General features: G+C 40.6%; 7 protein-coding genes and 1 long non-coding RNA gene across 12 annotated transcripts; 4 read left to right on the top strand and 4 right to left on the bottom strand.

Annotated features, from left to right (window-relative positions):
• The first annotated feature begins 1,308 nt into the window (after window positions 1-1,308).
• Window positions 1,309-1,710, top strand: LOC117258673 (uncharacterized). The gene is made up of 2 exons (XR_004501778.2): window positions 1,309-1,406; window positions 1,667-1,710. It is a non-coding gene; the product is annotated as an uncharacterized LOC117258673 (long non-coding RNA).
• A 4,989-nt stretch (window positions 1,711-6,699) lies between these two features.
• On the top strand, window positions 6,700-12,164 carry szrd1 (SUZ RNA binding domain containing 1). Its single transcript, XM_033628427.2, has 4 exons — window positions 6,700-6,867; window positions 8,199-8,248; window positions 8,764-9,033; window positions 9,980-12,164. Exons 1-4 carry the CDS (start codon window positions 6,820-6,822, stop codon window positions 10,089-10,091), a joined length of 480 nt encoding a protein of 159 aa, XP_033484318.1. The 5' UTR covers window positions 6,700-6,819; the 3' UTR covers window positions 10,092-12,164.
• Window positions 12,165-12,643: 479 nt separating this feature from the next.
• atp13a2 (ATPase cation transporting 13A2) lies at window positions 12,644-38,027 on the bottom strand. 5 transcript variants are annotated; one of them, XM_033628421.2, is made up of 29 exons: window positions 37,874-38,027; window positions 31,637-31,713; window positions 30,567-30,734; window positions 29,405-29,463; window positions 29,205-29,271; window positions 29,046-29,125; window positions 28,861-28,938; window positions 28,703-28,772; window positions 28,395-28,529; window positions 28,220-28,286; window positions 25,462-25,593; window positions 24,610-24,771; window positions 24,335-24,445; window positions 23,626-23,672; window positions 23,327-23,515; window positions 23,015-23,221; window positions 22,272-22,361; window positions 20,771-20,927; window positions 20,490-20,601; window positions 20,205-20,329; window positions 19,925-20,103; window positions 19,446-19,538; window positions 19,094-19,173; window positions 16,892-17,044; window positions 16,668-16,764; window positions 15,851-16,074; window positions 15,518-15,669; window positions 14,352-14,524; window positions 12,644-12,919 (listed from the first exon to the last, which is right to left on the bottom strand). In XM_033628421.2, exons 1-29 carry the CDS (start codon window positions 37,884-37,886, stop codon window positions 12,752-12,754), a joined length of 3,465 nt encoding a protein of 1,154 aa, XP_033484312.2. In that variant the 5' UTR covers window positions 37,887-38,027; the 3' UTR covers window positions 12,644-12,751. The 5 variants fall into 5 exon arrangements, with proteins under 5 accessions (XP_033484312.2, XP_078026400.1, XP_078026401.1 ...); XM_078170274.1 differs by lacking the exon at window positions 37,874-38,027 and adding an exon at window positions 35,258-35,314; XM_078170275.1 differs by lacking the exon at window positions 37,874-38,027 and adding an exon at window positions 32,766-32,821.
• Window positions 38,028-39,418: 1,391 nt separating this feature from the next.
• On the bottom strand, window positions 39,419-43,941 carry LOC117257822 (succinate dehydrogenase [ubiquinone] iron-sulfur subunit, mitochondrial-like). Its single transcript, XM_033628157.2, has 8 exons — window positions 43,784-43,941; window positions 42,433-42,566; window positions 42,260-42,345; window positions 41,709-41,845; window positions 41,481-41,597; window positions 41,155-41,256; window positions 40,065-40,187; window positions 39,419-39,975 (listed from the first exon to the last, which is right to left on the bottom strand). Exons 1-8 carry the CDS (start codon window positions 43,847-43,849, stop codon window positions 39,895-39,897), a joined length of 846 nt encoding a protein of 281 aa, XP_033484048.1. The 5' UTR covers window positions 43,850-43,941; the 3' UTR covers window positions 39,419-39,894.
• A 1,549-nt stretch (window positions 43,942-45,490) lies between these two features.
• LOC117258790 (ATPase family AAA domain-containing protein 3-like) lies at window positions 45,491-60,457 on the top strand. The gene is made up of 16 exons (XM_033629925.2): window positions 45,491-45,856; window positions 47,425-47,501; window positions 47,613-47,714; window positions 49,166-49,225; window positions 49,306-49,375; window positions 51,437-51,602; window positions 51,765-51,834; window positions 51,967-52,122; window positions 55,547-55,603; window positions 55,736-55,861; window positions 57,166-57,290; window positions 57,480-57,531; window positions 57,618-57,688; window positions 57,797-57,964; window positions 58,314-58,422; window positions 58,511-60,457. The coding sequence occupies exons 1-16, from the start codon at window positions 45,661-45,663 to the stop codon at window positions 60,242-60,244; spliced, it is 3,339 nt and encodes a 1,112-aa protein (XP_033485816.2). The 5' UTR covers window positions 45,491-45,660; the 3' UTR covers window positions 60,245-60,457.
• A 1,929-nt stretch (window positions 60,458-62,386) lies between these two features.
• Window positions 62,387-91,961, bottom strand: tmem240a (transmembrane protein 240a). The gene is made up of 4 exons (XM_033630179.2): window positions 91,118-91,961; window positions 90,612-90,718; window positions 82,745-82,953; window positions 62,387-63,696 (listed from the first exon to the last, which is right to left on the bottom strand). The coding sequence occupies exons 1-4, from the start codon at window positions 91,172-91,174 to the stop codon at window positions 63,542-63,544; spliced, it is 528 nt and encodes a 175-aa protein (XP_033486070.1). The 5' UTR covers window positions 91,175-91,961; the 3' UTR covers window positions 62,387-63,541.
• An 8,613-nt stretch (window positions 91,962-100,574) lies between these two features.
• Window positions 100,575-108,024, top strand: otud3 (OTU deubiquitinase 3). Its single transcript, XM_033628224.2, has 8 exons — window positions 100,575-100,720; window positions 101,757-102,053; window positions 102,764-102,912; window positions 105,192-105,304; window positions 105,415-105,537; window positions 105,699-105,831; window positions 107,033-107,220; window positions 107,329-108,024. Exons 2-8 carry the CDS (start codon window positions 101,848-101,850, stop codon window positions 107,491-107,493), a joined length of 1,077 nt encoding a protein of 358 aa, XP_033484115.1. The 5' UTR covers window positions 100,575-100,720; window positions 101,757-101,847; the 3' UTR covers window positions 107,494-108,024.
• A 598-nt stretch (window positions 108,025-108,622) lies between these two features.
• Window positions 108,623-118,865, bottom strand: bcas2 (BCAS2 pre-mRNA processing factor). The gene is made up of 7 exons (XM_033630196.2): window positions 118,658-118,865; window positions 112,988-113,080; window positions 112,814-112,884; window positions 110,230-110,391; window positions 110,093-110,143; window positions 109,916-109,996; window positions 108,623-109,829 (listed from the first exon to the last, which is right to left on the bottom strand). Exons 1-7 carry the CDS (start codon window positions 118,748-118,750, stop codon window positions 109,703-109,705), a joined length of 678 nt encoding a protein of 225 aa, XP_033486087.1. The 5' UTR covers window positions 118,751-118,865; the 3' UTR covers window positions 108,623-109,702.
• Window positions 118,866-120,143: the final 1,278 nt, after the last annotated feature.

Here is a 120,143-nt window from a genome sequence, read left to right as displayed (position 1 = left end):
CAAAGATTTCAATTGTGTTCCCGTTTAAAGGGGGCATTTATTTATGTGACATTTTAAGATCAGTATCTCATCACCCTATTTAAACATTACCAAATGAGTGAGTGGATGACTACTGCTAACTTACAAAGCTTTAAATGGTCAGGCTCCTTTATATTTTAGAGAGCTCATAGTGCCATATTATCCCACTAGAACACTGGGTTCTGAGAACGCAGGGTTACTCGTGGTCCCTAAAGTCTCCAAAAGTAGATCAGGAGCCAGAGCCTTCAGCTATCAGGCTCCTCTCCTGTGGAATCATCTTCCTGTTACGGTCCGGGAGGCAGACACCATCTCCACATTTAAGACTAGCACCTTCTCTCCTTCTCTCTCTCTCTCTCTCTCTCTCTCTCTCTCTCTCTCTCTCTCTCTCCTTTGCTAACACTCATATCCTGTTACTGCATCTTGCTAACTCGGCTCTACTGCATGTCCCTAACTCTGCTTCTTCTCCGGAGCCTTTGTGCTCCACTGTCTCTCAGGTTAACTTCTATCACAGCAGTGCCTGGATAGTGTGACGTGTGTGATTGTGCTGCTGCCGTGGTCCTGCCAGATGCCTCCTGCTGCTGCTGTTATCATTAGTCATACTTCTACTGTCATTATACACATGTGATTATTGTCACATATATATACTATATTAATATATATCTACAGCATATTGTACCACAATAGTTGTAATTATTATTGTAATATTATTACTTAAATTAAAGTTATTGTAAGCTACTGTCATTACTGTCTGTCCTGCATCTCTCTCTCTCTCTCTCTGTCTCACTGTGTCATACGGATTATTGTTAATTTATTATGTTGATCTGTTCTGTATGACATCTATTGCACGTCTGTCCGTCCTGGAGGAGGGGAGTTTTCCTTATCCGCTGTGAGGGTCCAAAGGACAGAGGGATGTCTTATGCTGTAAAGCCGTCTGAGGCAAATTGTTATTTGTGATATTGGGCTTTATAAATAAAATTGATTGATTGAATTGATTTCCAAACTGAATAGGGTGATGATACAAAAAGAGGCGCAACATGTTTATCATCTGCAACAGAGCCAAAAAGAAAATGTTTGAAACAACATATGAATATTATGTTCAACTAAAAAAAAGTATTTTACTTGGCAGTCCACTATCTGCACACAGGATGTGTAGAAACCGGACACTAACTAACCACACAGAACTTAATTGATGCTTTATCACTGAGAAAGAGTCGTATAAAGGAAGCCAGAGTATGAACAGTGGATTTATGACAGGCTGAACTCAGTGAACACATGAACTATGACCATGGTCTGAAGCCAATCACGAAGCACAGCTCTCTCAGTCATGGCTTTAAAAGTGCTGGAAAACAGAGCTCTTTAGACGGGTGAAGTGTTTCAGACTCATGCAGGTGAGCACAGATTACATTTATTTGAATGTGGAGATATAAAGTGAGCTCTGCTTTGGGCGACAGTTATCAAATCAATGCTTATGAGTCTGATTATTTCAGTCATGTGGTCTGATTTAGCTCTGGGGCTGATTAAACGGTGACTAACATGATTTATATGCACCTTAACTAAGTTTAAATGTCATATTTTATATGTAATACCATAAAACCATGTTCAAGTCAACATTTGTCAGTGTTTACTGTAGTCAAGTTTATGTGTCCAGGCTAAGCAGTGAGTGAACAGTGATTACCGGCAGAAGATAAACCTCTGAGCGGAGAAAGAACCTCCCACATGGACTCCAACACTGCCGGTGGCGTACAATATGATCGCTGGAACGAGGACAACATTAACATGAACGTAGAGGCATCACAGTCGACTGCCATGAGGTGAGACTCAATAATGGTGCTGGACATAAAGACGCAAAGATCAAATGTAAAGTTTTCATACTGTTGAGAATTTTCTGATGCTGTACACTTGTGTATGTGTTTGATGGGGTTAAAGAAAGGTGAGTCTCAAATCATAAAATATAAAGTTAGCTTTTAAAATGTGACACCAGTTGAATTCTACAGTAGCTGTTAAGCTTTGTGAAGCCTTAATAATAAAAAATAAAGTGACATTGTGGTTAAACCTGGTCATAAAACAGTGTTTCCTGTTAACCAAATGCTGTTTGATCTGACTGCCTCCCTCTCTGTTACATTCACAGGCTGTACAACAGACTGTGTATCGGCACCACTGGAGTAGCTCTGAAGGCGGCGGGAGCTTTGGCTGCACTGGTGACTGTTTACATGATAGGATACGTGACAGGATACTATGTCCATAGGTGCTGATGTTTTAGCCCTGTCAGGAGAGAGAGGAGCTTTAAGATTCTGGATAATGAACAACTTTAAAAAGTTTTGTAAATAAAAATCACTGTGTCGTACGCATTATCTCTGTCCTGCCTCAGCCTATGTGCTTAGTTTCTGTTTCAGTATTTAAGTCATCAGAAGAGAAGTCTCTCTGTTGCTTTTCTTCACAAAGACTTGCATGATGTTAAAGCCTGCATCACCACGCTGCTGTCACTGGCTTCAGGATCACTGGCATGATTTTCTTTTTAACTGGAGGGCTCTCAGCTGCAGGGGTCAATGCTGCAGCTGGTTGAGCATCAAAAGTCTTTTTCATTTTGTTAATCTCCAAACAACAACTTTCTCTTTCAGTAACATTCAGCAACCAACATGGCATTCATCCTGCATGTAAAACTCATTCTAGTTAGTAGTTTATTTAACAGACGTATGATCAGACCAAAAGGCACTACATGAAACCTACATGTGCTGTATTGAACACACAGTGTCTGTAATGACTTTTCAAGTAGAATATCATCTTCTGCACAGGAGATGATGCATTTTAACAGCTTCGAAGAACTGGGTGGTCAGTATGAGCAACTACAACCCCTGCAGCTGAACAAAAAACAATAGCACAACCAAGAGAAACCCAAACTTTGACGTTCTGCTCAACTGTTTGGTAGGGAACATTTTGCACTCCAATATGACGGCTCTGTGGTGAAGGATTTTCCAAGATAGGCATAGTTTTTCAACATGTCATAGTTTCAGAGATTGTACTGAACATTTGTTTAAAAACGTGCTCTACCAAATGTTTCATTTATCCATTAATGGTGCGGGTAGTAAAGCTAAGCTAATGTAATTAACGATTTGCTGCAAAAAAAAAAGAGGCTAAAATGCTAAATGGTAAAATAATAAAGTTCTAATTTTTATGACATATAAAAAAGGATGACTATTCATTGTTGTTAATGTTTAATGTTATTACATCATATATTTGATGAAAAAGAAAATGATATCAGTATGATTTTTACCATTTCATAGATGTTTTCAAAGTACTGTCATGGTCTAAATATGTAGAAACTATTACTGGTAATACTACTAATTCCATGTCAACAAATGTCTATATGTTGGTAGTATACTGTTATAATGCTTGTAATATGTGATATGGATTGTCATTTTTGTTATTTTTGCTGCAAGGAAATAAAAAAATGCAAAGAAACAAATTCTCCATTGCTTTTTGTTGTTATATGGCTTGTGGCCTTCATCAGGGTCATCATACAACATGTTACAAAAAACACTGAGTAAGATTATTAATATGTTCCATTTGAACCACAAGACAATTTCCCTTCTCCATGCACCTTCAATGCAGTGAAGCTGTTGCAGAAATCTCTACATCAGCAACTGGACACATTTCTTTAATGGGCAAAGGCGTGGTGCACGGTGCATGGTGGTGCAGTGGTTAGCACTGTTGCCTCACAGCAAGAGGGTTCTCCTGCTCCCTCCCAGTCCAAAGACATGCAGGGTAGGTTAATTGTTGACTCTAAATTGCCCATAGATGTTAACATGAGTGTGAATGGTTGTCTGTTCACCTGTCCATGGGAAACCCCGCCTCTCACTCCACGTCAGCTGGGATAGGCTCCATGAATAGGATAACCCTACGACCCTGAATAGGATAAGCAGTTACAGATAATGAATGGATGGATGGATGGAGTTACAGTCCTGGGGTTCACAGTTTTTCAAGTCTGAAACAGGTTATGGGATCCTCAGTTTTCCCAAAAAATACATTTCAAGGTTTATCTGAAGACAAAACGAGATAAAAGTCTGAGTTTAACAAATTAAGTGGATATCTTCCAAAGTTATAATCTTTTAGTGCCAAATCCCGTCTTTCTGTTACTGTCCTTCTACTGCAGGTCAGTGCAATTGGTTGATCATATAAACATTTATTTTTATACATATCATACAGTATATGTATATACCAGACACTACTACCATAAAGCAGAAACATATTGGGCTACAATAAGACAGTGTGGCACATAAGAAAAGTTGACATGCATGTCAGGTGGTTTATTGAGTTCATTTCTAATTTGTCAGATCAGCTCCACCATATCTGCTCCAAATCACTACTACAGCATTTAATTTAGAAAATAAAAAAGCCTCTCTTATCTGGGGGAAATGATTTTGATATTGAGGAAGCAAATGTAATTCCGGTGGTGATAAAACATTTCAGTCCTACAAGTGCAGTTAGCCAATGTGCAAAGTCCAATACTTACAACATATGCACTTTGCTGCTATCAACCATTCCTATTATCATTTATAATACATTCTTACAATCAACCACCGAGGTGTTAAGAAATTTATAGATGTAACAGAGGGTCTGCTTATTTCATCAGATTATTAAGAACAGATTCATTTCACCACTGAGAAAGACAAATGTCTGTGCTGAAATTAAAATCTCTCTCTCTCTCTCTCCTCTCTCTCTCTCTCTCACACACACACACACACACACACACACACACACACAGTGGCTGTAGCTCAGCAGGTAGAGTGAGTTATCCACTGATCGGAAAATAAGCATTTCGATGTTCCAGTCCACACATCAAAGCATTCTTGGGCAAGATACTGCACTCCAAATGTGTGTGAGTGCCTGTGAATGGTGATGATGATGAGCAGGTGGCACCTTGTATGGAAACCTCGGCCTCCAGTGTGTGTGTGTGTGTGTGTGTGAATGGGTGACATGCCATTGTGGCATGTAGTGTAAAGCACTTTGAGTGGTCTGAAGTCTAGAAAAGGTGCTATAGAAATGCAAGTCCATTTACCACTTACATACACACACACACACACACACACACCCACACACACACACACACACACACACACACACACACGCACAGCCTGTATTATACTGTATATGTATTACAAATGATGTGCTATCAAAATTTAAATTTTCTTGTTTTTATGCTCTGATGACAAACAACCAAGAACTCCCACTGTTGTATTTGAACTAAATCTGACTGTAACATCAGCAGTGGTCCAACAAACCCACACTGCCCTCATGTGTCCAAATAGAAACAGTCATACAGCAGCTCTAAAAACTGAGGGAGTGCTTAATAAGACAATGTTTTCTTGGTGACAAGAACAGAACATGCCAGGTAAGCTAAAATGTGACAAGTGAATCCAGCAGGTTTTTAGCCTACCAGGTGCCATAAAATCATATGCTACTGTGTGGCACCCTGTCATATCACAGACATATTTAGTATTTTTGTCACTTAAAAAATATTAAAGATGATGCAATGAGTCCATGTCAGCTGCAATAGTCGAGAATAAGCCAACAGTGTTACACACACGCAAGCACACTCACATGTCCATTGTAGACAATATGGCACTAAGGAATTAGGCAGCAAAAGAACAAGGAAAGCATGGCAGAGAAGTTAGACGATATTTTTAATGAAAAGTAAGGTTAAATTAACAATTTAATGAATTAATGACTGAACTGATGACTGGATTTAACCGTTTAAAGAACACACAAACATGTTTCATTTTACCTGAACATGTCATGTAAGTAAGGTAGGGGTTCTTGATGTGTTTGAAGGTCCAAAGTTTCTTAGATAATCTATTTGGCAACATATATTTTTCATAGCACTACAAAACAAGTGTAAAGGTAACATTTTAGATAGTCTTAAGAGTTTTCGGTGGTCTTATTGGCAATCTATCAAAAATCCAAAATTCAGAGTTCACCCTATGGCATGTAAAAAAATATTCACATTTACATAGGTTTGGCTGAGAAACCAGAGGACAGGGCAACCGTCCTTCAACAACTATTTAAACTGTGCCAACAGCACAGTTTAACAAATCATTTTCCCTCCAGAGCACTGCTATTCTAATGTTTTTAACAAAACTTAACCTGCATAAAAGGTTCAGGGTTACTAATATCAAAATGAAATCATTTAATCAAGTTTAATTTTTTTTAAAATTTTCTATTAATCTTTATTTGTCATTATATCAGAATGTTATATGATAAAAGGTCTTAGCAGTAATGGAGTGAGTGTATTCATGCTGCAGTGAATTACTGTTACTGTTACTCATGAGCACTCATCATGTGAGATCTATCACACCAGAGTCTCTGCAATGTGAGTTACATACAAGTTAAGCAGACATGCAATTACACTACCATTTACTTCTAACAAAATATTTCCAGATAATCTCAATTGATAGATGACATAATTGTTAAAATTTTAATGTTTCATGCTCTGTTCTGTTGCAATCACCATATTCACTTTCACATTTAGGGAGGGAGCAGCAAAGAACAGTTATTGGGTGAAACACAGTTCACATACCTGCGCCTGTTCAGACACAGCAGAACACTTAGGTTTGGTCTTTGTTTACTATGGCTGTACTGAAATGTAGTTAGCCACTTTTGGCCCGTTTCTGATCAGCTGTGTGAGGGGTTATCATGCGGTGGGGAAATCCGTCAGTGTGATGTCAAAGCCTGTGGACAGTCGAGAGGCGGGTCTGAAGGAGCCCAGGACGTCCAACTCCACAGCGTGTCTGAGCAAAATGAAACATGGATGAGGAGGTCGCTGAAAGTTGGGAGGAAGCTGCTGATAGTGGGGTAAATAATTTAAGTCCAAATGTACCTTCTTATGCTTAAGACGATTATCTTTTTGGGTAGATTCTTCATATTTACAAGGTTGCTTCTAGAAGTTCCCATAACGTTGTTCTACGTTAGCGACTCCCACGGGCCAACAATGTGGCTAAGCTAGCGTTAGCTTTGAGAAACTTGGCGAGCTAACGTCAAGTAGCTAGCTAGCGAGCGAGACAGGCTTAACATGGACTTAGCCAACTAACTAGCCCAGTGACGTTGCTATTTCTAACAAATTTCTCATAAAATAACGTCAGTGTGTCTTATTATTAACTAGCGGTGGCTGGCTAGCGAATACAGTGATATGACGCGGGCTAAACTCACGAAATTAGAGTTCCTGGTGAAATGCTTAGGCTGTGGTTAGCTAATGCTAAGCTAGCTGTTTATTGCATGGCTAACATGGAAAATGTGTTAATTGAATGATAGTTAAGGCTGCATGTTAGCAAATGTACACAGCTCGCACAAGACTGAAGACACTTCCTCGACCCTCTCTCGTCTCATATTCCATTCCATATAACGTTACGTTACATTTTGTAAAGCTAATAACTCTTATTAAACATTGATTGACGCTGTTCCCCGAAATAATGACTAACGTTAACCGACCTACTCTGTGGAAAACGACTAGCAGCGTTTAGATCAGTTCAAATTGTCGAAATGTTACTGTCAAAGTGAGCAAGTAACTTTACAAGAGCGATTGTTGAACTTATTTTGGTCACTATTACAGTGTGGTTTATTTAGCACGTTTTACTACAATAGAGCTTGCCTTTAATTCTATAATACCAGCTTGTCTTTCTAACTTAGTGATTTCCTGTAGTTGACAAGGCCGTCAAGGGGACACCAATTTCGGCCATGTTGTCAACTACTGGCCGGGGCAGGAGCTAGTTGTGTTGCCAAACTGGCAAGTTGGTAACATTTAGCTAAAATTAGCCACCGCCGCGGTAGTTTGGCAGACTATTGCTAGCTCGTGACGTCAAGAACGTGGCTCCGAGAAGTTGGTCAAAACGCCAGCAGCTTCTTTACATGTCTTCATGTGGGTAGTCGATGTAAAACTCAGCTCATCAAACCTTAAATTAACCGTTTTCGCTGGCAACATCAGCCGGCTAATGTTAGCTAGTTGAGTACTTTGTGTTATGACTTGTCAGCTGTCTAACACATGTATAAATAGCTTGTAACTGAACCCTGCTGTCCATCCACTCTCCGACTCGCTTAATAGCTGCCACACTTGTATTTTTGCCCCAAATCAATGGGACTATGTTGTTTGTTTACACAAATACATGTTTGCATTATTTTTTTCTCCACAGGAAATGGAAAAACGGTTAGAAGAGAAGCTAAGGATCAGCCAAAAAGAAAAGTAAGCTCTTAGAAGGAGAAGAAACGTGGTCCATATTTGTGACTTTTTAAACGTTTGCTTAAATTTACATTCAGACTATGTTTTTTTTCCCCTATGTCTCTTGCTTATTTGTAAAAGTACATACCTGGACATAACCTAAACCTTTTTAATAATTATTAAGAGCCCCTCTGCAGCTCACTGTACAGGTGATTTACCAAGTGCCAGTTTATTTCTAGGGATGCACAAATTAGATCCACTCATGCTGTTACTCTTCATTCATTTATTTTCTAAGTGAGCTTTATTGTAGCACAGATCCAAACAGTTCAGAAATTGTCTTGACAAGTTGTACTAAGTTTGTAACTTAATGTAGGGAAAACAAGAATCAGTAGTAAATATATTTGTATTTCTTTTAAGTCTTTTTGCTATAAATGTGTCATCTAAGCTTTTATCAGTGCTGCCTTCCTCACTTCATGGCCCCTTCCTGTCTGTCGTATCATTAATTTTGGGTTGACTGTGTCCTGCTGATCTGCTTCTAGAGAGTCCAGCAATATTTCCTCACGATCTCCACTGAGGACAACCATGGTGATACAGGATGACTCCCTACCAGCAGCCCCCACACCTCAGATACGCATTTTGAAGCGGCCTGCAAGTAACGGGTCATTGGGATCACAATTAAATCAGAACAGGCCTACGCCACAGGTCAAGTCTCTGGCCCAGCGTGAGGCAGAGTACGCCGAGGCCAGGAAGAGAATACTGGGCAGCGCCTGCCCAGAGGAGACGCCTCAGGACAAACCCAACACAGACAGGTAATAATACACAAATATTGACAGTTTAACAGTTTTAGTTACAGCCTGATAAGGCCTTTCTGAAGGGCACTTGCAATTGAGTGTTCAACATTGTGCCGAAGACGGTATTTTACTTTTTGTGAGCAAAGTAGAAATTAGAGAGAAATGCAGTAAATGAGTAGGTATTATTTTAGGGTTGCTCCATGCACCTTAATTCTAGTAATTAACATCTTTGGTTGTTGAGTATTGAAATGTGTTCATCATCAAAGCACAGTGCCATATTTTACTCTGATTACAAAACAGTGTTTTTCATTCACAACTTTATTTATCCTTTGTCTATACTACTTTTAGAGTACAGTCCTGAATTAGATGGGGGGACAAAACATAACAAAATGAAAGTCAAGCCTTAAAGAAGACATTTAACAGTAGCAACACAAGCTAACTGTCAGAACATTAACTAAGGCAGTGGCCACTAAAAAACAAAACTATTCCCAGCTGAAGTCTTGGCGACTTCACCTCCTGAAATTACTTTTTTTTTTTCGTTTTATAAACTACAGCTTGGACAAGCACATTGCTTTGACAGGAGGTGGAGCTCCTCTCTTGTTTTTTACACTACATAAGTTAATTGACTGAATAAGAGGAAGTTCTTTTCATTTGTGTTCAGTGGGATTTTAATGGTGGTGAATTGTGCCAAAAATTTCTATAAAAAAAAACCCAAAACAGAAGAATGAACAATAAGAAAAATAATAATAATAATTTTCAAGCTAACTCCCTAAAACCAAAAGGGAACACTAAAGTCATGCATGCATCCTGTAGTAAGGATAGTTTAGGAGAAAGATTTCCATTGAAAACAAGCTGCTGAAACTTGCCCACTAGAAACAAGTTGTGAGTCATTTATGTGCAGCAGCTGGCACATGTCAAAAGGCTGCTGTCGCTAATTTATTCCCATTGCCTCTTATTCTCCCAGGGCAGGGCGCAATAATTCTACATTGCCTTCAGAGGACACCCGATCAAACAATCACACTGTCCGGCAGCCAGCCGGCCCAGACGGCACCCAAGGGTTCCGACAGCACAGATAAGTGGACCCTGGGGCCACCCAGCCATTGAGGGGAGAAAGATCAAGGGCCACCAGAGAGCAAAGACAGTACTGTGTTCTTAAAACTTCCTTCCTTCAATTCCAGTATATCAGATGGGCTGTGAGTACAGCCGCACCTCTGCCCCACTCTTCCCACTAGCAGTTGCGTGGAACTGTCAGGGAGTGAGGAACTGCAGGTGGAAGTCAAATAGAAATATGCTCTCTTCTCTCCCCACTCAAGTCTGTTTGACACTGTGATTATGGACATCTTCTGGACTCACTGTGATGATCCCTTTAAAAGACGCCCTCACCTCCATCTCTCCTCCTCCAGTGCCCAGTGGCTCCGTCTCAAGATGCCGGCAGAAGCAAAGACTTAAAGTGAGAGGAGCCGCAGTGATGGGCCCTTAGCAAAATGAGATGAGCTGGTACTCGGGCAGCAGCTTCTCCCCAGCAATAATACCAGACATCACTTACACACCTTTTACATACATGTTTTTAATTTTCAGATGTTTGCTCACTAAATTTTTATCTTTTGTTTTCTTGCTTGTCTTTAATCATCTATACTAGGGATGCTCTGGTATCTGCAGAGTGCTGATAATCATACTTCACATCATACATACACCACAAAGGACCTGTTCATTAAAACAGTATTTAATACTGAGATTTTTTTTTAAATAAACCTAACAATATCTGCAGTTTTTATGGAATAGGAAGTTTTCACATTTTTCACCTTTGTTTGATGGTTAAATAGTCTCTACGTCGTGTTTAGGTTTCTGCGTAAAGTTTAAACACAGACAGCTTGTGGTGGGCTGCAGGTTGTGGTGTCAGATGCCCCACAGTAAACTCACCATTAAAGCCGAGTATCAAACCGGTACTTGTCTGGTAACTGAGCTGTGAGCATTATCAGTGCACCCCTACAATGTAAAATTGCCATTTGTTTTTAAAAACTGAGGATCGTGAGTGTCAAGTTGTTTATCTGACAAGTTCTGTTTAAGGTTTGTCTTTTGTTTTTTAATTGAGCTTTTCAGCTGTCTTCCTTGGACCGTCACATCATTATTTCTATTTAAAGGCAAAAAAAAAGATATGAAAAGAAGGTTGTGGATTCAAGTCTGTTTTTAAGTAGCTTTTCTGCCTTTTGTATGAGATGGCAGCGATGTCAGAGCAGTATTTTAATCGAAGCGAACCAAAATCCCATTTTAAAATCAGCCTGTATATACATCAGTTAACTCAGATGTCATTATTTGAAGGCGGTGTTGGCAACAACTCCAGGGAGGGTCAGATGGGAGGAATGAATTTACTGCCGTAGTTCACAAACCTCTCCATCATATAACCACCTCGTCAGCAGCGTGCTCGTTTCTTCATGTCCTTTACTGACGTACAGTACGTAGGAACTCAGGTGCAAGTGAACGAGACTGAATGAATGAAATGAACTAAGATTGTATTTTTCCAGTGGGTTCCATTGCTCAAAAAGCAAGTGTCCGTAATAAAGCTTGGGTTGGCACTTTGTTAGAAACAGTGCTATTCAGTGAAATGTAACTGAACGATGTCCACGTCCCAAGATGAATGAATGCCAGGGTTTCTTTTTGGTTTTTTTTTTTTTGTCCGATTGTTAGCATCTTAATCACATCAGAAACGTAACATTACCCCACTGATTGTTCAGTGACTGATGGTCCTCTGCTGAAATAGAAAATGGAGACACAGCTGTATGTAAACCAGAGAGGTAGTGACTAGTTGTATGACCAGAACCATTGTGCCCAATAGATGTTCTTTATTTGTCCAAACAGAGAAGAGATCTCAATAAAGCCATATTCAGTGGTGCACATCATCAATAGAAACGTTCTTGTAATGGTCAAATTCAGCTTGTGCCTCCCGTATCACATCTTTGCTTCCTGGTTGTCGATTTTGTTACTGTACTTAAAGAAACCGAATATATCCGAGGGAGTATTCACAATACTGGTAAGAGATTCTAGTTCAGGAAAGAAAGCAGCAGAGCAGGAGACAAACGGGTGTAGCTGAGCTCTGAGTGAGAACACAAACTGCCTGTAAATACTGATTTAATAAAATGATTTGCAAGAAATGTCTTTGGTGATGCATGTCCATTTCTCTACTTTAAATTAGCAGGCTGGTGATTTTGTCCAAAGCAGCTGATGATAATGTGTGTTTGAACTCAACAGGAACATTATTCAGTTTAACATACTTCCAACTGACACTGATCCCACTGACAGCTGTGGATAATTCAGAGTAACAAGTGCCAAATATTACTGGAAAAACATGTTGCTATTGAACATTTTAAATGTTATTTTTCAAAGCCTTGAGCATTGCAAATGAAACTCCATTCACCTCTGGTGTATTGGGGAGGAGGTGTAAATCTGAAAACCTGGATAAATCCAAACCTAAGATGTATGTATGGTCAGATGTAAGAGTAAATAGTTTGTAATCTGGCTAAACTAACTGGCTAAAATATGCAACCAACCAATACAATATGCTTCTCTAACACCCCCAGGACCACACTATTAATTCACACTGAAAATACAAACATCTTTAAAACACCCAAACTTAAGTTAGCATAAAAATAGTTTTTATTAACACATACGTAAACAGCTCAGACATCCACAGTATTTTTGGCTCAGGTGACTGACTGTCCAACAGAGGGGCAAGCAGATGCTAGCTAAATTGGATGACTGTGTGATCTGTGGGGTACAGGGTTTGATTGATGGGCGGCCATGATGGGGATTCAGACAGAAGGAGGTTCAGACATTTATATTGTTTCTTGGACTGACGCTTCTTCCACAGCAAACGAAGACAGTTCAGGATACCCAGGTCTATCAGCACCTGGGACAAAAAAAAACAAAAAACAGTACAGTTAGGAAGGTCTTTTAGGCATATACCACGATAAAGAGACTGTCCATTTGGGGCGTTTATCTTTTAATGATGAAAACGGACAAAATGACTCTTTAGATTAGACATTTTGACTCATAGCAGGAAACGCACAGGTGTCACTAAGCTGTGAAAGTGAGCCAGAGCAAAATTATGCGCCTTTTGCATTTAAAGCTGAGATTACAGCCTTTCTAGATACATTTTTTTCTGAATATGATTGATCTGATGCACAGAGCAGACACTGACCCACCCATGCTATGTGTACATGGTGTTAGCATGGAGCCTACTATCACCCCGTGTCATGTATGCTGGTTACACAGTTATATTTGGGAAAGAAAACGCTCTGCTTTTGTTGGAGCTCTCAAAGAACAGGGATTCTGCTAGGAGAACTAATCCCCACTAACACATGATGGTACAGGAGGATCTGAGATGGCTGATAACATACCTGAGTGCCTTCAAGTCAATAACAAGTCAGTTCAGCAGTAAGTGGAGGTAGGGGAAGTATAAGGGGTTGCAGCAGAAAGCAGTGTTGGCATGAGGGACTCAGCAGTGTGTCAACAGTAAGGCGTGTACAAGTGATTGGATGTTACCGATCAGTTCGTAGCTGAACAGATGCTTCATCAGTACGACAATGACCGTGAGATGGAGGTGACACTGCACAGAGCTCCACTCAAGATTACGTTTAAACTAGAAATACATTCAGAGGGTGTACATCTTTTATAGGTATATCGACAATAGGTGGGTTTCTCAACAGCCTCCTGAACAGAAGTGCTCATGTTCTTCTTCCAGAAATCTCAAAAAAAGTCCAAAGCTTCTGATACATTGTAGCATGGAATTTTTCTATGGTGTCCCTCAAGGTCTTTGTGTCTTAATGTGGTATTTTGAAAGGAATTTTTGAACATTTTTAGCAATTCTCAAGTGGTCAAAAATGCTTAAATTTAGCACCTAATTTCTGTAACAAATGGTATCAACTCAGAAGTTGCTGCAACAACTTATGAGACAATATTAAGTATGAGAATGGCCAACATATGCCTCAGTCATAATGTTCTAAGCCCCTATACGCTCTAAACATTCAGTTCGAATAGGCCCCTAACCACAACATAATGTTTATTACAGATTTATGACTAAAAAACCTGAGACAGTGCTGAGCACTTTCTTCTTCATGACAGAGAACATTACAGACTTTTTAAAGCAATTTCCCGTCCTGTAAGGGGTCTTCAAAGACTGATATTGGTATTCTCCATGATGCTTAACATTAAACTTACACTCCAGACAAAATCTGTTATATCCATGGTGTTGGAGCTAATGATTGAGCCAGCTATTTTCATGTAAATGTAAATTTACATGGCCCAAAGTGGGAATATTGAACTTTCATATCATCGCTCACCTCCACAACAAAACAGATGAGGAAGTTGAGAGCAGCCACAGCAACGAGCAGCAACTTGAAATCCATATCAGAGAAGTTGTACAGCTGAAGTACTCTACCAATGACAGGCCCAGGATACAAGACCAGCCAAGTCATCAGGCCGAAGAGGACAAACAGCAGACAGAGGAACATCACTGGAAAGAGAAGAGGAAAAAAAGAAACACTTCTGAGTTCACGGTCCTAAAATTTCAATATATTTCACTTGTAATATTAAAGACATGTTCTAAAGAACATAAAAATACTCTGTTATGAATAATATTTTGTTTTTCATGGTTTTCACACACAAAAACTCTGAAAAGGAGCCAGACGCAAATCTTCTCTTTCTCCCTCATTGAGAAATTCTGAATCTGTTCTCAGCCGCCCACCTCCACTGCTTGCGGCAGGTTTTGCTTTCGCTCTCTGTTTTCTGCAGTGCTGATACAGCTCTAAACACAATATGGAGATAAGTCTGTCTGGCTGTGCAAGTCTAGCGCTAGTGTGACCAGAGAAAGAACAGATGGATAGTGATGGCGCTGGAGGAAACTTTGGAGAGATTTAGCCATACATGTTTGAGTCTGTGGAACACCAAAGTCAGCGACTAGCAGGCATATCATAATAATAAGAGTAGTTAGCATCTTTTATTTGCTTGTAGGCTGAGCAGCAGTGGCTGACAGTGTTAATTGTTGTGCAACAAACAATGAAATCTGCTTCAGTGAAGTTTTGGGTAGATATTGAAAGGAAGCTCCACACTCCACACACACTAACGCTGCTCTCTGTACTGACAAGTCCGCTCTGCACTGGAGGTTTCAGGTTTCTTTGCAGTTGCTCAGTCAAAATCTGTTACCCCACTGATTTGTGTTTCCCCTATAAGACAGCAGTTGACTTTGTATTGGTGATGTACCTAATCTGGCTAGCCAGGCGTATGTTTGAATGTCAGATTTTAGGGAAGTGCACAGATATTGCTCCCTTCAGAAGAGGAATGTGAAAACAACTCTAGTGACAAACTGCACAGGATCAAGTCAGTATGGTCAGGGTAAGACTTAAATGAAGCTGACAAGGATGAATAGCCAACCAGTTTGTCAGTGTGGGTCTGTGTGCATCACCTTTAGACCCCAAATCATCATCCTTTGACATTTCTGATGACTCACCATTGTAGTAGAGAGGTTTTTTGTAAGGGTAGCCCTTGGTGAGCACCACAGCCATGATGATGTACTGGTAGCCTGACAAGGCAAACACGCTGGTGTCCTCCATGTTGGGCAGATTTTCTGTGCCATGCACTGTTGAATTGAGTGGAACGTACCTAAAAAAATATATAGGGAATGAAGTTTTACGATGGATCTAAGTGCTTCAAGTGTAGATGGGATGCTGTTCCTTTTCTAAATCTGATATTGGGTTTTGTTCAGTGAAAGTAGCAACACATGTTTCTTCAGGATATTCTGAATTGAAATAAAAGCTATTTGCAGCTGTGTCTTTTTACTGACCACTCCTGTGAGGTGGTGATGAAGAGTGCAGCCAGCTGGCCCAGAACAATCATGCAGGTGTGGATGAAAAGGCTGCCTACGACAGGCAGGGTCAGCAGGCTGGCTGAGGGTCTGGAGGGGTACAGCTCCTTACTGGGGCCTCCTTTCCCCATCACGATGGCCAGCGTAGTCACCAATAAAAGGTCAAAGTACAGGAACTGCAGGTCACCCAAGTTCGTCCTCACCTGGACACAGACATCAACGTGTTACATTTCATTGCAAGTTTCATAAGCAATAAAGGCAAGGGAGGAAACTGCAGTCATGAGAGAACTGATGCAACATTTATTTAGGCAGTGTACTGAATGCGATATAGATCGTAATCATGCACAGAATTTTTCTTGTGTTAATCTCATGAGAAGATCAACATGTGAAGTCAATTGTGTGCCTTAAACTGCACAAATACACAAAATCAAGGCCTGGAAAATGTTCATTATTTGAAATGGTCTTAATATTCATTTCCTTATTATTGATTCTATCCATTCTACTTTCTCTCTCTGACAGCGAGTTATCACACACCCCGCTTTTACAGCATGTTTGTGTTTTCTACTTGTACTTTATTGCATTCTGAATATGTGACAGTCTCAGAGGCTTTTGAACATGTGCACTACCACAGGAACAACATTGTTTCCATTAATGTAGAAAAACGGTTAATGTTTACTGAAGTCATTCTGCTGTTGTCCGCAACTGACCAAGACAGGAAAAGTCATCCTTGTCATGATACAGCCTTGTTATATTTATCCTACAATAAACATTTTAAATTGTATAAATATCTACTCACTGTGAGGAGGATGAGGACAGTGCACAACTGAATGAGGCTGTACAGGGCCATGTATCTAAAGAGACTGAAGGAGGTGACCAGGGAACATCGGCCCTCCCTGCACAGACAAGGAAGAAAAATGTGTTAGTGTTTCTTCCACTGCAGATGCTGTAACACAAACATTAATAGTTTGGTTGTTTTTCAAAGATGTCTTTCATATTTCCCCTCTTTTCCTACTTGCTCACCTGATTAGCAGCGGCACACAGCTGATGTTGTTAGTTTTGGAAGTGAAGGGTGATGCGACTGAAGCCTCAGCTTCAGACAGGGAAACCCCGACATCAGCAGCTCTCAGGGCTCCGCAGTCATTGGCCCCGTCCCCACACATGCCCACCCGGTAGCTGCGGTAATAGAAGAGAGTCTTATTCAAAGGCAGGTATTAGCCAGTTTCGCTCATCATGCAACTATGGGAAGCCCTTAACTGCTGTTGCAACAAATTATGTGGATTCCACACATATATGATACACTGGTATTAAGTGTCAGTATCTCACAGTCCTTCATAGGCTTTTCCTATGAAGTCCTGATTTAACCAAATGGAGAAAACACCGCAGCGGAGTGGTGAAACCAACGTGGATGTGCTCTGAGATGCAGTTCCTCTATCAACCACTAGATGTCATTTTCAAAAAAAAAAAAAAACTACACAGAAAAAACTGAGAAAACACTGCATTTTTCTCCAGAAGTATCATTTTTTTAGGCTCCTTTTTGTTGCTTCTGTAAACACAACACTATTATTCACAGTGTCAACTGTATCTTTACAAGACAGACAGTAATGATACACCAGATATGTTCACTGTCTACATGTTTTGGGGGCTTTAAAAGGACAGGTCACCCCAATACCACAAATCCATATTTTTTTCTTTTACCTGTAGTGCTGTTTATCATTCTAGATGGTTTTGATGAGAGTTGCTGAGTGTTGGAGATATTGGCCGTAGGGATGTCTACCTTCTCTCCAATATAATGGAACTAATTGGCACAGGGCTTGCGGTGTTCAAAGCGGCAAAAAATATATTTGAAAAACTCAACAGCAATGTCTCTTTCCAGAAATCATGACCTGGTTACTTAAGATAATCCACAGACCTTGTTGTGAGCAGTTTCACACAGGAACTATTTCTGTATCACCACACAGATGGAGGTGTACATCTACTCACGGACAAAAAGCTCGTGCTCGTGACAGCATGAGATATAAAAATTAATGTGTACTTCAGTAGAAAGAAAATAGTTGCCACATAAAACTGCTCCCAACAAAGAATTATCTTGAGTTACTGGGTCATAATTTCTGAATGAGACATTGCTGTTGAGTTTTACAAATGTCTATATTCTTTTCTCTTTTTGGAGCTTTGAGCACCACAAGTGTGTGTCATTTAGTTACATTTTATTATTCTCTCTACGGCCGATATCTCCAACATTTGGCATTTTGGCAACTCAAGCCAAAAGAATCTAGATCGATAAATAGCACTACATGTAAGAGGAAAAATAAAAAGTATTTGTGACATTGGGGTAAAATGTCCCTTTGAAGCTATAGTTGGTAACCTTTTCAGCAAATAGGACACAACAATTTTTGTGTTTCTAACTGTCACTATATCCTGACAGTAGTATGAGAGGCAGATAATCCATGAAAATCAGTCATAGCATTTGAGAGATTCACAAAAACAATCAATCAGAGCCGAGGAGTTTCTAAAGCAGTTGTCAGTTATGTCAAAAACTGCTCGTGAACTGTGGTCAAACTGTCAAACTAGGCAGCACTGATCAAACATAAATCAAGATTTCATTCATTTTTAGCTTAACCTCACAGCTAAACAGTACACTAAAATGAGTTTCTGAAGACACTGAGGTGAGAAATAGACAATGCAGTAACAGCATTTTGATTTATATTTGATCAGCGCTGCCTAGTTTGACAGTTTGACCACAGTTCACAAGCAGTGATTGACATGACTGACAGCTGCTTTCACTGTTGATGACCCGTGATTGGCCAAAGTCTTCCGTCACTGGCTAGATTTTCTAAAGCCTGAGAACAGAGCCAAGCAGAGGCTCAGAAGTCTAGTGTTCTCTCTTGAATTACAAAATGCTCAAAGGTTATTATTTTTGTCCAATGATGCTAAAATTAAACTGCCTACCCGAGCTTTTAGTTGTAGTGTGTTTGTTGGGGTATTTCTTTAGCCAGTGTTTGACTCCTGACTGGACAAGAAATACATCTCAGACTTTTATATTTGACAGTTTATCCATCAGTGTATGTATCCATATCTTAAGTAGGTGCTGGGACTGCAGGTTAATGAGGGTTACATTTCCCAAATACTCTATCTGTTGCTCTTAATATATTCCCACTGTGTTTTATTTTCTTTCTGTTCTTCCTGTGTGTTTCCCATCTTTCTGCCTTTTGTGTCTGAACTCACTTCAGCTTCTGCAGCTCCTTCACCAGCTGGGTTTTCTGGTCAGGAGCCATTCGTGCAAATATTGTGGCTCGCAACAAAATCTGCAATGACAGCATGTCAAGAAAAGTTAACAACCTCATCACACCTTGATTTTACTGACTTCCTACAATCATCATCTTTGTTATTCAAAGGAAAATTGTGCTTGAAATACGGCCTGTTAGCTGAATGTCTCAGTTACAACCAAATTATATTTTAATCAAATCACCATCCCTGTCACTTCTCCCCTTGTTATTGTATGCATGTGCCATTTTATTGGCAGATTAGCACGGTCATTGTCAGGATATTCCTAATGTCATGATTTAGCATACATTACCTTTGGCAGATACTCAGGGAAGTGATCACAGAGGGCAGCAAAGGACTTGCCATTTATAGCCAAGTGATAGACAAAACCACCCTGGTACAGGCCCTGAGAGGAGAAAAGGAAAGCATCAGTAACAGCAGCCACTATTCATCCATGTTTAGAAATGTAGGTCATGACTGTGCTCACTATGAGCCTATTCCTAACTAAATAACCAGTTAGTAAAATCTTGCATGTATCAATACTTAGTTAGGATTAGCTTCTTGAAACACAGCTCAAGCTGTGAGAGATAATTTTAGGTTCATTTTCCTTGACAATGAGTTTAAAAAAAGGCTCAAAACAGTAAAACTAAAACTGCCACGTGATCACACGATTACGTGAGAATCTAGCCCTGATTTATTATGTAGCCTGCCCCAAGTAGCTACCATGGTAAGAAACGGTAAACAGACTGAGGAGCAGTGTACTGCAGTGTGTGTGTTGTGAGCAGGACCAACCTGAGTGATGACCTCTGCAGAGCTTTGGGCGGCAGAGGCCCCTCTCTCTTCCATGGTGAATTTCAGGGTGGGCATGGAGTGGGCAGTGTGGGGGGTTGCAGTGACGAATATCACCTTCTCATCAATTCCTACCATCCCACAGCTTTTTGCTACATTGACTGCTGTTAAAATGTTGTCCCCTACGAAAAGAAGGACAAAACAAAATTTGACATGACGTTAATAGCACTGAAGTTGATGTCTGCGACTTAATAATAAAAAGGAAGTGCAAAATATCTCTCACCAGTGACCATGACGTTGCGAAGGTGTGCCAGTCTCAGGATGTTAATAACCTGGGCGCTCTCTGGCTTCACCAGATTCCTCATCATCAGCAAGCCCAGGAACTGCATGTCTTTCTCTACCTCCCCTCTGTGGAAGGACAAACAGCTGTATTTTAGCATGACCGGATTTACAACATGCTACTGGTATGAGAAAACCAGTCTGTATAGATCCATGCAGGTGTAGACAAATGAGTCTGTATGGAGCTGTGGAGCAACAGAGAAGCCAGAAACACAGACTGGGTTCTCACCGTTCAATGGTCCTAAAGTCAGTGTTTCCATCTACAGGTTTATAGGCAAGTGCAAGAACTCTGAGGCCATCACTGGAGAACTTGCGTAGTTTGTTGGAGAACTGTGCCGGCACTGTGTACATAAAGCATCCCCTTTTATATAAATGTAATGTTAAGGAGTAGACAGTAGACACAATGCAAAATTAATTTCATTCCAAACCCCTAAAAACGCTGCACTACAGCTATGTATTCACACATTAAAGGAATATTATTCTAACCATTATTAATATGAAGTTACTGACCAGTGTCTGCTCGGCAGAGGTTAGCGACCATTTCTGGGGATCCTTTGATGAAAGCAAAAGCTGAGCTTCCGCCGTGGGCCACTGTCACCACGCTCATCCTCTGCAGGGCTGAGGAGAAGGGAAACCTCTGAACAATGGCCACTGCCTCGCTTGATGACTGACAGCAAAATAAAAGAGAAGAATATCAGTTGTGTATAATTGGAACTTTAGACATAATGACACAGAAGAGACAGTAAAAAATAAATACATAAAGAGCAGATTACGCTGCAGAGGTTACATTACTTAATTGTTGATATACCAACTTTTCTTCATCTAGAATTAGAATTAATTCATTAATTCAGCTTCAAGATGGGCATCCACAATTAGTGTCACCAATTCAGTCTCCAACCAAATGTCGCCCCTTCTGTTCTTGAGTTTTAACGTTGAATAATGGTCAGAAAAGTGTTTTTGCTGAACGTTATGATGTTACTGTAAAGTTGACCTTTGATCTTTTGGATATTACATGTCATCACATCATCATTACATCCTTAGACATTTGTAAGAAATTTTTGTCATTACTAGCATTTGAATTACTGTGACCTTGTCCTTAAACCACCAAAATCTAGTCTGTTCATTGGTGAGTCCATGTGAACGTTTGCACCAAATTTGAAGAATTTTCCTTTACAAGTTCTTGGGATTATCTCGTTCATTAGAATAGGAAGGATGTACAGACAGACAACCCAAAAAACATAATGCCTCTAGCCATGGCTATTGCCAGTGTTGAGGCATAAAGAGAGAGAAAGAGACGACTGATACCTTTACAAAAGTTGTACATTGGTTGAGGGGATTTGATGTTACAGTGGAAATCTCAAAGATTTCAGTCCTGGTTGATGTGACAACACAAGTAGTATTAGTGGTAACAGCAAAGCAATCTACTGTGGTTTTAATGAAGAAAACCACAGCAGAGTAATCATGATCTGATTTTCTGCTGCACATAAATGTGAGTGTGTGGACAGCAGGGTGCACTGAAAAGAGTTGGTTACCTCGCTAAGTTGGTGTGTAGTCTATCACCTGTGGCTCTTTATTTAACAGCTCACTGTGGCTGCTACTGACTGTTTCATTACTCCCTGCAGAAACTCAAACTGATCAGCTACCAACAAATGCCAAAAATGACCGTCTTGTTTTGTAAACACATTTTTGATAAACATTAGCCCTCAGTGCTAAGCTCATTGAAAAACACACCCCATTTCCTGTGACCCTTTCATAATTAAAGTCAACCTGTGTTTTGCCAGTTAGATGCTTTTAATGTGAATCTTAAGTTTGCATTAGCAGTAATATGACATTTTTTCTGCCAGTATCACCCTCAACACCCACTTCTTATTACTGCTGATACATTCATATCACAATACTTTCATAAGTGGGCCACAGGCTCTATCACCACTATGTTACCTCGTCCGGTGACAGTGACTTAACAGACATTTTCTGATGAGTCAACATGAGAGTGATGATATAGACTACTTACATGAGTAGGAGGTCTCAAAACAGCCAAAACTCTGTGGCCTCCAAACTCTGCACCCAGCACCTTTCCATCTCCCTCTGGCTCCTGGAGTGTCTGGAAAATCAAATAAGGTGTAAAGATACTGATTTAGATCAACATGTTATACAGAAGATCACAGTAAGATGACACGTTATGTTTAAGAGATTTGATCACCTGAGATATGAAAAACAAAAGGCGTTTCATGCAAAGTCCCAGAAGTGCAATGATGTTTTTCAGTAACAGAATTTACGGTATCTTTTCATATTGACAGGTGATAATGACCAAAATAAATAACATGTTTTACAATTTTTTGTGCACCTGATACCAACAGAATATTTCAAATAAGCTGTCAATATTGCCATGTATTCACAAATTCTCTAAAGTCTACTTGTGGGTCAAGCATGTGGCATGATATCCAGCATTATTGCTGTTGTTGAACTGAACAAAAGGTGTTGTAGCATCGAGGACTGAAACCCGAAAAGGTGCCGAAAAACCGGCAGCAAATGCCTGGTTAGAGTCATAGTCTTTTTTACTTATTCCTTTATCAGATACTATGTCGCTGATGCAAATCTATTTTTTTCAATTTTAGAATATCATAGTTCAGTTAGTTAAGTATCGATCCCAAAACTGTGGCATTTTATCGATACAGTTATTGAACATTTTCAAACAATACCCACTTCTGGTCAAATACCTTTTGAAGTAAATAATCAAGCTTTATACTGTCATACCCAACCAGTGGACTCAAGCATCTTGAGCTCCAGAGGGTCTCCGAGATGCTGTCCTTGCAGCAGCGTCACAGTGTGACAGCAAGCCAGGCCTGATAGCATGGGTCCTGGGGGGAGGAGTCTGGGCTCTTGGACCAGCTCGGAGAAACCAGCTGGTCCCCCCTCCATCACTCCCCACATATCCAGACCATCCTCTGTAAGAGTTCCGGTCTGAAGAAACAAAAGTACTCTGATGAAAGACAACTTTAACCTGTCAAGTAGCCCTGACAGTTCTCCACATACACAGTAAACTTCAAATAATGGGTCCCCCCTCACCTTGTCAAAGCAGAAGAGTGAGACCTTGGCACAGATGTTGATGCGCGGTGGACTGATGCAGAAGACGCCCTGGCTCTTCAGCCTGCGCTGAGCGTAAATAGTGCCAGCAGTGATGGCAGCAGGAAGGGCAGGGGGCACTGCAATGGTCACAACATCCAGGCTCCTAATCACTAACTCCAGCAAGGTTGCCTGGACACATATTAAGACACAAGTCAGTGATGTCACTTTCTTCATTATTGGCATGTCAAAGAAAAACAGGCCAAAAAATATTTGGTCCTTGCATTGTGGCTTGCACTTACATTGGATCTGTAGAGGACCACAAAGCTGTAAATCGTGGAGATTAAAGCTGAAGCAAAAAGGACAACATAAGAAAAAAGTTGATTAATGTTCAATTGTTGTTGCCTGGGTCCAGACCTTTGAATCCCTCCACTCTACTGAGTTCAACTTGACTGATTTATCTGGCATCATGACAAGAAAAAGCAGTTTCTCAGTTAGAATAAAAAATGAACCAATGACTTGATTAGCCAATCAGCGCCACAGGCAGGACTATAATGTTGTCAAACTGTTGTCAAGCATTGCACTGCAACCAATGAGGAGTAAAAACAACCCTGGAGAGCACTATAGATCGACATGTCTTCTCAATATCGCCCGACAATGCAACTGGTTGTGCTTCACTCCGCTTTTAAAACCTCTGCAAAACAAGTATGTTGACATGGCTGTGCATCACTGTAATATTACATTGATGTTCGATCCGGGTGGATACGTTGGTCTCTAGTGACTGGTCAGGGAAATCAAATCTCCACCCCCACAGAAATCAGTTAAAGTGGATAGCGTCAGACTGAAGATGGAAAAGGACGACGTAGCGAGTTGACAATTCTGTCTGATATCAGGCAACAATTATAGGTCAAAAACACTTGAAATACATAATCAGAGTAACTCAGCTGTACAGATAACATTATCTTCTTCATATACTCTTGAAGTGAGGCAGGTTGCTGTTAAAGCGCTTACCAATAGAACCCAGGATGAGCAGAAATCTGGCAGAATCTTGGTAAAAGCGGAAGTCTGTTGGCTGAGGATACAAAATGGAGCTGACCAGGTTACCTTTAGCTGTGAAAAACCCTGAGAATGACATTTAAGCAGGAGTAAGAGTAAGGTAAGGTGAGGTGAGGTAAGATGATGTGAGATGAGGTGATAACTCCATAACTCCACACAGGTAATCTTTAACTGTTGACTGACATCTCACTAAAATGTCACAGACTCAGATCATAAGTGTCTCTACTCACCAGTGCTTGTGACCACGGCAACAGCACCGCTGCCTCCCGGCCCACCACCTTTGGCCTGAATGAGCTGGGTACCACAGAAAATGGTGTGTCTACGCTGAGTCTCTGAGCTGTACCTCCCCTTACCGGCCGGCAGTGGGGTTTTCAGTACTGGGACACTTTCACCTGGACACAGGAATGATGAGAACAGGTTAGTACAGTGACTTCTCACAGGAAGATTTAAAACAAGCTGCAGGCACAGACCATTAAAAGAGTTGGCACCACGTACTTAATGGCTGCCATTTGAAAATGCTTTTGTCCTTATGCTAAATTGGATATAGGGAACATTTAGGGTTCATACCAATTAAACTTTCACTCTAGAACAAGATGAAACTAAAAAGTGGGAGGTTGAGTATTTTTATATCTGGGCTGGGTAATTACACTGAATCGCAATTTGGTTTCACTTCCGTTTTTGCAAAGGCCTTTTTTTTGCCACTTTTACTTTCTTTCATTTATTACCAGTTTTTGTAATACGTTGAGTGGTTTGCCAAATCCAAACAGTTATTCCTGAAGATATAAAAAATATGTCTATCTAAAGTGACCATAACTCATGTACCATCTTTACTGAGAGGCAAAGAAATCAAAGGCTTGAACCCTCACTTACAACAAGGTCACATTCCTTTGATGAACTAGCACCAGTGTGTAGTCAACTTGAAAATCACTTTTTGATGGCCAATTTGTGACTCTAATCAGCTTCAGGGTTGTGAAATGTGACTTGAACCCAGCTTTAAAGAGCTTTTTAGATTAGATCCTGCATAAAACATGAGAAATAGTTACACTCTGCCTGGGGGTGTTGTTAAGATGTTTGTTGATTACCTGTGAGCATGCTCTCATTGACCAGACACTCCCCAGCCAGCACGGCAGCATCACAGGGCAGCAGCAGACCTTCCTGAGGGATAATTAGACAGTCGCCAGGGACCAGCTCCACCGAGCTCACACACTCCTCCACTGAGAAAACACACAACTAGGGATGAATGTCCTTGTAGAGATCTCTGGGTTTAATGCAGAATGACTTCACTTGGCCCAATTAAACAAAACTACTACCTCTGTTACTTCCTTACTGTTACTCACATTAACAAAGAGGGTTAGAGGAGACTTGTGGACTTTCACATTCTGACACAAAAGCCGCAGATTTCTTTTCTTTCCTCCATTCATTCAAAATTTCAATTTCAATTTTTACAAGACATACCATATAAGGCTCAAAACATTCTCAACTCTGCTCACAGTGTTGAACATTTTTTGAGTTTTCTTTTTATGACTGCTGAATGTTGTTACTAAGTGGTTGGTGGAACACACAAAAAGCTCAGTTGGTTTTTGCCTCAAGGGAGGAACTGTGACACCGCCTTAGGTTTTTTGGAAACACAGTTCGGTTTACATTCAGTGTACACATGCAACACATTGTATGTATTCCTGAAGCCGGAGACATGCAGTCTGGCTTCAGAGCAAATCACCCAACAGAGACGACTTGCTTCTACCTCTTAGACACCATCAAGTTCAAGTCAAACAAAGAAAGTATTGTGGGTGCAGTCTTTCTAAATCTCCACAAAGCATTTGACACTGTCAACCATAATGTTTTACTCCCCAAACTTTCTGACTTTAATTTTTCTAGTTATAAGTAGTTTAGCAGTAGTAATTTAGCAGTTATTAGACAGAAGCCAGACATGATAGGTGTCCCGCAGGGATTAGTTCTTGGCTCTTACTCTTTAGTCTTTACATCAATGATCTCCCCTCTGTATGTTAAGAAGTAGATGCACAAATGCATGCTGATGATATCGTTATCTACACTTATGGAAAGAGTGCAGAGGAAGAGGCAAATAAACTAACATCAGTTATGTTTGTTTTTATACTTGCTCGTCAACACTGTAAATGAGGCTTGCCTCAGTGTACTCACGAGTTTAAATAAAGGTTACATACATACATATGTGGTCCCAGTCAAATAAACTTGTTGATAAAATTAAAAAATAAAGATGTTGAATATGTAATCTTCCTCAGAAAACATTTGAAAAGCTTTTTTTTCAAAGCTTTCTGCATCATTTACATCCAGGTTTACTTGCAAGCAGTCTTTTTTCTTCTTCTTTTTTTTTTTTTTTTAAGTGGGGACCCACTTGTACAAATATTGTTCCATAGAGTTACTATTAGTCAAAACTCCACGGTGTACTTTGACAAAGGCTGTTGTAACCATGTCAACCCCAATGCCCCCTATGGAGGACAAAGAGTAGATGTAATGTAGAGACATAATAGATAGATATAAAATCCCAGAGATAACTCTACAGTTGACTGACAAAACTTTTACTTTAGACAATCTACTTTTGATTTTCAGGTGTGAGTCAAGGGAAGTGAAACATTGGGGCTTTAAGAGATGCACCTATTCATAGAGAATACATGGCAACTATTAATCTCAAACAACACCTGGGTACAGTATCAGTGAACAAAACAAAACCATATTTACTCTTTCTGACACCCTTACATTTATATTTCTACCATTACATAAAACCCTGGTTATGAATCAAAACCCTAAACCTCTTCACCAATCCCTAAACTTCCCTAGAAACCAAGGTGGTCTAAAGATTTTTTATCATGTCAAGGCACACTGTTCTCACTCTGCTTCTGCCTTGTTCCTTTAGCAGACTAAAACACTTTCTGTGCCAAAAGTCGTAAGATCTTATTTTTTAAGAAATAAAATGCCACTGTTTCACTTCAGATGAAGCACGTTACTGCGCGACTCATGTTGATGACCCTAACTATTGATCAGATGACAACTCCACATGGATCATTTTCTGAAACCTTTTTCTCTCACCGTTTACATCCATGTCTGTGAAAGCATGGATGCTTTACACCCCATTGTTCCCCTAACAGAACAAATCTCGACAATCAGCACAGTTTGAAGGTGGACAACAGATGAGTGTCACTAATTCAGTATCTAGCCATATATTTAGCCTTCTGTTTCAGAGATATTACATTGAATAGTTGCTAGAGAAGTGTTTTATGCAGAACATTATGATGTCACAGTGAAATTCACCTTTGAACTCTTGGATATAAAATGTCATCACGTCATTATTCTATTCTAATAGATATTTGTGTGAAGTTTCATAATTAATTAGCATATGAATTCTTGAGTTATGGCCAAAAACATATTTTGTGAGGTCACATTATTCTTGACCTTTGACCATACAATTATAAACAATTTATTCTTCACTCCAAATGGACATTTGTGTCAAATATTAAGAAATTCCCATTAGGTGTTCTTGAGTTATCACATTCACAAAAATGAGACAGACACGTTTACAGTCACCTTGACCTTTGACCAGTCCCAATGAATGTTTGTGCCAAATTTGAAAAAATTCTCTCAAGGCATTCTGGAGATATCATGTTCACGAGAATGTAACAGACGAAGTCACAGTGTACTTGACCTTTGAACAACAAATTCTAATCAGTTCATCACTGAGTCCAAGTGGACATTTGTGCCAAATTTGAATAAATTCCCTCGAGGCATTCCTGAGATATCGTGTTCACAAGAATGGAATGGACGGACAACCCATAAACATAATGCCTCCAGCCACACACAAAGACTCACCTCCTGAGCTTCTTCGTATTGTGACATTTGTGACTAACCGGGCCATGTTGTGAAGAGTGACGCTTTGCTGTGGAGTAAGGTGAGACAAGGTTTAAATAATATTATTTACATTTATATCCAAAGCTAAAAATATAACAGATCATAATCACATTTATTTATTCCACTACAGGCTCACCTTGCGGATCTCGTACAGTGAGATACAGATGGAGAAAATGGAGATAACAAATATACATGTGGCATAATAATAATAATTGTCGATGGTCCACAGGATGATGCTGAACACTTGGAACACATAGAAGGGGTTGAGGACCTAAAAATATAGATACAGAGAGAGAGAAAGGGAAGGAGAGGGTTCAATTTGAAACTTCACTTAGATTTTAAGTATTACTTCAAGATTATTTTTTTAATGACAGTTTGGAATGTTAACCATCATACAAATATAATTAATCTGAGGCGGAGCAAAAGACATATTGTCCACCTCACCTCCTCAAACAGCAGTTTCCCGTAAGGCTTCACAGGCACATCAATAAGGTTGGGCCCATACATGCGTCTCCTGAAAGAATTCATGTCATGAATGACTCAGCAGTGCCCTCTGAGATTAAAGAATCAGTTTACTTCTCCATCCATTCATCCTTTCCTACCTCAAGCTCTGCTCCAGGTGACTCAGGCCCATTTGGAAGCCATACAGGTCCTTGCAGGTCCAGTCCTCATTGAGGACACTACAGACGAACATAGAAGGTTTTAATATTGTTGTTAATAAAAAGGGAAAAATGGATCTAGCTGATCAGTACTCTGTGCTACATTCCTGGTTCTCCTGTTTCAGTACCTGACACGACAGTAAGCTCCTTTCTTGCTCAGCCAGATGTAGCGCAGTCCTTCAAACAGGTAGTAGCGCAGCAACGTTTTCTGTAACACAATAAAAGGTCACTTTTAGTCTTGGAATCACTCCGCACATTATTCTGCCAAACATTCACTTCTTCCTTACCTCCTCTTTGTGCAGCTGAACTGTATCTCTCCATTCATTGTCCTCCAGCTCGACCGACATCTCCAAACTGAGAGGGACAAACCAAGTAAGTAGAGCCGACATATAGTTTTCCTTTTGTCTATTTCACAATTTTCTCTGATATGTGCATAGTGCTTAAAGGCTAAAGGTGATGACGTCAAGAGGACAGAAATGTAGCTGACCTGCCGTCCTCAATCTCCTCTGTGAGGATCTCCACCACATGCTGCTGGCCAAAACTGTCCTGCAGGAAAAATGACACAGATATGTCTCTGCAAGCTGAAAACTAGGCACGTAACCAACCAAGGTATGCAGTAAATCAGAACATAACACAATACTGCCAGAAACATCGTCCTCAGAAACCGGTAAAGGAAATTAAAGAAGTACTACAATCTTACTGATATTTCTGAAGGCCAATATTTTGAACTGAAGCTGGTAATCCCTAAGATTTTTGTGCCAAGCTATGTACTTGTCAAAGATGTATTTCTTGCCAGTGTGGAAAAGACTCTGTAAGAGCATTTTGGACATCAACCATTCAAACTAACATTCAAAGGTCCAGTGTGCTGGATTTAGTGGCATATATTGGCAGAAATGGAAATATTACAATAAGTATGTTTTCTTAAGTGTATAAATCACCTGAAAATAAGATTTTTTTTTTGTTTTTGTCACCTTAAAATGAGCAGGTCCTTATCTACTGAGATTGGCATGTTGCACCATCATGTTTCTGCATTAGTCCAAAACTGACAAACAAAACACTGGCTCTAGATAGGGCCATTCACGTTTTCAGGTCGGCCATAGTAGTTTAGAAGCCCCTTCAACATGAACAGCTTAAAAAAAACAGGACATTCTTTTCACATGAAACTGCTTTATTCAGTGTTTTTACCTAATTAAATCATCTGGTGCGGTTGTTTTGGAGAGGAAGAGACCTACAGTATGTGGATACTCTGGCTTCCTTTAAAAACCTCCTGAAAGTCTGGATCTTAACTTTTCAGGAAAAAAGGTGAGCACACATCCGCAGGTGCTGAGCTTACTGCCCATCTCTGACATGCCAAACCGTGTCAGAGAAACACTGATTTGTAATGTGAAACTGCTTTGTTTGTTTTTACTATCTTAGATCACCTTGTCCATTTGTTGTAATAATCCTCATCGCTAGACCACAATAAGTCACCCTAAATCGTACACCCTGTTCCTTTGGCCGTAGGTTTAATTAAAGAAAATAAAAGGATAATGTGGGACAATTTGAGGTCAGCTGCAGTTCTTAAAATGCCACGAGAAATCCAGTTTCAGTAATAATGCCAGGTTCCAAGTGGGTTTCAAATATGGGTAGGAAATCATTTATTTTCTCACTCTTATTAGCAGAATATCTGCCAAAGCCAGAGGGCAGGAGCAGCAGCGGGCAAGGACAGCAAGCCGCGGGCGCCAGTGAAACACAATCAGGAGGAGACCCAAGGACAACACCGCAGCCAGACGACACAGCCACACCCGCCAGCGCACCCACTTATACCCCTGAGCGTCCTGGTGGGGCAAAGGAGTCAGACAGTCCACTGAGATTCAAACACAGGTTAATTTCCATACCGCTGGTTAGCTTATCAGCAACCATATTACATGATAAAAGCTTCAGTCAAAAGCCAGATTGTGACACTGGCTTTCAACAGTGATACCTGAACCAAATGTGACAGAGGATATTCAAAAGTGCTGATTCCTCTGTATCTGTAAATACAGCATGGGTATAGAGACCCATGCACATGTCTAAGGTACAACCCTATGGGAAACAGATGTCATCGTAAGTTTTCATACCGCACCAAGCAAGCGAAGCACACTACTACTACTGCTTCACCTGTCCATCTGTCAACAAAGACTGCACCTTTACTTATATTGGTAACACTTTATTTGAATAGTCCACCTACAGATAGTTCATAGAGTATCTGTAAGATTTCAAGTACTTAAAGTTGAGATTCAGCCATTCATCTGTTTCACTCGTTTCTGTAGATGTTATCTATAGAGTATGTGAGACAATTCACTCCTCATTGTCAGAATAATTTAGTTGAGCTTGAGCTATTCACTCAGCCTGTGCCACATGGGTTGAATGAGTAGCTCAAGTTTAACTAAATTATGCTGAGAATATGTAGGTATGTCCAAGAACTGTCACATGTAATCTATAGATAATCTATTAATAAACATCTACAGAATACAGCCAAACATTTAAATTGTTGAATATCAATTAATAGGCTGTTGTAATGTAACAATACTCCATGAACTATCTGTAGGCACACTATCCAGATAGAGTGTTACTTTTATATTTGCTGTTTTTATCCCATTTTTTTGTCTTCAATTATATTATCCACATCTAATTCTTTGAAGCAAACATCATTTATCAGACATTGTCAGTTTAGCAGAAATATTGTGGAGGCTCTTACCATGTGTGAGTCAGGGCTGAGGAGGGGGTCTCGTGGACAGGGTGAGGGGAGTCCGCTCTGCGGCTCCACCACACTACCTGCAGAACAGGACACAACACACTGTTAATGCAACAGTTCCTCTGCTACAATGCTAACATGCGCAGCACCACACACACCCTGTAAGTAAATACTAACAAAGCACACAGTGCAAAGCGCCAGTCCAGGCTGCATACTGCAATCATGTTTTTGTCGGCTTGCTTTAAATCCCATCTTTTAAATGAACTGAGTGGCATGGGAAGTTTTTGCCTGTACAATGTGGTCTATATTGGGCTATTGGTGAACTCATGCTTCATGACTGACTTATTAGACACACTTTAAACTTTACAGCACGACATTCACAGTCCAGGCAAGTTAACACTGCGTTTTTTTTATGTTCAATTAATCCCTCTGCATAAAGTTCCAAAAGTGGAAAAAAGAGGATACAATACAAACACAGCCAAACTTTAGAAAAGTATGTGAGAATGTGAGCTAGTGGGACTGAGATCTCCTTGGTCACACCTGAGTCCGACTGTTTCCTCTGGACACATTACCTTTAAATGGCTCCAGAGGAGAGTCAAACTACCCCATAAAGTTTCACACGCTTGCTGTAAACGTATGGTTAAGTCCATAACAGTAAACATAACTGAGGAGATAAAAAATACCATAAAGTGGAGTAAAGTATGTGGTTTGTTTAACCATAATCTCGCTTCCGCTTGCTAATGTCTGGAACATACCAAACTAACACACGTCGTTCGTACTAAAACACAATAGAGGAAAAGCTGAGCTTACCGTTAATAAGAGACCGTAACAAGACCCTAAGTCTAACATAAATATTTCCCCGATATGATAAAGACAGTGGACTAGAGACTGTGGACTAGCGTGAGGATTTTTCAGTGCCGCCGCTGTTGTATCCCACCCCCTTTTGTTTCCATTTTGAGTTCACCTGCGTGTCACTATCGTCGGATACCTGACTACTTGTTTAACCGGCTTTGAAAGTAAATCTGACACTCGAGTGCCCACCGCCATTTCAGAGGACGAGTAAACCAAAAATCAACATCTAATAAACAAAGAAAAGCGGAGAGAAACTATATTTAATGCGTTTATTCCGCACCGTTGGCACCGCGGGTGATGGAAGCTGCACGCGCTGACAGCCAGACTACAGCTGAATTTCTACACCTTTGCTGCGTCCGCGACAGGGGCGTAAATACAGTCAGTGCAGGCAGTGCTGCTGCACTGGCCCCTGAATGATTCGGATTACAACCTAAGAACTACAGGTATCCTCAAAGAGGATATCATATTAAATAAAAAATGGTGCCATTTGGTATAAGCTGTATGCCCTAAAAAAATGCAAACCCACCTTCATCATGATTTTACTTTATTTTTTCTTTTCTTGTAAAACAGTCAGTAGCAAACCATAACAAATGCATATGCTTATTCTACATGAACTAGAAAAACAATGAATAAACTATAGACACTGCTCAAAAAAATTAAGGGAACACTTGTGCAATGCGCTGATTGATATACATAGCATAATTTGTTGAGAACAAAATCACACAAAAAATAACAGGCTGATCCAATCTGCATGAATTTTATCATTTTATCATTTTATCAACTTATAATGTGACTCAGTAGTGTGTATGGCCCCTGGGTGCCTGGATGCACTCCCGACAACAATGGAGCATGTCGGCGGATGGTGTCCCGGGGGATCTCCTCCCAGACCTGGATCAGGGCATCAGTGAGCTACTGGACAGTCTGTGGCGGTACTTGATGGCATTGGATGCACTGATACATAATGTCCCATAGTTGCTCAGGATTCAGATCAGGGGAAGGAGAGGGCCAGTTAACAGCACCAATGCCTTTAAAGATATTAGGCCCGTTTCCACCGCAGGAACTTCGGGGTAATTTTACGGGGCCGGGGCCGTTGGTGCGTGTCTCCACCGCAGGAACCACCCCCGAAGGACAGAGTTCTGGAACTTTTACGGGGGCTAAACAAGTCCCTGCCTCGGGGTAGGTACTCAGAATGGCCCCGAAAGACTCCCGGCTGGGGCTTGGGGATTACTTGGTGCTGATTGGATATACTCAAGGAGGGATGTGACGTCAACAGAAAGCAACAAAATAGCCGGCATTTTTAAAACTCAGCAGACGAGGGTTAGCTCGTTCATATAGCTTCCTCCACCATGTAAAAAAAAACTCACTAAATGGCCTGTGAAAAAAATATTCTTTCCAGTGGATATCTTAGTTACAACATGATTGAGCTAGCAAAGCAGTTTTGTGTTGCTATGTGTGGTATTTATTCAGTTTTGGGAAATCACGATGTCTAGAAAGCATCAGTGGCTGCCGCTGACAGGGACAGCTAACAGCAGCAGCAAAGCTAACATCAGGACGTCATCTGTTAAAAGCCTCCCGTTGTCGGATACGACATGAAACTACTCCAGTTAGCTCAATCATGTTGTAACTAAGACATCCGCTGGAATTTTTTTTTTTTCACGGGCCATTTAGTGAGTTATTACAGACACCGCTAAGGGCTATCAGCTAACGGCGTCCCTACGACGCCCCGGTAAATGGTTGCGCAACTATTACGTCACATCCAGAGCCCATAACTTTATAGGAACCTTCCTCCTACTCCGCTCTCTCAGTGAAGACACAGCGGTTGAGAGGGCCGAGCGAGAGGACGTTCCTGTAGTAGTTCCTGCCCCCCAAATAGTACCAGGAACTTCTTCAGTGGAAACAGGCCTTTTGTCATCCAGGAACTGCCTACACACACTGGCCACATGAGACTGGGCACTGTCCTACACCAGGAGGAACCCAGGGCCCACTGCACAATCACTCTCACACACACACACACACACACACACACATATATATATGTAATTAAATGAATAATTCTTTTTATTGTCTTTGATGATTTTGTCATGTTGATGAAAGTCTATTTGATCATGTGACAAGACGATGCAATACAGTAGCTGGTTCAGGTGCAAAATCTATCAGGACTGACTGAAGCTGAGTACATCTGCATATTCAGCGAGCGGCCATGCCATTCAAACATAAAAGTAGCAATAAGAAAGTTCAAGAGAGAAACGAACAGGAGGAATAAGTAGCACCAAATCCACCAGAACACAGGAAATTAAGTGTTTGATGCTCAAACTTTTCTTGCAAAGGACCCCAAAACCCCCATTTCATATGTACCCTCCCAAATATCGAAACGAAAATGATGCCCTTGGATGCTAGTATATCTTTACGTTGTTAGTTTAATATTATTGTTTGCCCATGAAATATGATAACACCAAAGACCTGATAGGCGAGTCAGACAACTTAACAGTGAAGCGTAGTATGCTAAAGAGAGTTAAACTAGTTTCACTCTCACTTTCCATCAATATATCAGTCTTATCAAGGCCACCACCATACATCAAAATAAATATTAACATTAGTAAAACTTCAAGTTATTGTTATAACTAAATAGTTCACTCCTGATAAGAGATAATATTTGTTGTAAGGTTGCAGCAATATACCAGTTTCAAGGTATACCGTGATATAACTGTTGACGGTTAGCATATTGTGTACATTTGCTTATCTACGATACTGAAAAAAAAATGCATTACTTACTCACAGTTTTGACAAAACCAGGTTTCTGAAACAGGGCTCTGAACGAATGCTCATATATGTACTGTGGCCTACTTGTTGTACTGTGTGGATGTGAATCAACATACACAGCACAAGAAACCAAAGACATGAGTCATCTGTTTTGTCAGAACGCACATGACTGTGGCACAATCATGGGAAAGCTTATCAAGGCAATTGCAACTGAGTTATTTTCCAAATCACATGCTTCCTTTGTTCTAACTAGGCCAGTCTCTACCAAAAGTAGCCTAAACAAAAGTATCTGGTCTGCAATCAAATCCCACACTGGCCTTTCAGTTTTAAGTTGTGCCGAGTGGTTTGGTGCGTGTAAGACTAATAACCTGGTTAAAGACATATCTTAATAAAAATAAAGCTACACCATGGCCAGTATTTCCTGACTCTCTAAAGTGGTACTGAATTTCAGCTGTTTTGGAGTAACCAGTCCATTCACATACTTCACTGTTTCAGCACACACTGCAATTCCCAGCATCAAGAAGTCATTATTGTGTCCCTTTCAAATGACCTTTGTCACAGGAATCAATCAAAAACTCTGTTCAAAGGGCCACCAACATTTGGAGGAGACAATAACTGAGGCCACAGTGGATATTCCATCCCTACAAATATGACTTTATAAATCCTACTCTGTCCATTGAGCTGTGGATAATTACTCTGAGAAAGCCCAAGCTTTCAGTTTCATCTTCAATCACATCATTACACAGGGCAAACTTTCTGCTATGTCAAAAAAAGGGGAAACAAGGACCCACAAATGACAAGACAGACAAAAGACAGTCATTTGAGCTCAAGCTGCAAAAAAAAAACCCTTAACCGAAAATAGCACCTTCATCTACAGGCCATGCCAAGGCTGACAGCCTGTACACTCAATTGTTTGGTGGCCTGACACCTGCAGTACCCACCCAGCACTATTAAATCATGGCCTTTGCAACCTTGTTAGATTGTCATAACAGCATTAGCAACTAGAAAAGTAGTAGTAGCAGATCAAGAAGTGGCAGCAGAAGCAGTAGTAAAGTGCGCTGACTAGAGCCAAACCAGAACTGGACTTTTGAGGCCAATATCTATGTAAAAAGTTTAAAGCTGTTCTAATGAATATTTTTAATGGGTCACATGGCTGTGTATAATGTGAAAGGGTTGGCTCATACAAAGGCAATCTTCACTCAATTTATAAGTTTCCCTCAGTTCTACAAAGTGTTTCAGTGTCTTTCATTATTTTCCCGGTCTAAAAATTTACTCTTTTGGTTCAGTCTCAAAGCTCTCATCAGTGTCATGTTCAGCAGCGACAGTCAGCTGCTCTCAGCGAAAAAGGTTCCTTAAACCCACTGCATGCTACCTGCCCCTCGCGAGCGACACACAGACAATTATAGGTGTGGCAACTATGTGCTAAAACGTGTAGACTATTTCTCTCTGGCAAACAAACTTCAATGTGGACCAGTTTTGCATTTCCTGTTAATTATTAGTAGGGCTGGGCACTATGGAGAAAGTCAAATATCACAATATATTTGACCAAATACCTTGATATTGTGATGATATTGTAGGGTTGACTATTAGTAATTAACAAAAAACAATATTATGACTATGTGGATAAATACAAATAATAGAACAGCTAGAACAGTCTGGTAAATTCAGACAATGACATAACTTTTCTGTAATGCAGCCTCTAAAACCAGGAAAAACCATGACTTAGGCCTACAATATTACAATAACCAAAATCTAAGACAACATCTAGTGTCAAGATGTCAATATAATATATTAAGAATGTAACACCAATACTCAATATATCTGCATTAGGCTAAAGAAGGCAGAGTTATCAGTCAGGCTCTGAGTGAGACACTTTTGATTTTGCACTGTAAACAAACATATTCACCTCCTAACAACAAAATGGCGCAGGTCTTTAGTAGTGGTGGCAGCAGCAATAACTTACTGTTACTGAAGCTACTGTAGTAGAGTAGTAGTGAGGTCTGTGGATTACACAGATCACCAGGGGTCGTTTTGATGGTAAATTTAAATGTGACACTTCAATTCTGTTATGACCTGAAATTAAATTCACCCTCCATTGTAATGGGGAGGAAGCAGAGATGGATATCTCACCACCAGCTGTGCAAATAAAACCTTAACCTCGACTTGGCTCAGCACCACCAAAGGTAAGAAGCGAGAACATGCTTCTTTTTTTGTAATTTAGATGGAATACGCCTTTAAACTACTAAATAAAAGCTTATTAATGGCTTTGATAAGAATATGTTTTTTATCCTAATTGATTATGAAAGTTTAATTTAGGTCTTAGCTAAAGTCAACTAACCCTAGCCCTAGCTACCTAACACTAGCTCCATTAATGAGTAATAAACACAGCAAGTGGTGAAGCTTGTTTAGCCGAATACAGGTATAAAACACTGATAAATTTAGTCGGCGAGCAGACAGTAGATTGTTTAGATAGTTATTACCACAATATAACCTGCAGTCAGTCAGTCAGCACTTATCAGCACAGAGCACACAGTCGAGCTGTTTTAGCTAATGATTAGCAAACACGTCTGTTTAGCCTCAGTCTGCTTTCCGTAGTGAAGGGGTCGTTGACTAATTAAATACACTTACCACGCCTATCCATCTTTGGGTCAGGATGGCAGCGTCCACATTATCCTCTTTCACACCATCGTAACTGAAGTTAAAAGACAGACTGTCCTGTCACCAGACAGGAGCTCCTTTCAAAACATCTAGCTCTCAGCAACAAACTGCATTCCTCTACGGGAAGTCGCGCTGTCCAAAATAGTAATACGCCTGCCCATGTGTGTAGAACAGGGACGTATTCGCATATTTGACATTGGGGGGCATTTTTAATCGACACCTTCTGCGTCTCAAACTACGAGGGCGGTCATCCTGGAATTTTTTTTTAGAAACTTAACAGCTTATTTGACTTTGTCAGAGTATTTTGAAACAAAATGTCAGATTAAAAGTTGCTAAAGTACTGATGACTGAGTGCCATCTTTAAGAGCCAGTATATGACTGAGGAAAAGTGCACAGACAGTGGTGGTTTTATGATATAATATACTTATGCATTTTTATGACATACCAACACTTTACAAAAACTATAACACGTAACACAGTTAACAGTAACACAGCCTACATAACACTCACACTACACTCTAGTTTTCCACTTTTTAATAAATTTGAAAGTCATGAAATAGAGACACAGTAGTGTTTGACAGTAATGGTGTCTGCTGGGGTATGGTAACACCACTTGCACAAACCATATACTGAACTGCAGTACACCACAATATTATAGCCAGTAGTAATACATAATAAAGTCATACATTTGTTGTTTATTTGTGATTATGATTAAATTTGCTAATAATTATTCCAGACAGCGGTGCGGTTGCGTAACATTGGAACATTTTCTTCTTTAACCTATATTTTTTATCAATATATCAGAGGGGCATTTTGAGCTGATTTGAATATAGAACAGTGCAGGCAGTGTGACTGCACAGGGGCCTTTGAGGTGGGGGTCCCATAGAAAGATGACATGAACTGTAATGTTGATTTGTTTACTGTCATGGGTGGATTATGAGACAATGAGCCCCTGGATACAGATATGCCAAAGCCCCCACCACCTCTTCTACAACCACATGGGAGCAAGGCACATAGACATGGTTTAGCATCTCTTTGTGGTCAGTTTGATTCTTTTTCTTGTCAGTATATGTTTCAGTAATTTGTTTGACATTTTGCAGATAAGGGGCCACACAGGGCCCTTTAGGCTCCTGGACCTGTGACCAGTGGGCCTGTAATCATCCATGGTTACTGTAGAGTTCCTAGTGTAGAGTTCATGATGTAGCTGGTCAGTTATTTCTCCAAAAACCAGTAAATGCAAATTGTGACCACATCCCCATCAACCCGTTTTTCACAGCAGACATTTTGACTCGTTAAAGCAAGAAGAGCAGAGATGTAAATAATATTTGTAACTGCTTCATTCCATTTAGTTTCCCACTAAGCCATGTCAGTGAGTGAGTATGGATAAAACCAGAGCCCTGGAACTGGCTCACTTAAATGAAATCCAGCCATCATTAATGTTACTAATTCCACCTCTTTCCGTCCTGCTTTGACAAGTCCACATTTTTTCATCTTTCAAGGATTAAAAATGTCTCATTAGTTGCTTCAGTATTGTTTATTACAATGTAAGTTGCAAAGGCAATCAATGAGTGGGTAATTTGTCCATCCCTGATCCAATAAACATACATTTAACTTCTTCAATGAGCTCAGCACATCTTTAATTAACACATATTTAAATATTTACAGCCTGAATACAATGTCTTGAGCTCTTACCAAAGACTTCATGCCTTTTCACTATGCAGACAAATAGCAGAAATGTGGTCCAACATGTTGCATGCCACAAAGTATTTAGCTTAACGGTTCTTTCCAGCACCTTTCTCTCACAATTTCCTGTCTTCCTCTCCCTCAAACAAATCACACTTACACACATCCACACACTCATATTTCACTCACTCATGGAAATCTAATGAAGGTGCTGATGGAGGTAAAATTTCCTGGTTGGCTCTTCACTTCCTCTTAACTTCGTTTCAGTTTTTATTACTGATTCTTGAGCCAGCTGGATATTCATATGTTCACAAAGCTGCTGCTTTCTTCTCTTTGTAAGTCGCCATCATTTTCTTAATCTCTGCAATGGCCTTCCCTGGGTTGAGTCCCTGTGGAGCAGCATGTCAAACAGACAGTGAGAAATTAAAAACTGCAAGAGAGTCTGCAAGAGAGTGTGTGTGAGAATGTTTTAAAGTACCTTGGGACACGTCTTAGTGCAGTTCATGATAGTGTGGCAGCGGTAGAGCGAGAAGGGGTCCTGAAGTTTGGACAGACGCTCCTCAGTGAATTCATCACGGGAGTCAATCATCCACCGGTATGCCTGTGGGATAATAACACAGTTGACTTCTGTTCTTTGCTCCGTCATGAATAATTTTTTGTGCTCTATTTTAAAACTTGAAATGTAATATCTTGACAACTAAGTTGTGATTCATGACATGATTCCCCTAAACTCGTGCCCGTCTTTGCATCATGTTATGAACTGACACGATCCCTCAAAGTACAGTCTCAGCTGGAAAAATGCTGAATGTAACCAATGTCAGCATGTTAATGTCTGATAGTTCACACTCACAGCATTTAACTGAAAGCTAGGCGTGTTATGATTCATAGGTCCAATATGATAGATGCAAAGTGAAAACATTTTGTGTTGTCATCTTTAAAGGTCAAGTGTGTGAGATTTTCATCATGTGGTGAGGTTGCAAATTACAACCAATGGAAACTTCTCCCATGTGCCAGGGATGTAGAACTATGTTGGCCGACACAAAAAGGCAAAAATGGCCTTTTCAGGAGCCAGTGTTTGATGCGTCCATTCTAGTGTACTGAAGTAAAAACATGGTGGACATCATGGAAAGAGGACCTGCACTGTGTGTAGATATGAACACACAACAATTCTTAGTTTAAGGTGATTTCACATTTTCATTTGTTTAAAATGTGTTTCATTTTAAACGAATGAAAACATAGTTATAAATATTAGATTACATTTCTGCCAATAAATCCCCCTAAGTCCCACACACTGGACCTTTAAGATACACCTTTATTTTGAGAATTAAAAAAACAAACAATTCAGTCACCAGCTTCACAACATGGCCTTTGCTCTGGCACCACCTTCAGGCTAAATTTCACATTATTTGCCACATGAGTGCAAAGGATCTACTCAAGTTTTCTCTTTATGGTTTGTAATGAGCATTATAGGCCCACAAGGCCCCAAATGTGGCTATAACTCCTCTTACCACATGTAATATCTGGATTCATTTGGGATATGCATCTCATAACCAAATAAGATTACCCACCTGCATTAGAACAGCAGGTCCCAAGTATTTGTCTCCATTCCACCAGTAGCTGGGACAGCTGGTGCTGCAGCATGCACAGAGGATGCACTCATACAGGCCGTCCTGTTGGGTTCGGAAGACTGTGACTACACAGGCAAATCACGATGCTATCATTCAAGTGTGATTCTGCTGAAGATTTTCACAAGTAATACGTCTGAGACTATTAGATTCTCATGATGAAATGATTTCTAGGGTCAAAATATGAAGATCTCAATACGGCTGCCACAACATGTGTTATTATTTGTGGGAGATCTGCATTTCTTACAGGAATGTGTTGGTTTATTTACCAGTTTTTGCCTGTCCTCCACCGACTGGAAATACTGCTCCTTCCCTTCTTGAGCTTCATCCTTCTTTTTCAGGTAGGGCTCAATGGATTTGTACTGTGCATAGAAGTTACTCATATCCTGGTGAAAATCATATGAAGGAGAATTCAAAACAAGCACTCAAACAATCATGAAATGTACCATATATGAATGTATTATAACTTGCTACGTTTTCACACTTGAAGTACTTACAGGCACCAGATCTTTGACCACATACATGTGTGGGAGGGGGTAGATTTTGGTTACTTTGGTTGTGTTGCTGTCAATTTTGTTAAGACATGCCAGTGTGTTGCCTCCATTTATGTTCATGGCACATGAGCCGCAGATACCTGAAAAAATACACAATCAATAGATCACTGACATCTGGCACAAAGGTCAGTTTAAAAGGCCCTGTTAATGTATTTCATTTGTTCTGATTTTTTAAAATAAATCTGGAAACTGTTAACATTATTATATACAAGCTTATTTGTATACTCCGCATACAGACTCAGTACAGTGAAGATATATATTTAATTCTTAATATCTTTAGTACTAGTGTTGACATTGTAGCGCACTGCACATTTCTATTTTATTGTATTTCATTACTTTATATTTACATACTTCAATTTCATACTCTTATTATTACTTCTTATAATTCTTTATTCTTTACATCCAAGTGACTATAACATATTACAATTTCCCCTCAGGTGTCAATAAGTGTTTCTGTTTCTGATTTTGATTCTGAATCTAGGTGTGTTTCTTACCCTCACGGCAGGAGCGCCTGAATGTGAGTGTGGGGTCAATTTCATTCTTGATCTTAATGAGGGCATCCAGAACCATTGGACCACAGCTATATCAAGAAGAACATGTCAATAGATTATGACACTGAAACATACAGCTCCACAATGTTCTTTTCATGGACCCGGTTATGACTTACGTGTTGAGATCGATATCATATGTCTGCATTCGTGGTTTGTCTCCAGCAGTGTCTGGGTCCCAGCGGTAAATTTGGAACTTCTTGATCCTGGTTTCAGCAGCCGGGGCAGCTGATGTCTGAGCATGCCGAACCATCTGTATCACAGATAACAAACAAGAGAGGCAGGATATATGAATCACTGAGAAGTATCAAATACCCTTTTCTTCAATTTCTTATTCCTCTCTGTATTTTCTTCTTTCATCTATTCTGGTAAAACACTTTCTTTTTGGGTAAAAGTAGAATAAAGAGGCACAAAAGCAGAGTTCTGTACAAAGGAACACAACATAATGTGACGTAGCTGCTGTTCATGTCAGCTGAGGCTAAAACAGGAGGCACTCTGTAATTCTATCCTGTAACACCAGAGGATACTACTTGTGCTCATACAAACAGCTACAAAACTGACAATAGATTTGTATTGCCAAATATTTAATCATTAAAAATGATTGCTTTCCACTAGAATGAAAAGGCAAACTAACAAAACAAAGGTACCATAAGATTAACTCAATCAAATTAATCAATTCCAATGACAGCCTTTGAAAATAACACTACAAAACATTATGTAGGTATTGTAAAATGTATAAACTCAAATTAGCATCTTGAGACATCATTTGAGATTATAAATCAATATTATATTACATCATTTGGCCAGTTTACACAATCCAATACTGTTTACTCCTTTTGTATAAAAGGTGTGGAGTCTCCCTCTAGTGGTAGCTTGGATGAACTAACGTGAAAGTGTTACATCACTTCGTAGTCTTTGGTTACCTAACTGACTCTTTAGGGACAATGAAAGACAGACTTTAGCACAATAAATTCAATGTTTCCATTTAGTTACGAGAAGTAAAATATCTATGTGTGCCCTAACTGCTGAAACAAATTTTAGATATGATATATCAGTCTTTAAAGGAAGGTAGGAGTTGAACAACGGCTCAGCTTTTCACAATGGACAGGTTTACTAAGCGATTATTACACTACATTGACAACGAAACATTTGCTAAATGTAAATACTGCTAATCAATCTAATGCACACTTAACAGTGAAGCAGACAGTATGAGAATAGGATTCTCCAATTTTTTGTCTCATTTACACACATAGCCTGAGAGCAGGGTGTGTTGTTGTAGTTCCTCTGAACTAACTAGTATTAAATACTTTTGGGATGATTCACTATAGCCTAGCATAAACTCAACAGTCAACAAATCAAAACATAGACCCAACTGTTACCGTTGGTCTTTACATTTCTTAAAGTAGCCTAACAGTTAGCCTTTATAAGGCATGTTGGTTCTAATACTGAATTAATATATCTCGTACTCACCACCATCATGCCAGAATTCCTAATAGCCAAAACATTTCGGCCGAGGGCGCCGCTAACCACCGACATTTTTCCGACTACTTTTGTTTGACAGTAACTCCACAACAGAGCAGACAGGACAGCTCACTTTTATCTCAACTACCCGCTGCCGTGTAGAGCCCTGTACGTAACCCTCAGCCCGCCCTCTACGTCCATCCATGTGACGTAAGGGACGTTGGCGTGCGCAACGATTGTTGTTTTCACTAGCGCCCATGGCTCCCCCTTAGCTCTTTTATCCGGCTGTTATAGCACAAACTGGCACGCAAATATTTTGTGCTGGAGCTGGACAATAAAATGAGCTTCAAGCATGATTGTGGAACCTATTATATTTCCATACAAAAACACATGCTTCACTTAATCGGGTCATAAATGTACACTTCCGCAAATCTTCTAAATATCCGACAGCCCCTGAAGGCATCATATGTGAGCGCCTCTTTCACAACCCTCATTGCTGAGAGCGAGGGTCAGTTACATATGTATCCATAACTGAAAACACTGCTGTGCAGGGGCAATTATTTTTATAGATTTATGCCGATAATATTTATAATATATCCCCGCCCCTTTCACGTAACCATTTTTATTTAATGACAGTGAAAGTTTACTGGCCTAAAAAATACAAATGTTACTTTTTTTTTCCACTGAATTTGTTCCATTTGAAGGTTAATTTTGATAATGTACATTTTCTCAGTAACTTCTTTTTTTTTTGTCTTAGAAGGCATTTTGTTCCTGGCCATGTAATGTAGAACTTTTATTGGGTTATAGCCTACGTACCGCGCAATGTTACTCCATATGTCCTTGACCCTTCTATTATCTATATATGTTATTTACAACATATATGCAATATACCATTACTGTTGCAATAGTTCAGTATCTTCAAAGGAATCACTTAAGTTAGTCTTAAATAATAATCACAGCACCTTTTAATAGACCCCTTACTGTATGTTGCCTTGATAAAGGTCATTAAAAGACACTGGAGCCACTCTGTGTTATTACAGTAGGCTATGTCCATTTTATGTATGTAGTATATTAATGTAATGACTGCCAGTCTGTTCTCATTTAATATGCACGACATAACTGGGGCAGAGATGTACACAATAACCTATTCAGATGGTAATGAATTTGAAGGTCGAGGGGAAAACTTGAAAAATGTACTTCAGTTTGAATTGAAAAACTATCTATCACACAAGAAAACATATATAAATAAAAATAAAATAATAGTAAGGACCTCCTGGACGTCATCATAATAATACATAGCTTAGGCAATAAGCATGGACAGTAGTATTGGACAGTATCAGATGCAGCCCAAAGCCTGCTGTGATTTTTATTTTTCATACTTTCAGAATAAAAGCATGTAAGGAAAAACAAAAGAAAAAACAACAACACAAAATTAATAAATTCTTCGATATTATAGCACTCCACTTAACAAACAACGGGTGAAAGTGATACATCCATGTAAAAAAACATCCGTCTGATTTTTTTTAGATTTTATTTCTTTTAAATAAATATTAATTTTAGATCATTTTTCCATAGATGATACAAATAACAGACCATGTAAACAACAATAAAACAGGTGGTGAATGGGACATTGTGTACAAGAATATAGAATTTGATCAAGCATAAAATCCTCCTTCCTTTTTCCGTTTCACGTTGCCTACAATGTTTCAGACGGCCGTTCACTTCCATCAATACTTGTTTTATTTTGAAAGTTTTTGCCGGAAGTTTCTTTCACCTGTTGTCGTACTTGACTCTGGTCCAACAAGCATGGGCTGGACCACCACCACCTCCTCTGTAGAGTGTCTGAAACTCAGAGTGTAGCCTGTTGCGCCAACTGTTGAAGCAGCATGTCGTGGCTCTTCGGCTGGGGGAAGGGCTCCGGTTCGCCGCCGGCGGAGGAGCAGACAGCGGCCGGTCCTTCTGAAGGGGCCGGGGGTGCACCGGGAGGTCCAGGGGGAGACAAGCCCGGAGACAAGTGGAGTAACTTTGACCCGACGGGGCTGGAGAGAGCTGCAAAAGCTGCAAGGGAACTTGACAAATCACGTGCGTACTAATTTTACCAGCATTCAACGAAAACACCTGCTTTCTTTAACTTCTGTAATATTATAAGTACATTGTTTTTTGGTTTTTTACTGGTTTGGACAAACTTTCCCGTGCTGGCACGTTCTGTTCTTTATGGCTGAGAGCCCGCGTGCTGAACTCCACACAAAAATCTCAGGCTGAAAGTTAACTTTATAACTTGCAAATGTGCACTCGTTTAATATCATGGTGTATGATCACTGTTAAGCTGTCGGGTGCCATTCTGTAATTCGGCATACTTTTATCAAACTTGCTGCACAGTCCAGATAACATTTAAACTTTTAAACAGGTTTACCTCCACCAATCACCGGGGGCCAAGGGCTGACAAACTTACAATGCTTTATATGTAGTTCTGTGTTAAATGTATTTTGGGGAGGTGCTTTAATTTTTTTTTTTTTTTTTTTTTTTTTTTGCTGAAATACTGGCAATGATGCACGTGGTCATACCGGCCTGTTTGACCTCCACACAGTCTGCAGCAAAGTTAAAGAGCTTTTGGTGGGCGTGTCAGGGAGCACAGATGGAACAAAGTGTCCTCGCGAGCTCAGCCGCTCACCTGTCCCACACACGTCATGCCTTTTCATGTCAGTATGTGCAGATGAACATACTAACTGCTGTTCACTCTATGGGGGTATACTTACACAGTGTGTGTCATGTACATGTATGTTTCATTAACTGTTTTAAATGTCTGCTATGCTCTCTACACACACTGACAGGCTCAGGCCCATCATCTTGTGGTGGCAGTTTTAAAGGTCCATTGTGTAGGATTTAGTGGGATATATTGGCAAAAATGGAATATAATGTAATAAGCATGTTTGCTTTAGTGTATAATCACCTGGAAATAAGAGACGTTGTGTTTTTGTTACCTTAGAATCAATCCGTTTTATCTACATAGGGAGAGGGTTCTTTGTCCACGGAGATCACCATGTTGCCCCGCCATGTTTCTACAGTAGTCCAGAACAAACAAACCAAACACTGGCCATTCACATTTTTGCAGTAGTCCTTCCATGACGAGCAGTGTCGGAAAAATGCAGATTTTTGTGAATGTGACATTGCTTTATTCAGTGCTTTTATTGGTTTAGATCATCGGGTCCATTTGTTTTGAAGAGGAGGAGACCTCTGCAGATAATTCAGCTTTTGGTAAAAACTTGTCTGGATGTTACGTTATCAAATAAAGTGGTGAGCACACATTAGTAGGTGCTGGGAAGTGCTGAACACCATTGGAGAAACACTGATTTTTAACATGTTTTTTTTTCTGGTTTAAAACAACTGGTCTGTTTGTTTTAGAGAGAAAGAGACCTCCGAGGATAATTTGGCTCCCTGTAAGACTTCCCGAACAAGCAACACTGAAGGAATTCTTACTGGAAAAAGTCGTCACCACTAGATGTCACTAAATCCCCCTAAATCTGATACACTGTGCCTTAAAAGCATATTATACCCACAAGTGTAACTATATTTGCCCTGGTGGTTAAAATTTAGATAGCTGAATGAATAAAGTAGCATTTCTCACTATATATATTTTTTTATTTCAACAGGACATGCTAAAGAAGCGCTGGAGCTGGCTCGTATGCAGGAGCAGACTGTACAGTTGGAGCATACCAGTAAAGTAAAAGTAGGTGTTGGAGAAGGTGGATTTATCGTCAAAGTGCCTCGATGTGATCATCTGATAGCCTGACTACACCCTGATGTCAGTGAACATAACACTAACCAAACTCCCCAACAGGAATATGAGGCGGCTTTGGAGCAGCTGAAGGGTGAGCAGATCCACCTCCAGGGCGAGGAGAGACGCAAAACACTGGCAGAGGAGACCAAGCAAAACCAGGCAGTATGGAAATAACCCTGAACACACCATCTGACAGTTAAACAATTTTCTCCTACAAGATATAGTTAGTACGACGGAGTATTAGGGCCACATTGAAGAAAAAAAAAATCGGAGATTTCGAGAATAAAGTCGAAATATTACGAGAAAAAACTCGTAATATTTCGAGAATAAAGTCATAACTGAGAAAAAGTCATAATATTATGAGAATAAAGTCGAAATATTATGAGATTAAAGTAGTAATTTAACGAGATTAAAGTCATAATATTACGAGAATAAAGTCGTAGTTTTTAAGGAAATAACCAACAACAAACAGAATATCAGATTGTCTTTCATGCCGTTGTAAGTAGCCTACTCAATTAGGTTCGGGAACCGGCACCGTGCCGGTTCTGTGTCAGTCCAAACTCCGGGCCCAGCTCTGCCACTGATTGGCCAGTCTGACATTCTTCATAATACATATAGAACGTTAGTGAAACACATAGGCCTAACAGAAACATGCACTCGTTTGGGGACAAGTTATTGGTCACGTTACTCGTTCCACAGGTGAAGGACCCCGGACACATAGCCTACAGTAAATACACCGGTTGTAGCCTAAGTAACTTTTAACATACGTGAGTCTTTGTGACTCTTGACTCTTGTCCCATAACTAGGGGACCCCCTAACCCCTAACGCTTGTTTCTGTTTCACTAACGATATTTTCACCCCATTAAGTCACATCCCATTATTTCCTCTGTAAACCTAACGTTACAGCAGCCTACAAGCATGCTGTGTCAATAAATCAGCTCGGACACTGTTAGAAATGTAGTATTTAGCCTAATAACATCATGCTACAGCAGTAATAACGTCAGCTTTAGTCAAATGGCTCTAGCTCTCCTGGTAAATGTCATAAACTCTGGACACATTTTCCCTGTATGTTGACATGATAATGGCCGCGTTTCCCAGATCGCTCTTAGCTTAAGAAGATCTTTCACTAAGAAGGAGTTGTAAGATCGAGCTGACCCACTCTTAACACTCTTCTTAGCCACCAAACGCTCACAGATCCAGCTGCGGCAGGCACATTAATATTACACTAGCCTAAGCAAGGAGATGTTGAAACAGTGCGCACCGTATATATTTTGATCTATTGTATAGGTTACTTCAGATTTATATTGTTTGGCATTAATTGGTGACAGAAAAGAACGAATTTCATTCTGCAGGTAAATGCGTGTCTTTACTGTGCATATTGAATCTTGAATCTATGCTTTATGAAGACCCTGTGTGCGCTCAGAACTGTGGCACAAGTTACGCACCGAAATCTGGCGGAAGAAAATAATAATAAGATGAAAAATTTTTTCTCGTAATATTTCGACTTTATTCTCGAAATCTCCGATTTTTTTTTTTTCTTCAATGTGGCCCTAATACTCCGTCATAAGTTAGTATATTTGAATATAATGAACTATTTCCTGTATCCCCTCCAGAGGGCGCAATATCAAGACAAACTTGCCAGACAGAGGTATGATGATCAGCTCAGGCAACAGGTAAACCCTTTCAAATGGAAGATTGAATTGACCACCTAAATATCTTAATGGAGCATTCATCATATGTATTCTATTCTCAGCAAGCCCTCAATGAGGAGAACCTTCGCAAACAAGAGGAATCGGTTACGAAGCAGGAGGCCATGAGGAAAGGTAGAAGATAAAACCAAACTCACTCTTGCATTTACACATTATTCATCCACTCATAATGTCACGTAAGTATGTCTTTATTACCCTTTTTAAAGATGCAATAAGGATGTGTGCTGCCCTGAAGCGAGGAGCGACCATAATATATCTGCAGTGGTCAATAAGATGGTTGATTAGTGCTGATGACTCAGAGATTACAAGGCTCACTGTGAGATTTGTGGTTCCTTAAAGTCTCCAAGGGGCCCCTGTACTCTGCACTTACCCAGTGGAGTTTAAAGACACTCACAGAATATCAACATTATTCTAGTATTTATCATGATGATGAATTAGCTCTTCATTAGACATTTGCATTGGGTCTTTACTCTAATTAGCTAGGTTACTCCTCTTTTTATTTCCTTTAATTTGAACCACCACAGAGAAAGGCGCTACTAGACCTTTTGTAATGGTGTCTTAATAAGTAAATAAACCAAGAACAAGTAAGTGTATGAAGTAGTGAAGGGTTGTGTAAAGTATTATTAAAACAAACCGTTCTTTTTGTCTTATGTCCTGGTGAAACACTCAGAGAATCATCATACGACCACCCTGCAGTAGGGCTGGGTATCAGTGCTTGATACCTTTTGAGGTATTGACTGAAGTAACCCAGTACCAAGTAGTATTGAAACATCTCAAACAATACCTGCATTTGATCATATTTGTGCCAGGGGTCTGATTCGTTCAGACTTCCCACAGAATCAGCACACTGTCTGTTGCTTCAGTCTCCTGAGCCCCATGCCTCCTGACAATTGCTTAGATTAATGTTGGCACAGTTAGCACGAGCTAACAGAGGGGCTAACAACCACATCAAGCTGTTAAATGGTCCCAACAAGCTCATACTGACACAGAAATGGCTCGATCTGTCAATAAACCCATCAATAATCATAAAATAACATGAGCTGTGTGATGCTAACAGTTATCTGGAAAATGGGGCTTCCCAGCAAACACTGAGACGCTAAATGACAGTTGTTCAAACAGCCAATGAAGATGTCACATTACAGTTCCAAAATAGTTCCAAAATGAAAGTTGTGCTGATGTTTGAAATGTTGCCTGGCCGTCCTTCCCAAGCATCCTAGCAATGTCGAAACACCATTTTAACACGACCACATAATAATCAAACATTGACCTGAACATGATATGAACCCCAGTCTCCTGGGTGAAAGTCCTGTGCTTTTATCCATTCATGTACCATGACTTTCAATCTATGTGGACTTTGTCGCTCTTTATTGTATGTTATGTGACTTTCTGGCAAAAAGCCTTAAAGGCTACTTTTCCCGTGTGCGATCAAAGACAATTTGGATACGGACGTTTGGGTCTTTCAAACACCACAAGCTTAAATGATGTGACAGAAATATAATTTACATGTAGATATGTATAAATGGCATAAATTCATTTTTTGTACTTAAAAAATGGGCATCAAGTAATACTAGCCTTTGGACATGGATTATTATGAGACGTTTGAAAGATGTTGGATTTTGGTTACTTAACAACACAGTGTAAAATCAACAAAATATTAATGTCATCTGTCATTAGTATTGTTGTTGTTGTGACACTGAATTTTGGTCACCCAACAGTACAACATAAATTCAACCAAATATCAACATCCAATAGTGTTGGTGTCCAGCTGAAATCTGGTTTTCTACATCATAACCATGTTGAAGTTTTGGGCGTCCGACTGGGACCATTGTTGGCCAGGGACATGCATCACTGTCCAACTAATGTTTGCTGGGTACTTTTTTGAGTTACAGGTCATTTTAGGGCTGAGCAAAATCATATATTACTTAACAGCCAAAGAGGTCAAAAGGTGCACGGTGGGAACAAAGAGCAGCACCCTGAACTGCAAAGCGCATTGGGTTTCCATATTAGAAGGGCCAATAAGTACAGAGAACCTTAATATTTCAAATCAGTTCAATCTAGTTTTGACACAGTGTTAAATTAAGTTAAACCACACTGATTAAAGTAGGTCACATTCTCAGCGCTGTCAGAAGTGGTCTTATGCACGTAGTTATTCATATCTGCCTTTTTTCCTTCCAGCTACCATTGAACATGAAATGGAGCTGAGACACAAGAATGACCTGCTTCGCATTGAAGCGGAGGCCAAAGCCCGAGCCCAGGTAGAGAGGGAGAATGCAGACCTGATCAGGGAACAGATCCGCCTGAAAGCTGCCGAACACAGACAAACTGTCCTTGAATCTATAAAGTGAGGGCAAAATGACTTTCTACTTTCCTTAATCCTCACAGTAACTGGCATGTTATCTCCTAGTATCTCTCTCAGCTGTAAGTAAAGTCCCGGCGGGCGGCAGTGAGTTCGGCTGCCACAGCGGAGGCAGTCAGTGTGATAATTGTGTTTTGTTCCTGGCAGGACGGCGGGAGCAGTGTTTGGGGAGGGATTCAGGGCCTTCGTCTCTGACTGGGACAAACTCACCGCCACGGTAAATCCATGTCAGACCTGTCACGCTTTGTCTCACTCGCACAACAGGAGGACTGCAGAGGATTATGGGAAGCAGTGGTCTTTATACAGTATGTTTGAAGATGTGTGTGTTTACTTTTTTTGTCCCCCACAGGTTGCTGGGTTGACGCTGTTGGCAGCTGGAGTGTATTCTGCCAGGAATGCCACAGCAGTGGCCGGGCGCTACATAGAGGCTCGTCTGGGTAAACCCTCACTGGTCCGAGAGACCTCCAGGATAACCGTCGCAGAGGCCATTAAACACCCGGTCAAGGTCAGACCACATCCTAATTTCCATGTTGTTGCTATTTATTGTGTGGTTGGTGTCCCACTAATGAAATCTAACTAACCTCACCTACACAAGAATTGGACACACGTTTGCCTGATATCAGACAAAATAGTCAACTCGTCACACTGCGTGTCCATCTTCAGTCTGATATCGTATCCACCTTAACTGATTTCTATGGGGGAGGGAGATTCAATTTTTCCTAACCAATCACTAGAGACCCACATATCCGTCTGAGTTTATTGTCATTTTAAGGCCACTGTGGGTCTGCACCATTAGCATGCTGGCATATGGCTGTGGCACGCCACATAGGTGGAGTCTGCACACCATTTGATTGGTTATTGGAGCCAGCAGATATGAAAGATCCGCCGCTAAATTTCAGAAAGCAGTGAGTGGTGTTTACGTCACCACGACCACATGGCCCATACAAACACAAACAAATCAAGGGAAATTGAGAAGACAGACAAAAACTGACGATTGTCATTCAGACTTACATAACAACTACAGCAAAGAAAGCTACCATGGCTTTTGCCCTGTAGGCTGACATTGTTGTTTGTTTTGTCTGCTGAAAATTTAGATGGCTGCTGCTGGCTGACAGATTAAACTCCAGTGTTGGGCAATATTTAGAGGATATGTCGATTTAGAACTCCCTCGATAGTAACGCCTATCTTGTCTATAGCACCTGCCATTGTTCTTATTACTCCTCATTGGTTCCAGCACACCATTTGACAATGCTTGACAGCGTGTTTGTCCCTGTGCTGGTTGGTTAAAGGACAACTTAAGTATTTTTCAACCTGGGCCCTATTTCCCCATGTCTATGTGTGCGTATGATTCATGGGTACAACTCGTTCTAAAATTGGTTCAGTATTGAGGGAGGCGGATGCAACCGGGAGCCGCGAAACGAGCTAAAACGGTAACGGGGGCAAATGCGTCCCGTATAAGTTTGCGCATTAAAAGTGCTTTTTTTCACCACTGACCGTTTCAGATCGCCAGTGCTATGAGTGCTATGAGTGGAGTCAGCTGTCAGTCAGTGTTGGAGCAGAGAGGGGGAGGGCTGCCCCGCTGGGTACTGTAACTGAGTGTGAGTGTGTGTGTGTTTTTCCACCACTGACCGGTTCAGATCACCAGTGCTATCTCTGTAAATAGCATACTAGCCTTTCCCTTACCTCTGGGCTGTGTGATGTCACAAGCTTTGCTCCACTGTGTCTGTAGCTCTCTCTACTCTTGGGGCAGCCGTTTTCTTGAGGAAGAGGTGTTTCGGGATTGGATGTCTTCTCTTCTTCGGCTGGCAGTAGTCATCTTGGGAGAAGTGAGCACTGCAGACCCGATGGTCTGCAAGGCGCAGTTTCTGGACAGGAGTGTTAGCATCCATTTGTAGCACAACTAGCCACAACTTCAGCATCTCGCCGTCCGACAAAGGCAGCCTATGAAAGCTGTACGGGGTGTTGCGCGACATCCTGTTCTTGCGTTCGGGAAAAAGGCCCGTTTATTTGAGCACTCCAAAAACTCCGGTAACACTCCAGGCGGTAGCACGTAAAAGACTCCATCCCAAACTCTGACTCTTCTAGCGTAACACACTCACTTCATACACACATACTCACTTACAGTACCCAGCGGGGCCGCCCTCCCCCTCTATGCTTCAACACTGACTGACAGCTGACTCCACTCATTCACACTCACCACTGCCCCAGGGCCGCTACCATATGCTATCTACAGAGATAGCACTGGCGATCTGAACTGGTCAGTGGCGAAAAAAAGCACATTTATAAAGGAAGCATTTGCCCCCGTTACCGTTTTAGCTCATTTCGCGCCTCAATACTGAACCAATTTTAGAACCATACGCACACATACACATGGGGAAATAGAGCCCAGGTTGAAAAATACCGAAGTTATCCTTTAACCGTTAGTCCCCCCCACGGAGCTTATTGGGGTTTTTTTTTTAACCATGAAACTGCTGTTTCATGTCACGATACCAGACCAGAATCAGTCAACTCGACCTCAGTGGAGTGGGCTGGATCTCAAGTCTTTGCAGTCATGTCCCAAGTCAAGACTGACTAGTCCAAAGTCCTAGTTCTTAGTCCTTAACAAGTCATAATCTGCTCTCCACCCAATGCAATGCCATTTTAACAACAGAGTAATAATATGTTAACTTTACAAATGTACAAAATTGGTATTTATCTGTTAAAGCAAGTTTGTGAAAACAAGTCCGACTAAACTGAAGTCATTAGAAGGGAATGGAGACATTGCACTTGCATAGCACATAGAACTATTAACCAGCGCCATAACAGAATAAATTTGGGGGGTTTCTGTCCTGTCTTGTTGTATTAAACTCCTCGCATATTGGAACAATGTCATTAACTTTGTCTTCCCAAATTTGTAAGACATATTCTGCAAGAATATTCCTTATTTAAAGTGATATTGTATGTTATTGCATGCTTTATGCTTTATGTCTAGGTGAAATAAAATTGTTAATGCTAATGGTAGTTGACTAAGTTAATGAAGGGAAATAAATGAATCTGGAGCACACTTTATAAAGAGTGCTCTTTTTAATCATTGGGTTTGGGGGAAGGTATCAAGAATTTTCACGTCAAGAGTCTCAAGTGCAATTGAAGCCACGAGCCTCTGGTGTTGTTCAAATTGAGTTTCAAGTATTTTTGAGTTTGTCAAGTCAAGTTTAAAGTCATGTGACTCAAGTCCACGTCCCGGGCAAATACTATATTTAATGAGGCAACTTTAAATGTAAATAAATGCATTCTTTGAGGATTATTTCATTATTTTGTTGTTTGGGAAAACCACTTTTCATAAATAACAGTGAAATGTGTGGGGTCTTGTTGTAATTGAGATTTTCAACATCAGCCTCCAACAGCTGGTAGCACATCAAATTTATTTTCTTACAAGAAATGGTCGAGATGGATTCGTTTATTCATGTATTGTCTGCAGTTTTATCTGGCTAATCCTGCCACATGGACTTAATGTGGGAGAATTTTAGAAAATGGTTAAAACTTCAAACATGCCATCAGTTATTCCATTAAAGTGAGTAAAAATGAATGAGAATATTTACCAAGAAAACAACGGGGTTTGTGTGTACTGAATGTGTCAGGTGGTTATTTTTTATTTATCTTAGTAGGATTTTTTTTAATCTTTAGTTATATTTCACATTTTTACCCCCAAATCTGTTTAATAGAAAAGAAACTGAACATTTGAATGTATGTGTAGCAGAGCAAAAGAGTCACTCTTTGGTAATTAAGTGCTAAAATGATGTAAATTTTCTGTATATGATGACTAGATAATAAGAAAATGTGCTTGATATTTCTAAACACTCAGATTTCAAACATAATTTCTGTGACTGCCTTGTAATGATTTGTGCTAAAAAGAGTCGTCATGCAATTCCCTCTGTTTTCCTCATGTTTAGACAACCAGGCGTCTGAGAAGCAGACCGCAGGATGCTTTAGAGGGCGTGGTGCTCAGTGTGAGTCATTTAGTCGTCATGGTTTTTGTTGTATATATGTCCTCTGAATTCAACATTCATGTAATCTGATTTTGTAAAAAACAAAAAACAAAAATACAAGCAGAGTGCTTTCATGTGGTGTGGATCACACAGGCAAGCCTGGAGGAACGTGTGAGGGACATTGCCATCGCCACTCGTAACACAAGGCAGAACAGAGGCTTGTACAGGAACATCCTGATGTATGGACCCCCCGGGACTGGAAAAACACTCTTTGCCAAGGTATGGCTGAGTCAAAACCTTTAGATTTTCTGTCTCTTTTCTTGTTCTTTTACATTGTACAGTCAGGTCCATAATTATTTGGACAATGATACAGTTGTCGTCATTTTGGCTCTGTACACCACCACTATGGGTTTTAAATCAAACAATGAATACCTGCTTAAAGTGCAGACTCTCAGCTTTCATTTAAGGCTTTTTTCAAAAATGTAGTATGAACCGTGTAGGAATTACAACCATTTCTTCACACAGTCCCCCGACTTTAAGGGCTCATAAGTATTTGGACAAATTAACATAATCATCAATTAAACAGTCAGTTTTAATACTTGGTTGCAAATCCTTTACAGTCAATGACTGCCTGAAGTGTTGGACACATAGGCATCATCAGATGCTGGGTTTCTTCCCTGGTGAAGCTCTACCAGCCCTTTACTGCAGCCGTCTGCACTTCCTGCTTGTGTGTGTTGTGTGTCCAGTTTTTGTGTGGCAGTATTGTATCATCACACAGAATAATAAATTCAATTGCTTTTTCAGTCCACTAAATACATTTTGCTGCTAAGGTGAGATGAACAGACTGAAAACTTTGTCTTATTAGAAAAAATAGATGTTGACACAGTCTTCCTTTGGGGACATAATTTACAGTTGAAAAAAAGGTAATAAATTGCAATATACCACAATATATTTTATCACAATACTCGACATATTGCAACATATTTTAAATCACAATAATATTGTATCATGACCTCAGTATTGTGATGATATCGTATCGTGGATCCTCCGGTGATTCCCTCCCCTACTATATATGTAGCTTAGCTGTTACTTACAGTTGTACTATGCAGAATTGTTGGTTTCGTTTTTTAAACATGCTCACTAGCGAAAGTGAAAGTTAAAGCCAACAGATTCACTTTTGTTTAGCGTTTCACCTCACTATGTTTGTGTTTTTCAGGATTTGTGTCTCTTGAATGCATGCTGCTTACGGTCCGGTGTGTGGTTGCAACCTTTTTTATGAAGCCCTGACCCCATCTGAGTGCTGTGGGCATACATGCCCATAAACATCCCAAACACAGAAAATAAAAGTAAATAGGAAAATGTAGGGGGCAGAGTCTCTGCAGATAAATACTCCTCATAAATACTACTCTTCTAGTGGGTCATTAGTGATAAATGAGAAGGATTACTTCTGCAGGAGTGTATACATAGTTTTTAGGAAAATTCTGCATAGTATATCTTTAATATTTATAAGACTGTTGTGCATTTCTGTTTTTTCTTTTTCCTCTCTGTTCTGTTTTAACAAAGCTCTTTGCATTGCCCTTCAGAAACTGGCTCTTCATTCAGGGATGGACTATGCCATCATGACAGGTGGGGACGTGGCACCCATGGGGCGCGATGGAGTCACTGCCATGCACAAGGTGTTTGACTGGGCCAACACCAGCAGGCGAGGGTAGGGCACTTTAATTTGCTCCTTTAACACTCAGTGACGTAGTCCTATAATGTGTATCAGCTATCGTTAGTGTAGACTGTATGTTGTGTTACATACAGTGCAGCTCTTATTCTGTTGGCTAATTACATTAAAGGTCTTAAAGAAGGCCTTTTTAAGCTCATTCTCTTTGATGTTCTCTGATCCCTGCAGCCTCTTGCTGTTTGTAGACGAAGCTGATGCATTCCTGCGTAAGCGAGCCACAGTGAGTTCAGCTGCATTGCCATATGCATGGTGATGATGCCCTGTGTTTTAATCATATATTCATGAGTCATGATTTTTGCATTGCAGGAGAAAATCAGTGAGGACCTCAGAGCCACCCTCAATGCATTCCTCTACCGCACTGGGGAGCAGAGCAACAAGTTGGTATCTTAACGTTATTCACTGTGCATGGCTGGGCATGAAAAGGTCGCTGACGTGACTGAAAAGGTCATTGGCTGGGTCTAAGTACACTCATTCTCTCTCCTCAGGTTCATGCTGGTGCTTGCTAGTAACCAGCCAGAACAGTTCGACTGGGCCATTAATGACCGCATTGACGAGATTGTACATTTTGCATTACCCGGTCTGGACGAGAGGGAAAGATTGGTGCGCTTGTATTTCGACAAATTTGTGCTGGCTCCTGCCACTACAGGGAGACAGTGAGTACCCTTATTGTATTTCACTTTCAAACTGCTACTGTTGCTGTTCCGTAGAAGAGGTGATTTACCACCGCAAAGGAAAGCATTGGTCCCTCGAGGTTGCCACGCTAGCTCAAGTTGCATAATGGTGTATGTAATGTGTTCAGTCCTGAAACCAAAGTGGTGTCTGAGTCTTTACTTATTGCTTTCATGAAATGGTGTTTAAGTCCTCAGGAAGTGTAGCAAATAGGCCTTAGCAGACTGCATTGGCCAGTTGAAACCATTTAATGTACGGATGATCAATTACAAGAAACAAGTTAAAGCTCAAAGCTCACTTCCTGTACAAACCTGCTGTGCTTTAACTCAACAGGAGATTAAAGTTGGCTCAGTTTGATTATGGACAGAAGTGTTCAGACATTGCAACCAGAGCAGAAGGCATGTCCGGTCGTGAAATCTCCAAACTTGGTGTGGCCTGGCAGGTGAGTAGAAAAGCCTGTTGATTCAAAATATGAATCTGTTTCAAAACAAATCCAAAACCAACCTTTTATTACACTTTTTTCCTGGAAGGCTGCTGCATACTCTTCTGAAGATGGAGTTTTGACCGAAGTGATGATCGACTCGAGAGTTGATGATGCCATCAAGCAGCATGCACAGAAAATGGACTGGCTGCTGATGGAAGCAGGTGCGGGGGTTGGCAAGGTCGGCGTAGTCCTCCCTAAGGAGATGGCTGCAGGAATCACAGCCCAGGAAACTGCTTCACTTGCAGAAACTGTAGATGCATCCTCGACTGTACAACAAGTCCTTCCACTCCTCGAGGTTGTGAACAGTGCTGCCCAGGCAGAAGCGGCCGCTCTACCTTCAGAAGTGGAGGCAGGTGTTATCCTCAAAGAGGCAGCCACTTTGGTTAAAGAAAGTGAAACGGTTGCTGCTACAACTGTAGGAACTCCAGTCTTGAATGAAATAGTTGAAACCGTTGTTGAGACAGCGACTGCTGTCCCATTGGAACAAGTGGAGGCCATCAAGGACCTGACTGAGGAGGTTCAAGGCACAGCAATAGCTACAGACACTGTTGTTATTGAGGTTAATGAGGCTGAGGGTGTACCATCTTCCACCATCCAAGACACTGCTGCTGTGAGTAAAGAAGAGCCCACTGCTGATGTAGCTGCCCAAGAGACAGAGGTCATCGAAGTAGCCAAGGAGGAGATAGATGTTGTAGCACACTCAGAAACAACAATCTCTGCTATTGCTCAGGAGAAGGATTTAGATGCTGTTGTGCAGGAGTCAGAGGCTACAGTAGCCGGACTTCCCCAGGAGACAGTTGTCCAAGAAACTGAGTCAGCTGCCACATCTGTTGATGGTGTAGAAACTGAAGTAGTAATTGATGCTGCAAAGGTTGTGGAGGAAATTGCAAACAATGTAGCTCAAGTGTCTGAGTCCCTGGCAAATGTTGCAAAAGAGGCTGAGGCAATAGCAGCTGATGTGGCCAAGGTGGCTGATGCTGCAGCGACCATCACTGAGGAGATTGAGGCAATAGTCACCAAGGAGGCGGAAGCAATGGAAAGTGATGTTGCCAAGGACCCAAATGAAGTTGTAGTGGAAACTGCGTCTGAAACATCAGAGGCCACTAAAGATGTTGAAGGGATATTGGCAGATGTGGTCAAGGAATCTGAGAGTATTGCTACAGAGGCTGTGAAGGAGGTTGAACATGTGATGACTGAGACTGCTGCCAAGGAAGCTGAAGTCCTCTCAACAGAGTCTACAATTGTAACTGAGGCCAAGGAGACTACTGCCAGTGAGTTTGTCGCAGAGGGTCAGACTTTGGCTACAGAGATTGCTGCCAAGGAAGCCGAAGTCGCAACTGCAGATGTTTCCAAAGAAGCAGAGGTAGCACCTGCAGAGGTTTCCAAGGACGCTGAAGTTCTAGCAACCAAGGAGGCTGAAACAGTGGCTACAGAAAATGTGAAACTGCCTGAGATTACTGAGACTACTGCTAAGGAAGATGAGGGTAAAACAACGAAGGCTGCAGAGGTGGCAGAGACTGTCGTACCTGAAGTTACTGATGAAACCAAGGTTGATGCAGAGACTGTCGTACCTGAAGTTACTGATGAAACCAAGGTTGATGCAGAGACTGTCGTGTCAGAACAGTCTGAGAAACTTGAGAGTCCAACCACAGAGAAGACAGCTGCCTCTCAGACTATCAGCCCTGAAGAAGCTGAACCCACTCACACTGAGAAGCCACTTTCAAACAATCAGAGTGGAGATGATGACAAACCTCAAGCCAAGCCTAGTCCAAAGAAATGATCACTTGAGAACTTTGATGAAATGCTATCATGAACGAAGAGCTGTTGTGTTTCACACTTGAGCCTCAAGTGTGAAACCTTCACCTTGAATTCTGTCTCCTCCTCTATCAATGTGTTTGTAACTGAGGTACTGTAAATGCCAGCATTAAGGTAATAGTTTGATTATGGCCTGTAGGTATGCAAGAGTCTGAGTAAAAGCCTGTGTGGACCACTACGATTGTCTGGCATTGTGCTTTCTTCCTCTCTCTCTTCTGGTCGACTTTGACATTTTTAAAGTCTGTGCCTGTGTGACATTTTGAAAATTTGCCCTCTGTAGGGATGTTCTCGCATGTTTGCTGACCGGCTCTGGCAAGAGTTCAAAAGCACGTCTGCAAAATGTTCGTTCAGAACATTTCTTCCCTGGCACTTCTTAACATGAGTGCTGATGCAGTCGGGACCTGCCCTTGACAAATATTTTTTCACCTTTCATAGAATGACTGTGGGTTCTGCCAGACCCTTGTTAAAGTGTAGTTTGGAGACACTCTGTAGGTCTGACAATGTGACATTAGGTCCACAGTAACCCAGCTTCCCGATAATCACCATTTACATCAGGTGTTTGAGATTTGTGTCTACAGCTGCTGCAGTCAAGGTTCATGAACAAAATTTCAAAACCTTTCCATGACTTTTCAAGCACTCATAATAAAATTTCCATGATCTTTTACAACTTATAACACTAACAGGATACGCATAGCAGCCCTATGCTTTACTCCAAATATTATAGGCGTTACGTGGAAACAGAGCAGCTGATAGTTAAGTTGGCCCGCTGGTTAATTTGTTCATAAAAAAGACTGCTCCGTACCTTTGAACTACCATGCTCTACTTTCAGAGCAGTTAAAACAAAACCAAAGTGCGCACTGGCGCTCCAAATGATGACTGAATGCCCTAGGCTGCCCGTGTTAATTGCTCCATCTCAAGAATGCAGTACAGTTTAAAAGTATTAGTGTGGCATCATTATGGCAACTCTGGGATTTATGACCCTACATGTTAAATCACACTGTCACATCATTATTTTTCTTGTTGGAATCATCCAAACATAACTCCGTAAAGCTGACATAAATGAAGGGAGAGACAGAATGCGGGGAGAAACTAAAGATATATACTGACGGTAAACAAATATTGGCGCGCGTATTAGAACTACATCATGTCAATGGCTACAGAAAATAAATTCGTCCTTATGTTACATTATGTGTAAGGTTATCCATGGAAGATGACTGTAACAGTTTTATTGCACACAACCTAATTCTGTGACTTTTCCAGGTTTTCCATGATGGTGGGAAACTTGTGCCATACGGGTGATGTACAAACACAGTGCTGTAGTGCCAGGTGGCTGTGTGACCTTCTCACACATGCTGAAAAACCCCCAGAATGCACCACTTATGTAGTTTATAATTGTTCTAAAGTAGTTTGCTGACTAATCAATAACTCAACAGCATCAAGGGAAAATTAACAGTTTTGGTAATCAGTCATTGAAATTAGGTTTCAAACTCACTGCTTCCAACTTCTCAGATTTGAGGATATTTTAGTTTTATATCACTGAATGCCTTAATATCTTCAGTTTTGAGACTGCTGGACAGACAGTACCAACAATTTAAAGATGTCAACTTAGGGCTGCAGAAATCTGTTATGCACCATTTATAGATCAGAAAATGATAACAAAATCTATTTCATAGATTAATCATAATGAAAATAATTTAGCTGTTTGCATTTTCAAACAATATCATGGACACTTGTGGCAGGTACTATTTGGGACAATCCAGTCAGATTAAAGAGGTATGCATGCTAAAGAATACCCAACCAAGGTGAAAATATTCTTTTAAATGCCCTCACTGTCACTGGAACTTGTTGTATTGTGCCGGTGGACAATAGTGGAGGGCTTTTCTCAGTTGCATCAGCATGTCATTGGCATTGTTAGTCATTTCACAAGTGTTGTTAGTCAGTGCTTATGAAATTTCTATTAGAATTATAACAAACCCAACTGAAGTTGTCAGCAGGACCTCTCTGTATAATCTCTGTTATTGCGCTGAAATAACCTCTCGCTATGAGAATGTGTTCTCATCTTCGCTCATATGATTGGAGTGACACAATCAAACATCAGAGGTCACTGTTGTGCTTCAATGGCACTTTTAATAAAACAGACATTTCATCCTCACAACAGCAATGTCTGGACAGAGAGGACGAGGGGGGGCTGGGTGAGGGTTCCCTCTGCTGATAGGCTGGTTGCTCCTGATAAGTGAGAGGGAATTGGATAAAGAAAATTGAACTGTGCTGTTGAGCACAGTGTGGGGAAGATGGAGGGGTGTGTGTGTGTCTGTATGTGTGTGTGTGTGTATGTGTTGAACTCATCTTGGCTGGCATTTATTTCTCCTCCCGTGTCTACTAAAGAATGATAATATAGCAAAGAGAACCCCGACCACAACCGTACACGCTCCCCTCCCCCTCACATATTTACAGGAAAAATTAATACATTCAGTTAATTCACTAAGTAACAAAGCTAATTAATCTGTGTTTTAGCAGAAATCACATGGTTTCACATCCAGTTTTCAAACAGACTCATCTTCCTGTTCCATTCCTATCATCTTTAACCACACAGTCCATCATTAGGTTTTCTATTGATAAACGACTCACACAAAAATCCCCCCCACGCACCCCCTTTTTTAAAGACTGTTAAATCCCACTTGCCCGTATTTATAACTATTTACAGAAGCAGCAATCTAACCATCACAAAAACCCACCCACCCACCAGTCTCATTCACCCCAACCAACGCCAACAAAGTCCCACTCCCACCCGTTAGAGAAAAAAAAAACAAAAAATCCTGACACCCGTCTTGCCGCCCGTTCCATACGCTGCCCACATCTTACCCTGTTCTAAAAGAGCATGCCAAGTTTAACAATGAACACAGAAAATGTCTCTATACAGAAAAAACACCCTTAAAAATGTTTTTTTTTTCTTCCTCCTCCCACAATGGTGGACATGGACATAAGACAAGATTTCAGTGGCAACAAATAATCATCATCTTGCTCCATTTTGGGATTTTTTTAGTGCTGACAGGGGCCGGGTTTAGTCATAAGAAAGTCCTGTCATGGGGTATTAAGGGGGCCATGTTATGAACAGTGGGAGGGCAGTTTTCCAGGGTCTCTGAGGCAACAGTTGGCCAAGGGGCAGTTTGGGAAGGGGGATGAGGGCTTTTGGAGAGGAAGGGAGAAGGGGTTTTAAGGGGAGGGGTCTAGGTTTTTTTTGTTGTTATTTTGTTTTTTAGAGTCAGAGGTGGCGGGGACTAGGGTGACCATTGTGGTAGAGCTTCTGCTTGATGTGGACCATGTTGCCGCTGGAGTCTTCCAGCTGTCTGAGCTGGGCTCGGCGACGGAGGTCTCGAAGATTGCAGAACTGGGGCAGCCATGACCAGGACGGGGTGTCTGGAGGGAAGAGATGAGAGGTAACAGGACAGTCAAAGGAGGCAAGTGTTAGAGTGTGACCAATAGCTGAAATTGGCCTCTTAAATACTAGATATTCTGCAGTCTGTATCTGCCTCTGATGGATGCAATAACCTCATGATGGATATGCCCCTTGAAATGGTCATCTGCTGGAAGTCGTTACCTTGGGTTTTTTCTAATGGAAAATTTTGATTCCTCAAAATAGAGCATGAAATCACACGGTAACTCACAATTGGCACAATATTACATTTGCAATTATATGGCAAGAAATACATCAATGAGCCGAAAGAGAAAATATACTCCTAAAACTGCAAAAAATGCTTCGATACAAATAAAGCGGGGATGAAACTTGTAGTGTAGCCTATTTATTTACTGCATTATCACATTCTTTGAGTTTCATTTTATTTTTTAGACATTTGAGATGAGGAAGAGTCCGTTCTGTGGCCTGGAGTTTAGAAATATAGAGTCCAGCATACAGCTTTTAAGAGTAAGATTTATTTTGCCAAGTTAAGTTTTTGCATGCATTGAAGCCTAGAAGGCAGGTACCTGTAAATAAAGTTGCTGGTAATGAATTATCAAATGTTCATTTTGATTACAAACATTGCTGTTGAGGTAACAGATGTCCTAAACCACATAACACAAAAAATATTGGTACTGTATGTCATATACTGTAGAAGTATCTGCATTCAGTCCTGAACATTGTGTACCAAACATGACATGCAACAGTCCCAACCAGAACTGAACTGGGAGGTTACGATTATGTCATACTTTATGTACCTTAGATCAGTGGTCCTATATCTTTTTTGTGTCAAGGACAAGAACCCCTAAATTGATACACATTAGGTCACGGACCCCATTTGACAATATTTCGCTTCAGGGACCTCCATCTGAAAACATTTTGGGTGTTAGATATGATTAGGACCACAATTCTATAATTGACAACTACAGTTGAGAATTAGACACTGTTATCACTCTTCCTGACAGTGGGCTCACTTTTATAGTGAATTAAACAGTTACAATACACTATTAGCCATTTTTCTAGGGGACCCCTGGAACTCCCTCAAGGACCTCTGGGGGTCTCCTGACCCCTGGTTGAAAACCACTGCCATAGATAGCTATGGCGAAACCCAGAGTCTAAGCATTGTAAACACACAGAAGCATGAACATGTGCCAGTATTTCAGTGACAAACAGATATAAACTGACAAAAGATTGAGCTGAAAGAAAACTTGAGAGTTTAAATGTCCGCAGGAAAGGAGGCAAACACTTCTGCATCAGTAATGCAACAAGTTCAGTATCGATAGTTTGCCACAATCACAACATGTCACAATACTGATTACTTCCTTTCCTGCTCCAATTACTTTAAAAGTGATTTATGGTTGTGCTTAAACCCTACGCATGTGGCTTATGCCTTTTGTGAGCATTTTTACTTCTGCGGTGGTGTGTCTGTGTCACTCTGCAGTTACACCTCCAAAACACTAGTCGGCGGCAGAGGTTTCTGTGAAGTGCCGTTAAGTTTAGTTGATTCAAAAACTCATTAAACATGGCTTAATAGAGACAATTTCAAACACAAGTACACAAATCAGCTTCACTATAACTCACAGTATTCACAGATAAACACTTGTGTTAATCCGGACACATTTTCCCCACAAATACAACATGCTAACGTTATTAGCACAAGCCTATGGCATTTTACATTGTATAAATTAGCCTAGCAACTAGCTATCTTTTCATCAAAACAACTGTCCTGTACTAAACACATTTTCCAAACAAATATAACATGCTAATGTTATTAGCACAAGTCTATGGCATTTTACATTGTATAGATTAGCCTAGTGGCCGCGATCTTTCCCTCTACTCATATAAAGCCAGGGACAACAGCAACATGTAACAAAGGTAACATCACACAATTTGGCTCCATTACAACTCACAATGTTCACCGACAGAACAACTGTCACACTAAACACGTTTTCCAAACAAATACAAAATGCTAACGTTATTAGCACAAGCATATGGCATTTTACATTGTATTAATTAGCCTAGCGACGAGCGGGGATTTCCTCTGCTCATATGAAACCTGGATAAATCCCTAAGTATAAATCCCTGAAGGATAAATCACACACAAGACTTAAAATTCTATTTTAATGGAGGCCTTACTGTCTTCATTATTTATTGTTTCTTATCTGTGAACTAAAAGTAAATACAAGCTCTGTTTCCACTGAGGGAAACGGTGTCAGTATACAGCAACAGACATGAGGTCTGCGTCACTGCGACGTGTAGTTACAATTCCGGGGAAGTGCAGGTTAGGCTATAGCATAGGTTACGGCATAGGTTCTACATCAACTCTTATTACACACAAGTACACGTGGCAAAGTGTAAGAACAGTGTAGAGCCAGGCGATATGGAGAAAATCAAATATTACAATATTTATAAACAAACACCTTGATATTCATACTGTGGCAATATTGTGGGGTTAACCATTGGTGCTTTCTCAAAATATTTACACAGTAAGATTTTTGATTAATAATCATCAGTATTGTGGATATAATGACTATGTGGGTAAAGGCAAATAACAAATCAGCTAAATTGCATCACTTTACTGTAATGCAGCCTTTAAAATGAGGAAAAGACAACACTGACAATATACGAAATCCAAAATACAAGACTAATCCCACAGTATCGATATAATGTTGGTTATTGCCCAGCCCTACAACAGCGTATGTAGTTTATTGTTAACCAACAGTATCTGGCTGTTGTAGTTGTGCAGACATGAGCAAAGACAACTGAATGTAGGCTTTGGAGGACGAGTCAGCTCGACAATGCACTCATGAGATCAAGACACACAATAGTGTAAAATCCCTCTTAGCCTGGTTTTCTGCCTCTAAATCCAGTTAGAGGCAGACAAGACACATCAACAACCAGCAACACAGAGGACTGATCTCTGTGCTGTGTACTGGCCTTTTCCATGCTGACGTGAATGAGTCTAAGCGCCTCTTTCACACTAATGTCCTCTATTAATGTATGCTTGAATTTAGGGCTACGCTGATATTGGCTTTCTATTTAACAATGTCATTTTGTCCATCTCTGATATAATCCTTTTTTTCATTGTCATAAATGTCATTGTCATGTATTTTCAGCCTACCCTGCCAATACTATTCTGAGCAAAATGTTGAATATGTATTTTCCAGTCAAATTTTAAGCAAACCCCCAAAATATCTTCCATACAACATCAATCCAGAAAATGTCCCAGAATCAGATGCACAGAGGTTTTTGTACTCTATTGTGTGCAGCATAAAAGTGAGTTATGAGCTCCATACAGACCTCACACTGGAAAAGCTGATGTTTAATATGTCTTTAAGCCACCGATTTCATCATAGCTGTAACAACTTTTAATTCTGGGAAGTAAGGGTGAGCTTTTTGCGGTAAGGGCAGAGTGACAGAGACGAGATAAAAGATTGGAGCACTGAAATATTGGATGGGAACAGTAAATGGCATCAATCTCCTCAAGTGCACCATGCTGTTGCCCTTGATTCTTCACATTTGTGTTTGGGCTGTTGCACATGTGACTGCGTCCTGGCATTATGTCTCCACAGTCACAAGGATTTTACAGGTGAGATTAAGGCTGACCCAGCACTGTAATCACACATTTACACTGGGGGGGACCATTTGCAATCTACACCTTCTGTGACCCAAACCCTCCAGGGGGTCTGGGGAGATTTCCATCCCAGGATAAATTTTAGAAACTTAATAGCTAAAGTGACCAATTTAGAGCAATTTAGAACATCTTATATCAGGGGTTCTCAAAGTTTGATGACTGAGTGTCATTTTAGGGGGCCAGTATGTGATTTAGGGCCACACATAAGTGCTCACACTATGACCTTGTTGTGATACACTAGCCTCCTTATTCCTGGGCCCCATGATACCTTGCGTGTATTATGGGTGCACCTTGTGGCGCTGAACTGGAACAGGCATTTTCCAATGGTAATGGTTAGCTAACAATACACTAATCATCCTTACTAGAGCGACTGGGAAATAAAACACTGAACACATCACCTGTTACACCTCAGATAACATGATCATACCTCTGCCATCTCTGACAGTCATCTCAAAGCATTGCTTTTTTCCTTTATAACCAAGCGCATTAGTGATTAGCTTGCCTTGCTCAGTTAAGATATTGTTATATTTAACAGAGCCCAAGCTAGGTAATGGTAAACATCTATTCCTTCTAAAAGTTGTTTTATGATTTTTTTACAACTAATAAACAGATGAGTTTGGCAAACATTTAACATAATTCAGTGTTAATTTAGCTCCATGTAAAGTAAATCATGTGATGTTTCCCAGATAATGCTCGTAAAGGGATAGTGCACCCAAACAATGAGGCTAAAAACAGAGTTCAAATGATGTTTTTCCAAACAACTTTTTATATCGGGGCAAGTCTGAATTCTGTGTTTTTTTGGACATTTTAATCTGGGGGGTGCCGTCTGCCTGCATTAGGTGGAGTTGTGCTGCTACCCACTCTCCCCTGGGATCTCCGCAAGTAATGTGAGGACTCTAAAACTTCACCTGAGCCTCCCTCGGCATATGGGTGAGTAGATAATGGCTGGATTTTCATTTTTGGATGCACTATCCCTTTAACAACAGTTTTTTAAACTGCTGATTGATAAATCGGAGTTAGTGAAACATAATGCCGAATTATTTTCTGCAATAATCCAAAATCTAATGGAAATCACAAAGGCTTTTTGCCAACAGAACCAGGCATTTTGAGCAGATTTAAAAATTGGGGGGAGATGTGTCCCCTCTCTATATATTCTAATGACTGCCTGGAGCTGAAGGTTCAAATGCGTCTTTCAGTCTTTGACCAGTTAGCAGTGACTGTGCTGTAAATACAGAATACACAGGCCTGCCGTGAAATCAGTGACTGTCTGGAGACAAAGTGTGATTTCATGAATGTGAGGTGTATGACACAAAGAGTGGAATGGCGGAGCAGACGGTCGTGCTTGTCGGGTTATAAACCGGAGCCGGCGAGGCAGAGCGAGGTCCACAGAGACAGCGGGAGAGAGAGCGGGAGAAGGAGGGAAGAGCCCCAGACAGCAAACCCAGTAGCAAATGGCCCTGCTAGAGGATGAACGAGAGGAGGGGTGGTGGTGGCGGTGGTGGTGGGGGGGAAGAGGGGATGAGGTGTTGGGTGGAGGGGAGGTGAGGAGAGAGAGAGAGAGAGAGAGAGAGAGAGAGAGAGAGAGAGTTATTTATAGCTGTGAATGGGTATGCTGTCCACAAGGACTGCTCTGAAGGGTATCCAAAGGAAAAGGGGCAACGAAGACAGGTTTCTCATTTGAATAAAAGGATGGGGATGGAGTCCGGAGAAATGGTAATGCAAAGCAGAAAATGGGTGGTGGAGGCACAATTGTTATGCTCTTTTAAGGGGGGGGGGGTTAGATGCTGAATGCCAAGTCATCATTTTCTCTATTTTTGAGGTAGTTTTTGTGTTTCCCTTCCTTCAGTGTCTTTGGAAAAGAGACTGGTATCAGGTATTTACAGTCATTAGTGATAAGGAGAAAAAAAGTTGCAGAAGGAAGCACTGTAAAGGAAATGGCCAGGAGTAGATTCAATAAGTGAAGAGGGAGGAGGAGAGGGAGGAGCAAGAGATGGAATTAGAAGGGGGAAAAAAAGCAATGGGAATCAATGTGCATCTCAATGCACTGTGTGTGTGTGTGTGTGTGTGTGTGTGTGTGTGTGTGTGTGTTTCTCACTTGCTATTCCAGCTGCTCTCTCTCATTCTATTTATAGCTCTGGAGGAGAGAGTGTGTGTATGTGTGTGTGCAAGTGGGGGTGGGGATGTGACAGCATCTCCATCCCGCACCCCCAACACACACCCTTCCCCACTCTGTCAGCCTCACCTTCACTCCTCATCTTGGGAAGGCTAAATGAGTCTGACCTAGCATCAACGTCACAGTCGACACACACACACACACATACACACACACACACACACACACACACACACACACACACACACACATATAAGAGAAAGGGGCATTCCCTCCCAGTACAAAATAGGAAGCGTATATCCCCCACTCTATAACTGCTACTAATGAATATGGATGCTCCCTCCTCTCTGGGTGTTTTTTTATGATGATGTATTTTACACTGTTGTACTAACGCACTGGAGAAAATAGCATCGTCTGACTCGCTGCTGCAAAAACCTTCCACACCTCTGAGCACAGCAGCAGCCTGCAACTACCAAAGCTTGTACAATTCAAGCACCTTTCTTTAGTGCAGCAGCTCGTAAAAACACTGAAAAATCCAAACACCACATGATGTTTTCTATCCTAAAACACCCATATTAGTGCGTGTTCAGTTCGATTTCAAATAACATTTGGTTTTAACATCACTTGATACTTTCCTGTCCTGCCTGAGGAGCTTTTCCATGGCGGTCCACGTATCCAGGTCACATATCACCTACTTTATCCTTAAAACTGAAGATCCAGGCCACCTCCACAATACAGGCCTGACACTGAGCGCAGACAGAATACTCTCCTGTTTTTAAAGCCACATTGCTCTATTCAGTTTAAGTTTATAGTTTAAGTTTATTTACTTTATTAATCCCCTGAGGGGAAATTCAATGTTTTCACTCTTACTTGTCAATTACACACAGGTCTGAAAGACACACACATGCACAGGACCTATACATGCACAAAGTGGAGAGATGTCAGAGTGAGGGGGCTGCCCTTTGGTCAGGCGCCCTGAGCGGTTGGGGGGTTCGGTGCCTTGCTCAAGGGCACCTCGGCAGTGCCCAGGAGGTGAACTGGCACCTCTCCAGCCACCAGTCCACGCTCCATATTTGGTCCGGACGGGGACCAACCCAAGTCCCTATGGACTTAAGGGGAGACACCACAATTAAAATCTTTTTATTTCTTGCATTCACTGGTCCATTTTATGATTTTTGGTGTATTTTGCATCCAGAACATGCCTTTTTACGGACTAGTGGAAATATCCAAAATGTATGGAATTTTAAAACATATCTTTTCAAGGCCATTTTTCAAAAATCTCTGCTTTAGTAGTTCTTACATAGACCAGACTTTCCAGTTTTATTCTTACCTATATTCTAAAGAGGGGTTTGTTTATATATCATTTGTAACCTGATTTATAAAACATTTTATTCCTAAAAACATGGATATTTTTTATGGATATTGACATTTTTTTCTGATTTATGGAGGGATAAAAAGAGATATCTAAAATTCCCCCTGTACAAACCTTTGACTATAATACACTCACCGGCTACTTTATGAGGTACACCTATTCAGCTGCTTGTTAATACAAATAATTAATTAGCCAATCGCCTGGCAGTAACTCAGTACATTTAGGCATGAAGACATGGTCAAGATGACCCACTGAAGTCTAAACTGAGCATCAGTATGGTGAGGAAAGGTGATTTAAGTGACTTTGAACAAAGCATGGTTGCCCCAAAGAGCTGGTCGGAGTATTGTAGAAGCTGTTGATCTACTGGGACTTTCACACACAACCATCTCTAGGGTTTACAGACGATGGCTGAAAAAGAGAAGATATCCAGTGAGCAGCAGTTCTCTGGGTGAAAATGCTTCACTGATGCCAGAGGTCAGAGGAGAATGGCCAGACTGATTCAAGATGGAACTCAAATAACCCCTAGTTACAACCAAGGTCTGCAGAAGACCAGCTCTGAACCAACAACACACTGAATCTTGAAGCAGATGGGCTACAGCAGCAGAAGACCACACCAGGGGCCACTCCTGTCAGCTAACAACAGGAAACTGAGGCTACAATTCACACAGGCTCACCAAAACTGGACAATAGAAGATTGTAAAAACATTGCCTGGTCTGATGAGTCTCGATTTCTGCTGTGACATTCAGATGGTAGGGTCAGAATTTGGCGTAAACAACATGAAAGCATGGATCCATCCTGCCTTGTATCAATGGTTCAGGCTGGTGGTGGTGGTGTAATGGTGTGGGGGATATTTTCTTGGCACACTTTGGGCCCCTTAGCACCAACTGAGCATGGTTTGTTGTTGCTGACCGTGTCCATCCCTTTATGACCACAGTGTACCCATCTTCTGATGGCTACTTCCAGCAGGATAACGCACCATGTCACAAAGCTCAAATCATCTCAAACTGGTTTCTTGAACATGACAATGAATTCACTGTTCTCCAGTGGCCTCCACAGTCACCAGATCTCAATCCAATAGAGCACCTTTGGGATGTGGTGGAACGGGATATTTGCATCATGGATGTGCATCCAACAAATCTGCAGCAAATGCGTGATGCTATCATGTCAATATGAACCAAAATCTTGGTCCAAGCCGGTACTAGCAAGGTGTACCTAAAAAAGAATTTTGAAGCTGCCTTTATCCAATGGTCAGATTTGTGCTCTGGAAATGTATGCAAATTGGAAAGTATTTAACTAGATAGGGGGCAAAAAAGGTATAGTATAGTACAGTTTGGAGAAGCAGGCTGGAGTCCAACACAGACGCTAAGCAATGTGTTGCTGTGGACAAGGGTCAACAACAAAATGTATTTTAGCCTCCTAAAAAAATGTCCCACCCAAAAATATTCATATCAGTTTAAGTGTATGCTTTATTAAAAGTATTTTCACAGCTTTACCTTTTTGTCAAATGGCCCACTTTGACATGGACGATTTAATGTCTTTAGTTCTTCGTCTATGCTCTCATCAAAGCCACCAGACCCTTAGACAAAAGTAGTTGTAATTTAAAATTACAAAAGTCATTTTAGCTTGATGAACAAGGGAGCTGCTGGTCTACCACTGCCTTGATCAATTAGTTAGTTTATGTTACTATGTGACTGTAGGGAATCCAAACTAACCCTTAAATGCCAAAGTCACACAATAACACAAACAAGCTAACTAAACGAGGCAGCAGTAGACCAGCAACTCTTGCGTTCAGCAATTTTAAATCACTGTTTTTCTCAATGGAATCTGGCTCTGAAGAGAGGGATATAACCGCCTCATTTTCCCATCAAACAAATCACTGTCTGATGGTCAGGTAAAGCGGTGAAAATACATTATACACTTTAATTGACATTGATTTTTTTAGTGGCTAAACTACATTCTGTTTCTGACCCCCCTACAGCAGTATATTGCTTAGCTTCCATGTTAATCTCCAACCTGCTTCTCAAAACATTGGGCATGCTGACTGACATCTACTGTATGTAACATACTGTCTCTGGCTAAGTAGCCCATACAACCCCACTTAAAAGAATCTGAACCATCCCTTTAATAATGTAAGTAGTCATCTTCAGAAGTTTCACAGTAATATCTGTTTGTTAAAAGTTTTACCTGATTCCCCTTAAACTGAGCTTATTTGTTCCCAAGAATGCAAAAACTTTGTTAGTGTTTTCCCCACAGAGTTTTATCCTGGCTTGTGAGAAAGCCTGTGAAACTGCCATGACTGTGAGAAACTAAAACACTGTAATCCAGGATGCGAATACTGAGCTTGTCAGTGAACATCTTGGCAGTGCACATAGATGAACCCTCTGCGTTGTCTCTTTAGCAGAGCACCAGACTATGAGGGATTTCACGCTGCCATGTCATGATTTCACACGTGTGTCTAATAGCCGCTTAGCTTTACCGTCACTGAAAGCATTTTTTATTTCTTTGCTCGTGTCTGCACAACCACACAAGCCAAATGTTGGTGAACTATACACTGCATGTTCTGTCTCATTAAATCTGCCACATTTTTCTTCTTTTACTAAAGTAACATGCATCCTTCATCTGTCAGGAGGAGTAAAGAAACAGATATTTCAACGAGAGTGCTGACGGGAGACAGGAAATTAAGAAGCAACTATAGCACTCAGTTGGATTAAAACACATGGTATGTGGGAATGTAGCTTTCACTACAGCACAGCAGATGGTAGGAATGAAGTCATCTCTCAATATCTGTTTCTCGAGCCTGGTTTGAACCAGTCTTTGTAACTGCTGTGTGTGTATTCATATATGTATTGTATTGGTTTTCACACAAAAGCAGTGCTTGTTTAAAACAAATAACAGCTTGGCCAGATTTTCTCATTAGACAGCACATTTTCAGCAAGTACTGCCCATTAATTCACATTATCATCAGTGTGATGTGAAGTGACAAGCTGTGCACTTATACCCGTCTACACACTAAAACACTTCATGTATCTATCTGTGGCTTTCTGCAAACCTATAAATATTATCCATATTTTACAAATCATACACAGTAGCTGTCAATTAATGCTATCTTCTTCTCTCATGCTGCAACTGCATGTAATAAGACTAAAGGATATGGAAAACCATGCAAACAAGTGGAGAGCATACAATAACTCCTTACAGGAGTTCCAGGACCAGAGTTCAAATCAGGACCCTCTTGCTGTGATGTGACAGCGCTAACCACCGAACCACTGTGCAGTCATAATGTTCTCAGTGACTGGCCTTGAAATACAGACATTTCTGGGACATACAGCTACTCTTGAGGCAAAAGTAATATCATTAGTTGAGTTAAAAGCCCTGCACACCCATGGTAACCCAGCAGAGGTGATTTTAGGCAGATTAGGGCTTCATCTATACCAATGGATCAGTGATGTGACATATTTTTTTTGTGTGTCCCTGTGAGGATATATGGCCAATACATTTTGAGAGAATATTTCAGTGATGATGACAAAAATGTCAATGTGGTGTAACTGTAAAGTTGCTTAAACAAGATAAAATTCTCAATGAAACGCCCTATTAACTAGTTTGGCATAATCTTTCATTTGAATCATCAATCATGAAAATGGCACAGCCATCTTGAGTCAACAGTTCTTTATGGCAACAAATACAAAATACCACATGTACCAACAGCATCAAGTGCAACTGCCTAGCGTTTGCTGAGTTTACTTGAATAAACATTGCCACTGTCAACTAGCTGCATAATTATGACAACTGCTAACAGACTAGACCAGCACATACGAGTAGTTTGCAAAATGCCAAGGCCGGGCTCCTTTTTGGGGGATAGAAAACAAAAGATCTTATCTATGACACTGCAATTTGATGTGTTTGGATTATAATTTTGACAGGTTTGTATGCATTCATTTCTTGTTAAAGTTGGGGTAAAAGAGGTTTAAAAGTTAAATCTGAGGTTAACATCGAAACACATTATACATAGTAGAAAACACTTGTGGAAAATGTGAAAAGACTGGGAACAGTATAGTAGGCCTACTGATTTGGGGAGTTTAACTGGATTTTTTGGGCAGGGCTGAAGGCCTGCTCGATGACTTAAGGTGCGGACACACCAAACCGACATCAAAGAACTAGCGGCGACGAAAGCCAACTGCTGCGTCGTCTACGTCGCCTCACGTCGCCTCACGTCACCCTGTGTCAGTTGCATTTGAATACACTACACGGACTACATCTGATGGCCAAGTGGCACGTCCATTCTGCGCCTGCGTGAGAGAGAGCGGAGTGACAGAGTGGTACATCCTGATAGCTGAGGTGTAACCTATCTGTGCAGCCAAGCACCGCAGCACCTCCACTGGCTATTACATTCAGACGGTCCCGGAGTTTCCTCCGCAGGCTCCACTTCACTCAGCTTCACTCAGCTTAACCTGAATAACAAACCAGGGCTCGGTTCTCTGGTTGGATCCAAATGGAGAGCCGGGGCTAGCTGGGAAGCTAGTGGAAGCTAACTGGCTGTGCTTCCCTCCATAATGCTGTGCTAGCCACTACCAGCTAGCCCCGGTTTTGGATTCAAACGGAGCTCCGGTTTGTTATTCAGGTTAAAGTGGGAAGAAGCAGTGGATCTGTCAGGGAGCTGAGTGAAGTGGAGCCTGAGGAGGAAGCACCAGTTAGCCTGAGTTTCACTACACGTAGATTCACTCGCTACAGGGGCGAGGGGATAAAACCTAAACAGCCAATCAGAGTGATCTCTTTCACTGACTAGCTCCGCCGCCAATTCAACATGCTCAATCGGCCGAAAAGCTGGTGACTTAAGCACGTCTGGCTAAAGCTGCTAGATGGAGCATCCATTGTAGTGAAACAATTAAAAGAGGCTGTGGCTTTCCTGTGAGTGGGCCTGGCTTCAGCACATTTAGTGGAAAGGCCCCCAGCATCTATATGCATATTTTTTCATGATTTTGAATCATAATTATAATATATATACATATATATACAGTACAGGCCAAAAGTTTGGACACACCTTCTCATTCAATGCGTTTTCTTTATTTTCATGACTATTTACATTGTAGATTCTCACTGAAGGCATCAAAACTATGAATGAACACATGTGGAGTTATGTACTTAACAAAAAAAGGTGAAATAACTGAAAACATGTTTTATATTCTAGTTTCTTCAAAATAGCCACCCTTTGCTCTGATTACTGCTTTGCACACTCTTGGCATTCTCTCCATGAGCTTCGAGAGGTAGTCACCTGAAATGGTTTCCACTTCACAGGTGTGCCTTATCAGGGTTAATTAGTGGAATTTCTTGCTTTATCAATGGGGTTGGGACCATCAGTTGTGTTGTGCAGAAGTCAGGTTAATACACAGCCGACAGCCCTATTGGACAACTATTAAAATTCATATTATGGCAAGAACCAATCAGCTAACTAAAGAAAAACGAGTGGCCATCATTACTTTAAGAAATGAAGGTCAGTCAGTCTGGAAAATTGCAAAAACTTTAAATGTGTCCCCAAGTGGAGTCGCAAAAACCATCAAGCGCTACAACGAAACTGGCACACATGAGGACCGACCCAGGAAAGGAAGACCAAGAGTCACCTCTACTTCTGAGGATAAGTTCATCCGAGTCACCAGCCTCAGAAATGGCAAGTTAACAGCAGCTCAGATCAGAGACCAGATGAATGCCACACAGAGTTCTAGCAGCAGACCCATCTCTAGAACAACTGTTAAGAGGAGACTGCGCCAATCAGGCCTTCATGGTCAAATAGCTGCTAGGAAACCACTGCTAAGGAGAGGCAACAAGCAGAAGAGATTTGTTTGGGCCAAGAAACACAAGGAATGGACATTAGACCAGTGGAAATCTGTGCTTTGGTCTGATGAGTCCAAATTTGAGATCTTTGGTTCCAACCGCCGTGTCTTTGTGAGACGCAGAAAAGGTGAACGGATGGATTCCACATGCCTGGTTCCCACTGTGAAGCATGGAGGAGGAGGTGTGATGGTGTGGGGGTGTTTTGCTGGTGACACTGTTGGGGATTTATTCAAAATTGAAGGCACACTGAACCAGCATGGCTACCACAGCATCCTGCAGCGACATGCCATCCCATCCGGTTTGCGTTTAGTTGGACCATCATTTATTTTTCAACAGGACAATGACCCCAAACACACCTCCAGGCTGTGTAAGGGCTATTTGACCAAGAAGGAGAGTGATGGAGTGCTGCGGCAGATGACCTGGCCTCCACAGTCACCGGACCTGAACCCAGTCGAGATGGTTTGGGGTGAGCTGGACCGCAGAGTGAAGGCAAAGGGGCCAACAAGTGCTAAACACCTCTGGGAACTCCTTCAAGACTGTTGGAAAACCATTTCAGGTGACTACCTCTTGAAGCTCATGGAGAGAATGCCAAGAGTATGCAAAGCAGTAATCAGAGCAAAGGGTGGCTATTTTGAAGAAACTAGAATATAAAACATATTTTCAGTTATTTCACCTTTTTTTGTTAAGTACATAACTCCACATGTGTTCATTCATAGTTTTGATGCCTTCAGTGAGAATCTACAATGTAAATAGTCATGAAAATAAAGAAAACGCATTGAATGAGAAGGTGTGTCCAAACTTTTGGCCTGTACTGTATATATATATGTATATTTATATATATATATATATATATATATATTTATATATATATATACTTGGTGACTTTTTGAATCATTTAAATTTGCCTGGGTGCTTAACACACTTTTCCTTGGTGTGACAAACTTGTGACATATATCTATTTTTGTTTTACCCAAACATTTGTGTTATGGACAGGTCTTATTATTGTTTTGTGACCTTTCCTGAACCTGAGCATTTGCAATACCTTAATAAATTACTGCCCCTGTAGGGTTGGGTACCGTTCATAATTGAACCGATACGGTACCGGTACCGGTATCTGGAATTCGGTACCGGTACCAAACGGTACCTTATTTCGGTAGTTTTTAACCGTATGGGCCCTAGGCCTTTTTGGGGTATTTTTATTGCCTTTACTTTTAAGCTCATATCACAGTCATTATAAAGGCTACATACACATGCTATATTTTGTTTTTTTCAGGTCAGTCTGGGCTAACCAGATTTGCCATCATTTCATGTTCTTCTATGTGCCTGTATTTTATATTAATTTTTATATCAATGAAAAAAACAAATCTGTGTGCCTAAATTCTTACATTTTTACATATGACATATTCTGCCATATATGAAGAGGGGAGACTCTCTGGAATCTGGCAATATAAGAACCATGATGGTGGGACATTCTGTCACTTCACAGTTGTCCAAAACATGTGGTTTGTGCCAGGCGGACATGTTTGCCAGTATTTTTTCATTATTGCAAGAAATTCCATTGACTCATTCACAAGTCAAAAATGTGTTTTATCTGAAAGAAACATGCAATATTTACATCTAAGATCATAGAAAAATAGTCAACCAAGTGCAATGATGTCCTCCAAGATCATATTTGTTTCTCAGTTTCAGTTATATATTGGGGAGACATTTTGGGCATTGGTCGGGGGGCACGTGTCCCCCTCAATGTGACTACGGCCCTGTCAGCATGCATTAGGCTTCAGTCGTCTGGGTGCGCAAAGGTGAAGTGGCTGGTCTTGTCATACAAAGTTTGATGGAGTGTCAACTGGACAATATGGAGATATTTGCATCTTGAAAGCCGGACTACAAATGTGGATAGACAGGGAGAAGCACACGCAAGCCTAAGACGTGGTGAGATACGATATTCCTCACTATATGAAGTGACTGATAACAAGATCTGTATAATGGATTGTAAAGAAATTCGTCAGGTTTTTATTTTGTAGACAATTGATCTGTATTTATAGCGTGATGGGATGACAGCACAATGATGTGTGTGGTCCTGCGCTTTCATGTGATGTGCGTGGCATTTCTGTGCGAGCCTGCGTTCGTGAGTAATCCATCCAAGAATAATGTGTGTGCAAAGCTGTATGAAAGCTCTGTTATACATCATTTTATTGTAATTTTTCACTGTGAAAACATTGGATTACTGACAAGTGCTTGGCCTTGTCGGAAAGCTACAATTCTGCTGTTTCCGCTGATATGCTGGTTTCTCGCTATGATGCATGGTCGCGGAGAAAATCCACAGAGAAGAACAGGTGTGAATTTGGATGCACTATGCGTCGTTCGGGCCCATAGTCTAAACTTCTCAGTTTCAACATTTTATTGAGAACATTTAGGAACAGTGCTGCACGTTAACTTTTGTCTGCACATTGTTTTTGTCACCATTGTTGCTGAGTCTGAGGTGCAAGTCATGCGCTCTCGCTCCGCCTCCACCTCAGGTACCGAAATTTGGCACCGTTTCATTTTAAGTGAATCGGTACTCGGTAGTACCGACGTGAATCGGTACCAAGTACAAAAAGTACCGAGTTTCGGTACCCAACCCTGTGTCCAAGTGGGCGGATACTGCTTATCCGGACATCTATACATATTTGATTGAATCACCAGGTATTGGTAGGCTAAGTGCTGTCTGTAAATAACAAACTATTTGATCTACAGGCTGAGATTTAGTTGGAGATGACTGTGTGACTGTACTGCAGCAGCATCATTTCGTCATTTACCACACTGACAGTGAATATTCAGTATCTTATGTGCCTCAAATCTCAGTGTGAAAGCCTTGGTTACCGACTACACAACAGCTTTTCTGCATTTTATTGTTTCTCTCCTGATGTGACAATGTGTTTCTATTCCCCAAAAGGGGGCACTGTCTTGGCATTGACGCCAAGCTGATCTAGTCTGTGTGTATCATGTGATACAAGCAATGTTTCAGCAGTCACGCAGCATAGCACTAGGTTTTAAATTAGTTATACAGGGAAAGTATTTTGTGCAACATTTGACAGGTTTTGGGATTTTTAAAAAAGTTAAAAGGCTCAAAGTCAGAGATCCTAACAATTGTCCCTCCTGGTCCCTGTACTAGAGCTTTCTGGTATCTTATGTGTAATCTGTCAGCCTGTCAAGAAACATGATGCCAAAAGCCCATAATCTCAGTTTGTCTTTAGATGTTTTATTTTATCAGATTGAATACTTTAATTTATGTGCAGCTCTGAAGAGGGTCATTTATGCTTGTATGTCCTCTAGGCTTGATTGCGGTGACGCTCTTGTGCTCTTTGGAAGAGAAATATCAACATGCTACAGTTAAATTGAAACACTGCTCCCAGGCTAATCATGCTCTCAAAGAGAAGTGACCACAAATCCTAGTCTCCCTTTAAAGATTGCCTGTCAATTGTAGAATTGATTTTAAGGTTTTAGGTCAGCTTATTTGTGTGATTTATTAACCCCCAAGTGAGCCTGATTGCTGCTTGAGATCCTCTTTCAGGGCCCTTCTAGTGATTCCCAAGTCTCTCCTCATCACCATGGGAGACATATGTTTACTGTCCGCGCTCCTCAGCTGTGGAAAATCTATGTCTGAAGTTAGTATCCTCTTTTAAATCCTTACTCATTCTCATATGTTTTATTTATAATAGATTTAATAATTTGAATATTTTAATACATTTACATTATAGTGTTATCTTTACCTTTACACTGTAATTTTTTGGGGGGAGAAACTGCTATGAAAGTTTATTCCTTATTATTAACATACACTCATGCTTAGATTAACTTCCACATTTCAAACATTACTAGCCAGCAATCAACAAGACAGGGAAAGTTATTTAGCCATGAATGTCATAATCACGAATATAAATTGAGGGAATTGCCATTTTGCCTGTTAGCTAACTTGTACCCTGCAAAGCTTTTTTTTGGTCTCCCCCTGAGGTTTAACTCAACCAAATGATAATTGTGGGTTGCGTCATCTTCATTATTTCATCTCCTATTAATATTCTATTTCACTTGACTGCATTGCATTGCTATTTTGCTCTTGCAGTGTTCCCAATGAGATCATTTAAGGTTTAACTTTGCATTTACACAGCGGTGCACAGAAGCTTTGTAGAGCAGAGGCTGCTCTGTCAGACATGGCTTGTAACACTAACTGTTTGATATTATATCTACTCAACCAAAAAGGCTGAGAGGTGATTTTGTTTGACACCAGCTGCCACGTGGACATTAACTTTTCTGTTTGGTTCAATGCTAACACAACATAGCTAACAGGCTAATATGGAAAGACTTGCTGAAGCATAGCAAAAGTGCAGTGATTACAATACTGTATGCAATCAAATATATTTTACGAATGATGTGTTGAATTAAATATCTGTAGCAAATGTAATGTGAATCGGCAGTATGTCATAGAAACAAAAAAATGGCATATATGAATCATGTCGTTGGCTTAGATTTGTTTTTTGACAAATACTTATCTATAAAAGCTGCATTTAACATCATAGGCTGTATCCCAAATTTGTATTTAAGAAGCTCTATATGATATTCAAAGCATTGATATGACAGCAAACAACTATGTGTTATGTAAAAATATAGTGGCATAATGGCGTCCTGAGCAGACAGTCCAGCTGTGTGTGCATTTTAGTGCATGAGTTTGTGTGTAGGCTACTACTCTCATTCTGCGCTTACCACTGATATTGAGACAATGTTGACGTAGGCGCACACTGTTCAGGTCCCCACAGGTCAACACTGTTAGCTCTGTCAGCACTGTTGCTGTTGTTAGCACTGTTTGTGCTGTTAGCATGATTAGTTGCTATCCACTGGCTCAGCCACCTCAACATATCCCCATACAACGGTTTGTATGATATCACATGAATTAGCCACCATGAATACATACTTAATGTAACATATGTTCGTTTGTTAGATTTAGTAAAAGAAACATGGTTGGGCATCTTTGGGTTTAGGAAAGTAAAGTTACATAGGTTGAGTTTTGTAAAAGAGACATGGTGACGACGTACCTCTCCTGGGGAAAAGTCCTGTGTTGTCTGACTCACCCACCCTACATTTCTCCTTATGCGGACTACTTCCTTATTTACTCCCATTAGGGCATTGGTCTTGTGAGCCTGGCCTTCCTGATTACGTGGGTTATACACAAATTACTGGCTTATGATTACATGGGTTGTATACAAATTGTGGTACATTACTTTTTGTAGGAAAACATACAAACAGTGCATGAGAACAGCCTGGCCACCTCCGTTGTGCAGACAACCTCTGAAACATAGATTTGCTCTGAATATTGTAAAGACCTTTGAATGATAATTACAACCGCCTTTGAAAGCCTATATCATCGCAGTCCTCCTTAAAGTATGATTTCACTATATCTTGTTAACAATTCTCTCATAAATAATGACTTTCATATATTCAGAATATAGTAATTATACTTAATGATGGTGCTCTTAGCCTTTGTCTGCTGCTGTTTCCTAAAACAATTCAGATTGTTAGTGAAATAAGGTTTGAGGTATTTTGGCTGTCCAGAAAAGAAGACAACAATTTAAAGTTAGTTTTACCTTTAGTGATAGCCTTCGTCTGAATCATCACACAGTTGGGAGGTTTAGCTGTGATTTTCCAAGAGGTCACAGTAAACTGAGAAAAAAACAGCGAGGAGAGCCAAAAATGGGCCAAGTAATGGGGGGAAGGTCATTTACCAGAGCTCCACCAACTGCTGTGTTAACCTGGCAAACGCTTGCACATGCAGATACATGGCAGATAGATGCAGATACATATATGCATTTCTGCACACGAGCATTTTACAACAACAAAACCTGCTTTAAATCATAGATTGTTATTTCACCTGTTAAATTAAGATTATTCAAGTTTCCATTAGTGCATTCAGACCTCAGCACAAACAACTGAAATGCATAGAGAGATATTTTTTTATGATACTTAAGGGATTACTGAGCTCTTGTTTGAGTTGTGTTCATGTGTATCTTCAGCAGACCAGCAGACAATGTCCACCTTACCATAGTAGCGGCTCGCCCTCCAGGCCCTGACGGCACAGTGTAGGACTCCGTCCAGCCACAGCAGCAGCCAGCTGATGCAGAAGCCCAGCAGCAGCCCCAACATCAAGTCCATCTCCTGCTTGGTCACACTGTCACTCACAAAGTAGTTCTCTGATGAGTCCACCAAGGAATGGTCCCCATCATATGGGATTACATAGTGGACATGATGCCTTGGGGGAAGACAGACAGGGGAAGCCGATAGAAATATAAGTTATAAACCAAAATAATTCTATGAATCAAAGATACAAATGAACATGTTTTAGCCATCTCAGAGACATACAGATGGGTGCCAAATTAAAGGGAAACATAAAGTTAACTGCTGGGCTAACACAGGCCTCCAAAACAGCTTTCTTTGAAAACACCATTCTTTCAATTGATATTCTCTTATTTGGCATTTTGATGATGGTGGTGGTGAGCGCTGTTTAACATGTTGGTCAAACATCTACCATAGGTGTTAACTTGGGTTAAATCTGGTAACTGTGAAAATCAAATCAATCAGAAAATCAAATATCACAATATTTTTGACCAAATACCTTGATAAGAATATAATTATCAATATCAATGTCAATCATTACCATTGTGGATATGATGACGAACTGAGTAAAAGTAAATAATGACACAGCTACAAGAGTCTGGTAAGTTCAGGGTTACATCACGTACTGTAATAAAGCCTTTAAAACCTGGGAGAGACAACAATTGATCTCCAAAATCCAAGACGATATCTAGTCTTATATCACGATATCGATATAATATCGATATATTGCCCAGCCCTACCTCATATCCTGTGTGGAAACACCTCTATATATTATGTTTTTTCTGCTCCTATATTTAGGTATTTCATTCATTACTCTTCTGTATAAACTTAACCTGTAAAATGGCTTTCCAAATGTCCTTGACCATGAACAGTGTTCGATAAGATCTAGTGTGTTGAAGCCATTTGGAAATGTTGGTTATATAAATATATATTTGTTAATATGGAAAAACTGTTTATCTTATGAATAGTGTTTTTATATTCCATATACCCATTCTAACTTGGATGATATCTGGAGATTTCCATCTGAATTTTAATCAAATTTCACTAATCCACACTTTGCTGGAAACCCCCTGAAGCCCTCTCAAGGACCCTTGGATGTCCCCAGGCCCACTTTAGGCAGCTGCGGCTGGAGAACTTTAAGGAGACCGGCTTGGGCTCACGGCCTGAAATAAGAATAAGCAACACTCCACTACCTCATTCAGTGCTACTGGTGCCTTTTGAAAGGCATTTTTTTGAATATCCATAGCCGCTCAGTAAAATGCATTTTGGATTAACCAAAATTTGCCAAGACATATACATCATCTAAAATGCTCCAAGTGTGCAAATATAGCGCTCGAGATATCTTATAACTAGCAATTATTTGTCAATGTGGGCTTCTTCTTTTTCATTTTGGAAAATTATCCTAGATCCAAATGGGTTATTACTAGAAAGTCTCTTTGAATTTGTTCCGAGTTGGAGAGACATGAAAGGACTAAACATGAATCCAATTTTAATTGTTTTTTTCCTCAAATCCACGGGGTGTGTGATTGCCACTGACCTGGTGTTCACATCTCACAGGAGAAGAAAGAGGTGAAAAATATGGAAATGTTACACTGATAGAATTCAAATTCAAGGACAACTGATGTTTGTAGTAGATCAGTGAACACATCACTCTGTTGAATTACAACTACGTGCATGGTAGCACATGTATCTCTGTATATCAACTGTTGCAGCGGCTGCTGATCAGCAGTCATCCTGTCCCTCACATTCACTTGTGCACTTTGTCCAGCATTGACTCCACTTAACTGTGAGACAGATACAGCTGCATGATATGGAAGTCTTACTATACTGGTATTACCCGTCCTCCTGAGAGGGGCTGAAGGCTTTCTCCAGTCTAACAACACAGGCGGTTGTCTGACAAACACTGTAAGGAAACACAGTGGGAGCTGAGAGATTGGACTGCTGGAAGTGAGTACAGATACACACCTCTGCGCACACACTTTGGGACATAATATTGACAACAGGTTTGAAGTAATGAAAATTTTTAATGCTATTAAAGGGACAGTTCACCCCCAAATCAAAAATAGATATTTTTCCTCTTACCTGTAGTGCTCTTTATCTATCTCAATTGTTTTGGTGTAAGCTGCCAAGTGTTGGAGATATCGGCCGTAGAGATGTCTGCCTTCTCTCTAATATAAAGGAACTAGATGGCACTCAGTTTGTGGTGCTCAAAGCAACATATTCTCACTCCCAACTCATCAAATACAGATGGTTGGTCAGTGGCTCTACACGTCAAACTAAGATACACTAGGTACACCTACAGCATCAGCTTTAGAATCTCTTGGCCAGTGTGTCAATTACGCTCTTTACCTGCATTGTGTCTTTTCAAAATAAACTTCCTCTTTCACAGGAAATGCACAGTTTCCATTTGTTAAATGCATAGATTCTTCTCTCAAAATAAATGTAGGTAAAAATGTAGTGTTTAGGTTTTACTTCTTTAGGTTAAGGCAACAAAAGAATGTGGTTTGGTTTAGAAAAAAAACCCATCATGGTATAGCTTACTATACGTAAAGGTTTTACTAATGTAATGTAACATTACGTGACATATGTCACATAGACTACATCACGTGACATACATCACTAGCCGAGTATGCTGCACATACTAGCACACTGCGCTGTTATTAAACTATTGACTTTTGGTTTCACACAGGAAACGAACAGCATTCTCCCAGATGAAAGTCTGGTGTTTGTCTGGCCCATCCATCTCTACTCCCACCAACCCTATGTGAACTTTCTCACTCTTTATACTACGGCAGTTGGTCAGAGTATCAAGAAATGCTGCTGCCTGATGTGCCTCATAATGCTGCTAAAGGGTGCCTCAGTGGGTCGGTACCTGACACCAAGGGCCACTAACCAATTGTTGGTATTTGATGAGGTGGGAGTAAGTCAGTGTTGCTCCAGGTGCCAAAAAATACAACAGCAATATTTCTTTCTAGAAATCATGACCCAATTACTCAAGATAATTCAGCAGGTTAATGTGGGAACTGTTTTCTTTCTTTTGAACTACACCCACCAACCAAATCGCCCCGCAGAAGGAAGAGTGCATCTACACATGGCCAAGAGGCTCATGATTGTGACAGCTCAAGATGTAAACATCAATGGCGTCGTCCTCGGCTGAGCTGTTACATTAGTGGTGCAAGGTGAACTAGCAGTAAATACACGCTTCCTTCCGCATGGTGATGCGGTTGGAGGGTTTAGACAGAAAATAGTCGCTACATGAAACTGCTCACAACAAGATGTGTGGATTATCTTAAAGCTACTCTTTTCTTTCTTGCATTTCACATAGCACTTAGAAAAAATTTGAACATCCACAACTCCCGACTCCCTCCAAAGTCCCACCCCCCTCCTCCTGCAACTCCACCTCCCTCCAAAGGCCTACTCCCCCCTCCTCCATTACATCCTCATAACGTCTATGATAGACATGGGCACTGACAAGGTAACGTTAGATACATGGAAGAGGAGAGCGAGTGTAACGTTACAACAAAGACAGTCAAACACAACCCCGGAGTTTTAAAACTCAACCGGAGTCAGTGATGACTGATGAGTTTTAGAATAAGGTTACAGTGCTAACGTTAGATAGTAGCGTTAACGTTGCTAGTAAGTGGAAACGCACAAGGAATTTAACATTAATGTTTGAGAGGCTACGCTACAGTAGGTTAACGTTAGCAATTAGCAACTGGATGCTGTGTTGTCATATGTAACGTTATAGCCTATGTTATATAAGAGGCAAACTAAAAATACCTGTCCAGCAGAAACTCTTCAACCATCTTGTCCCTTTTTAGCTCAGGATGAAGCTGCATCAGTCTTTGGCATTGCTTGATGTTGACCCTTGATGTCTCCACGTGGGGAAGACAGACAGGACGCTCGGCCAATTATTGCATTCAGTCCGAATGCAATGATTCTCCAGAGTTTTTTTTAGAACCATATGTGAATGGTATAATTATGAGTTTTTTTCACTTAAATTTTAGTGTGCCATCAGCTTATTAATAGCATTTTAACCTAAACAAAGAAAAGTGTAAAATTTCCAGAAAGTTAAGTGTCGCTTTAAGTAACCTGGTCATGACTTCTGGAAAGAGACATTGCTGTTGAGTTTGTTTGTTTTGTTTTTTTGTTTGTTTGTTTGTTTGTTTTGTTTCTTTTTCGGAGTTATGAGCACCACAAGCTGAGTGCCATCTAGTTCCATTATATAGAGGAGAAGGCAGACATATCCACAGCTGATATCTCTGACACTCAGCAACTCACACCAAAACAATCTAGATTGATAAGTAGCACTACAGGTAGAAAGAAAAATGTGTGTATTTGATTTTGGGGTGAACTGTCTCTTTCAGACTTTTTGCAGTAAAAGAATATTCTGGCATTCTATTACACATCTATACATTTAAAAGACATGCAAGAGACAGGCTTTAAAAACCAGCAGAGACTAGGATGGCCAGAATGTTAGTTACATTTCCTGTAATGCAACATGATAGCGTCTTTCGTGAGAGGTTACTTTCCTGGTAAATGCCCCAGTTTGTAACACAAGTTTTTTTTTTTGTTTTTTTTTTCTTTACATATATATGTGTAAATAAATATCTGCTTTACTTATCTCTATCACTAACTGACATAACACCTCTTTTATGAAAGTTGCTGTGCTTAACACCCAGTGTCTAACAGGTCTTTGCTGGAAAATCCTACAAAGCACAGGAAATTAACTGTAAGTTTTAGTCATGTTTCCGTTTCTGTTGTACATTGGGGAAGAAGTGAAAATGTTCCAACTACAGGAATGCAACTTTTTTTTAACAGAAAATTCACCCACAATGTTTGGTTGACAGATGTTCTCTGTAAAGTGCAGGGCAGAAACACCACAGCACTTAGTACTGAATACGGAGAAAAAAAATGATCTTAAGTATTTTACAGAAGAAGCAGTAGGGCCACAGGAGGGATCAAACCCCGTTGGACCTCACTGACTTGAGCCATATAGCCGCTGAGGTCCATTAACACCAAAACATAAAAAAACAAAGCCAAGCTATGTGTAGAGATAAGCCAGAATGTTCCTCTGGGTTTCTTTCTTTTCCCTGAAGATGGCTTTGCCCAAATGCCTGTGAACAAAATAAAGGATTATTTTATGCTGCCTGTAAGCCTGTTAAATGACTTAAAGGGACAGTTTGCCACAAAATCAAAAATACGTATTTTTCCTTTTACCTGTAGTGCTGCTTGTCAATCTAGATTGTTTTGATGTGAGTTGCTGAGTGATGGAGATACCAGCTGTAGAGATGTCTGTCTTCTCTCCAATATAATGGAACTATGGCACTCGACTTGTGGTGCTCAAAGTGCACAAAATGTCTCTTTCCAGAAATCCTGACCCGGTTATTCAAGATAATCCACAGACCTTGTTGTGAGCAGTTTCATGTAAGAACTATTTTCCTTCTACTGAACTACACTCGCCAACCATATCTACTGCTAACTGACCTTACACTACTGAGCTAGCTAACATTACAGCTCAGGCCAGGAGGATGCCATTAATGTTTACATCTCACACTGTCGTGAGCACACACTTCTTGTCCATGAGCAGATGCATGCTTCCCTCTGTGTGGTGATACAGTTGGGGGGTCTAGTTCAGTAGAAAGAAAATAGTGTGCCGAGTGTCATCTAGTTCCATTATATTGGAGAGAAGGCAGACATCTCTACAGCCGATATCGCTCTGCAACTCACAACAAAACAATCTGATAAATAGCACTACAGGTAAAAGTAAAAGATGTGTTTTCTTTTATTTTCAGGTGAACTGTCCCTTTAAGTCCTGTTCACCTGGACCCTCCAAATCATTCTGTGTGTGTCGTCTTTGCTAGTATAAAAATGAAAACTATTCCGTTTTCCTCTAAGAATTTTCAATGAAAATGCCCCAATGAGAGCATTTAACTCATCTTAAGACAACTATCCTGCAGCCTCTCACAGCAACCATGGCACCAATCAGCAGGGTGCACCCAGCAACACACACAGTCCACTTCTAGATCTCACCCATGCCACAGAGGCAGCTATAGGCCAGGCCTCAGCCCATCAGAGAAGCTACAACTACATCCAAATCAGAGCGCAGAAGCTGCCAAGTAAAATGACACTGGCTGTGTCCTCAAGGCTGATAAGGTGAGCGCTGTGGGCGTCATGACACCTCCACGTCTAACGGATGGAAGGGCGGGCAAGTGAAACCCAAGCTCAGGTCTGCTCTGTTCATCCACCGCGTATCCTGCTCTATCTGCTGTTTAAGTGAAAACACATGACTGACTCTCATTCAGGAGTGTTTCCAAGTCAGTGAAAGACACTGTGTGGGTACAGTTACCTAAAAACTAACAGAAGAGGCAGAGTTTGACTGTGCATACTACCCAGTGGTTTACTGTTTTATTAGTACACATGCATTGCTTAATACTTTAGTGGACAAAAAAATACATAATTTTTGGAATTATAAATAAAGAAATTACTCCTTAATGCTGCTGAACATACTTTATTTTCTACAAATTCTGCTTGCATTCATAACCAGGCTGCTTTTGGCAGTAGCAAGTATGATATGATTGTCAAAATATTACTAAATAAGACAGTCAGTGACACATCATCTCATCACAAATCCTGTCTCCAAACATATCTTCATCAGTCTATATCACATCACATCCACCAGCGTGTGCAAGAGGCCTTTCCAAACTTTGACTCAGATTATCCCTCTCTGACAAGCATAATCTAATAACACCTGATGATGACCCATTTCTGGATTTACAGGCTAAAAAAAACACAGTGGAACTGGCCTCTTAATGCTGCTAATGAACTGCTAGTACATCAGCCCCCTCACTGCAGTATGCACAGTATACACTGCTGTTTTGTTTTAATGTGCATCTGTTCAGCTTGCACCAACATGAACGGTGACACTTCCCTTCCCACAGCACCGACTGTAGCTTGGTTTGCCAGCAGGACATGGGTCAATCAGGATCTAATATTTGAGGACAATATAGGTGTGAAGCTATTGGATAAAAAGGACTCTTACTTTAAATCTTGCTCCAACACTGTTGCCATACCCCCGGGCTCTGTAGACTTAACACCAGGAAGAAAAAAAAAAACCAGAGGCCCACTTGTGTCTCTGCTCATCCTCACAGCCTACAGCCTGCTCTATTACATGCTTACTGTTGATGGAAAATGCACAATACTGCTGATTAAATCCGGATCCGTTTATTAATGAGTGTCTTGCTGCTGTTTCCCCCCACTTCAAACCTGCTCTCACTGAGAAAGCAAACCGCAGGTAGGCTGATGAGCAGCCCCATAGCACTTCCTAAGCCATAACCACTTCACTTCAGCACGCATATGTTCATAATTGGCCCAGCAGGTTTATATTGTCGCCGACACCGTGTAGGCCTGTGTGAATCGCTCAGCGCACTTGATGCTCAGATTGTTTTTGAACGGCCTTATATTGCTCATAGTTCATTACCTATTTATGGCTCCGACACACACCTTCGTATATGCAGCAAATCCTCGCAGCCGATATATATTTAAAACACACACTCTCAAACACACCGCGACCAAACGTGTCATCGGGCTATCTGTTAGAGCGAATAATAAAACGTCTATGAAAACATCCGCGGCTATGTAAGCGCACAGACAGGCTGATATCAGCTTGCGGGGCTTCACCGCCAGAAATCTTCGAGGCCTCTTCAGCAATTAAGAATTGACGGGTATAAAAAAAACACAGCACACACACCACCATGTTTATCCCAAATATTGTACGAGGATGATGGCATTTACCTTCCACAGTTGCAGTGACAGACGCGGTCCTCCCCTCGTAGATGCGGTAAGATGTAGTTGTGAAAGCGATCCAGTAGTGCGTTCATGTCCATTAAACAGGCTATCGCCTGCAAAGAACCATGCAAGTCAGCTGGGACATGTCAAGCAATAGGCTAGGCTATTCCTACAGACAGCGAATTATTCTCCTCATCATTATCAAGAGAAATAACAAGCATACGGATCATAAAGTAAAGGAGAGAAAATAGCCTTGGCAGATCCTCCCGATCCTAAGAGGGGGGACTCTTGCCTCAAAACGGACTTAGATTATTTATTTATGACAGCAGGTAATTATAGGTAGGCTAACCTACTTCCACATGTCATTGATAGGCCTGCTGTAAGGTGCTTTCTCGCAAAATGCGATACATTTAGGGCTCATTTGTAGTGATCTGCTTCAATCTTAGGCTCGGTGGGTAGGCTATAGGTATTAGAAAACCTTATTGTGGCTGAGGGAGGTGATGGTGTCTTACCATTACAACTGAAGCACCAAGAATCATAAAAATCATGGTGGTTGTGATCATATGCATCAAAACTTCCAAACTGGCCGCCGTCCTGTAGCCCGGGGTTCTACCCGCGGCGGTGGAGACGCTCCGGCTCGGCTCTGGGCGCTCTGTCCCGGCAGGAGCCGTTCATGGAGCCGCCGCGCCTCTCCTGGCTCCCCGTCCCCTTCAAAGTGCCCGGTCTCCCTCCGTCCTCCTCCTACACACGGCAAGCCGCTCTCTCAGCCCTCACTGCGCCCTCTCCATCCAAGTAGGCTATCCCCCCCGGTCGGTCGGATGCGGCTGCCGCTCGCTCCAACGAGAGGCAGTCCTCTCCTAATTACCGATGCAAAAGTGAGCCGTTCTTCCAGGTGCGTTTCTATCTCTATCCCACTTAAAAAAGAACATAAAGAAAAGAAGCCGGGCTCCCTCGATATCCTCTAAGGGGTGCCTTGGTATCCTCTCTCCCCCCTTTTCCAAGTTATTCCAAACCCTGCGCTTTAATACCGGCCAATTCTGTCCTCCATCGGCGGAAACGGTCGATTTCTGTCGCCTGGACGTTTCAAAGAGCTGCACCAACTCCTCTCGCGGCCATCGCCCTCGTCTTTCTCGGAATGCTTGATAACATCGACATGAGGTCCAGATAGCTCCAGTCGGGAACTAGACCCACCCTGCGCCCCGAGTCCAGTCCGGATCCAGCAACAGCAGCTGCATCAACGCCCGGAGCCAGACACGCATGATTATCCCATCCTGGCTTCCAGCAGCTACACGAGCATCCACTCCCACCTCTAGTGCATGTCTGTGTGCACGCGCCTGTGTGTGTGTGTGTGTGTGTGTGTGTGAGAGAGAGAAAGAGAGAGAGAGAGAGAGAGAGAGAGAGGGAGAGAGAGAGAGAGTGTGTAGTGGGCGGTGAGAGAGGGGAGAACTGCAAACTGCCTTTGTGGCATCGGCCTATAGGCTCATTATTTATAGTGGATCCCTTCAGATGCACTGGAGGGCTTCAAGAATGGCACTCCTCATGATGATTTAACCCTCCTTCTTCAGTGGCTTAACCCCCTTCTGCTCCTCAATACCGCCACTACTACAAACACACAGCACACACACACAAACGCCCTTGCTTTCTATTTCTCTTCCAGACATTGCAGCTCTCCAGTTTCTGATTCTGCGCCATTCCTGCTGTGTGTACTCCTACTATCCTGCATGTTTCATGTGCAAAGTGGGTCTTTGATAAAAATCAGACAAACCCTGCACTGTAAACCTGCTTTTGGAACATAACGTTTTCTGTATAAGCAGCCACAGGAGTGAACATTCAGAAATCCCAAATTGCCATTGTCTAACATAGATTTCCTCCAAACTTTCGGACCTTACAAAGTTTCTCTGGTCACAGTGAAACAAGGATCACTGACTGCAAGGATTACATAATATTGTGTCATGTTGTGACACAAAAGCTCAATGAGCTTTCTCAGAGAAGATATTAGTCAGGAAAGCAACATTGTATAAAAAGTACAATATAAAAATGGTGGATATGTCAGTGTATTTCCCCCGATTGCTTAGGCACCATCTTTATAACTTTAGGCTGTTTGGCAAAACACACTAACCACAAAACCTCACACCAAACCAGCAAAACATGACACTTCTCTGGCAAAAGACTCTTCAAACTCTTTAATGTGTTTAAATGTGTTTTTGAGTCAATACATAACATAACCTTGTTTGAATAAAGTGAAGCACCCAACCACCCCTGGGTATCTGTCCCTGCTGTCCCAGGGAGAGCAGACACACTCTGGACTTCAAGCTATCAACAGAAACTCAGACACCTAATACTAGCATGAACTGATAGACCAGAAACTCAGCTTTCCAGCACTATTTTTATATTTGTATGTAGCATAACTAAAAACAGTATGGTAAAAAAAAAAATAATAATACAGTTTTTCTCAATTGTTTACACACAAATACTGGTACTTGAGACACAATGACCACAACATGTAACTCATGCACCAACCCCCTGAACCAATTCTGCTAAACTACAAGCACAATTCCTGCTTTACACTCAAATTGCAGTTCTAAAACACATTTTTTCAAAACACTACACACAATTCTCTGCATTTGGCACAATTTTCATGAAGAAAAGCTCTTGTTTTCACAAAGAACACACTGTCATTCAAAATTCTAAAGTTAATTGCCCTACTATGCACACTGACTCATCACATGGGCAAACACCTGTCACACAGTTTTACAATTAGCAATCAGAGCTTTAGCATAAAAGGGCAACAGGTGAGCTTTTCTGTTTTGGAGCAATGGATGCCAACATTGGAAAAAGAGGTAGAGCCAGAGCCAGAGGAGTGAGAGTAAGAGGAGGAGGACGGGGAGGACAAGGAAGGCCAAGGACCGTAATCTCTGCTACCCTTGGCCCCTACAACACTGCCCATCTGATCACATTCCTGGACACCCTACACAACACACTCATTCCACCAGATCAGATAGACGGCCCAGAGCAGCTCAGGTACGTTGTCATTTGGGACAACGTAAGTTTCCACCGGGCTACTCTGGTTCGTAACTGGTTCACTGCCCACCCATGCTTTTTATAGTTGTTTATCTCCCTGCATATTCTCCATTCCTCAATCCTATTGAGGAATTTTTTTCTGCCTGGAGATGGAAAGTGTATGACCGAAATCCACAAACGTGTATACCCCTTCTCCAAACTATGGAAGACACATGTGGAGATATAGCAGTTGATGCTTTTCATGGCTGTATTCGCCATGCTAGGCGATATTTCCCCCGCTGCTTGGCCAGGGAAAACATTGCTTGTGCTGTGGCCAGACCCAAACAGAAGAGAGGATGCAGCATAGTTTGTTTTTTTGTTTTTTTACTGTAACTGTATACAGTAAATTCTTCTGTTGTTTTGTATGTAGACCACTGTATGTGCAACTTTGTGTTGGTTGGAATGTACACTGTGTACATTGTTTTTGTGGGGAAAAATAAAATGTATTTGTTACCGTGTATTTGTGTGTTCTGAGTATAAAAACAATCTTCTAAAATATTTTACAACACGCTTATGTATGTACCTTCTGTAGTAAGTGTAACCCTGAACAAAAAAAAGGCCTAAGTCATTATGATAAATGGAGAAGAAGTGTTTTCCATTCATCATAGTGTTTTACATTGAGCACATCGGTGTTCAACTGGTTCTTATAAATGTCTATTCAAATGATGGTTTGTGTGTGTCATTTGAAAACAAAATACCATTTTGAGAAGAAATAACATTGTTTTGAATGTAAAGTTTCATTTTGCAGGAGAATTGAGGGGTTTTGCCCATTGTGTGTGTGTTTTTTGATTTGTGTGTAGAGTTCTGAGAGTATGAGGCATGCTTTCAGAAAATGTGTGTAAACAATCAAGAAAAACTGTAATACAGTTTTTCTCAATTGTTTACATGCAATTTTGAAAACAGGGCTCCTTTTTTCAAAATATTCACACAATTATCCAAACACCACACTCAATTTGCATAACTCCTAGATTGTTTGCAAAATGACACACTTCAGTCAAAACATATACACTTCAGTCAAAACATATACACATATTTATAAAAATGCTGTTTTGTTTTCATCTCACTAACAGAGTCTTCAAATGATCAGACACTATTGCAGTCAGTTACACACTACAGTGATCAGTACAAAATACATTTGTAAAAACCCCTATTTTAGGAAAGAGCTGGTCTAGTGCTAGACTTTTTTGCCAGACATTTTTATGTAAGGGATAATTTAGATGACAAAAAGATATTGTCAAACCCACAACATTCTTCATGATTACTTTGAGGTATACAGAGAAAGTACACAAATACAACAAACAAACACAACACTGATTGCAGATTGCTGCAGACTGAAAATAGTAGTTTTTCTTACTACTGTAAAGTGTAGACAAATAAAAATTCCTCTATTGGGTTTAGGAATGGGGAGTATGGTGGAAGGTATAAGACTGCAAATTCAGGGTGCTCATGGAACCAATTGTGGACCAGAGCAGATTGATGGAAAGATACATTGTCCCAAACGACAATGTACTGCATGTGGTCCACTTGGTTTACAGTAAGCACCTGTGTGCTTCCACACCAGGTGGATGTAATTATCCAATTCGTTCATTAGTGTGGTCGTTGGCAAGCAGGGGCTTTGTAATGAGAAGGAAGTAACCTCACAATCCTTATCTGTGTCTAAGGTGTGATAATGCGTGTAGAGTTTTGCAAATCACTGTGTGTAATGTTTTGCAAAAAGTGTGAAGCTGAGTCTGTGCTTATTGTTGTGCAACTATGGACAGGTGTTTTGCTTCTTGAGTGTAAAGAGCTGTTAATTGTGTGAAAATTTTCATTTTAGTGCGTAAACTACTGTAAAAAACTGTAATAACAAAAGAGCCAAAAATGTACCTACACACTGTAGATTTCAAAACTGTGAAAAAATATTAAGAATAATCATAATGTGTCCACTTTAAAGTTGTTTACAGTTGCTTTCTATCTTGTTAAAAAGTCAGTGTCCCAACTGTCCCCCTGTCCCAACCGAATATGCTCTCCCCTAGTAAACACACATACACACAGGTATCCACATGTGTAAACACACACACCTCACTGGCCAGACCCAGTGAAGGCCAGATTTAGCCATTGTTGTTGTTGTTTTAAAAAAAAATGTTGTTTCTTCTACTGTACTTTTGTTGAGTGTTAGAATATATGAGAAAAAAATCCTGACCTGATTGCTTCGGCATTATCTTTTAAAGTTATTGCTATTTTGCCAAACTTCACACACTAACCCAAGGACATAGGTTTCATTTCAACATTGGAGATACACATATGAAACAGGGGGATTTAGGAGTCCTCCACCAGAAAACTGTCAGTCTAAACATGTCTAAAATATTGAAACACTTCTCAAACAATGAAATCACTGTAGAAGAAAATCAAAACTTTTGTTTTAGTTGGCAATGTAGTGCAGCAATGAAGAGACCAGTGTTTACAGTTTTTTAAGCGTGTCATTAAATTGCAAATTGAGCATAAAGGAGTGAGTTGTGTTTACGGTTTTGCAAAAAGTGTGCTATAAAATTACAAACTGGGTGTAAAGCAGAGAATGTGCATACAATTTGGCACACCTGGTAAATGCACTGGGTACACTTGGTGTTTATAGTTTCAAAGATAGTGCATCAAAAATCACTGTTAGTGTTTAAGCATGTAGAAAAAACTGTAATATGACAGCTAAAACAGTTTGGTAAGTCCCTAAAATTCCGTCACTTTACTGTAATTCAACCTTTTAAACCTGGAAAAGAGAACACTTAGGCCACATTACTGTACGACAATATCCAAAATCCAAGACAATATATAATCTCCTAACACGATATCGATATCATGTTGTAATATCGCCCTACTACAAGCGCATTGTCAGTGTCTCCCTGCAGTGCCATACAACCTAGGCCAACAGTTTCCAAAGCTCTAATGTATCCCAACCAATCTGCCTCAGTAAACAATTTAACAACAACAACAACAAACCCAGCAGGTTGTCAGAGAAACGTTTTTGTTCATCTGTGTAATCACTTTAGTGAGCAGAGACATACATTGTTTCAGCACCATGGACAACGACCGTACAGAAGCCTGATGTAAAAGCCATAATATTTTACATGCATGTTGCACTATACTGAAATGGAAACACTTTGACAAAATAATCAATAACCAATCTCATGGTATTTTTTTTATAAAGTGCCCTTTGCTGGTACAGACTTGAAAACATCTGCTGTCATCACCCACAGACATGCTGTGAGTGTTACTTCACTTCAGCCTCCCCTGGTGAAGAAACACAGCCAAGCTGGGCACCAGTGTAGCACACTCTAATTAAAATCTACAGGGGGTAGAATGGGGTTAATGTAAATATTTAATAGTAAAAGGACTTGAAACCAGTACAATTGCAGTTATGAGTGCATGGCTACAAATTCACAGTTGAATGAGAGTTAATAGCATTTTTCAAAAGTGGTCAGCCAAACCCTGACGCCACACGAGACAACTAACAAAGCTCCAGATAATAGTAGCCAAACATACATAGATTAAAAACAGCAAAATTATTAACATGTCAAGGCCCTCAGGAATCTAATGACCTTGTCTCTGGATGGACACATAGCTGCTGACTAACTGCATGGGACAATAATACCAGCAGCCGGCCAGAAAATGTTTTGTTGAATTGGGTGGACTAACCCTTTAAAGGTCCAGCTTGTAGGATTTAGTGTAATATATAATGTTTTTTTGGTGTATAATCACCTGAAAATTAGAATTATTGTGTTTTTGTTACCATAGAATAAGTGCTTTACACCCACATAGAGAGCTGGTCCTGGTCCACACAGATCCCCATGTTGCACCGCCATGTTTCTACAGTAGCTCAGAACAGACAAACCAAACACTGGCTCTAGATGGGGACATTTGCGCTTTTGCGCCATGGTTAGCAGCCCCTCCCTGGCGAGCCAAACAGTAGTGGAAAAACACTTCATTCAGTGTTTTTACCAGTTGAAATCGTCTTTGTTTTGGAGAGGAAGAGACCTCTGCAGATATTTCAGCTCCTAGTGAAAACCTTCTGAACATCTGGATCTTAAGTTATCAGAGAGAAAAGGAAAGGGCACATTAGAAGAACTGGGCTAGTGGCCCATCTGCTACAAGCCAAACAGCATAGGAGAAACACTGATTTGTAACATGAAATTACCTTTTCAGTGTTTTCACTGGTTTAAATCACCTGTTTTGTTTGTTTTGGAAAGGAAAAGACCTGTGCAGATATTTTGGCTTCTGGTGAAAACCTCTGTAACATCTGGATCTTAAGTTATCAGAGAAAAAGAGTGAGTAGCCTATACATTAGCAGGTGCTGGGCCCATTTGCGACAAGCTGAACAGCATAGAGGAAACTGATTTGTAATGTGAAACTGCTTTATTCTTCATTTTTACCAGTTTCAATCACCTGATCCTTTTGCTTTGGAGAGGAGGAAACCTCTGTGGATCATTCGGCTCCAGGTAAAAACCTCCCGAACAATGAAAGAATCCTAACCGGGAGTTCATGCTCGACACATGGGAGAAGTTTAAGCTGGTTACAATCTGCAGTCCTCACCACTAGATGCATCCAAATCCTACACTCTGCTTCTTTAAAGTCTCTTTTTCTTGAGTATACCCACAGTAATTTTGTCAGCCTCCTGGCACCCACTGCATTAAAAAAACAAAACTCATGGAAAACTGCAGTATTTGCATTTGGCTACAAGCAAAAAAGACAACTTTACTGCACTGGAAGAGGTCAGCTAGGAGGAAACTTATATTACTTTATCAAGGCCGTAAGCTGTAATGTATCAAATATGCAGTGTGTCTATGTGCTGAGCAGTTCACTGGTTTTGGGAGAATCAAATTTTCAGAATTAAAAGGATCTCAGAAATCTGACTGCACCAAGATATTTCTTTGTATTGGATATTGGCAGGCAAAGAGGTGGCCTATGTTTCAAAACCATATAGTTCTGCAGGTGTCACCATATAAATAATGTGAAGAAAACTCTTGAGCAAGTCAGTGAAGTTGACAATGACTGTAAGTGCCAGCACCCATCATAAATAAAACATTGTGAAATTAGTTGACATAATGTACTATTTCAGCCTGATATCAAGTCAAAACAGGTACTTCCTGTATAATTTGATGTACCCGGTTAGAATCTCTCTCTCTCTCTCTCTCTCTCTCTCTCTCTCTCTCTCTCTCTCTCTCACACACACACACACACACACACACACACACACACACACACACTGCTCTTCTGCTCCACTCAGGTGATTGAGGCTGATTGCTACGCATGCACAAATGTATGGCAAGCCTTCGGGCCATTACATCTGTTAACACACAATACCATTACTCACTGAGGTCTATAATAATCCACACACCAACTCACATCTGCAGATGTATGTCCGGTGTCTGTTACACCGGCTGGTTGGTTGTAATTTTGTTTCTCCTAGTTTTAGGAAATAGAATAATCCTACCACTTCCTTCGGTTTTTTGATGCAGTTTTATGTCTCGAGGCTGTATTTTCTTTTTTTTCCCCGTCTCAGCTGTGTCTGCTGGTCTTTTTACATAGCAAATATCCTGTTTATTGCTTCTCAGCCCACTCCTCCCCCACATTATTTTCACCAACTGTGTGGAGTCATCAGAAGGAGTTGGTGGTGAGTGGATTTTCTAGGAGTTAAGGAGAGCACAGGGTGGAGGGATTTTCAGAAGCAACATTTCTTTCAGAAACGTAACTCAACCTCCTACTTTGTCCTGAGTCATAGTCTGCAATATACGATGACTCAGAGCTTTTTCACTTGACAGACAGATAGATAGATAGATAGATAGATAGATAGATAGATAGATAGATAGATCCATTGATTGATCTATTGAACAACGTTGTTGATGATCCTTTGACTGACTGCTTAATTGATTACCTCAAAGAATGGTGCAGAAGTGTGGATGGGAATCACATGACTTGGACATGAGTCAGACTCAGATCACAGATTTGATGACTTTAGACTCGACTTGACAAATTAGAAAATACTTACATCTCAACTTGGACATTAACACAAATGACTCATGACTTTATTTGGACTTAAGCTTTTTGACTTGAAAATACTTGATACTTTCCCTCAAGTGAATTTGGGAAGAGAACGTTTTAGACATCTTTCCAATATGAGATGAGATAAATACAATAAGACAGGGCAGAAACAGACAAAAATCTTTCTGTTGTGGTACTCGTTATTAGTGCTATATGCTATGAAACTGCAATGTCAGCACTACTTTTTTATGATTAAGTTCAGTTGCATTTGCTTTAACAAATTTGTTTTAACAAATAAATACCAATCTTAAAAAGCATTTATGATTTTTGTAAATAATCCTTGATTTTTGTAACAATTAACGTATTATTTTGCTGTTGGCATTGCAATAGCTTTACATTTGGTGAAGTGCACATTATGACTTGTTTAGGACTTGAGACTTAAAGTTTAGGACTTGGGACTTGTGTGCAAAGACTTGAGACTTACTTGTGACTTGCAAAACAAAGGCTTGGTCCCACCTCTGGTATGGTCATGGGTGGAATATTGAACAGGCCTACTGGGCATAGGCCCAGGGGCCCAAAGCATCAGAGCCCCCCCCCCGGCCTTCACCTGCACAATGTCACTTAAATTAACATGTACTGAACGAGAAGAGACTCTAAATGACCATGAGTAGACACAAAAAGGCCACAGAGAGATGCAGAGACACAAAAAGCTCAAAAGGGCCAAAACAACCAGAAGAGACACAAACTTACCTGCAAGAGACAGATATGACTACAAAGAGATGCACATGTGTGTATTGCTTTAGTGTAGTAGATACAGACATTTTGTTTTCATGGAACAGAACTGCGGCTACATTGAGCCGAGTGCATTTTTTATCGCCTTTGCAGTTTGGCCCATTTCACCTTCCGTATATTTTGACGTACACGTCCAAACGTATGCGGAACTTCAGTTGTAAACAAAAACGGACAATCACTACATTCCTCTTCTGACCCCCAAAAATAGAAAAAACGAAATATAGTCATTTCTTGTAGAACGCTGCTTGTTGAAGGTAAGCATTAATCTATTGACTGTTCAGCTGTCCAATTGTTTTCTATGTAGTGAGTGCTACAAGCGGAAGGATATGATTTTGTTACGTAATGCCCAGTCGTTGAATGCTAGCTAGCTGCTAGCTGTCGAACTTCATGTTAGCTAACAGCTATCAACGTTAGCTCACACCGAGAATACTGCGTTTGTGTTAGCTAACAAGTAACGTTGCAAAGGACTGGTTAGTTCGTGGTTACTCATTTACCTTAGTAGTATTAGCTAGTTAACTTTCGCTAGCTAGCTAACAAAACTGGTTTTATTGTTGTTTGGCGTAGCTTTAGTAACAACGTTACAAGGAAATTAAAGTCAACACAATACACTTAATGCTAATGATTGATTGAGCATCGGTCACATCACATTTTATCTAAAAAAAAAATAGATTCCCTGAAGTTTTATATATAAGACTTACTCTTTTTAGTTGATGCAGTCTTCAATTTGTAAAACATTGAATCAACACCGCTTAACTAAGCTATCCTGTCACTCAGACAATATGGTTTTACTTAATTTGCCAGTATGTACCAGACAATCAGACACAAAATAGCCCATACAGTCTAAGAATCTCAGCAAAAGTGTCTAAGTTCATGATGGAGTTTGGCATAATGTCGTCTACATCAGTGATTCTCAACCTTTATTGTGTCAAGGACTCCTAAGTTTGATACACATCAGGACATGAACCCCCCATGTGATAAGTATTCACTACAGGGACCTTTTTCTGAAAAGATATTGGTTGTTAGATATGAAAATATTTACTGATGGAGACCAGAATTCTGTAGTTGGCAACCACAATTTAGAAGATAATCGTGGAGGAAATGAAACCCATGATCAGATGTCACTCCCATGACTCTTACTCACATTGGGCTCAGTTCTGTGGTGAATTGAAATTACCACCTTGGTCTTTTACAGTGTTCCAATAAAACAATGCATCTCTTTACATATTCTGAAAATTTGTCATTGCCCCACCCTCATCTCTGTTTCTGTGTGTTTTTTTAAATCAATTCCAGATGTTTGGCAGTGGTTGATGCAAGTGCCAGTTCATTCCTATAAGAAGACATAATTTGGTGTTGTAGGCCTGCAGAAACGATTATAGCCAACATGTCTAGGAAGCAGACACCCAAACCTGTACGGAGCAACAAGAAAAGTGAACTGGAACGGAAGAGAGATGAAAGGGCAGCACGCAGGGCCATCGTAAAAGACCGCAAGAACCGGCCTCAGGATGGCGATGAGGGAGCAGAGTTTGTCAGTTTCTCTAATCAGCTCCAGGCCCTGGGGCTCAAGCTGAGAGAAGTCCCCGGAGATGGGTAAGAGCTGTTAAAAGACTGTGGGGTCTAGCTGGGCTGTCTCTCCCTCTGTGCTGTCTTTTACAATCACTGGTACTGCAAAACGTGTCTCTTAAATATAATTATATAAAGAAAGCTTGTTTTCAAGCTGGAGACAGCTGTCTCATCATGAGTAACCGAGATGTGTTGCTGGAGGAACATAATGTCTTCAGCCTCTGTGCCTACATCTCCCCAGCCCACAGTCAGTCACAGCGTACAGTAAATTAAACTGCAGAGTATTCATAGCTGCATGGTGACTGCATAGCAGAGGCAAATGTCACTAGAGCCATAATTTGACAATCCTCATCTTTGTTGTAACATGATTTGTCTTCCGTAACTGATCATAAAAGCAGTATTGTGCCATTTAGAATATGAAAACAACAACGGAAATATCTTTAGGTCTCTGTAGCTTAATGAAAAGTCAAGATGGGAATTTAACTGATTTGCTGTACAGTCTTGCATCTGTCAGTCATGTTTAATATTGGGCAGAATGCCTTGTGATTGCAGGGCTTCAGCCAATGTTATTGGCCAAAGTCCAGAAACTTGCCAGCTCATGAATGCACCAATAGGTATAAGCCTGATTTAAACATAACATAACCTTCATATTTTCCAAGCACGTTGTTACTTATTCATTAAACACTAGGCAGTCGTGTGTGGAGTGAAAACCCGGTCACTGTTTTTGTCTCTTGCAGGAACTGCCTGTTCAGAGCTCTGGGCGACCAGTTAGAGGGTCACTCCCGGGGTCACCTGCGGCTTCGGCAGGAGACTGTCCAGTATATGATGTCCCATCGACAAGACTTTGAGCCCTTTGTTGAGGACGACGTTCCCTTTGCACAGCACTGTAAGAAAATTACCCAGTGTGGGACAATTAAATGCTGTGATTTGAAAGGAGACTTTTACTTGTGTATCATTAACAATGAACTATTCTGACATATTACTGTGCATGGGAAGACACATTTGACCAGCAACAATGCAGTGACCTCTGGTGGCCCTCAGTTCAGTTTGCAGTGACAGATGTTGTATGTCAGTGTGCAAGAAAAATCAATTCTGCTGCACACAACAATGTGCTTTTTTCAGACTTTGCTCAAATGCTTGCATTTTACATATGAACTGCTGGATAATTTGACATTTTCAGGCCTGAAATAAACCAAATACTCCCTCTTTGGTTAAACTGGTAACAATGTGTAGACATACAGTACAGGCCAAAAGTTTGGACACACCTTCTCATTCAATGCGTTTTCTTTATTTTCATGACTATTTACATTGTAGATTCTCACTGAAGGCATCAAAACTATGAATGAACACATGTGGAGTTATGTACTTAACAAAAAAAGGTGAAATAACTGAAAACACGTTTTATATTCTAGTTTCTTCAAAATAGCCACCCTTTGCTCTGATTACTGCTTTGCACACTCTTGGCATTCTCTCCATGAGCTTCAAGAGGTAGTCACCTGAAATGGTTTTCCAACAGTCTTGAAGGAGTTCCCAGAGGTGTTTAGCACTTGTTGGCCCCTTTGCCTTCACTCTGCGGTCCAGCTCACCCCAAACCATCTGGATTGGGTTCAGGTCCGGTGACTGTGGAGGCCAGGTCATCTGCCGCAGCACTCCATCACTCTCCTTCTTGGTCAAATAGCCCTTACACAGCCTGGAGGTGTGTTTGGGGTCATTGTCCTGTTGAAAAATAAATGATCGTCCAACTAAACGCAAACCGGATGGGATGGCATGTCGCTGCAGGATGCTGTGGTAGCCATGCTGGTTCAGTGTGCCTTCAATTTTGAATAAATCCCCAACAGTGTCACCAGCAAAACACCCCCACACCATCACACCTCCTCCTCCATGCTTCACAGTGGGAACCAGGCATGTGGAATCCATCCGTTCACCTTTTCTGCGTCTCACAAAGACACGGCGGTTGGAACCAAAGATCTCAAATTTGGACTCATCAGACCAAAGCACAGATTTCCACTGGTCTAATGTCCATTCCTTGTGTTTCTTGGCCCAAACAAATCTCTTCTGCTTGTTGCCTCTCCTTAGCAGTGGTTTCCTAGCAGCTATTTGACCATGAAGGCCTGATTGGCGCAGTCTCCTCTTAACAGTTGTTCTAGAGATGGGTCTGCTGCTAGAACTCTGTGTGGCATTCATCTGGTCTCTGATCTGAGCTGCTGTTAACTTGCGATTTCTGAGGCTGGTGACTCGGATGAACTTATCCTCAGAAGCAGAGGTGACTCTTGGTCTTCCTTTCCTGGGTCGGTCCTCATGTGTGCCAGTTTCGTTGTAGCGCTTGATGGTTTTTGCGACTCCACTTGGGGACACATTTAAAGTTTTTGCAATTTTCCGGACTGACTGACCTTCATTTCTTAAAGTAATGATGGCCACTCGTTTTTCTTTAGTTAGCTGATTGGTTCTTGCCATAATATGAATTTTAACAGTTGTCCAATAGGGCTGTCGGCTGTGTATTAACCTGACTTCTGCACAACACAACTGATGGTCCCAACCCCATTGATAAAGCAAGAAATTCCACTAATTAACCCTGATAAGGCACACCTGTGAAGTGGAAACCATTTCAGGTGACTACCTCTTGAAGCTCATGGAGAGAATGCCAAGAGTGTGCAAAGCAGTAATCAGAGCAAAGGGTGGCTATTTTGAAGAAACTAGAATATAAAACATGTTTTCAGTTATTTCACCTTTTTTTGTTAAGTACATAACTCCACATGTGTTCATTCATAGTTTTGATGCCTTCAGTGAGAATCTACAATGTAAATAGTCATGAAAATAAAGAAAACGCATTGAATGAGAAGGTGTGTCCAAACTTTTGGCCTGTACTGTATGTGACTGTTGATGAAAGGGTGTTCATAGACATTGCTTCATTTCAAGTTGTCACAAGCCAGCGAGGCTGGGAGTCATTGCTAGCTGTCTGTCTTGACTTCATTCATTCAATCAGAAATTATATTCTTGACTGATTTTGACAACTAGTTTAAATGTTTAAGTCATTTCAATAAAATGCATATACTTTTTTTGTAATCAGTATGAAAAAATGGCACCATAGAGAGTTCAAGAAAAAACATTTTGTGATTACAGCATAAGGTTATCTTGTGAGTAATGTTTTTGTTTCTTTCCACCCAGTGTCCAACCTCTCTCAGCCTGGTACGTTTGCTGGCAATGACGCTATTGTGGCTTTTGCTCGCAGTCAGCAGGTGAAAGTGGTCATCCATCAGCTCAACACACCACTGTGGGAGGTAGGGAAAGAGGCAGAGGCAAAGATTTTCAAATGATGTCACTTAATCTAATGATGAAACATAACTCCCTCGGCACCCTACATAGTTTATATGTTCTGTTCTCATTGCAGATAAATGGTGCAGAGAAGCAGGTGTGTAGAGAGCTACACATCGCCTACCGCTACGGAGATCATTATGACAGTGTGAGGCGGATTGGAGACAACTCTGAGAGTCCTGCTCAGCTTCGCATAGAGGTATGTAATTCACAGTGCGCATTCAGTGGACCAGCGCTTGGGAAAATGTCCCCGTTCCAGGTCCACATCTTTACTGTCAAGAGTGCATCATGTCATGTTTACACCTATTGAGGGACCCTTTACTGATGTGTCTCTGATGTTTCCTCGCTATTGCTGAATAGAATCTGCAGAATTCACAAGGCCAGCAGCGCGAGTTTGGGGACGGTCAGAGGGACAGACAGAAAAACTCTTCCCCCACAGCTTCAGAGGAGGACAACGTGATCCTGAGCTCCATCAAGAATCGAGGAATCCAGGGTCAGAAGTTACACATAATTCGTTAGCTGCTGGAAAGATAAGACCGACAGGGCAAAAGAGAACAGCTAGGAATCAACTTTATCAAAGACTTTTTGACCATCATGCACTCAAGCTCTTCTATTCAGCTAAATTTTCCATTCATCTCATAGGAGGTGGACGATATATCCGTTATGCTCCATGTATCGTGGCTTGTTCCACATGGGATGTATAACATGATTATAACGCAAACATAGAATATAAATTGTCACATCATGTTTAAAGCCACTGGAACAAACATGATACATCACACGCACTCCCCTGCCCATCCAGACCTCTCGCTACTGGGCAATTGTGTGCAAGCAGCCGAGGATTGTGTTTATGTATCTGCAGGGCTCCAGACTGCGACCACTTAGTGGCATTTTTATACCAGTGCGTTTTACACACACATTGTTAATACATGAACTGGAGAGCTGTTAGTATGTTTCCCACTCACAGTGAATAAATCCTGACATTTTACGGTGCTATTACACTAACTTTCTGCTAACTGTGAACACCTAACTGTTGACCAGCAGCTTCAAGGTCACAGATGAAACATTAAGCGGGTGCTTCAGAATAAAAGCACCAGTGGTTCTGCTTAAATTCATTCATCAACAGTACTTTATTCAACTTTAATATAACAGTACTTTAACTTTATCATAGGAGTATGTTATTTAACTTGGTTGTAACAGGACTTTATAACAGTGCTTTAACTTTAAGTTGATACTTTATTTAACTTTATTATAACAGGATTGAATTTAACTTTATTGTAACAGTACTTTATTTAACTCAATTATAACATTACTTTATCTTAATCGTAACACTACTTTATTTAACTTTATTATGGCTGTACTCTATTATAGCTACTGTTTTTAACTTTAACGTAACAGTATTTTAACTTTATTGTAGGAGTACTTTATCTAACTTTATTATAACAGTACTGTATTTAACTTCATTGTAACAGTAGTCTATTTAGAAGTTAAGTATTTTTGTAGGTTATAGTAGATTAGAAGTGATTTCAAAATATCAAAATATATATATTGTGTATCGTAATATAGCCTAAAAATAATTCACAGGCCATATCGCCCAGCCATACATCTCATTAACACGCCAGTTTGCTTGACGTTGATGGTAATGATCGCATCACACTGATTGACTTCTATTAATTTGTTTATGTGTGTCTCAGGTGATGAGGAGAACCTGCTCCAGCTGAGTGCAGCAACCATCAATGCAGAATGGCTTGTTGGCTCCATGCTGGGCCAGTCCTGTCAGGGCCAGTGTGCCTCAGGATCCTGCTCAGCCTGCAGAGCTGTAGCCACAGACTGCAGTGAGCATAAACAGCCAGCAGAGGGAAGCAACATACAAAAACCAAAGGTAGACTCCCTATGCAGCCTGTCCTGCTAAGTTTATTGGAACCCAAGTCCATTTTTATTTCAGGTCTCACTTGAACTAAAAGGTAGTTTGTGTTTCCCTCACTGTCAGGTATCTAACAAACAGAGGAAAGAGCAGCAGCGGCACGAGAAGAAGAAACGTCAGGAGGAGAGGCATCGGCAGAAGTTTCTCCAGAGTAAAGGAAGTCAGGATCAGAACCAGAACCTACCAGAGGCTGTTACTTTAGTACCAGCTCTCAACACTCTCAGTATATAGACTGGAGCATGGCCAATATTACCTACTGCTACTCTAGCTACCGGGGGCTGACGCTGTTTTGCACATAGTCAAATTTGATTCAGTCACAGTGGATGACTTTTCCTAAAGAGAACCCTATAGTTTCTTCGCAAACGGTATAATGGTGCCTGCAAACTTGTGTGTGTGAGATGTGTGAGATGTGTGAAAGTTGTAAAAGAGGGAGAATGAAAGAGCACGACCTTCAGTGTTATTGTCGGGTGTTGACTTAATTCGATTCCTGGTTGGTGTTGGTGTTGACAGAAACTCCTCAGATCTGGTCCACTTCCACTGCTACCTAGCCCCTTTCTATGCTGGACATCTGGCTTTCCATGACAACCATGCAGGTAATCTCATGCAGCTGGGCTTTTTGATTTGCCACAGATTGAGTTTATTCAAATGTTCAGATCGTTCTCTTTGTTCAGTCTGACCAAAGGAGGAAGTAAAAGAAGAGTGGGAGATGAATGATTGTTACGCACACTGTGTAAGGAATGTGGCAATAAATAATAATAAATGATAATTTACTGTTTCTGTGCATCAGATAATATAGTACGTGTTATCCAGGGTGACATTTTTTTGTGTTTTTCAAACTAGAGGTAACTATATCTCAGGATGTTGCCCCCCTTGTGTTAAAAATTTCCTGTAATGTGTTACAGGGTATATAATGTTCGCCCAGTCTTAGCAATCAATATATGATCAAATATTTGACTGGCTGTTATTATTTAAGTAGCTTCAGCTTAGCTGATGACATTAGTGTTTTTTCGAATGGTAAGTGCGCCCTCAGTTCTTGGCATGTTGATAATTTGATGAATGGGGTTTCAGAATTTTCACGAGAACACCATGATTTCTGCCAAATTGGAGCCTGAGTTGACTGTGATGTAGCACTCAGAAGCTGCCTGTTTATCATATTGGGAGAGGGGACAACAGTTTGAATACAGCATCCCTTAATTCAGTTAAGAAACTGCCCTGTTGCATAAAGGAGTAGTAAACTGAGCCACAGTAATAAAATGATAAATAGAAGTTAAAATAAAACTGAAGAGACAATGGATTCCAAATAATTCCAAACAGTATAGGGATATCTGACATGACACAAGTCCAACCCACCACTAGGAAATATAAGAAATGTTTATTTTATTAAAACAGCATAAAAATGACATGAATGGAAGCCAAGGCGGGGCTCACAGAGAGAACTGACAGACTTGAAAAACTATGTACACTTAATTCTAAACACACCTGTGTAGGTAGATAGTTTTGAGGACTGAAACCTACAATGCTGGTATAAAATACTCTTTGTAGCGAGATCAGATAACGCTTGCTGAATAATGTCACTTGTGGCATTTCTGGAATGATGTTAAACAACACTTTGACAATACCACAAAGAGAGTAGACTTCGTAATGTCAGGTACAAGAACAATATCAAAAGTTTGCTACTAGTCAAGCAAAGATATGATTTACTCCTTGTGTATTCAACTTTAAGTTTGTAAGAAGATGAATGTCTTCTATGTGGTGCAAACCATACGTCGTCTAGCAAATAACAGAGCATAACAGTTTCTTGCCCTGTGTTGACTGAAACTTTCTTGTGGGGATGCAAAATAATATCGGCACATTATCTGTATATGTCAACATTTGTCTAAAATGAACTACTGGAATCAGCCAACATCATCGTTATCGGCCAATATCGGCTTTACAATGAACTATCAGAATTGACCAACATGCTTTCTTTGCACAGTGAATGAATGAATATTACATACATTGAAAAACATTGTGCTCCATGTCTCCATCTGCTGGTGGGCCATCATGATAACAGTATGCATGCATAATATGATGTTAATTCCACTACAGAAGGGACTTGATGATCACTAAAATTATATATATATATATATATATATATATATATAAATATAAATTAGTGTTGGTTCTCGGCCAAATAATGTTATATATTAGCATATGGGATATCAGCAAAGAAGAAGAGACAAAAATGTGTGTTGTCATTGAGGTTTCTGGACCACTCCTGAATGTCAGTGATTTAACGATACAGCTGAACACGGCGGTTTCAAATCTCCTCCATACAGGTAACTGTCCTCCCTCAGGTTGCTTCTCAGTGCAGTCAACTACGAAGACAAGATGACATCATTCCAAATGAGGGACCATTAAGCGAACATCAGTGCTACAAAAGGTGTACGCTGCTGCTGCTTTAGAAGTCCTGTCGGATGTTCTCCTTATTCTCGTCCCCCTGCTGTTGTCTGAGCTGAGTTATTTCGTTCTCCAGCTGGACGATGGCTCGCTCGATCTCGTAGTTCTTACTGACCAGAGACACCCAGCTGTTGACGGACAGATACAGATGTTATCTTACCTACATATTCCCAAGTGCAGCAATATAAACATAATAACTCTTCAAACAACATACTTTGACTCCAGCTCTCGCAGTTTGCCTCCTCCTGCTAACTGATCATTCTTACGCTGCCAGTTTAAATCTTGAATTTGCTTCCTGTGTGGCAAAAAAAAGTGTAACCAGTAAATACTGTACGTGAAAACTTGTTTATTAACACTTAAATACAGCACAAATGTTCCAGTGATCAGTCACCTGAATTTCTGAAGTTCCTTTTGAGCCATCTCAATCATGAAGGCGAGGTTACTGAAGGAGGGAGATAAGATGACATGTTAGCAGTCTTTAACCATGCACTGAAGTAACGTCTGTGAGAAACGGCTGCTGTCACATACTCGTTGTAGACTTTCCATGCGTTGGTTCCATACTGCGACATGAGCTCCAGGTTCTCAATTCGGACCGCCTGGTGCTCTAGCTGAGCCATCGAGTTGTTCACACACTCCTGCCATGCTGTGATGTCATTCTTCTGTCCTGATGAGGGTGCTGGCAGCTCATATCTCCACAGGAGAAAAAGACAGAGGAAATTAACAATATTTGAAGCCACAAAGCAAAAAATGATTATGAACAATTTTTTAATAAAAATGCACCCATCCTATCATTTAAAACAACTGCAGCTAATGATTGTTTGCATTATCTATCACTTATTTTAGTTTTCATCATTAATTATAAACAATGTCATACACGCCTATAACAAATATTTTCAATTTATTACAGTATTTAAATGAGCACTGACAGTGAATCACATGCACACACTTTCAGTAATTATTTAACAATTGAGCAAAATACACACTTCCCTTCTTTTGTTTAGATAGTTCCCATTTTAGGGCCGTTTGGTGTGCACTTGTGGACAAAACTACAGGTGTGAAACCTCCCTGAACAACAGGCTGGACAAAACAACTGAACCCTGGTCTGACAAAAAGAGGTGGTCTGGGTCCGGATCAAACTGAGCCATGATTCGATTTGTTTCTGGTGTGAAAAACTTTTTTGTGTGGTTTGGACTTACGAACCAATAACAGGAAGTTTTGGCAGGCTAAAGTGATGAAAGTAGTGCGTGTGTGTGGTTTAGTGACAGGGACAGTGACGGTGGCTGCGCTCAGAGCAGACAAGTGAACAGAGCACAGGAGAAATTAGCAGTAAAGTGGTGGTAAATGTACAGTGTAGGTTTCAGTTTGTCCATGAACAACGCAGCGTAACAAAATGAGCCAAGGAAGCACATGAGAAAGGAGCAGAGACTTTATAAAGAGTGAGTTGGAAAAAGCTCACAAAAACTCGGACACTTCTTTTCGAGAGGATGAGAGAAAGAGGAGAGGAGAGGAGAGGAGAGGAGAGGAGAGTCGTCTACTTCTTCTTTGGTTCTGACTTTCGGGTGTGCAAAGGCTGTCAATTTTTTTGCTATTTGCTGAAATCCTACTCTGAATGATAACTTGAGGAAATAATTGGTAGATTAATCAATAATGAAAATAACAACTGGTTGCAGCTCTGTTCGTAACTGGCTGATTTCTTGGCCTCTGGCAGGGGTGCATCCCTAGTCTTTTAAATTACATCCACGTTTCCCTCACTTGTATTAGTCCCTCCCACTGGGAATGCATGGAGGGTCACAAGGAAACCATGTGGGGAAAAAGGAAAGGAGGAAATATGTTTTTACAGAAAGAAGACATTGTCTCCTCAGAAGTGTCGGGTAAAGCGATGTCTGTTTCCGATGACAGCAGCAGCTGATCATAACTGGATCAGTTGTCAGTTGGCTTTAGTAGCTGTAGAGACTTGATGGAGTTTGTGTTTGCACATGCATAAAAGAATTAGCCTATATATAATTAAGACGCACAGTTATCACTGCCAGAGCAGCAGTGTTTACTCTCAGTTTAAGACGCTGTCACATTGATAACATCATGCTTTTTGTATTTATGCCGTGTCCTGCTCAGAGGCAGATAATGAGTTTATATTATTAACTGATTATTTGCATCTGTATTTATTGATATTCAGATTGTGAACTCATTATCTAATAAGTCAAGACATGATTATGGTGTATTTTAAACAGTGGGAATTATTCATTATGCTAAATGTTTCAGGGAAAATTGATTGTGTAACTCACCAAACCCACAGTCAAGAATCATCCGCCTCACATGTGACCGAATGGAGCAGACAGACTCTGCTACTCTCTGACTTTAGTTGTATCCAAAATGAAAGTTAATAGGAGAAATTACAGATCGTGATTCTTTTGTAGTTCAGACCTACAATTTATACATTTGATTTTTAAACTGCAAGGTGAGTCAGAAAACAAATAAAATATAAAACTTGGCAGTGATACACCTGAGTTTAATCCCTTATCTGTCTTCACTCCAGCATGAAACTGAAGTATGACGAGTTGTATCAGATCAGTCAGATCAGCGGCAGTGTCCAATAATCTAATACAGGGGCGCTGGTAGTTAAAAGACCTACCCTAGATGTCTGTCTAGTGTGCAGACTCTATTCCGGCTTGTCTAAGTCTTTGAAACTCAGTTACCACACCCTGCTGTTTGCCTTGCAGCAGCACAAGTATTTTGCGACATATTTTGGATCATCTAGGCCTATTTCCATTAACTGAATTCACCTACTGGTTCATCAAAGGGTTAAATCTACTCATAAAAAAGTACTTGGACTTCAGGGCATTCCTAAAGTGAATAACCTAGAAAATATATTCATTGCTGAAAATACTACAGTACCTCACTCAGTAATGATTAAGGACTGCACTGAGGTACTGAAAGTTTTGCTCATTTCTTACTGCATAAGATAGGGGTGAAACTCTCTGCAAAGTATTATCACCATGTTGGATGCAGCAGTATTTTTGCATGACTATGTGTGTGTATAATGTGCCTAAGCAGGATGTTGATGCAGGTGTTCTGCTGCTCTAAACACAGGCCCCTGCAGAGTGTAAGGGTTTACCTCTTCATGCTCAGGAGATCCATAGGCTGCCGAGCCGCCAGCCGCTCAAATTCATTCTTCATAATTTCCGTCTAAAGGGGGAGGAAAAAACATAAGAAATGCTGTTATTTCTGTCACACTGACGCTGAGGCTGAAGCTGTGAAGAAAGATTTAGAGGTTGGAGGGGTTTGTCACCTCAAAAGCAGAGAAGTCCGGTGTCGGCAAGTAGCTCAGGTAGTTCTTGGTAGGTCGGTATCTTCTGGTCTCCTCCTCCACCAACGCTGCAGCCTAGAAGATACACCATCATTTTTTTTGCACAGGAAAAGCACTGCAGCTACTGAGAAATTAACTTTTATCAGTTTTTACCGTTCTGAAAATCCAACGGTACAGTTAATTTTTGGACTGGATGTTGCAGATCATTTTTCAGGTTTAATTTCATTATATATATATATATATATATATATATATATATATATATATATATATATATATATATATATTTTTTTTTTTTTTATTGTTTCCCCATCATTTTATCTTTTGGCTCTAGCCAATCAGAGACTAAAAAGACTACATCAGCTTGTTTCACTCTGTGGTTGAAGATGCACTTGTGTCATGTCATCTCTTAAAAAAAGCTAAAGCATCAGTTTGTGGGATTTAGTGGTATCTACTAACAGTGAGGCTGCAGATTGCAACCAACTGATTATGGTCTTATCAAAGCCAGTGTTTGGTTTGTCCTATCTGGGCTACTGCAGGAGCATGGCGGGGGTGAGGTTACATGGTGGAAGAGGACCCACTTGCTACACAGATATAAGGAGCTCATTGTAGGTTAAGAAAACCACACAGATTCTTAATTTTAGATGATTATACACTAATGAAAACATAATCATGAATACCACATTCCATTTCTGCCAATAGATCCTGCTGAAATCCTACATTCTACAGGGTTTCCCACACGTTCATTTGTTTGTGGCAGCCCACCACGATAACATCTGCCACCATATATTGATCTTTTATTTTTGGGGCTGGACCATTCAGGAGTGCTACTGGATTGTATATATCGTTCAGTTATTCATTGCACCACACTCTTAAAGCACAGTGTGTACGGGTACGGACAGAGCAGCAGAACACCCGGAGCAGTGAAATTGAAATTTGACCACTCATTGCACTGGGTCTAAAAGTTCACTTTCACTCGCCTCTGTAGCAGCTGCTCCTCTCATCAATCAATCTGAACAGCACTTATTGAATCGACTGATCATTTTTCCAACTCAAACTGCTGCTGAGGAAGAAAATAACTTGAAGAGTTTCGCCTGCGCTGTGTTCAAAGACCCAGAAAAACCTCTGAATTTAGAGAGGAGATACAGAATAAAACAGGTGGACATACACACTCTGAAATCTTAAGAAATAGGGCCTGTGAGCTAATGTATATCAATTCAGGGGTCCATGACACAAAACAATCTGACTGACACGAGGAATTATACTAGTTTTTTCTCCGAAGTTGAAATATTTCATTGTGATAGCGTAGAGTGTGTACTTGGACACCCATGAACCCAATTAAACAATAACACATGGATGATGACAGATCATTCTGAGTTCAAAGAAAACAATGTTTTATATATCCTGTCTGGTTGATGTAAGGAGGCCTTAGGCTATTAACATGACAGACTGATGGATGATGAGACATCCCTGAAGCGTAAGTAAATAAATGTGACAACAACAACAAAAAAAAGCTCAAAATAACCCACATGGATAGAGGCTCCTACACCGCACAGCCCTGGAGCTTGGAGATTACTTTTCACTAAGCGTAGAAAAGGTTACTGTATGCACTGCATTAACAGGCCCTCGAAATAGAATTCTTTACATATTCATACTACCCAACACCCAGATCTAAGAGATGATAGAGTGGGCGAAGGTGACCAATGCTTCTCCAGCTGGATCTGAAGAAATGTCTTTGTTTCTTTTTGCAAGTCTCTTGACGAATTTAAGCTTCTTTTATTGATGCCTCTGCCCTGAGAGGTCTATCCCAGGAATCAGGAGTAAGCCAAGTCATTAACCTCTAAATGAGCAACTGTTCTTTGTAGGAAGGAAAAGAATAAAGAGAGAGCCTTGTGCGCGTCATAATTAACTTGCAAAAGCATCAACTCTTTTCAGTTGAGATGGATACTTTGGGTTTTTGGGGGAACAAAAAAAGTTAACTTCACTCCTCTATGCAGACACTGTACACTCATTCTTGTGGGTGTATCATAGGAGTATTGAAGAAATTGTTTATCCATTACTGGGATCTTGTAACCTGCAGTTTTAAGAAAGGTGCGTAAAACTAGGCTTAGCAGTGCCAGCTCTCTTGTCTGGTAAATACTGGCTGACTACTTCATGGCTTACTGGTTCATCTAAATAGAACAGACTCATCAATAATGTTGTTTGTCAGATCTGTGCTTTTTCTACTCTTACATGTCACAATATCTCTCTGACAATGGTCGGAAGAGCTGCTTAATGCACACATCATTAAGAGTGATCAAACCGGTCAATTTTAGGTGTGATGACTGATTATTGATCACGCAATAAGAAGGTCTTAAGTCTTGTTCTCTGAGGTATTCTGCAGTAACCACAACCATATTAACATTTAATGGATGTTGAAGTGGTGGCAAGTATCAGCTACAGTGCTGCAATGGAAGACCTTTGCACAGCAGCCCTTACAAATATTACATTCATTTTGCAGAACCAAAGCAACTAACAACAAGCTCATTCAAACCATGCAGGAGAAAGATACAGATCTCGTCACAGCTCAATATTTCTACTCTTTGATAACTGCAATGCATGAGCAACTATCAATGTTATTAATGATGAGGGGTGGGATTCACCAGAGGCCCCACAATATGATATTATCATGATACTTGTGTCATTATACAATATTCTTGTAATTCTAAACATTTTGCAATATGCAGAGTATTGTAATAAAATATTCTGTGATATATTGTGATTTCAACTGCTAATTACGTCTCCAAAAGACAAAGTTTTCATTCTGTTCATCTCACTTCAGCCATTTAGATTGCAGCAAATTGTATCTAGTGAACTGAAAAGGCAAGTGATTGTATTATTTTAGAAGGATACCAAAAGTTTAATTTGTATTTATAATATTAAAAACAAGTGTGAAGATGTCTGTTGTAAAAAAGGTCTATATGTTCCATCAGCTGTGTGAAGACTGGTCTGGCCCCTAAATAGAACCCAGAGCCACTGCATCTTATTAAGGTTAATAACAAATGCATGGCATTTTAATAAGGTCAATAACACAATGTGCTCAGGCAAGGTTGGATAAGCAATCCTACAAAATGGCCAACAGGGGCCCCCAAGGCCCCAAGTTCACTATGTGTCACTAATACTTCACATTTTCACAAAGTACTAGTTTGGTATATACTGTGCTGTATGGAGCTACATTAGGGTCAAATGTTTTGTACTTGAAAAAATAAAATTTGAAACTGAAAATTCATTTGTTGATCTTGAATTTTGAAAAATACAACAATGTATTCAAAATAAAAATAAGTGTATGAAACGTTTTTTCAGGTTAAATATAATTTTGATTCACTTTGGTAATTCTTTTAAATAAATAATTTATTTTCACTTTTCACTTCCATATATATTTTAACATTTGAGGTCTTATTTTTTTCAGTTGCATGTTTTATCTTTTCAGATTGATTCAGATCTTATTTTTTACAGTTTCAAATCTTATTTTTTCACTTTCAAATCTTATTTTTTCACTTTCAGATCTTTTTTTCAGTTTCAGATCTTTTTTTTCAGTTTCAAATCTTTTTTTGAGTTTAAGAGTTTTGACCCTGATGTGGCGTGGGGGGCGTGGAATCATGAGTGACAGTGCCTTCAGGGAACGTAGGAACTAAAAAAATTCTGACTCAACACTTATATACACCATATTCATGTGATTGGCAGTGTAAAAATTGATGCCAGTGACAAACTTCCATTTAGAAATCTGTTTTAGACAGTACTGAGCACCAATTGCGGTATAAGAGCGATAAATTATGCCAGATTTTGCAGTTCAACAGCCACATTTTAAGTGCTGATATGTCCGATTTCCACATAGCACTGTGAACGCAGCGTAGTGTCCACTTCGCTTGCGATGATGGGGTCCGGTCGGTCGGGTCAATCTGCTAGAGCCCATACATCCAGCACACAGGTGAGAAATGTTAACTTAATGTTAAGTTTTGGGAAATCAAACATTAAGGGGTCGTTTTTGTGACAACATACATTTCCACCGCTCCATCGTCACGGCCCTGTTGATGCTTCCTCATCCAGACGTGTCCCCTGGATGAAACCTTTGAGCTTGGGGAAAAGGAAACAATCCTAAAACACCTCCCTACTCACCTGACCTGGCTCTACGTGATATTTTCCCCAAGGTCAAGCTTGGGGAAAAAATCCCTTGGAGCCACAAAAATCACCTGGAGCCAGGTCAGGTGAGTAGGGAGGTGTTTTAGGATTGTTTCCTTTTCCCCAAGCTCAAAGGTTTCATCCAGGGGACACGTCTGGATGAGGAAGCATCAACAGGGCCGGGACGATGGAGCAATCACACTTTCCAGCTTTGACAAATTCACCACTTAAAAGATGTCACAAAAAAATGTATGTTGTCACAAAAACGACCCCTTAATGTTTGTTATGATTTCCCAAAACTTAGTTAACATTTCTCACCTGTGTGCTGGATGTACGGGCTCTAGCAGATTGACCCGACCGACCGGACCCCATCATCGCAAGCGAAGTGGACACTACGCTGCGTTCACAGTGCTATGTGGAAATCAGACATATCAGCACTTAAAATGTGGCTGTTGAACTGCAAAATCTGGCATAATTTATCGCTCTTATACCACAATTGGTGCTCAGTACTGTCTAAAACAGATTTCTAAATGGAAGTTTGTCACTGGCATCAATTTTTACACTGCCAATCACATGAATATGGTGTACATAAGTGTTGAGTCAGAATTTTTTTAGTTCCTACGTTCCCTGAAGGCACTGTCACTCATGATTCCACACCCCTCTCAGTTGATGCCACGCCCCCCACGCCACATCAGGGTCAAAACTCTGAAACTCAAAAAAAAAAAAAGATTTGAAACTGAAAAAAAAAGATCTGAAACTGAAAAAAAGATTTGAAAGTGAAAAAATCAGATCTGAATCTGAAAAGATAAAACATGCAACTGAAAAAAATAAGACCTCAAACGTTAAAATATATATGGAAGTGAAAAGTGAAAATAAATTATTTATTTAAAAGAATTACCAAAGTGAATCAAAATTTATTTAACCTGAAAAAAAAAAGTTTCATACACTTATTTTTATTTTGAATACATTGTTGTATTTTTCAAAATTCAAGATCAACACATGAATTTTCAGTTTCAAATTTTATTTTTTCAAGTACAAAACTTTTGACCCTAATGTAGCTCCACGATGCTGCACATTTATTGTCCATTTATTGATATACTGTGGTAATATGGTACAAACAGCGGTAGGTAGAGCTTTAAAGTGATTTTCTAGCTGTAACGTAACACTTTTTAGAAAACGCACGCCATTTCTGCTGAAAAACTCATGTCCTAATGGTGTTAATTTAATCTTCCGAGCTTGAATTGGTCTCCACAGATAGACTGTATCCAAGTTACAATCCTAACCGCAAAAGTTCTGAGCCAACTAACGTTTTAAAGACTAAGGTTATCTAATGTCGGCCAAATAATTCACCAAACAAATTAGCATGCTCTAACTTCGGTCAAATTAATTGCTGTAACTTCATACAATTTTACAGTGACCCTTGTCAATTTGGGTTTAGCCGGTTTAGCGTGGTTAGCTAACACGCTGCGTTTAGCAAGTTCCCTGTTTACTCACCGCTTCCCGGACACCTGCTGCATCGTAACCTTGGTCAAAGTACGGCAGAGCATCGACGAACACTTCACCAGCTACTGAAGCCGTTCCGGCCATTTTCAATCAGTCTATATTGTTGAATTTGTTTGATTTGTGCCTCACTTCAATTCATAAAAAACACTCTCCAGCTAACTAATAGTAAGCATTTCCGGTCACGACCTTCAAAATAAAATCCGGCGAAACCCCGGCCGTGAGTTTTTGTTTATGACCTCTAGCGGAGTGGAGTGTAACTGCTGCTTGATCAAGGTGTAAAGAACAGTGGTCAATCCTGTGTGTTGAACCCAAATTAAGGCATGGTACTTTTGCTTTGTATTGTTGTGCATTTTTCTTTACTGTTGACTTAAAACAAATAATCAAGGCATTAAAACGCCATATTGTTTGGTTCAGCACCTTCAACAAGTTTTTCTACTTGAGAATGACTCAGCTCTGCTGGGACTGACACTGTTAACACAAGCATACAGCTGTTCATGCCATTCAAGCTTGAAGAGAAAACGGTTTTAGCTGACTGGTCCTACTTTGTTTGATTAGTAGATGGCTATTTTCAATATACTCAACCTGTTTGACAGGTATTTTTGATTTGGACTGCTAATGTCGGCGACCAGCATCAGTCCTGGTGGCTGTGAAATCTATACCTCACTCTGAGACAGTTAAAATGGCAAGATTAGACTTGTAACAAAGTAAAAAAAAAAAAAAAAAAAAAAAAATCTTCACCTAGGGTAGATAGATAGATGAATTTTTTTGGCATCAGTAGCTTAGTCTGTGGGGACCTGGCTCAGAAACAGCAGGGTCACCAATTCAAGTCCCAAATATGCAGCTGGATCAGCAGCTGGAGCTGTGCCAGTCCACCCCCTGGGCACTGCCAAAGTGCCCTCAAGCAAGGCACCAAACCCCCAAACTGCTGTGTGAAAAGAGAGGTAGGCGAAGAGATAAATTTCAATGGCCTTGTGTGAATTTGCCCAGTGTAAAATTGCCCTGTGACGATAGATAGATAGATAGATAGATAGATAGATAGATAGATAGATAGATTATAGACAGTGAATATGTCCTCCTTTACATCATAATGGTCCCCAAAAAACTAACATGGAAAGGTTATGTACAAACTATCTATCAATATTATGTTAATTACACAACGAGCCATGTAAGTGCCATTTCCTCCTCTGTGGAGAATCCTCTCCTCCATGCATTCATGCAGAAACACACTTATGCCAAACTGTGAACAGTAACTCTTTTAAAAGGCTACTTTTAAAGATGCATTAAAAAAAACCCATACTAATCTGATGAGGAGGAACCAGGAGGAAACAACCTTTTGACATTTTGTCAGGGGGTCACAACATTCTGTTTTAAATCCATGCATCCTTAAGTATACCACACCATTGTTAACACCATTGTTCACTACTAAATGTGCAGACTCAGCAAAGAACCACAGCACTCGGCTACCATTTAGTACAAG

The sequence above is a fragment of the Epinephelus lanceolatus genome, chromosome 8, assembly GCF_041903045.1.
Source record: "Epinephelus lanceolatus isolate andai-2023 chromosome 8, ASM4190304v1, whole genome shotgun sequence".
Taxonomy (NCBI): Eukaryota; Metazoa; Chordata; class Actinopteri; order Perciformes; family Serranidae; genus Epinephelus; species Epinephelus lanceolatus.
This window is presented reverse-complemented; position numbering and strand designations above follow the sequence as displayed.

Coding starts and splice junctions, on each gene's coding strand:
- szrd1 (XM_033628427.2), top strand. CDS start 6,820: ATGGATGAGGAGGTCGCTGAAAGTTGGGAGGAAGCTGCTGATAGTGGG. Junction 8,249..8,763: donor AGGATCAGCCAAAAAGAAAA/GTAAGCTCTTAG, acceptor ATCTGCTTCTAG/AGAGTCCAGCAATATTTCCT. Junction 9,034..9,979: donor GACAAACCCAACACAGACAG/GTAATAATACAC, acceptor TTATTCTCCCAG/GGCAGGGCGCAATAATTCTA.
- atp13a2 (XM_033628421.2), bottom strand. Junction 29,464..30,566: donor CAGATATTCTGCTAATAAGA/GTGAGAAAATAA, acceptor TTTTTCCTGCAG/GACAGTTTTGGCCAGCAGCA. Junction 22,362..23,014: donor TGCTTGAGTCCACTGGTTGG/GTATGACAGTAT, acceptor TTGATTTTCCAG/ACACTCCAGGAGCCAGAGGG.
- LOC117257822 (XM_033628157.2), bottom strand. CDS start 43,849: ATGTCGGTGGTTAGCGGCGCCCTCGGCCGAAATGTTTTGGCTATTAGG. Junction 42,346..42,432: donor TATGATATCGATCTCAACAC/GTAAGTCATAAC, acceptor TTCTTGATATAG/CTGTGGTCCAATGGTTCTGG. Junction 41,846..42,259: donor CAGGCGCTCCTGCCGTGAGG/GTAAGAAACACA, acceptor GTATTTTTTCAG/GTATCTGCGGCTCATGTGCC.
- LOC117258790 (XM_033629925.2), top strand. CDS start 45,661: ATGTCGTGGCTCTTCGGCTGGGGGAAGGGCTCCGGTTCGCCGCCGGCG. Junction 47,502..47,612: donor AGCATACCAGTAAAGTAAAA/GTAGGTGTTGGA, acceptor ACTCCCCAACAG/GAATATGAGGCGGCTTTGGA. Junction 47,715..49,165: donor AGACCAAGCAAAACCAGGCA/GTATGGAAATAA, acceptor TATCCCCTCCAG/AGGGCGCAATATCAAGACAA.
- tmem240a (XM_033630179.2), bottom strand. CDS start 91,174: ATGCATATGATCACAACCACCATGATTTTTATGATTCTTGGTGCTTCA. Junction 90,719..91,117: donor TTGGTGCTTCAGTTGTAATG/GTAAGACACCAT, acceptor GGTTCTTTGCAG/GCGATAGCCTGTTTAATGGA. Junction 82,954..90,611: donor TGTCACTGCAACTGTGGAAG/GTAAATGCCATC, acceptor TCTTCCCCCAAG/GCATCATGTCCACTATGTAA.
- otud3 (XM_033628224.2), top strand. CDS start 101,848: ATGTCTAGGAAGCAGACACCCAAACCTGTACGGAGCAACAAGAAAAGT. Junction 102,913..105,191: donor CGTTCCCTTTGCACAGCACT/GTAAGAAAATTA, acceptor CTTTCCACCCAG/TGTCCAACCTCTCTCAGCCT. Junction 105,305..105,414: donor TCAACACACCACTGTGGGAG/GTAGGGAAAGAG, acceptor TTCTCATTGCAG/ATAAATGGTGCAGAGAAGCA.
- bcas2 (XM_033630196.2), bottom strand. CDS start 118,750: ATGGCCGGAACGGCTTCAGTAGCTGGTGAAGTGTTCGTCGATGCTCTG. Junction 110,144..110,229: donor GCATGGAAAGTCTACAACGA/GTATGTGACAGC, acceptor TCCCTCCTTCAG/TAACCTCGCCTTCATGATTG. Junction 109,830..109,915: donor CTGCGAGAGCTGGAGTCAAA/GTATGTTGTTTG, acceptor GTCCGTCAACAG/CTGGGTGTCTCTGGTCAGTA.